Source organism: Polypterus senegalus, chromosome 14 (assembly GCF_016835505.1).
Source record: "Polypterus senegalus isolate Bchr_013 chromosome 14, ASM1683550v1, whole genome shotgun sequence".
Lineage (NCBI taxonomy): Eukaryota > Metazoa > Chordata > Cladistia > Polypteriformes > Polypteridae > Polypterus > Polypterus senegalus.
In genome coordinates, this window is record NC_053167.1 from 22,617,922 (window position 1) to 22,762,100 (window position 144,179).

Below are 144,179 nucleotides of genomic sequence, written 5' to 3' on the forward strand. Positions count from 1 at the left end.
GTATTCAAGCATACTAGCAGATAAGATATAAAACAAGTGAAATATTTAAAAGACTTAATAAATATGATAAGAATATTACTAAAATTACAAGCAACGTATTAAAATTATTTTGTCAGCCGTACCTTCCTAATGAAACTGCGCAGCTTCAAATTGTTTTCTAAAATAAGTAGAAGCAATCTTGACTATAAGAAAAAAAGAGAAAAAAACATTATCATGTAAGCATCATTGACATAATTATAATAGTAAGAGTCAGCATTAAGATTTAACTGAATAGTTTTTGACAACGTCTAGAAACAGCAGGATCCAGTCTTTGTAAAAAAAAACAAAAAAAAAACTTTTCATTCATTGAGGCAGCTGATCACCACAGAGGGGCTTTCTCCCTCTCCAAGTGTGGTGACTGCTGCAGAGTTCTGTGTGTCCTATGCACAAGCACTACAGGAGTCTTTGGCATCATTTTTATTGGCTCGTCTATTATCATTGAGTTTTAAAAAGCAGGAATTCCCAAAGCCCTGCCAATTCTTCTAATATTCTGAATCAGAGATAGAGTGCAGAAGGTCATTATTTCTCATGCTGCCTTACAGCCCCAGGGCATGGGTCTTTCTCCAAGTATTCAGGTTTATGTTCCATATCCCAAAGATATGGTTAATTTCTAACTTTAAACTGACCCAATAAAAGTGAGCATGTGTGAGCTGTCCTGCAATGGAATTTTGTTCTGTCTTAATGCTGTTGGGTAAAGGAAATATACACTCACCCAGCAAATTCTTTGGACCACTATACTAATACTGGGTAGGACCTCCTTTTGCTCTCAAAACTGCTTCAAATCTTTATGGAATGGAATTCACAAGATGGTGGGAACATTCCTTTGAGATTCTGGTCCATGTCAACATGACTGCATCATGAAATATCTGCATATTTGTCATGCTGCAAATCTCCTGTTCCATCACATCCCAAAAGTATTCTATTGGATTCTGGTCCTGTGACTGGGAAGGTCAATGAACAACACTGAACTCATTGTCATATTCATGAAAAAAGTTTGATACAACTTTTGCTTTATGACATGGTCCATTAATCATGCTGGAAGTAGCTTAATAGACAGTGGCCATGAAGGGATGCACGCTGTCAGCAACAAATCTCAAATAGGCTGTGCATTCAAGTAATGATTGATTGGTATTAAAGTGTTACAAAAAAAACATTCCCCACTCCATTATGCAACCATCATCAGCCTGGCCTGTTAATACAAGGCAGGTTGTACAGTATGCATGGAATCACAGTGTTGGTGCAAATACTGTCTATCTCAGCAGAAACTTTGATTCAGCAGACCAGGTTATGTTTTTATAGTCTTTTAACTATCCAGTTTTGGTGAGCCTGTGCCCACAGCAGACTCAGATTTTGTTCTTGGCTGAGAGGAGTGGAATGTGATGTGGTCTTCTGCTGTTGTAGCCCATCTGACTCAAGGTTTGACATATTGTGCATTCTGAGATGCTTTTCTGCTCAGCACAATTGTACAGAGTAGTTATTTGAGTTAACAAAACCTTTCAGACAGCTTCAGCCAGTCTGGCCATTCTCCTGTGACCTCTATTATCAACAAGGCATTTCCGTCCACAGAACCGCTGCTCACTGGACTTTTTCTGTTTTTCACACCATTATGGGAGAAGCTTAAGACTGTTGTGTGTGAAAATCCCAGGAGATCAGCAGTTTATAGAAATATTCAAACCAGCACATCTGGTACCAACAGTCTTGCCATGGTTGGTATCACTGAGATCACATTTTTTCCACATTCTGGTGTTTGATGTGAACATTAACTAAAGCTCTTGACTTGTATCTGCATGAATTTTTGCATTGCACTGCTGGCACATGATTGGCTGATTAGATACATGCATGAATAAGCAGGTGTATTGGTGTTCCAGTAGTTTGCGCAAAGGTGTAGGTAATGGATGAGTCACACAACAATTTTAAATTTTTCAGATTTTCTTCCTGCTTTTCCCATTCCCTGCAATTGAACTCTTCTCACTGTTTAGTGTCCACTTTTGACTGATAAAATGTATGATAGAGTTATGTAAGTGTTATTCCAAGTTTACTGCTGTCTCTGATTCTACTGGTTTGTTAAAGATTGAACTCGAGTCTTGATATGAAACAAAGTAAACCACCTGTGGTAATAACTATCAGTAATAATTAGTTTTCTTTTCTGTTTTATGTCTGTTTGTAAATTTCATAGTTCTAGATATCTGTACATCCTAAAATAATAAAAATATTTAGGTGTATGGTAAGATTGGTCCACATATATGCTGAGCAGACTGTTGAATCATTGGAATGGACATGAAGATGACAAATGCTCAAGCCAAGAAAGGTTCAGGGAAGGGCTCCATCTATAGCCTGAATGAAATGCATTTATGAACCGTGGACTTCAGAACAAAATTGTCTGTTTCTTCATGAAACGTTAATTTTTTCTAGCATTCTTGCATACTGTGTGATATGACTGTGATTGGAAAAAAGAACTGAATTATTCACTGAGTCATAAAAGTGCATATTCCAAAAATGTGCCAAGTATGAACTGATTTATAATAACTTTGAAACACTGGCATATTATTAACCACAACATTTCTGTACTCCCAGGACAATTTTGGATACTCCTGTTGTATGCCGGGATGCCCTCAGGCGATGCATGCAGGTCTGCCAAGATCAGACAGTGCTAATTCTGCATGCAAAGGTGGCCCAGAAGTCATATGGCAATGAAAAAAGGTATGTTAAAGATCTTGGAATATACAGTATCTGTACACTAATTTGTGTGACTTAACTCAAAATCTCCAAGGGGCTCATGTATAAATGGTGTATACGCACAGAAATGTTGCGTACAAATGTTTCCATGCTCAAATCACAATTTATAAAACCTAAACTTAGCGTAAAGCTACGCACATTTCCGCAGTACCTCATACCCTGGCGTACGCAAGTTCTGTGCTCGGTTTTGCAGATTGGCGGCACCCAGCATCAAAGCAGTACTGTTCGTTTGGTTACCCTTCCTTTTTCAGATCCACATCCCTGATGCGGCTTTATAAATACACTGAAATTAACCGCATATTGTTTATTCAATCAATCAATCAACATTTATTTATATAGCACATATTCATACAAAAAAAATGTAGCTCAAAGTGCTTTACAAAATGAATAGAGAAATAGAAGACACAATAAAAAATAAACATAATTCAACATTAATTAACATAGAATAAGAGTAAGGTCCGATGGCCAGGGTGGACAGAAAAAACAAAAAAAAAACTCCAAAAGCTGGAGAAAAAAATAAAATCTGTAGGGGTTCCAGACCAAGAGACCGCCCAGTCCCCTCTGGGCAATCTACCTAACATAAGTCAAACAGTCCTCTTTGTATTTAGGGTTTTCATGGAAGGACCTGATGAAGATGGTCACGTAGACTTCTGGCTTTCAGTCCATCAATGTTGGTGCATCATGATGCTTTGAGTAGGTGGTGGTGGCGCAGGCCGCCACCACAAAGAAACCGGAAAAAGAAACAGAAGAGAGAGTAGGGGTCAGTATGGATTTTAGAGCCACTGTGAATAATTATTATGAAGAATTGAACATACAGAGTATCAGTATTAAGTTAAAGTGAAGTTATAAAAAGGCCATGTTAAAGTAATGTGTTTTCAGCAGTGTTTTAAAGTGCTCTACTGTATTTGCCTGGCGAATTCCTATTGGCAGGCTATTCCAGATTTTGGGTGCATAACAGCAGAAGGCCGCCTCACCACTTCTTTTAAGTTTAGCTTTTGGAATTATAAGGAGACACTCATTTGAAGATCTAAGGTTACGATTTGAAATATAACGCGTCAGGCATTCCGATATATAAGATGGAGCGAGATTATTTAAGGCTTTATAAACCATAAGCAGTATTTTAAAGTCAATCCTGAATGACACAGGCAACCAGTGTAGTGACATCAAAACTGGAGAAATGTGTTAGGATTTTCTTTTCCCAGTTAGGATTCTAGCAGCTGCATTCTGCACTCGTTGCAAATGATTTATGTCTTTTTTGGGTAGTCCTGAGAGGAGTGCGTTACAGTAATCTAGTCTACTGAAAACAAAAGCGTGAATTAATTTCTCCGCATCTTTCAATGATATAAGAGGTCTAACTTTTGCTATGTTTCTTAAGTGAAAAAATGCTGTCCTAGTGGTCTGATGAATATGCGATTTAAAATTCAGATTACAGTCAACGGTTACCCCTAAATTTTTTACTTCCGTCTTAACTTTTAAACCTAGTGCATCAAGTTTATTTCTGATAACCTCGCTGAATCCATTATTGCCAATTACTAAAATTTCAGTTTTCTCTTTATTTAGTTTGAGAAAATTACTATTCATCCATTCAGAAATACCAGTAAGACATTGTGTTAGTGTATCAAAAGAGTCGGAGTCATCAGGTGCTATTGATAAGTACAGCTGTGTGTCATCAGCATAGGATGATAATATCATTTTTAAGATGAAATGCAGCAAAATATGTTTATTTTATTATACAGATAAAACTTTAACTTCATTTAAATAATCTATATCATTAATAATTAAACATGCCAGGACACGGTGTCACAGCGCTAGCTAGGAGCTTGCGCCCAGTTCATGGATTGTTCCTGCCTCGCGCTTTATTCTTGCTTGTGCCGGCTCAACACTGGAAATATAGATGGACAGAATAATTAAACATGTACTACGAAGATATTTTAATGTTCCTTAAAAGTTTTGAAGAATCAGCGTTCTAAGCTTACAGATGGCTTAACGTCTATTACAAAGCTGATTGTGTGGCGATTGGGTATTTGGAGAAAGAAAAGTAAGGATAGGAATTGGAGGTTAGTACGTTTGAAAGAGACAGTACTGCTACAATAAAGTATTTCATTGAAGGTCACACATGGCGCAGCAGCATCTTGTGTGAGACATGAACAATCACTGCGCCACTGTGTTGCCATGTTTAATAACATGATTTAATTCTTGTCATCATAAAAATGATATCACATATACATCTCAGTGTTTTAATGATTCAGAGAGCTGTGATGTGGATTCTGTGTCCTGTCGGAGGAATAGAAAGCCTAGAAGCACATAGTGATTCACACACAAAGAGCACATACAGTAGAAGATCAAATACAAAACAAAGCATTTTTTGTTTATTAAAGTGGGAATTTCCTGACACTTCAAGCTTTTTTCCCACTGTGTGCCTATTTTTTTTTTTGTCTGTATCCTAAAAAGCTTTCATATGACACTAAGATGGTGGGCTATGACTTGCCTTTTCACGGTGACTTTGATATCTGACAACTTCTTTTTTATTTTGGGCACTGTTTATAAACTTGAGCTTTTGAGTTTCTCCGACACTCTGTCACTCAATCAACTTCTTTTTGTTGATTATATCACTGTTTAAACCAACAAAGTACATTTTTCCTTGCCTCCACTTGGTATTCGTTGAAATTCTTCTATTTTCCCCTGTGCTTTTCCCATTGTCTTTTCACATGAGGCTGAGCTTAAGGGCTATTTATATTGATTTGCATATTCAAAGGCGTAATTCTGAAAGGAGTTGAGGCAGGACAGCAGGCATGTGCACATGCGTTACTTTTCACGTTGACCGGGATTTATGTAGCGGAAGAATGTGGAAGTTTGCGCACGCACAGATTTATGCATCTGGATTTTTGTGTGCGTATGCACATTCCTGGTTTTGTGCTTAAGCCATGTTATAGTGTGAGTTCTACGCATGGCGTTATATATGAGGCCCCAGGTGCTTTCCACATTTCAAAGAATGTGTTCTGTGTTAAATGGCAAGTTTAAGATGGGATAGTGTAAATGAACGTGGGTATGTGAATGAGTATGCCATGGAGTGAGTTAGTAGCCCTGACTGTATCAATATAGTCACTGGCTTCCTGAAATCCTGTGCTGGATAGTGCATTTTTGTACAATTAATGGTTGAACGTCTGTATGCTTTATAGATTATTTGTCATCAGTCTATCTATTGATGCATCAAGACTCAAATCATTTTATGGAACAAGATTTCTTCATCTTATTAACCTCCTTCTTAGAGTTTAGACTTATGGGGAGCTGGAGTTGGCCCTATCAGCAATGGTCACATGGCAGGAGACAACACAGTACTAGATAGTGTGACCTGTAGGGGGCATCACTGAGCCATCTGAGCCCAAACACAACAACAACTACACAAGTCTTGGGTTCAATTAATAATTTATTTTGACAAATAGTTTCACACAGGCTATATTTTAACCACTCCCTCAAGCGCAATTGCTTCTTCTTTCTCTTTTTTACTCTCCTTACATTCCTCCAGGTGAGCTTCATCCTCTGCTTCATTACTCTGACTCCCTAAATGGAAGTGAAGTGACGTCTCTTATACAAGACTCCGGAGTTCTTCTGGTGTCAGGGTGTAGCCCATGGGAAGCACTTCAGGGTTAGACAGAAGCTCCCCAAAATAGGGACGGCTCCTTTCAGCAGTGCTCTCTGGTGACACCCAGGATTGCCCTTCGAGACTACAGGTCCCATGATACGCTGTGGGTGTCCAAACTGGGAGCTGACCGAGAGTCACTGGTCACTGGGTCATAAACTGTCCCAGTCCATTCACTGAACTCCAACTGCCTCAACTGGGATAGGACACATTAACTATTCCAGCCTAGTTCCTTCTTCCTTTATACTGTCCATCCATTACGGCCTCCTGACTGAGTACTACAGTGCTTTCCAACCCAGTTGGGTCAACTGTCCTTACTTATCGCCATTGACAATAGGTACAGTAGATAGATAGATAGAACCAGTTATCTTAAAGTCAATAGAACAAACCACACCCCCATATCATACCACCTGCACTTCAGTTAAGGTAATCTACCTGAAACTAAGCATGTCTGGGTCCAGCCATTACTTGGATGGGAGATCATCTAGGAAATATTTGGGTTGCTGCTGGAAGAGGTGAAGCTAGTGTGGAGGGTATTAGGTACGGTTTACCCTGTGGTTTGTGTTTGGATCCCAAAGCCCCTGTGCAGTGACAGGGACAGTGTGCTGTAAAACTGGCTTCAGATGAGAGGTAAAACCTCTCAAAACCTTTCAAAAAGAGTAGGGAGTTTCCCAATGACATGTGTAAATTGCCCACCATGGCCTCATCCATTCTGGTCCCTAATCATCCCCTGTCTCTAACTAACTATCTCTCTCACCCCTTTACCACCTAATAGTCAATGTGTGGTGAGTGCATTGGTGCAGAAATGGCTGCCGTCTCATCATGCATATTGGTGGTGGTTGAAGTGGTTGTCCACTGTCTATGTAAAGTGCTTTTAGTAAGTTAGAAAAGTACTACATAAATGTAATTAATAATTCTTGTAATTATATATTAGAAGGCAAGAACTTATTTACTTGTGCTATAACACCACAAAACTAATGGTGCCACATTTAAAATGAAGTAAATCTATTTCTGAAAACATGTCCATTTTTAATTAGAACATGTGTTGAGGATGCAAACTGATTTACTGTTAACACCTTTTCTTCTGGTATCTTGCCATGTCTTTGTTTGCCGGTAAGGTCTTGAACAAATTGGGTGTGTACATTTTTTGTCTTTCAAGAAAAACTACCATGTTTTTGGTTGATGAAGTGTTTGGCTGACTATTCTAGAGTTTCCACTAAGAAAAAGACAGACATAGTCACAAAAAGGAGCAGTGATTTCTAAACATGATATACATTTGATCTTAACATCTTTAATTTAAAACATGACAGTAAAACATTACCTACACTCAGAGTGTGATGTCTAATGTCATTAAATGTTATACTATGCTTATGGATCCAACAGTTTTTAGAAGAGTGCCTCACTTTGTGATTTGTAACTAAATGAAGAATATGTATGTATAAAGTAGCATTTTAAAGTAGCAATTTTGACCAAGTGTTGGCTTATATTAGAATGTTTAATTAACGGTAAAAAACAAGTTGACTTTATACTGCTAAAGAAAATCAGTTTGTAAAATTAATTAATCAGATGTAGTGCTCAATAATATTGTTGTGTCTAATAATTGTCACTCTGCTAATAGGTTTTTCTGCCCACCACCATGTGTATACCTTAGTGGAATTGGCTGGAAGCTCAAGCAAGAACAATTAAATGGTGGGATGTTTTAACTGCAATATTTTGTAAATATTTCTTGGTTTTTTAGGTTGTTTTATGTCCATTTATTTGCTTGCTCCCATTTATCTTTTTATCCATCTTTTACTTCTAAAACTGACAACAAATCTGTCTGAAGTTTGCTGCTTTATGTGATCAGGATCAGACGTCAATTCAGTAAGATCATTTATATGGGCATAGAGAGGTTAGAGTCCAAGCAGCAGTATGTGAAAGGCAGGTTCTAGATAGAAGTTTATTTGTCCTGAAATTTATCATTTTACTGAAGCTCTTTAAATAAATAAATTCATAAACAGATAAAAAAATATACATTCACACAAACTATGGTCTGAACGCCCACCAGAATGACTAAAAAGCAAGAAAATTAAAGAGAAAGAAAACTTCTGAATTGGCAGTCCCAGTCACAGTGTGGCATTATATAGGTGTATTGCCATTGGTATAAAGCAGCCCCCATTGTTGTTTTTTGACACACTTCTGATGAACAATTTGTTGACTTAAGTCCACAGTGTTAGTGTGTCAGAGAGAGCATGTGAAGGATTGTTCATAACTGCACTCAGTGTTTTGACGCCTTCGCTACTACCCCTAGAGAATCTGGAGTTGCCCCATAACAGAGCTTGCCCTTTTAATTAGCCTGTGGATTTGGTGGCCCTCTCTTGAATTGATGATATTAGCCCAGTACACTACAGTGAATAAATCCCACTGGCCATCACAGAGTTGTAGAAGATGTGAAGGATGTCACTATCCACATTAAAGGAACAAGTCCTAAATGAAAAAAGAGTCTAATCTGCCCATTCCTATATAGTTCATCTGTATTCTGAGGTCAGTCCAACCTACCATTAATGTGGACCCCCCAAGTGCTTGTAAGAGTGCACTACCTCTACGTCCACTCCCTGAATAGTGACCAGACATTAAGTCTGTTTTCATGCAGCAAATTTCAATATCCAGTTTCATGGTTTTGCTGATGTTAAGTTGCACACAATTCTCTTCATATCAAGAAACACAGTTTCTAGCAATGGAAAGGACACCAATCCAAGTGATACTGTGCATCTTTAGAGTACCCAATCAATATAATATGCAAGGAAACCTAAGGCAACTAAATTAAAAGCAATGAAGATAAGGGGACAATGAGAAAACTCCATCCAGGTGCTGAGATGCTGGGACCAAGACACAGCAGCAGCATTGCATACTAAATAAAGGGAAACCATGTTTGTAGAAATTGTTGATTTTGAAAGCTGAAATTCTACCAGTAATGTAACAAAAATAGTATTTCAGACCTCATGGATCCAACGTTGGAGATAACTGTGAATGAGGCTATACATTGAAACTAGGAACTCTTCAGTGAATGCATGTGCATGTTTGTTCCATTCGTATGTATTAACCAATGTCTCAAGTGTTTTGAAGATTTAGGCTGGTGAAATGAATGCAGTTGTTTTCAGAATGTAATTGTCCAACGTTCTCCTGATAAGCTAAGATATGAGGTAATAATATGTTACATTTCCTCTCATTTTGCTGAACATCTAGCAAGTGGTCTGGGTGAATCTTCTTGCCAGGTCACTGGTTACATGGGCCTAGACAATGCAAGCAGCTGCCAGATGGAAGCATTAAAAATGAACTTTGAAGATGTTTCTAATTCTAAGGTTGGTTATAATCAACTTGTGACCATTAAAACTTTTGTTGGGATCTTAGCACTCTTATTATGTATATTTTAAGTAATTAATTAAGCTTATCGTGTTCACTTTAATGAAGGCACTGTTTCCTTTTGGAAAGGCAGGTAAATAGCTGAACTTTTATATGCTGCTCAACTGGCTAAAATAGGAAGGTATAATATTTTGTTTGGCACCTGGAAATATTGCAATATTTATCCAAGATATATCATGCCCATGCATGTAAGCAAAACAATGAATCTAAGGAGGATTAATGTTCTGGAAATTAAAAAGAGAATGGGTGAGGGCAAATGAAATTAATAAGAGGTAGTCCCCCTGAAGCTATATGGTTGGAGTAAATGTATTGTTAATCTTTTTATATAAAAATGAATGACACAGAAGACATGTACGCACCAAGATATAACATTTTTAATTTCTTTTCAGAAATTTGCATGTGCCAAGGCATTGTACATATCAGATTCTGACAAACGGAAACATTTCAGCTTAGTTTTAAAGCTCTTCTTTGGCAACGGACAAGAAATTGGCTCTTTTTACAGTAGACTGATTAAGGTGATTTCAAAACCATCCCAGAAGAAGCAGTCCATGAAAAATGCCGACTGTAAGTGCAGATTCAATTTGTCTCACACCCTTTAGCTGCAACCCCCCTACATTCCCTGAAGGTTTTATTGGCATAATAACACAGAGTTGCTGTTGTTTCTTGGAAAAATAAGGAGTATTAAAGGTCTTAAAGTGCCTGAAAGATGGGCCAATTTTGGATTAGTAGAGTTAAAGTCAGTTATGTTACAAGCTTGAAGGGACAAGTAAAACCTTCACTTCCTTCATATATATTTACTTGTTTGTTTGATTAAACAGCACATAATTACTACTATCTAAACAGATTCTTTGATTCAGAATCGGTTAAATAATTTATATCATTGGTAGTTAGCAGAACCAATTCCTTGAGCTCTTTTGTTTTGTTTGTAGATTTACATGATCTCCCCATGTCTGTTGGTTTCATTGGTGACTCCAATTTGACCTTATGAGAATAGACAGTTGGCCCTATGATAAATTAATAGGTCCCAACACTTGCCCTAAAATGAGAACTGAGAATGTAATGTATAATCTTTTTCTGACACCCATTCGTATATACCAAGTAGTGCATCTCACCCCCAAACATTAATCAGTGTAGCATTGCTTATACATACTTCTGTTTGTCTTTAAGTGACCTTTAAGACTGAGGCTATGTCCACACTACTATGTTTTTGTGTAAAAATTCAGACGTCATTTTTTGTCCACACAACCCCGGCATTTTTAACCCCAGAAAACGAAGACTCTAATTTTTTTTTGTGCTTATTACGTTGCCCTCATTGCAACATCTGATTGGTCTTGCAACATCTGATTGGATTGCAACATCTGATTGCATCATCTAATTGGTCACCCTTCACAGAAGAGTGTTGACCATATTCTAACATAGCGGACAGAGAGGAGTTGCTTTCCATGGCATTTGTTGGGTTGCTAACCTGTATACATATAAATTGTGTTTTGTACAGTTTCAATGCTACATACATGTGCAAAAGGTAAATATTTTGTATTAGGTTCTGGATATATCCTGTTTGCCAACCATGTTAATATCCATTCATGGCTTTTTCTGCTGATGCATGCATGCTTAGTGAAGGAAAATGTCAATGTCATATGTGTTTTCTAGTTAGTGTGGATGGAGATTCTTTTGTAAATGATGTGTAAATGTGAGTAAGGACAGAGATACAGTAGTTTTTGTTTAAAAACACAATTTTTAAATGAACGTGTAACTGTATGGATGTAGGCTGAGATGTGCAATTCAATGAGGACTTAATATTTATAAATTGCAGATTTCTGAGCTTAGTTATTTTGTCTGTGTGAAGCCAGAAACCTTTTAAGTCTAATCCATTTTGGATGTAGCACTCACTACATGTAAAATAGTAACCTTTTTGAGAAGAACAGAAAACATGATTGGATTTGTAATGATTCCTGAGTGAGATCCAAACCTGCAGTATATGAATGAAATCTGTTTTGTTTTAGTGTGCATTTCTTCAGGTTCAAAGGTGTCCCTCTTTAACCGCCTGCGCTCCCAAACAGTCAGCACTCGCTATCTATCTGTGGAAGGAGGGGCTTTTGTAGCCAGTGCCAGGCAGTGGGCAGCATTCACAATGACACTTGGTAAGATGGAATTTTATGTGCTTAAATCATTTAAAAACTGGAAAACTGACTGTGACTTGAATTAGTTATTTTGGTTCTCTGCAGCATATATTTAAATATTAAATCGCTTTGTTATAACTTGTGAGAATCAGCCTTGTTAGGAAACACAAATGACTTTAATCTGTGTGTGGTGGGATTGCGATTCCACTAGATGGAGCTCTGACTTGATGTCCTGGGTGAAGGGTTAGAGAATCTTCTGGACTGGAAGTGCTTATATTTTTAGACTTTAAAAAGTCAAATACTCATAAGGCCACAGAGCTTAGAGTTGGATGAAAGAATATTGGCAAAAGCTCAGCTGATAGAAGGAAGAAAGGTCAGAGAAGGTGAAAAGGATATGGGAGGGGGAAGAAATGTCATTTTGGAGTACATTTGTGGATGTCAGTAGTGCCCATGGGTTAGTTAGTGGTACTAATCTATCTAAGAAGGAATATTTGTTGTGAATATACTTTGGATATAATTTGTACTCCCTTTTTTAAATATTCAGTTGATTAGTTACTTATAATTGTTTGTTGGGTTTCTGAATCAATTCCTGTCATTAACATATTGAATTAACTTCATTCTGTTCTATAACAGAACAATAGTGGGGCATTGATTTTTTTGTTTTCTACTTTCTCTTTGATTTGCATCTTATTTGTTAATGCACCATCTCATCCATCCCTTCCTGAGTCTGAATATTCCATTGTACTCCCTCAAAGTACCATAATTTACACAACTATCCTGAAATCTTTATTATTTTTATTTATTAAAAGCAAATAACATTCTATATACAAGCATGTCAAACTTGAAAAACTAAATTCAAATTAGCCCCCACCAATGAGAAAGACAACAAGGCTAACGGCCAGAGTAAAACTTTAAGAGTAGAAAAAATAGGGAGAGAATTCTTTTCCCCAATATAAATGCTTATTCTAAAATGTTATTGATTAGATTCTGCCAGATTTTAAAACGTTTTGAAAAGATCCTCTAGGTGAGAATTAGATTTTTTCCAATTTCAAATAATATATATTAGTTACCCACTGACTTAAAACAGGTGGGCTGGGATTCTTATAGTTAAGCAAGATAAATCTATGTGCCAATAGTGAAATAAAGGCAATTACAGTTTGCTTGTCCTTCTCCACTTTAAGCCCATCTGTTAATGGATTAGGAGAGATTGTGACACCAAGAATGGCAGAAAAGGAATTTAAAGATTTTGGTCCTGAATTTTGTTAATTTAGTGCATGCCAAAAACATATGGCCCAATGAGGCTGGAGCTCGATTGCAACATTATAGTTGCAGATAGATAGATAGATAGATAGATAGATAGATAGATAGATAGATAGATAGATAGATAGATAGATAGATAGATAGATAGATAGATAGATAGATAGATAGATAGATCTACAGGTGTGGGGGAGGAACAATCTCCTCAGTCTGTCAGTGGAGTAGGACAGTGACAGCAGTCTGTTGCTGAAGCTGCTCCTCTGTCCGGTGATGATACTGTTCAGTGGATGCATTGGATTCTCCATGATTGACAGGAGCCTGCTCAGCATCCGTCGCTTTGCCACAGATGTCAAACTGTCCAGCTCCATGCCTACAATAAAGCCTGCCTTCCTCACCAGTTTGTCCAGGTGTGAGGTGTCCCTCTTCATTATGCTGCCACCCGAGCACACCACCATGTAAAAGAGGGCGCTCGCCACAACCATCTGATTGAACATCTGCAGCATCTTATTGCAGATGTTGAAGGACACCAGCCTTCTAAGAAAGTATAGTCGGCTCTGTCCTTTCCTGCACAGAGCATCAGTATTGGCAGTCCAGTCCAATTTATCATCCAGCTGCACTCCCAGGTAATAATATGTCTGCACCCTCTGCACACAGTCACTTCTGATGATCACGGTGTCCATGAGGGGCCTTGGCCTCCTGAAATCCATCACCATTTGCAGGTTGGATCTTACCCTGGAAACATTTTGGTCAATTTTAATTGATACAGATGTGCTCGATAAAAGATTTTAAGTTGAATAATTGTATGCTTTGCACAAATGGCGCTGTGTGAACTCTGTGCGTGGCAGCCTTCCTCTCCTTTTCTGAAATGTTGAGTAAGAGATCCTTTTCAAACTGTACTCTGGGATCTTTGAAAGTAAAGGACTTTAAAATTTTTTATATATTACAGAAATACTGTATAAGTCCTCAAGTCTGATCAATATTTCTTCCGGAATAGAAGTAAGTGGTAGGTTAGGAAAATTAGGCAGATTTTGTTTAGCAAATATTTCTAATTTGGAAATAGTGGAAAAGTTAAATTTGGAGTGTAATCATTTGTAGGATTAAAACACATTATCTATGTACAAAGCTCTAAGTGATGTAATCCTGAATGTTTTCCAAATGCCTTGCTTATGGCTGGCACTCTGCCTGGGGTTTGTTTCCTGCCTTGCGCCCTGTGTTGGCTGGGATTGGCTCCAGCAGACCCCCGTGACCCTGTAGTTAGGATATAGCAGGTTGGTTAATGATGGATGGATGGATGTTTTCCAAACATTAAAGAAACGTACATTTTAGAGGATGGAAAAAGGGGGTGATCGTGCAAAGGTGCCACAGATTAAAGCTTCTGTGTCTTGAAGTACTTCCTACATTGGTTCCATATTCTAAGTGAATGAAGCACAATTGGGTTGTTAGTGTATTGATGATAACTCTATTAACTGGGGCATAAAACAAGGCATATAAAGAAGTACTGCATGATTTCATTTCTATTGTGGACCAAGTGTGTGTGTGATTATATATTTCTCTCAATGCCCAGGTTTGTATAGCTTGTATATTTGCAGCCCAGTAATAAAACGGAAAGTTAGGCAGAGCCATGCCACATTCTGCCTTAGGTCTTTGTAGGGTCACCCTTTGGGTATGTGGATATTGTGAATTCCAAATAAATGAGGTTATGATTTAATCTAACTTCTTAAAAGTGATTTGTTAATGTATATGGGGATGCTTTGAAATAGAAAAAGAGGCTTAGGAAGGATATTCATCTTGACAGTGTTAATTCTTCCAGCTAAAGTGAGAAGGAAAGTAGACCATCTATGCAAGTCTTGCTTAAGTTTTTCCATGCAGAAAGCATTTTGTTGATAAAGAGCTTTATGTGTACTTGTGATGTTTACCCCTAGGTATTTAAAATGATCTGCAATGATAAAAGGGAAAGTGTCCAATCTGATATTGTTTGCTAGAGAGTTCACTGAAAAGAGCACACTTTTATTCAAATTGATTTTGAGTCCAGAAATCTTTTGAAATTCCCCTAGTGCTATCGGAACTGCAGGCACAGTATTCTGTGGATTTGAAATACAGTATATAGTATAGTATCATCTGCATATAGTGATATTTTCTGTTCAAGTCCTTCTCTGATAATCAACTTTATCTCAGAAGATTTTCGAAAGTGAACTTCCAATGGCTCAATGGCAATTGCAAATAGCAGTGGTGACAGTGGGAATCCTTGTCTAGTACCATGTTCTAGTTTGAAGTAGTCTAAAATAATGTTGTTAATACAAAGTGAAACTTCTGGACTGGTATACAGTAGTTTGATCCATGCACATATGTTCAGACCAAACCTACATGTATCCGATGTAGTAAAAAGGTAGTTCCATTCAACCATATCAAATGCTTTGTCTGCATCCGATAATAATAATAATATCTTCAGGGTGTTAGACTTCATGGATGAATATATTACATTAAGAAGGCATCAAAGATTGTAAACTAAGTATCTGCCTTTAATAAATCTGATTTGGTCTTGTGATATTATCAAAGGAAGCACTTTCTCAATCCTTCTAGCTAGAACTTTGGAGAGTATCATAACATCATTATTCAGATATAAGATTGATGTGTTAATGACAGAAAGCCTTTCATATCTATACTAGCTGTGTAAGACCATACTGTAAAAAGCTTAGGTTCCGAGAAACTATTGAAATCGTCAGAAAAAAATTGAAATGTAGAGATGTAAGGTAATTGAAAGGAACTACTCTGGGCATCTCTTTCTTAGGAAGTTTGATTTTGACGACGTGCTTGCATCATTTGTGCGTTAGCGGCTAAGTGACTGTCTTTTTTCGATGGTTTCGTTTTGCAGACATGATCGCCTCTTTTGTATATTAGCGGTGGGAGGAAAAGTGAAAGGGATACCGGTTTGCTGATGTTAGCAGCTAAGCGACTTTGTCTTTCTTCTAAGGTTTCATTTTGCTGATGTGCTGGCCCCGCTTGTGTTATTAGCGGCTAAGTGAGTTTTCTATTTCCGCGGAGGTGGAGCCCTTACCCCGACTCCACCTCTCACTTCTGGGCTGGACAGACACACACACTTCCACACGTAGACGTTTATATATTGTATAAGATATGCATAGCACTTTCTGTTATATGCCATATAGTGTCTTTCATTGTCTATTGTAAGGGAAAACTTATATACTCATATTTACTTAGACTCATGTAATTAAGTCTGTAGCTAAGTCTGAGTCAATGTGTTTGGATTTTGTTATGAAATTCATTATGAATTGTTTTTTATAAGTTAACATACTTATATTGGTTAAACACTTTTTAACACTAGAATTACCAAAGCTTACGAGAAAACTCATAAATCCGGCCCACCTTAAATCCACTCACACGTCTCCATTTAGTGTCTTTTGTCTTGTAAATGTGTCGATAATCGCAAGCAGCCTGCTATACCATCCCCCCCACCACTGGAGAAACTACAAAAACCTCTCCCAAATGAAGCCTTGTTTATCAGTGAGTCAGGTAGCTAGGCCAAAAAAATATATTGTTATTCGGAACACATGCATTTCACTTGTGTTTTGTGTCCACAAAGATCTGTGTAATTGTAGAATGACCGAAATGTTGAACACATACCTAAAAGACAACATATTTCCATGTTTTAGTACTAACGACAAAACGTAGACATGAAGTGTATAATGTGTGAAAGCTGAAGTCCAAATATCAAATAAGCACTTTCAAAAAAGATACAAGTTTAACAGAACAAATGTGCTAAACCCAAGACTATAATTGAAGAAAAAGAAATCAGGTTAGTGTTGCATGTTGTCCTGACTTCTCGAGTAGTACAGTAGTTAGAGCTGCTGACTCCAATTCAGAAGGTGCTGGGTTTGAGTCTTAACGTCTCCCAAAATAAATGTTTTGAGTAGTGAGCTGTTCTTATTGTTACTATTACACAATAAAAGCATACATTTGATTTTACTCTTTAACAGACAGTGTAAATGTATGGTGGTTGTAAAGGTTAGCATTTTTTTTAGTCAGTTTTATTCACTCAGTCACGTTGATGCTCACCCTGACCTGACACAGCTGTTTTCAAATAAAGATGCGCTATAACAGAGTTGAAGTAAGATCGGAGAAAGAGAACAGAAGCCCTCCCCACAAGAAACGTCTACTCACATATAAGAACAACGCAGCTGCACCAGGCGTAAAGGTGAAAGATGGCACCGTTTGGATACAGGACAAAGTCTGCCGTCATCCTGCCAATCACCTGTCCTTGAAAGAAACAGCACGGCTAACAGTATCGCCAACTCATGTTTGTGATTATGTTTTGTGATGGTCTTTACATAAAAAACATTTATATGTTACTTATATAAAAGCCAGATCGAATGTTAATTATCTTGATTTATTTACTTATTTTCCTACAGCTTAAAGTCACAAGTATACTGCAGAGCTTCCTCTGTTTGATCGTGAAGGGCATTATCACAAATTACATGTGTAATGCCATGAAAAATACCTGCTGACACTTTAGTACGTGAGCAGTGGTACGAGAATGCATTTAGACTTTTTTGGGCACATACACCACGCTAGTGTTTAGATTTGGACGGTGTAGCATTGGCGAGCTCTGTAAGCTGTTCTGTTTCTTTCAAGGACAGGTGATTGGCAGGATGACACCGGGCTTTGTCCTGTATCCAAATGGTGCTATCTTTTGCCTTTACGCCAGGTGCAGCTGCGTTGTTCTTATATGTGAGTGGACGTTTCTTGCGGGGAGGGCTTCTGTTCTCTTTCTCCGATCTGAGTTTACCTTTGTTATAGCGTGTCTTTATTTGAAAACAGCAGTGTCAGTTTGTGGTGAGCGTGAACGCAACTGAGAGAATAAAACTGAATAAAAAACGCTAACTTTGACAAGCACTATAAATTTACAGTGGCTGTTACATACGCAAATCAAATGTATGTTTTTAATTGTATAATATTAACAGTAATAGCAGCTCTCTACTCAAAACGGTAAACTTGAGAAGTTGCCAGCATCGAACCCAGAACCTCTTGATTGGGAGTCAGCAGTTCTTATCATTGCAATATGCAAGCTGTCGCATCAACCACCTGCCGTAACCTGCTTTCTTTTTTCTTCGGTTATATTTTTGAATAAAAGTACAATTGTTTTGTTATACTTGTACTTTTTGTGAAAGTGTTTATTTGATATTTGGACTTCAGGCTTCACACCTTATACACATGTCGTAAAGATGGTCCTTAGGTGTGTGTGGGAACTGTTAACATTTGAATCTGATGATTGTATATAGCACGGAACTGACCTCTCTGTACTATGCTGTCCTCTGCATCTCCTGGTGTTCAAAAGAAATACCAACATGCAGCAACAAGATCAGAACAAAAAACCAAATGCAGTCACTAACTACAACTGCATGAAGGTATGCAAATGAATATAATGTTGCATTAATGCAACAACGTTTTCCGAAATGTACAATACAGGTCATAAAATGAATTATTCAAAATGTCATATATACCTAAGTCTCTCTTTTTTGTCAGTGCTTCTTTGACATCATGGATCAGAAGGTGCATACTAATTCAGCATGAGCAGGAGTACTCAGGAATAAAACTGAATAAATAAAATTCACATCCACAGTCATTCTCTTTCACGCACACCACTCACATCTATGTCCACAGTTTTACCAGTCTCTTTCGCGTATAAGATCTGATGCTGTTTTCAGATAAAGATGTGGTATAACAAACAAACTTGTTTTGTTACATTCCTTCTGGAGGGTGTGTGGGAGCTTGAACATGAGTGAGAGAAAAAAACTGAAAAAAAAAAACGCTAACTTTAACTATAAATTTACAGACGCGAATCAAATGTATGCTTTTATTGTATGATATTAACAATAAGAGCAGCTCACTACTGAAAATGGTAAGTTTGGGAAGCAGTTGATATTGAAACTACAACCTCTTAATTGGAAGGCAGCAGTTCTTAGCATTGCACCACACAAGTTGTCTTATCAACCGCCTACCGTAACATGCTTTCTTTTTAATTCGGTTTAATTCTTGAATAAAAGTGCACTTGTTTTGTTATACTTGTACCTTTTGTGAAAGTGTTTTTTTTCATATTTGTGTTTCAGGCTTCATTTCATATTTGCATTACAGGCTTCACACCTTATACATTTCATGTCTACATTTTTTCAATTATTACTAAAACATGAAAAACATTTCTGTTTTCAAGTTTTACATAGACTGTTGTTGATATGGAACACACATGAAATGTATGTATTCCACATAATGATGTACTATTTTACCCTATAAAGCTCCAGCACTTCACTCGAAGATAAACACTGAGCACAGAGAAACTTCTTTGCGAATTGAACTTCAGCAGTGGGTGGGGGGATGGGATACCAGGCTGCTTGCTGCTAATCGGCTCATTTACAGGACAAAAGACACTGACGGAGAGGTGAGAATGGATTTAAGGTGGGCTGGATTTACGAGCTTTCTCGTAGGCTCTGGAAATTCTAGTGTTAAGCTGTAATGGTGCCTGTTTTCTGTTCCATCCATCCTCTTCCGCTTATCCGAGATCGGGTTGCGGGGGCAGCAGCTTGATGCCTAGACTTCCCTCTCTCGGCCACTTCTTCTAGCTCTTCCGGGGGAATCCCGAGGCATTCCCAAGCCTGCCAGGAGTCATAGTCCCTCCAGTGTGTCCTGGGTCTTCCCTGGGGCCTCCCCCTGGTTGGACATGCCTGGAACACCTCACCAGGAAGGTGTCCAGGAGGCATCCTGATCAGATGCCGAGCCACCTCATCTGACTCCTCTCGATGTGGAGGAGCAGCAGCTCTACTCTGAGCCCCTCCCGGATGACTGAGCTTCTCACCCTATCTTTAACACTAGAATTACCAGAGCCTACGAAAAAACTCGTAATTCCGTCCCACCTTAAATCGCTTCTTAAATCTCTTCACACCTCTCCGCCTTTGTCCTCTAAATGTGCTGATAAAGAGAAGCTAGGAGCAGCTGGCTATTCCATCCCCCCACCAATTTATAACGTGCACAAACTTCTCTCAGCTCATGCCTTGATTGAGTATCTGGGAGTGAAGTGGAGTTTTACAGTGGAAATAATATATCGTTATTTGGAACACACGCATTTCATGTCTGTTCCGTTTCTGCAGTAATCTGTGTAAACACATTGTTAAAACAGAAACGTCTTTTATATTCTAGTAGTAGATGACAAAATGTAGGCATAAACTATATAATGTATGAAGCCTGAAGTCCAAATATCAAAGAAACATTTTCACAAAAATAACACAACAATCGCGCTTTTATTCAAAAATATAACTGCAGAAACAAAAAGCCGCCTTAACATGCGACATTGACAGCAGTTTGTTGTAACTTCCTCCGTGGTTCAATAGAACCAGTTCCCATTTGGCAATCAAAAGGTCGTGAGTTCGATTCTGCACCTCTCCGTTTTGAAAAGTAAACTGCTCTTAGTCTTACTATTTTAGAATAAAAGCATACATTTGATTTCGGTCTGTAACAGCCAGTGCAATTTATGATCCTTGTAAAGGTTAGCTTTTTTTTTTATTATTCACTTTTCATTCCCTCAGTCGCGTTCAGAATCAATCCATACAACCCCATCTGACACGGCTGTTTTCACATAAAGACGCGCTATAGCTCTGCAGTAACATATGTTGATGTAAAAGTATAACAAAACAACGGGCAGATGGGGAGTGTCTGATTATTGCATATAGCGCCGAAGTTACTGCTCTTTACCATTCTTTTCTCTGCATGTCCTGGAGTACAAAAGAAACAGCGTACAGCAACATGCGTGGACTGGCAGGAACACTCAATAAAACTGAATAAAAAGAAAATCAAGTGATGGTGAGATATGAAGAAGGCAGCTTCGCCAGCGTTTATGAGTCAGCAACCTGGTGGGGGCTTTAGTATGCATCATGGTACACTGCAGAGCTATAGCGCATCTATATGTGAAAACAGCCGTGTCAGATGGGGTTGTATGGATTGATTCTGATTCTGAACGTGACTGAGGGAATGAAAAGTGAATAAAAAAAAAAAAAGCTAACCTTTACAAGGATCATAAATTGCACTGGCTGTTACAGACCGAAATCAAATGTATGCTTTTATTCTAAAATAGTAAGACTAAGAGCAGTTTACTTCTCAAAAGGGAGTGGTGCAGGATCGAACTCGTGACCTTTTGATTCCCAAATGGGAACTGGTTCTACTGAACGACGGAGGCAGTTACAATAATCTGTTGTCAATGTCGCATGTTAAGGCGGCTTTTTATCTCTGCAGTTATATTTTTGAATAAAAGCGCGATTGTTGTGTTATTTTTTCTTTCATATTTGGACTTCATACATTATATAGTTTATGCCTACATTTTGTCATCTACTACTAGAATATAAAAAACGTTTCTGTTTTAACAATGTGCTTACACAGATTACTGTAGAAACGGAACAGACATGAAATGCATGTGTTCCAAATAATGATCTATTATTTCCACTGTAAAACTCCACTTCACTCCCAGATACTCAATCAAGGCATGATCTGGGAGAAGTTTGTGCACGTTCTAAATTGGTGGGGGGATGGAATAGCCAGCTGCTCCTAGCTTCTCTTTATCAGCACATTTAGAAGACAAAGGACGCTGGCGGAGAGGTGTGAAGAGATTTAAGAAGTGATTTAAGGTGGGACGGAATTACGAGTTTTTTCGTAGGCTCTGGTAATTCTAGTGTTAAGGAAAAGCCCAGACACCCTGCGGAGGAAACTCATTTTAGCCGCTTGTATTCGCGATCTTGTTCTTTTGGTCACTACCCATAGCTCATGACCATAGGTGAGGGTAGGTATGTAGATCAACTGGTAAATTGAGAACTTTGCCTTACGGCTCAGCTCCTTTTTCACCACAACAGACCGATGCAGAGCCCACATCATTGCGAACACTGCATCGATCCGTCTCTCGATCTCACACTCCATTCTTCCCTCACTTGTGAACAAGACCTCGAGATACTTGAACTCCTCCACTTGGGGCAGAATCTCTCTCCCAACCCTGAGAGGGTACTCCACCCTTTTCCGGCTGAGGACCATGGTCTCGGATTTGGAGGTGCTGATTCCCATCCCAGTCACTTCACACTCAGCTGCAAACCGATCCAGAGAGATTTGAAGATCACGGCCTGATGATGATTCTGCCTCCACTCTGCACAGCACTCACAGTACCAGTGTACAGGCCGGCCATGATTTACATTAACTTCTGGGGGATCCTGTAAAATCTGAGGATGTCCCACGGGGCAGCTCAATTAAGAGTCAAAAGCTTTATGAAAATCAACAAAAGGCTGCAAAGAAACTCTGATGATATTTGCATTTGCCCTCCGGTGTCAGGATACAGTCGATCGTAAATGAGCAAGTGATCACAGATACCATTGAGGATGACTCTAGCAAGGATGTTACCCGGCACCGAGAGCAGTGTTATTACCGTATAGTAGGGATGACAAGTCCTGTTTTAAAATCAGTTGTGATGACACCCATCTCTGAAATGGAAGCAAAGATTGCTTGCAATGCAAGGAGGACAGCCTTATCACCAGACTGGAGAAGTTCACCCCAGATACCACAGGTCCCCTCAGCTTTCAATCACCTCAACTGGTTCACCACCTGTGAAATCTCAGTGTAATTGGATGGTTCACAGCTAATTAGAGTATTCAGCCTGAAGAACCGCGGAACCAAAGATGTCTAACGTCCTAGCCAAAGTGATCCTTTAAACAGCTGCTCAAAGTAGCCAGCCCAATGGGTCACAATTGCAGCATCATCCATAAGGACTGTTCCATTATCCTACCTGACTGAGAACCCCTGAGGAACAGATTTGAATGTTTGTAATGCTTTGATTCCTCTGTAAGCATGACATCAGACTATAGATGGTACGTCAGTTACTCACAGATTCCTCTAACAAATACTTCCTTATCTACCCTTAGAGCCCTCACAGCCATTATTCTCAGTTCCCGGTACAGACTGGAGTTGCCATCAAGCTGTCCACTGTGACAATTATCTATGACAATCCAGGGTACCCTGTGAGATGAGACATTTCCTTCTGGGAACACTGGCAACACCAACACAACCCTCAACAACCTTCAGGGTGTAGTAATGGAAAGTCTCCCATATCACATTAGGATCTGCAGTCGTACCCAAATCCATAAGTTCCTCATACAAACTGCGTGAAAACTCATTAGAAACAGCCTGATCTTGGAGTCTGGCTGGGTAAGCACCTTGAGTATGGGAAAGGCACTATATAAAAAATCCTGTATTATTATTATTATTAATATTATTACCTGGGTATTAAGTTAAACTGCCTCCACCCTACAAAACGGTCCTCCAGCTTGCAGAGAAATCTTTGGGTTTGGTGGCAGGATTGGTACTCCAGCCACCATAAAAAAACTTCATGCAGCTCTGAAACAACATGCAGGACCCCTTTCTGCTCTCTGTGGGAGCAGCTGTGCTGCAGCCGCCCATAGGATGTCAGCTTGCATTATGAAGGGTATGTGAGAAAGCCCTCTGTATCATTATTCCCCAGAAGTGAGGTCAGGCCTGTTGGGGATTGGAACTGGCATGGTGCTTTGGCATCGCCCGCTGCACGGCAGCACTCTGATCCCAATTTGAGGTGGCCCATCTGGGTAAGTGCATGGAATGTCTTGTCTCTCCGGCATGATGATCATCTTCCTCTGCTGTCGTAGGAGCTTCATAAACTCTGCATCTCAGTGGCAGATCTCTGAGGTGTGCAGACCTAGGACTGGCCAGATCTCTGTAGAAGGGTACACCTTTTATTGGTCTGGTCACTCTGATGACTTTCATACTCAAGGAGTAGCTGTTCCTGTGGAGGATTGGCTCTTTCCGATGGTGTCTGATGTTACTCCTTTCAGATTATGGCACTCTCTGGGTGCCTTGTCTGTCGCTTCAGCATATTTTCCGACCACGGTAAGTGATGTCTTGGTGAAGGAGACATTTTATTTGCAACTTCACTCAGTGGTTGGTGGATGCCTGTGAGTTGACACTCCTGTAGTCATGGGTGATTTCAATGTGACCACTTCCACTGACAAGGCTGTTTATGAGGATTGTGTCAGTCCCCTTGGATCTGGCAACTGTGGTGAAGTGACTCCATGTTGCTTGACTTTGTAAAAGGTCAGAGGCTGCGGATTGTTGGATCCTGGTTCCAGCGCCCTGCGCTGCATTGTTGGACTTGGTACTCCAGTACTGGGGCCTCATGTATAAACAGTGCGCACGCACAGAAATGTTGCGTAAGAACTTTTCCACGTTCAAATCGCGATGTATAAAACCTACACTTGGCGTAAAGCCACACACTTTTCCACGGTACCTCATGCCTTGTCGTACGCAAGTTCTCCGCTCGGTTTTGCAAACTGCCGGCACCCAGCGCCAAAGCAATGGTACTGTTCTTGTGTGATTACTCATTATTTTCATGACGTGGCTTTATAAATACACAGAAACTAACCGCATATTGTTTATTAGTGTAATGCATCTGATTGTAATTAACTCGTAACAATATAATGGTTCAGGGAACAGCCATAGTATTCCAAATACCATAACTGCTTTAGCGTTGTTACTCTCACTTCTCCTTCTTCTTCTTCATATTCTTCTTTCAGCTCCTCCCGTTAGGAGTTGCCACTCTCAATGCACGACTCAGAGTATTTATATCACTGTATCTGAGTGTGAATCACAGCAGCAGCTGATCGGAAAGAGAATTATAGCTTTAAGGACACGCTGTCTCAGCCACAGCAAAACGTTTTAAAGCCTTTCCTGTACAGACCTCGCGGTTCAGAAACAGTTTAATCCCAAGAACTTTAAATGCACTCAATCAATTGCTCCTTGTAGAACGCTTTGTACTTATAAGTACAATCACCCCATTGTAAACTTGCACTACAGTTATAATATCTCACAACCTGAGCCACTTTATAAAGCGCGTATTTACATATGATGACTATATCATTTTTAAAGTGAAATGCAGCAAAATATGTTTGTTAAATTATACACATAAAACTTTAACTTCATTTAAATAATCTATATTCTTCTCTGGGAGTGTTGTGAAGGATAGAATAATTAAACATGTACTATGAAGATATTTCAATGTTCTTTAAACGTTTTGAAGAATCGGCGCTAAGCTTACAGATGGCTTAACGTCTATTATAGAGCTGATTGTGTGGCGATCGGTTACTTGGGGAAAGAAAAGCACTGACTGCAGTGATGGCTACGCCAATATATATTGAATATAAAACAGAAAGAGAAAATAACAACACAGCTAAAAACGCAGCGACAAATTTCGACAATAAATTATTTCATCGAAGTGAAACACATGTTTAATAATGTGCTTTAGCTCCTATCATCATGAAAATGACATTACGTATACATCTCAGTATTTTAGTTATTCAGAGAGCTGTAATATCACTAATGTAATTGATTCTGTGTCCAGTTGGAGGAAGAGAGCCAGTTTAAGAAGCAAGTAGTGATTCACACACATAGAGCACATACGAGTAGAAGATCAAATACAAAACAAAGCATTTAACGTGCTACTTTAATTACGATGTGATTTGAGAAACTGGTTAATTAAACGATTTTAAATTGAAGTTTATAATGTTCTACTAAATGACAAAATAAGCTACGTGATTAAAGTGGAAATGTCGAGATTGAAGTTGACATTTTGTGCTTTTTCCCCACCGTGTGCCTTTTTTCTCTGTACCCTAATAAACTTTCGAATGACACTCAGACAGTGGGCTTACAACTCTTCTTTTCACGGCAACTTTGATATGTGACTTCTTTTTTATTTCCGGCACTGTGCAATTTTGTGAATGTGAGCTTTCAAGTTTCTCCAACACGCTATGTCACTCGATCAACTTCATTTTGTTGATTATACCACGGTTTATTTGAACAAATAGTATGTTTTTCCTTTGCCTCCACTTGGTATTCGCTGAAATTCTTATATTTTCCCCGTGCTTTTCCCATTGTCTTTTCACAGAAGGCTGCGCTTAAGGGCGATTTATATTGATTTGCATATTCAAAGAGGCGTAATTCTGGGAGGATTTGGGGCGTTACATAATGCGCGTGCACGAGCGTTAGTTTTCACGCTGATCGGGATTTATGTAACGGAAGAACGTGGTAGTTGGAGTACGCACAGATTCCTGCATCTGGATTTTTCTGTGCGTAAGCACATTTCAGCTTTTGTGCTTACGCCATGTTATTGTGCGAGTTCTACGCACGGCGTTATACATGAGGCCCCTGGTGGTGCATTGAAGGAGATCAATCACATCCTTGTGGGCAAACTCTGGAGGTGCCTACAAAACAAAAGTGACCACTTTATGAATTCTGACCACTGACTTGTTGTTCCTACTCTGAAGATGCAACTTAGGTCCAGAAGGCTCCTACTTTATTCACCTTACCTTTCTCTGTTGTAGGAAGCAGGTCTCTAGCTGTTAAACTTCTATGAATGTAACTAAGGCACAATCATTTTAAGAAACAGATTAATTTAACTTATTGAACTTATTATATTATTATTATATTACTTATTTTACTCTGTGTAAACTCTGTTTAGTTGTTTTTACTATGTTTTAATCTGTTTTATTTATTGTATTTTATCTACTTATTTATTATTTTGTCTTTGTTTAAAATTTATTTTAGTCTATGTTCAGCACTTTGGTCAGTGGCTGTTGTAGGTAAAGTGCTTTATAAATAAAGTTGACTTGACTTGACTATTGAAAAACACAAGGATTATAGAAATATGATAACTGCATATATATGTTGACATAAAAGACAGAATGCAGACAGAGTAGACAAACATATAACATAAAGAGGCTGGCTGTTTACTAATTATTTAACGTTCTAATTTATCTTGGCACAGATAAATAGTTTTATGATTCAAGAAATTAATGATGACGTGTGATGTTGTGTGGAGATGTTGCTTTATTGCTGTCTTTAGTTCAAGTGGAAGATTCTTCTTGCATTGGAGTACACTCTTCCTCTTTGCTTTGTGATCTTTTACCTGTGGTGTGCAATACTTTCCTCAGTTAGGCCATTTGCTGCGTCATCTGCAACTCCATAGGGAAAAGCATTACTCCTTCTGACATAAGAGTTAAGATGCTGAAGTACCTTTCTTGAAATAATACCTGCTTCTCTGCCCTTTTCAGACTGGTTTCAGTGCTTGGTTTGGCAGATTGGATCTCAGCTTTTAGCTCATCTAGAGGTAACAGCTTATTGGTTTTCTGGTTGGAGTGAAAATTAGTTTCTGAGACTTTCAGTTATTTTTGGAGTATGTGCTCAGGAGTGAACTTGGGAAGAGTGCCTTAGGGAATCCCCTGAAATTTTCCTCAGAGTACTCTTGAACTCTGAGAGAGCCAGACAGAATTTTTAGGATAGTGTACAGCAGATTTTAAGGGAATGTATACTGTACCTTCTACTGATTGGATTAAAGTCACTTCTAATTAAAAAGTTAGAACCTGCTCATAGGTGAGTTGTTTTTTCCATCCCAGTTGGCATTTCTTGAGTTATAGGTTTTTGCTCTTGCTTGAGTCCATTTCATGCCTTCTGACTTTATCTTTTAGCTTGGATGTAAATTGGGGAAGGTGCAGCTGGATGCCTGCTAAATCTGCTTTCTTAAAAGGCCTGTTGTGCCACTAAAGTCTAGCAGAATGGCCAAAGTCTACTTTATCCTACACTACCCTCTAATCTTTAACTTTCATTCTCTAGTTGGGTCTCTAGTTGAGATAAGATGGATTAGGGTGAATTGGGGTCAGTTGTTTTATTGTACTTATATCATTATTTTGTCTTGTATTTTCTGTTATGATTCAGTTTTCAATTTAAATAATAGTCAAAAAATGTATTTTGTTGAAACAAAGAAAATAATCTTCTTAAACAAGTAAACTTATATTACTGATTAAACTGTTCTCCAGAACTTCTTTAATACAGTCTTTCATAAACATTTTTTTAAAGAGAAGATAACATATTCAATCTGCCTTTTGGTAAATGAACATCAGCTAATTAATCTTTGGCACACTGTTATTGCCTTTGAAGGGTAAGGCTTCTGGTTGTGCGAAAATCTGAACAGCACAAAGGAAATTGTAGGGAACTGTTTGAAGTTAGCATTTATCACTCCTTTAAATACTCTGAAAGCATACATGACTCTGTGAGTGCATCAGAGGGGTAGTGCAGCACATCTACTTCTGACCACCCATCTAAGCCTGACTGAATCAGCAGATTTGAGAAAAGGCTTTTTATATATTTGTGGGCACAGAAGTTAAAACCAAAAATGTGAAATAAAGATGTGCTTTGTGAACGAACAGACAGGCCACACAAGACAGAGATCTTAAATGTACGTTATAGAAATACAGAGAAACCCAACCATCAGGAAAATGTTGCCAATAACAAGATTCTAGCTGCTTTTTTGCATGATGGTGCCAATCTATGAATGTTTAGCCTTTATCCTGGTTAATTTTACATACACTTAACACACATAATCCAGGACAAATTCTGTTTGGGGGTATAGACTTCAGGGTTTGCTGCCATTAATTAGAACATTAGAAAAAGCTTAACAAGAACAGGCCATTCAGTCCAGCAAAGCTCACCAATTCTGTTCTACAAATGTGTCACATACATATTAAAAGAAACTACCCCAAAAAGATGAAATTATACAAAATCAGGTACACTAGGCACAGAATTTAATAAGTTTCTGAATGATCTAAAAAGTTTTTGCACAACCAAAGCTGGGGATTTTTGAGTGACACCACTTTTCTTCCTGCTTGTTGGACCACATGAAGTTATAATATGGTGTATGCCTTCTATATATACTGCTCAACAGAATTAAAGGAACACCTTTTAATCAGAGTATAGCATAAAGTCAATGAAACTTATGGGATATTAATCTGGTCAGTTAAGTAGCAGAGGGGGTTGTTAATCAGTTTCAGTTGCTGTGGTGTTAATGAAATTAACAACAGATGCACTAGAGGGGCAACAATGAGATGACCCCCAAAACAGGAATGGTTTAACAGGTGGAGGCCACTGACATTTTCCCTCCTCATCTTTTCTGACTGTTTCTTCACTAGTTTTGCATTTGGCTACAGTCAGTGTCACTACTGGTAGCATGAGGCGATACCTGGACCCTACAGAGGTTGCACAGGTAGTCCAACTTCTCCAGGATGGCACATCAATACGTGTCATTGCCAGAAGGTTTGCTGTGTCTCCCTGCACAGTCTCAAGGGCATGGAGGAGATTCTAGGAGACAAGCAGTTACTCTAGGAGAGCTGGAGAGGGCCATAGAAGGTCCATAACCCATCAGCAGGACCAGTATCTGCTCCTTTGGGCAAGGAGGAACAGGATGAGCACTGCCAGAGCCCTACAAAATGACCTCCAGCAGGCCACTGGTGTGAATGTCTCTGACCAAACAACCAGAAAGACTTCATGAGGGTGACCCAAGGGCCCCATGTCTTCTAATGGGCCCTGAGCTCACTGCCCAGCAGCATGCAGCTCGATTGGCATTCGCCATAGAATACCAGAATTGGCAGATGCATCACTGGTGCCCTGTGCTTTTTACAGATGAAAGCAGGTTCACCCTGAGCACGTGACAGAAGTGAAAGGGTCTGAGAAGCCATGGAGAACATTATGCTGCCTGTAACATCATTCAGCATGAGCAGTTTGGTGGTGGGTTAATGATTGTCTGGGGAGGCATATCCATGGAGGGTCACACAGACCGCTACAGGCTTGACAAAGGCACCTTGGCTGCCATTAGGTATCAGGATGAAATCCTTGAACCCATTGTCAGACCCTATGCTGGTACAGTGGCTCCTGGTGCACGACAATTCTTGGCCTCATGTGGTGAGAGTATGCAGGCAGTTCCTGGAGGATGAAGGAATTGATACCATTGACTGGCCACCACACTTTCCTGACCTAAATCCAATAGAACACCTCTGGGACATTATGTTTTGGTCCATCCAATGCCACCAGGTTGCACCTCAGACTGTCCAGGAGCTCAGTGATGCCCTGGTCCTGATCTGGGAGGAGATCCCCCACAACACCATCTGTCATCTCATTAGAAGCATGCACCGATGTTGTCAGGCATGTATACAAGAACACAGGGGCCATACAAAGTGCTGCGTACAATTTTGAGTTGCTGCAATTAAATTTTGGCAAAATGGACTAGCCTGCCACATAATTTTTTCACTCTGATTTTTGGGGCGTCTTTGAATTCAGGGCTCTGTAGGTTGATCATTTTCATTTCCATCAAACGATGTGGCATCATTTCGTTCCTAACACATTACCCAGTCTATATCAGTATAGATATCCAGTAGGATTTATTTTTTCCATTGAGATCTGATGTGTTTTTAAAGCGTTCCTTTAATTTTTTTGAGCAGTTTACTATTTCAGCTGAGATGCAGTCAAGTTTGCAAAGTGCAACTAAGCCTGTGCTCACCTGCTTCTGAATGAGAAGAAAAATGGAAAGCACAAATGAGGACTTTGTTTTGAGGACTTAATAATAATAGTAATACATTTTATTTATACAAGGTGCCTTTCAGAGAACTCAAGAACACCGAACAAACAATAAATAAATAAATAAAAACATTATAAACAACTTAAAACATCAGAAAAAAAACAGAAGATATAAAAATTAAAACCAAACAAAGCCACTGTAATCATAAAGAAAAAGCCATTTTTAACATATGCAGTTTAAGTTTACATTTGAAGGTTGAAAATGAGTTCATAAGTATTTGTGAGACTTGGCTTTTTGAAGCCTTTTTGTTGGTAGTGCAGTCATTAGTGCTGCTGCATTTCAGCTTTAGACTCCTGAAATGAAATCCCAAATTAATTAACTTTTTGGATCAAGTGAGCTCAACTCAACAAGTGAGCTGTCCACTACATTGGTAAAACATTTTTATCTTTCACACAGCAAAAGAAAGGATACCGTCAACTGTAAGATGCAAGAAAATTGTGGCCTTTAACACTAGAATTACCAGAGCCTACGAAAAAACTCATAAATCCGTCCCACCTTAAATCGCTTCTTAAATCCCTTCACACCTCTCTGCCAGCGTCCTTTGTCCTCTAAATGTGCTGATAAAGAGAAGCTAGAAGCAGCCGGCTATTCCATCCCGCCACCAATTTAGAACGTGCACGAACTTCTCTCAGCTCATGCCTTGATTGAGTATCTGGGAGTGAAGTGAAGTTTTAGAGTGGAAATAATAGATCGTTATTTGAAACACACGCATTTCATGTCTGTTCCGTTTTTACAGTAATCTGTGTAAACACATTGTTAAAACAGAAACGTTTTTTATATTCTAGTAGTAGATGACAAAATGTAGGCATAAACTATATAATGTATGAAGCCTGAAGTCCAAATATCAAAGGTACAAATATAACATAACAATTGCTCTTTTATTCAAAAATATAACTGCAGAAACAAAAAGCCGCCTTAACATGCGACATTGACACCCATTTATTATAATTGCCTCTGTGGTGCAATAGAATCAGCTGCCGCCTGGGAATCTAAAGGTTGTGAGTTTGATCCTGCACTACTCCATTTTGAGAAGTAAACTGTTCTTATTCTTACTATCTTAGAACAAAAGCATACATTTGATTTCAGTCTGTAACAGCCGGTGTAATTTATGATCCTTGTAAAGGTTAGCTTTGTTTGTTTATTTTTTAAATTCACTTTTCATTCTCTCAGTTGCGTTCAGAATCAATCCATACAACCCCATCTCACACTGCTGTTTTCACATAAAGACGCACTATAGCTCTGCAGTGTACCACGATGCATACTAATGCGCCCACCAAAGGGTTCTGACACACAAACGCTGGTGAAGCTGCCTTCTTCGTATCTCACCATCACTTGATTTTCTTTTTGTTCAGTTTTATTGAGTGTTCCTGCCAGTCCCCGCATGTTGCTGTATGCTGTTTCTTTTGTACTCCAGGACATGCAGAGGAGAGAATGGTAAAGAGCAGTAACTTCGGCGCTATATGCAATAATCAGACACTCCCCATCTGCCCGTGTTGCTCAAACACAGGAACATATGTTGGTGTAAAAGTATAACAAAAGTGCACTTTTATTCAAGTGCACTTTTTCCATCACCTTTTCCTGTAATAGGCAATGTACACACTCCTCTCTATGCTGTGGTTTCTATTACACACCTGAAAGAAAGAGACAATATATGTGAAAACATCATCGCACTAATGCAATATTATTTGAAACGAACAGCGTCAGACCGGGTGTGAATTTATGCAGGAACTGGAAATTCTCTGATGTGGGACCTTCCCCCAGGGAAGAAAGTACAGTGTCAGGTGCTCATTCAGTGTAATAGGAACCATAGCAGAGAGAGGTGTGTACACTGCAACAAGTACACGTGTCGTAAATGTGGGATGGGTGGTCCTTGGGTATGTGTGAACTATTAATATTTGAATGTGATGATTTTATATTGCACAGAATGGAAATCAGCACTTCTTAGCATTGCACCATGCAAGCTGTTGTATCAATCGCCTACTGTAACTTGCTTTCTTTTTCCTTCGGTTATACAGGCAGTCTTAAATAAAAGTTTTTTCGTAGGCTCTGGTAATTCTAGTGTTAACCTTCTTATAAATTGAATTAAAAAAGTGTGTGTGTGAAGCTCTGTTAATATTTTTTAAATAAACGGTCAGCACCTCAATCTATTGAATTGTTTGTTCTTAGAAACAGATCATATTATCTTCAGGCTAAAGTACAATTAAATGGTTTATTTTTTCAGTTAATGAGGATCCTTCTGACACTGGAGAGTTTCCATTGCGGGATGGTTACATTTGCTATGGCAGTGCAGTTAAGCTGGTATGCACAGTCACAGGAGTTGCTTTGCCTACCATGGTAAGTTTGATTAGATTTTCCTATTTCTGAATTGATACAGAAATTTTACAGGCAGCATTGGATCTTCTCTTAGCCCTCATTATAATTAGAAGTTAGATTTTGTAATTTCCTTTTCCCAATCTCCTTGACTTACATTGGGGTCTCTGAGGCCTAGGTCTCTTTCTAATATGTCCATTCTAACATTCATACATCCTGTCAAGCTTGGGTCACAAAGCTGCACAGGAGCACTCAGGGTTTTCCAAGAGACAAAAACTTGAATCCAGAACAGGTGAAACAAACACAAATCTCAACTGTTGAACTGGTTGCCTCGGCTCCACCTCCTGGTCAAAAGAACACACAAAATCTTCCTCTTCAAAGGGGTACGGCAGCACGGGTGCCCCGACTGGAGCAGAAGGAGTCTGGGGGAAGAGAGACAAGGCAGTGAGACACTAGGACAGCTGCAGTGTGGTCTTTTAAATTTTTCATAAAGTTTCATAAAGTGCGACAGGAGCCTCCACCTGCAGCTATAGTCATTCGCATACAAAAGTAGCATTGCACATGTATTTTGTCAGCATGCCCATGTCGATCAAACACAGGAAGCTCTGCAGTTTACTTATGAGTTTACGCTGTAGGAAGATAAGTAAATAGATCAAGGTAAATAACATTCTGGCTTTTATATAAGTAACATATAAATGTTTTTATATAAAGACCATCACAAAACATAATCACAAACAGAACTTTGCACGATACCTTGGCGAGCTCTATAACCCATGCTGTTTTGTTGAAGGACAGGTGTTTTTTCTAAATAATTATATATTATTTACCCTATACAACTCCAGGAACCTCACACAGATAAACAAGGCTTGAGCTGGGAGAGTTGAGCTCCATCGGTAAGGGGGATGGGACATCAGTCTGTTTGCAGCTTGTGCTGATCTACACATTTACAAAACAAAAGACACTGATGGAGAGGTGTGAAGGGATTTAAGGTGGGCTGGGATTACAAGCTTTGTTGTAGGCTTCAGGGATTCTAAAATAAAATACTAAATGTTAAAAATGTTTACCATCTCTTGCCCTATGTGTACCTTCAGTACCTTTCCTACATATTTGCATGTGCATAAACGTCTCTTCACTGGCACTCCATCTCCCAAACGTGTTCCAGTAAAGCCTGCTCATACTCTGCCATGATGTTCTAGACCCCTTTCTCACCTTCTATCCATTTTTATACTTTCTGTCTTTGAAGACAACTCTCTTCGCATGAGCCTTTGTTCCTCCATGAATGTCTTACACTTACACTTCCTCTTTTGTCAAATCAACAAAGCCAAACTAACGAATCACACCAAAGTCAAAGTGACAAATGAGATTGCTCTGAGGGACTAGACACACAAACCTTATTTTGTGTATCTAAAGATCCCTGCAGCTTCTATGATACTGCAATTCCTCTGTAAGCTGGACGTGGGTCACTAGACCATAGATGATGTGTCACTTGCTCACAGATTCCTCTAACAAATGCCTCCTTATCTACTCTTAGAACCTCCTCAGCCATCAATCTAAGTTCCTGGTACAGACCAGAGCTGCCATCAAACCATGCGCTACAACTCCTCTCAATGATATCCAGGGTGATCTGCGAAATGAAATACCTCCTTCTGGCTAAACCAACACAACCCTCAGTTACCTTCTGGGTCTTGTCACGGAAGGTCTCCCACATTAGGATAGGCAGTTGCACTAAGTCTGCAAGTTCCTCACACAAACTGCATGCAAATTCATCTTGTAGTGTGGCCAGGTTCAGCCTTATTATGAAATACAATGATAGATTGTCCTGATTCAGTTACTGTCCTTGTAAGAACAAGAAATAATCCAGAAGAAATTCTTTTGTAATTTTTAATAGAAATGTATCTGTCAATTTAGAGCAAAAATCCAGCATCTCCAAAGTTAGGAATTTGCATAGCTCATCAGTTCTTATCTGGCTCAGGTCAGCCAGGTAAACATAACTTTAAACATATATTAATGTTCCACTTGTGTAAAGATCCTCTAAGCTCCCAGGCACAGAAATCTGCTAAGCATCCACTGATGAATTCATCCACAGCCGTTCCTCTTCACTTTTGCTGCAATCATCCGTATTCAATAAAAAAAATGAAACTACCATTCTTGCCAGATGGTATTCAAGTTGATTTCTGGTGATATTAAAAAACAAAATAAAATGGCTCTATACAGATGAGTGATATTGGAATTCCCCTCTAGCTGGCTTTTTGTGCATACTTAGGTGAGTTTCAGGAACATACTGGTACATACAAATTGATAGTTTTTTGACAAAAAAGATAATAAATACAAATCATAACAGCATAACAGAAAAATAATTTAACAATCATAAAGCAAAGCCTGAAATAAAGATAATGTGGGAGATTTATTTGACAAAAATATAAACTCATGACAATTATGTCCTGTAAATTAATTTGTGGAACCCCTCCATTCATCCATCATAAAACTTTCATCCTCATGTTTCATCTTTCAGGAGCTGTAGCGTCAGGCTGAAGGCAGAAAACCATTCTGGAAATAATAAAACCAGTGTTACAAATATTCATACAGGACACATTTGCACATTAATTATAAATATTGGCAAATAGGATTAGGCAGTTTTGCATTGCAGACACTTTAACTTGTGTCTACTGTATTTTTTTTTATTTCTCAAAGTTACCCCCATTTGGCCATGAGAACCACTTAATAAATCAACATTTACAACTCTTGATGCATATTGTCTACTAAAATGAAGTCTGGGTTTTAACAATGTAGTATTAGCTGGATTTGTGCAAACTGTTTCTTGAACTCAGACACTGATTCTTTAACTGACCATGGACAAAAAAAAACCTTGTGGGTGACCTTGAACCTATAGAAAAGAGGGTTGGGGTTCCTATGACATTCCAAGGTTTAAAGGCTGTTAGTATTAAAAAACACATTCACAAAATAAGATGGAGAAAGTATCTCCCTTTAACATGTAGCTGAAATGTTGAGTGTCATGGACTACCATGGGGAAATGTGATAGGTTTTCCTCACTAATCATTAGACTTTGGCGAAAACATAAACAGACAAACAAACAAATTAATAAAAACACCCTATAAATTGATGCTTCACCATCAAAGTAAAGATGTTGTTCTCTGCATGAAATGTGGTGTCAGCTTTGGTCTTCCACTTCCACTTCTTCAAATTTACTGGTTTCATAGTCTTTCTCAAATCTTTTAAAAAATTGTACTTTTGACTTAAGCTTCTGTTTTCATTTTCCATTCTCCTTTGATATCATGAATTTTTAAAATTTGTTTTTAGTATTCGTTGTTATGTACACTTTCATCAGAATTACTATAGGCTTTATGTGATTTTGTGTAATGAGTCTTGTAATGACAAATGCAATGCATATGTCTCTGTTTTGAACTTTCTGCATCACAGATCAACAACTCTTCCAGCTCAACTATCCATAATTGGCTTTATCCTGTTCAGTTAGTAAAGAGCTGGCTGGGGAGTTGCTCCATGAGGCAGTTCCTCTTGTTCTACTGTCTTTGTTCTTTTGTTTCTTGCTTTGCCACATGCTCCTGCATCTTATTTGTGTATGTACCAGTTTACCTGTCAGCTTTTCTTGTTGGGTTTTTGTTTAGTTAGCCATTACAGGTGGAGTACTGGTGGTAGTGGTGGGGGTTGTTTTTGTTCATTTTACCATACTTGCTTTTTCATTATATCAATAAAAATTTGATCCCAAAAAAAAAGCAAAAGATCACACTCTGAAATTCATAATACATAATGCTTAGAATTGAAAAAATCATAAAGCTGGGAAACCTGAACATAAGCAAAATAACCCAAAAATGACCAAGAAGAGAAAAAGCAAAAAAAAAATCTAATTTTCTGAGGCATACTAGGTCCTTACATAAGTGATAATTGAGCTGCTTGACTCCACATAAACAATGAATAACAATTATAAAATCAAGTCAAGTTAGGGAGCATGCACTGGTAAAGTGTGTTGCCGCACCCACTACACGATGAAACAACTGGTTCCTTGTTTACAACCCCCCAGGCAGACACGCGGTCCAGTCCCACCCTCCAGAAATGACCCTCTACTTGTTACGTGGTGTTATGTGGGCGACCCTTTGGTCTGGTCCAGCCACTCGGGTCCCCAACAATGAGGATCTTACTAGCCGGATCACCTTTGGGGAAACACACCACATGTCCACAGTATCGTAACCGATTTGGTCTCGTCCGATGCAAGAGATGGACGTCTGAAGAGGAGCTCCGCTAGCAGCGGTGTTATTTTTCATATTATTTGCTTATTATCCTGAGATATCCTGTATTTATTCAACCCGAGAGGGACTGCTACAGTATATGTAAGCACATATAAACATGGCTAAAAAGAAGGGGGGTCCGAAAGAATCGAAAACTAAAGCTACACCCAAGCTAAGATCAGCAAGCCCTAGTTCAAGATACGGCCTTTTAGAGACAGACCTGGATCAGATGGGCGAAAGTACACACTCCTCGGGACCACGGTCCGCTACATTGTCGCCGGCTGAGAGCGAAAAGGGGAGTGAAGGTACGATTGTGAGTGCAGATCTCGATAGCTCGCCGATCGGAGAAGATCACCTGAAACTGGAAAAGGCCTTGAAGTCCGCGGCTTCAATTACTCCACGCGAGCCGGGAGCAGCGGTGACACCGGCTACAGTAGAGTCTGCTGCTTCATCTATGGTACAAGAAAGCACAATTGAAATGTCTAAACTGCAGGTGATGCTCGCTGAGCTCATGCAAGAAATAAAGAAAAGCGAGAAGGCTAATGAGAAAGCAAGGGTAAAGGCAAATGAAAAAATGAGACAGGAGGTGAGACAGGAGTTGAAACAGGCAAATGAATGGCTGCAACAGGAATTCCAGCAGGCAAATGAAACGCAGTGGCTGGAATTGCAACAGGCTAATGAAAGGCTGCGACAAGAGATGCAACTTGAGCTGCGACAGGAGCTGGGTAAAATTGAATAGCACATTCAGGAAAACTCGGTTAAACTGAGCACGCTTACTGATCAATTGGAGGATCTCAAGGAGACATTCACGACTCGGATTGAAATAGCTGAAAATTTAGCTGCCAGTGCCGACAAAAAAGCAGTAAATGTCAGCTCCGAATACAAAAAACTCGGAGACAGACTGGCTGCTTTGGAAGATGGAAGCAGAAGGTATAATGTCAGAATTGAAGGTCTGCCTGAGAATTGAGAAAGTTCAAACCCTGTGAAATTCGCAGCTGAACTTTCTTCTAAAATAATTGGGGACGACTTTAAAGCAGAATCCGAGATAGCAGCGGCTTACCGCGTACGTGGATCAAACAACGTTAGACCCAGACCATAATTTTTATATTTTTTTTTTTATAATTCATTTTGAAAGATCATCATTTTAGCTAGACTTGATGGCACTCCTCAGAAACAAGGAAGATATTATATATGAAAATAACCACATTCGTATCTTCCCTGACTTCTCCCCAGCAACAGCTACTAAACACGCAGCCTTCTACAACATTAAACAGTGGTTATGGCAAGCCAGCGTCAAATACAACCTCTTGTATCCGTCAAAACTGGAAGTGGAATGGCAGGGTCAATTCTATGTCTTCGCTAGCAAGGAAGAAGCAGAAAAGGAATTAAGAAAGCTGATCCCGGGAATATTCTGATACATAATAGTGAGTCATGGCGGTTAATGATAAAGCAAGGATTAATAATCTACTGTCTGATCTATTTGTTTAAAATACAGGTTTTTATCAGCATATATTGTCATATATTCTCATTATTACTTAGTATTACTAGGGCGCTATCTGTTTATGTTTTACTTTTTCTTTTTTCTCTTTTTTCTTTCTTTTTTTTTTTTGTAGCTAATTATTTCATCTCTACCCTAAATGAGACTGTTCAATATCATACCCTTGGTTTATTGTTATTGCTATTACTGCATTAAGACTTGCTATGCTTATTCTGGACACATTTTTAACACCATCCCCCGGGTTTATTATCTAGGTGTATCATCTTAATGCACTAAAATTGCTGAAGACTATATATATATTTTAAGCGCAAAATTCGTTTTTTTTTTTTTGTTTTTTTTAGACTATATTGGTAATAGATATCTCTATCTTTTAACCCTAAAACGCCGCTGTATGGGGGCTTGTTTTACTTTGGACGTGCTCTGTCTCTGGGTATGTCAGAGGACTGGGACTGTGTGAAGTGGACTTTAGCCTCACTTGGGGAGGCAAAAAGGCAGGGTGGGGGGTTATGGGGGGAGAGAAAGAGAGCGGGCTTGATCTATACCTAATCTATCCTCTTAATCTTTATAATTATAACTACCAACGTAATAATAAGGTGTATGGCAACAACTCTAGGGGAAATAGGAAATTAAGGCTGAAGCTGTCTCACTTCTAGTTAAGACTATAAAATGACATCAAAAACTTAGAATCAGTGTCTCCATGATGGGACAGTTAACTTCGTAAGTTGGAATGTTAAAGGCCTGAATCACGAATTAAAGAGAAAGAAAGTACTCTCTCGCTTAACAGGTCTAAATGCTAAAATAGTATTTTTACAGGAGACCCACTTAGCTCTTAACGTGCACACGTACCAATCCCGGGACATAACAACGGTTCAAAAACGTTACAGTAATGTGTGCATGCCCATCTGCCATGCATCTCGACACCCTACCCATCAAATGAAACTTCAAAGTCTCGTCTTTCCGATGATATAAACCATTTTGACACACAACAACCACAGCACTGACACTAAAGCCTTTTTTACAGAGAAGTACATACTTTTAAGAGTTGACTGTGCCTACCTTTGAAGACCCCCTGCAAGTCAAACATCAATATTTCCGAGCAGTATTGATCCCATTGTGTCCGTAAGGCTCCAGCGAATATAATCCAGTAAAACGATTTAGGTCCAAAACACACGATATATTCTCAAAGGGACAATAACTCCAGAAAACGTTTCATAACTTGAGACCACCTAAGTAATTTTTTTTCACTTATATTGCTCATATTAGACGTAATTTGTTTCTGTCGGCGATAACCATGCTACCACATGAAACACGGAAGTGTTAGCTTTCGAAAGACACCTAAGTTGGCCAATTACGACGGGTCTGGGGTTGACTGGCACCTCGTATAGCCAACCAGTGTCACAGAAAGCTTGCAGGGTGACGTATAGCTCTGAACTCTGGTAGAATCTACCAGTTTGATTGGACACTGTGACTGACACTCAAAACTTACAGCCAATGAGCAGCCGAGCATTTTGATATGTAACTTGCTATACTAACTTGTAAACAAAACGATCGGGGCTGCATGAAGGTGGCATTTGTGCCAGTCTGCAGAGTTGGTGCGTGGTTGTTTATTGTGATTTCGCCAAGTTTTTTCGCAGTTTAAATATGAATAAAAGTAGAAGTTTAAACGTAAATAAACGCTCGATTAAATAATAGATGCATGTACGCGTTGCAAAAGTATTCAACCGGCACACGGGAGGTATAATGGGAGAGAGCGACGTGCCGCCTTGTGCTTTCTGCTTGCTAGTGATTGCTGCCATCAAGTGGCACATGGAAAAACGCTGAGCTGTGTTGTAACAGTTTGTAAAAGAAATATATATAGTTTGTGTGCATTTTATAAAAAAAAAAAGTAAAAAATAAAAAATATAAATATATTTTTGGCCCATAACTTGTATTGACTATTTTACATAGAAATGTGTATTTTTTATTGTTTTTATTATGGAACATGAATTTCCATAACTAATAGAGTGACACTGTGTGTAGATATAGATTCCTTTAGGTGTAAGCTTTCAGTAGAGCCCTTATTGATATATGTGGGTTGAAGCATTCAAAAGTTATTACACTTTTCCATATGTTCCAAAATGTGGATAATGGTCCTCTAAAAGCCCCTGGGCATGCCCACATAAAAACTGGTGTAAAAAATGTCATTTTTACAGGTATTCTTTTCAAAATAATGAAATTTGAGTAGTCAACAAGTTATTCTGTTGGTACATAGTGTGTTTCTGTCCCCACCTACCTACTGCAGCTTTATTTTCCTTTATTTTCATAAAAAAACTTAGGCGAGAACAAAAAAATTCGTTTTTTTTGTGAGTTCTAATGTGCATAACTTTTGATCAGTCACACCTACAGTGATTCTGACTACTAAGGGTGAAACTAGAGAATGTTACCTTTACAAAGAGACCAAACATGTGTTTATACTCCAGATAGTTCAATAACAGCAATGATTCTAATTTGGAGAGGTCGAATTACAAGCGATTTAGCAAAAATGACCCCGAATGATAAGGGGCTAAGCAAGGATCAGTTCCGGCTGCAAAAAGACTGGACTGGTCAAATGTTCCATTCTAGTTTTACGAAGAAGTGTGGGAATTCTCATACATAGAACAGTACCATTTGTAGCATCAGATGTAGAATTGGATCCTGACAGGAGATATGTAATGATCATCGGAGACTTATCTAACTGTAAAATGATCTTGATAAATGTTTATGCACCTAATGTTGATGATAAAGAATTTATACAAAATTTATTTGCATCCATTCCCAATCTGAACACTCATAAAGTTATAATGGCTGGGGACTTTAATTGTGCCAAGAAAGTAGCAGAGATAAAAAGCAAAATTACTAAAATAGATGAAGAACATGCCAGACTACCAAGCGAGACTCTACATAGGAGGAGGCAGGCTCTACATTCAGAATTAAACCTCTTGACAACTAAAGAAACTGAACAACTAATTTACAAATCCAGACATCATTACTATGAACATGGAGAGAAAGCTAATAAGCTTTTAGCTCAACAAATTCACAAGCAAGAAGTGCGCAACACAATCTCGGTTAATCGCCAACACGAACGGAGATAAAATCGTCGAACACAAAAATATAATGCACACTTTCAGATACTACTATAAATCCCTATATACTACTGAGTTTAAAGAAGACAATACACAATCTAATGCATTTCTGGATACATTACAGATACCACAAATAGACACTTTTAGTGTGGAGGAACTTGATAAACCTCTGGCATTATCAGAATTACTAGATGCTATAAAGTCACTCCAAGGTGGGAAAGCAGCAGGCCCTGATGGCTACTCTGCAGAATTTTACAAGAAATTCTCCGCTCAGCTAGCTCCTCTCCTATTAGCAACATTTACAGAAGCCAGAGATAACCAATCTCTTCCACAAACCTTTTGCCAAGCACTAATCACTGTTTTTCCAAAACAAAATAAGGACTTATTACAATGTGCATCATACAGACCAATTTCACTTCTGAATAACGACGTTAAAATACTCTCTAAAATCATAGCTAGAAGGATGGAGAAAGTGCTCCCCTCGGTAATATCACAAGACCAAACTGGATTTATTAGGGGCCGACACTTATCTTCAAATCTTCGAGCCTGTTTAATGTAATATACTCACCAACTAAATCAAACACCCCAGAAATATTATTATCATTGGATGCAGAAAAAGCATTGACATGATTGAATGGAAATACCTTTTACTACATTGGAGAAGTTTGGGTTTGGCCCAACATTTGTGCATGGATTAAATTACTGTATACTAACCCAGAAGCTTCAGTTTGCATCAATAACATTTGCTCAGACTACTTTAAACTAGAACGTGGCACTAGACAAGGATGCCCTTGTCACCGCTGCTGTTTGCATTGCCATTGAACCACTGGCAATACATTGTCGAAATACTGATCAGATAAAGGGGATTAGCAGAGAAGGACTGGAACAGAAAATCTCATTATATGCAGATGATATGGTACTGTATATATGGACCAGAAAATTCTGTGCCTGCAGTCTTAGCAGCACTCACAGAATTTCAAAAGATCTCTGGTCTCAGAATTAATCTGAATAAAAGTGTACTCTTTCCAGTGAATTCTCAAGCATATAATATTAGATTAGATACCCTACCTTTTATCATTGCAGAACAGTTTAAATACCTAGGGTAAACATCACAAGTAAACATAAAGCTCTTTATCAACAAAATTTTCGTCTGCATGGAAAAAATTAAACAAGACTTGCATAGATGGTCAACCCTTCATCTCACACTAGCTGGAAGAATTAACACTGTTAAGATGAATATTCTTCCTAAGCTCCTTTTTATTTCAAAACATCCAATATACATTAATAAATCATTCTTTAAGCAATTAGATTCAACAATAACCTCATTTATTTGGAATTCAAAACATCCACGCATCAAAAGAGCGACCCTACAAAGACAAAAGGCAGAAGGGGCATGGCTCTACCTAACTTCCAGTTTTATTACTGGGCAGCAAATATACAGGCGATAAGAACCTGGACACAAATAGAAGAACATACACAGGCTTGGACCGCAATAGAAGTAAAATCCTGCAGTACTTCTTTGTATTCCTTGCTCTGTGCTCCAATAAACACACGTTATCGGCAATATACAAATAACCCAATTGTGCTCCACTCACTTAGAATCTGGAACCAATGTAGAAAGCATTTTAAGACGGAGAAGCTTCTATCTGTGGCACCTCTGCAAGAGAACCACCTCTTTCAACCTTCACAAACATATGCAGTTTTAATATCTGGAAAAATTTGGAATTAACTTGCTTAGAGATCTTTATATAGACAACGTCTTTGCATCCTATGAACAATTACATTCCAAATTTAACATTCCAGCTACACATTTCTTTCACTATCTTCAAATCAGGAACTTTGTTAAACAGAACCTTCCAGATTTTCCTCATCTTGCACCCTCATCCATGCTGGAAAAATATTGCTCAATCTCAAGGACTTAGACTCCATCTCTACAATATATAAAATCATTTTACAATCCCTCCTTTCAAAGATCCAAGAGGACACTGGGAAAAGATCTCTCAATTAATATATCAGAAAAGGAGTGGAAAGTAGCAATGCAGAGAATTCACTCAAGCTCCATATGCGCAAAGCACACAATTATACAACTTAAAATTATATATCAAGCACATCTGTCTGACTAAAACTCTCCAAAATGTTTCCAGGGCATGATCCAACCTGCGAACGTTGCAACCAAGTCCCAGCCTCACTGGGTCACATGTTCTGGGCCTGCACCAAATTAACATTATTCTGGACAAAATTTTAATTACCTTACAGACAGCATTGGTCTTACAATCCCTGCTAACCCATTAACAGCTGTGTTTGGGGTTCTTCCAGAGGGGCTTAAAGTGGAGAAAGACAAACAAATTGTGATTGCATTCAATACACTTTTGGCACACAGACTTATTCTGATAAACTGGAAGAACCCAAACTCTCCTCTTTAAGTCAGTGGGAAACCGATGTGTTATATTATTTGAAATTGGAAAAAATCAAATACTCAGTTAGAGGATCCGTACAGACTTTTTTCAAAACATGGCAGGATCTAATCAGTAATATTTTAAAATAAGCTCATAAAGCACAGAGAATTTATTAATTTAGTTTACAAGCCTTAAATTTCATGCCGTTTGGCTTGCTCTCTCTCTCAGGGGTGGGGATCGATCTGTTCTTAACTCAATTTTTCTTTTTGTAAAAACTTGATTGCTTTGTATGGATTGCAATAAAATTAATTTAAAAAAAAAAAAAATTGAACCCTGAAAAAAAGCAAAAGATCACACTCTGAAATTCATAATACATAATGCTTAGAATGTAAAAAAATCATAAAGCTGGGAAACATGAACATAAGCAAAATATCCCAAACCTGATCAAGAAGAGAAAAAGCAAAAAAAAAAATCTAATTTTCTGAGGCATACTAGGTCCTTACATAAGCCATAATTGAGCTGCTTGACTCCGCATAAACAATGAATAACAATTATAAAATCAAGTCAAGTTGGGGAGCATGCACTGGTACAGTGCATTGGCGCACCCACTACACGATGAAACAACTGGTTCCTGGTTTGCAACCCCCTAGGCAGACACGCGGTCCAGTCCCACCCTCCAGAAATGACCCTCTACTTGTTACGTGGTGTTATGTGGGCGACCCTTTGGTCTGGTCCAGCCACTCGGGTCCCCAACAATGAGGATCTTACTAGCCGGGAAACACACCACATGTCCACAGTATCGTAACTGACACTCCCTCACAATGCAGGTAATGTGCCTTATTCGAGACTCAAGGATTTTCCGGAGAGACAACATACTAAAGGAGTCCAATCTTTGTCTCAGGCCACTGGATAGCATCCAAATCCCGCAGCCATATAGCAAGATAGGAAGCATCAGGACTCCAAAGACCTGGGGTCTCATGCGTAACACCATGCGTAGAATTCACACTATAACATGACGTAAGCACAAAAACCGAAATGTGCTTTCGCACAGAAAAATCTAGATTCAGGAATCTGTGCGTACTCCAACTTACACGTTCTTCCGCTACATAAATCCCGGTCAGTGTGAAAAGTAACGCTCATGCATGTGCCTTCTGTCCCGCCCCAACTCCTCCCAAAATTATGCCTCTATGAATGTGCAAATCAATATAAATAGCTGTTAAGCTCAGCCTGTGAAAAGACAATGGGAAAAGCACGGGGGAAAATATAAGAATTTTAGCGAATACCAAGTGGAGGCAAGGAAAAACTTACTATTTGTTGGTTTAAACAGTGGTATAATCAACAAAAGGAAGTTGATCGAGTGACAGAGTGTTGGAGAAACTCAAAAGCTGAAGTCCACAAAGTCTCACAGTACCCAAAATAAAAAAGAAGTTGTCACATATTCAAGTCACCCTGAAAAGGTGAGTCGTAGCCCAACGTCTGAGTGTCATATGAAAGCTTATTAGGGTACAGAGAAAAAAAAAATAGGCACAGAGTGGGGTAAAAAGCAGGAAATGTCAACTTTAATCTCGAAATTTCCACTTTAATCACGTAGTTTATTTTGTCATTAAAGTAGAACATAATAAACTTCATCTTAAAATCAATAAATTTACTAGTTTCTCAAATCCCATCGTAACTAAAGTAACACGTTAAATGCTTTGTTTTGCATTTGATGTTCTTTGTGCTCTGTGTGTGAATCACTACATGGTTCTTAAATCGGGTTTCTCTTCCTCCAACAGGACACAGAATCCATTATATTCATGATATTACAGCTGTCTGAATAGTTAAAATACTGAGATGTATACATGATATCTTTCTCATGATGATAGGAATAAAAGCATGTTATTAAATATAGGAACATGGTGGCGGTACTGTCTCTTTCAAACGTACTTACCCCCAATTCCTGTCCTTTTCTTTCTCCAAATACCCAATCGCCACACAATCAGCACTGTAATAGACGTTAAGCCATCTGTAAGCTTACAATGATGATTCTTCAAAACTTTTAAGTAACATTGAAATATCTACGTAGTACGTTTGTAATTATTCTATCCATCTATCCTTCCAGCATACAGCAATCAAATAGGATCAATCTGTGAACTAGCTAGCGCTGCGGCAATGTGTCCTCACATGTTTAATTATTAAAATATACAGATTATTTAAATGAAGTTAGTTTAATCGGTATAATATAATCAACATTTTTTGCTGCATTTCATCTTAAAAATGAATCATCATCATACGTACATACGCGCTTTATAAAGTGGCGCAGGTTGTGCAATAATGTAACTGAAGTGCAAGTTTACAGTGAGGTAATTGTACTTATAAATACAAACAGTTCTACAAGGAGCACTTGATGGACTGATTGACTGTGTTTAAAGTTCTTGGGATGAAACTGTTTCTGAACTGGATCTCTTTGTATACCACATTGTCAGTGCGGCCCTCCGGTTGTAATATGACCAAGCTCTGCGCTGAGCTTACTCTTGAGCATGCAGCGTACAGTTGGCCATGTGAAAAGTAATCTTGTCTCAAATCTCACAGCTTGGATTGCTGCTGTCATAATCAGTTTGAGTTTCATGGTTTGTTTCAATTATGACAGTATTTGCAGGACTTGTGTTGAAGTGACATTTGGCATCTGTCAAGCGTTGTAAGCATACAACCAGTTTCATCAATAAATTCACATCCAGCTTTTGAGAGTTTAAACATTCATAAACATCAAAGTGTCCACTACTGAAATCGTCACCTGTGAATCTAAGATATTTAAGAGGCATTGGCGGTTGTCGAAAGGTGTAAAATATTTGGCCAATTCAGTACACTTGAAAGTGACAACCGAACAATTCAGCGGCAGCCATCAACTAACATGCAGAACCATAGGTGAAGGGCTTAAGTATTTCACTCTTATAGTGCTCCTGTGTTGTATAATTATCTCCTGTACCGTCATCACTCCACACCTTCAACTTGTCCCAGTCATTCAATACATAAGACACAATGTTCCTCAGGATATCAAGAGAGAGCCTGATATGGCCGTGCAATATGTAACAAAGAGAATGGAAAAGGCAGGCGGCACCTCCAGGCATGGAAACCACTCGGTAAGTGACAGTTCTTTGATCGATGGTGATCACCTTGATAGACATGTTAATGGAGGTACGGTTGGAACAATAAAGGAAATGGGTACCTGAACAATGAAAAGTAAGTCTAAAATACCTACACAATAAATATAATCATAATAAACGAACAATAAACCAGCAGAGAAGCCATGAGTTAAATAAAAAGGCTGTAGTTATCAGAAGGGAGATGTGAATCCTGTGGCGAAGCAAGGAAGGGAATGTAGAGACCGGATCGACGGACAGCCTTTAATAGGCAGGTAGCCAACAATGTGGGAGGCGTTGGGATGGGGGACCCAACGGCGCCTCTCACGGTGACCGAGCTGCAGGCTATGGATATATATATGTACGTAAGTAGGATTCAGTTAGTGTTGGGAACCCGCGTATCAAATTTCTTGAAGATGGGCCCATAAGTAACAAAGACCGTTGGAAAGTTCAATATGGCAGCCAGTGGCAGACAGTGGCGTCATACCACCAAAATAAGTATGTACATTGGTTTCGGTTAGTGCTGGGAAGCCGCCTACCAAATTTCGTGAAGATGCGGCCATAAATAAGAAAGTTCAACATGGCGGATGTTGTCGACGTTATGACTGTTACGCGTAGAATTTTGAAATGAAACCTGTTTATCTACCAAATTTCAGCCTTCTACCTACACGGGAAGTTGGAGAATTAGTGATGAGTGAGTGAGTGAGTGAGGGCTTTGCCTTTTATTAGTATAGATTCTCTTCCTGATCTGCTGCTGCTGTGATTCACCACTCAGATACAGTGATGTAAATACTCCAGGTGGTGCAGTGAGAGTAATATGGAAAAAGATGATTCGCTGTGGCAACCCCTAACGGGAGCAGCTGAAAGCAGAAAAAGAAGGTGCATTGAGAGTAACAACACTAAAGCAGTTATGGTATTTGGAATAATATGGCTATTCCCTGGACCATTATATTGTTACAGGTTAATTACAATCCGATTCATTACACTAATAAACAATATGCAGTTAGTTTCAGTGTATTTATAAAGCCGCGTCAGGAATGTGCATCTAAGAAAGAAAGGGTAACCACACAGGAACAATAGTACTGCTTTGACGCTGGGTGCCGCAGCTGGGTCTGCAAAACCGAATGGAGAACTTGCGTACAACAAGGTATGAGGTACCGTGGAAATGTATGTGGCTTTACGCCAAGTTTAGGTTTTATACATTGTGTACGCACCATTTATACATGACACGCCTGAACCTTCGTTCTTTTGCATAGATATCGAGAGCTCCACACACCCCTTTCCAGCAACCTCATGACCCCCCCATGCTCTACCAGTCATTCTACTGACTTGATAGGAAGAGTCACCAGAGACATGAATGTCACTGCCAAAGTAAGTAAACCTCTCGACAAGGTCAACACTCTCTCCGCAAACAGACACACTGCTAGTAGCTGTGCCCAAGAAGTCATTAAAGGCCTGGATCTTGGTTTTTATCCAGGACACTCGCAAGCCCAGACACTTAGACTCATCGCTCAGCCTCTCGAGCACCCCAATCAGAGCCTCCTTTGACTCCGTGAAGATCACAGCATTGTCAGCCAAGTAGAGATCCGTAAATCTTTCTTCATCAACAGATGCCCCACAGCTGCTGGACCCCACGACCTTGCCCAACACCCAGTCCATACAAGCATTGAACAGAGTAGGAACAAAAATCCCATCTGATTCTGGGGTTCGTTAGGGGTGTGTTCTTGCTTCTGTAATTATAAAATGGAAGCACAAAAATACTAAATGCAAAACAAAATATTAAATGAAAGAAATTACCAAATTGAAAAATCATTTATATAGACAAACATTACAAAATAAACAACCAAGAATAAAATAAACAAACTAAAATTAAAGAAGCTAAGATCAGAAATGAAGCTCTCATAAGGCTGTTACCTCAGACAGGCATGTTTTGTGTTATTATTCATGCAATAAGATTACGAGCTAGTATACCCCAGAATGATTTTTAATTGAACAAAAGGCAAAATATTTCATGATTTTTAAACTTGATAAAGGAAAATGCAATTATTTATTTTCATTTGTATTCTTGCTTTCCTTCTGGCTTATTGTTTGGAAATGAATTCATCTTATGTTATTTAATTAGTTCTCTGGAATTGCCATTTTCCACATTGACTTAGATCAGCAGTAGAGTTGATACTCTCAGATGAGTCCCACCACAAGGCCACAACCAATGCTGAGTAGAATTCATAATGAGAGATTATGAAAGATCCTGAGATTTGTGAAAATCAGAAGGGAAGACCAGTCCACTATATGTATAAATGTACAGTGTCACTGTCCATTATTCAGAGTACTGTATGATTTACTTTCAATTTTAGGTTGAAACAATGTCTTTGGTCTTTCTGCAGATAATCCGTAAGGTGAATAAGCAGCATGCTGTCCTAAATGTTGATGAGCCAGTGTCACAGCTTCACAAGTGTGCTTTCCAGTTCAAAGACAGTACAAGGATGTACCTTTGTTTGTCCAATGAAAAAATAATACAGTTCCAGGTGAGAAAATAAACAAAACATCTTTCCTTCCCACACCATTTCTATGGTTAACAAATTTAAAGGAACTGTACTGCCACACTTGGAATGTAGTTCATGAAAAGACAAATGTCACATCACCATAAGCATTAATTCAAAACAAACAGTGGCAAAACTGTGAAACTGGGTCATGTGAGATTTTATTAGAGACAAGGGGATAAATCAAGTAAAAGCACATTGTCTAGAATGCATACAATACTTTGGTGTTAGCCTAAAGAAAAGGGAAATAAACTCAACAACAGCCTCAAGATGAAATTGCAAGGGCTTCCTCAATCAACTGTTCTTGTAGGGACAGTACACAAAGTTTCCAAGAATTACCCCATTTGAGCCCAGATAGAACACAACTATTCTGAAAAACAGAAATAGAAAACACACTCAAAGAAAACTTGCACAGAAAAAAGCACAAACTCTGCAACATATACAGGAAATCACCAGCTAGGAACCATAATAATGTTAGATGTATATTTAAATTTTACTTCCATGTCTTATTCTAAAATGAGTATAATTACAGCACATGGTAGCACATTTGTGCTGCATGCATTTAGGTGTACACATATTCAGTACCTGAAGTACACACAGTTCAATTCAGTTTCATTTTTTATAGTACTTTTCATGAAGTGCAGAAACAGAACGCTATACCAAGTTGTCTAGTAAAATTTTGTAAATTATTACATTCTGAATTGGTACACATAAAGACATAAATTTGTTAAAACACACAGAAAACAAAGTAGAAACTGATTAATATACATGGAAACTAACAATATCTGTTCATTAATCAACTGTTGAACTATGGCCAATTGACAATGGAGAAGAGGAAAACAAAAACTCCAATTAGCAACATCTGTGAAGAAAATGATTTTCTGGGTGTCCACGGTCACTTATAACAGACACAGTCAAACATAATCAGACTCCTGGAGACTGCTGTCCACTGCCTTCTGGGCATTCTATGGTAGGACCTGTGCTGGCTTTCCGTCTGTACATAAGTAAAATAGTCACCATGTTGGCATAAACATTATGATTGCCATATAAATTTGGAAGGTGAACAAAAAGTTTCAGTACATAGAAAAGATAAAATTATGTACAAAGTGCTAATAAAAAGACTACCTCACATGCTATTATTAGCTTAACTGGGGACTGTTATATGAGTATGTCTCTCCCTAAGAAAAGAAGTCTTTGTTAAGGTCAACAACATATCAAGGATTTCTTGAGCACTGGATAGACCTGACAAAAGGATATGAGGCCTATTAAAATTCCCACAAAGCAGGCCATAACCTTTCCTAACCTGCTGAGATATGGACTCACCTCAGGCAGACAGCCCCAAAACACAACAGGCAGGCTTTGACCTGCACAAGCTCAAAATAGGAGTCTGGCTTTAAAAGTTTCAAATATACTTTAAAATGTTTAACATACAAAAAAATCCTTGCTAGGTGTTGTCCTACAATCAGGGGCTTGTAGTTATTTTTTGTTGTTTTTGTATTATATATTTCTGAAATTTCAATTATGTTTGCCTGTTATTTAGTAATTGTGTTCTGTAACTTTAAATGTGTGGCCGTTTTATGTACTTTGTGGCTGAAGCCCCAGGAGACAGAGCCACCCTAATATCACTGCTGCTGGGTCTGCCTTCTAGCTATATATTCAGCCAGGAAAGAGCGACTCAGAAGTGGAACACTGAGTTGTATTTGGAGTGTATTGTGAATATTGCATTTTTTGTTATTTTTATTCTGGTTTGTGGATTTTTGCATCTGTTTTGTGATTACTGTCACTGAATGATGTATTAGGGCTTGTTTGCTGTGGATTACCTTTTTAGACAAATTCCTTTGCTTTCTTTGTTCTGCTGAGCATTTTGCCTTATTCTGTGCTTTTGTTAATAAACCTTTACTTATTAAAATTCTTGTGACAGTTATCTCTGTACAAGCCAGAGTTTGACAGTCTTTTATCTCCCTTGTGAGACATTTTTATATATTGTGGGTCTTTCCTTGAATTTTGAACTTTATAAGCCAGCTCCCTATTTTGGGGCCTGCTTCAGCTCAAGCCAGCTGGTTTTGTTTGGGGTGTGACTAAGTTCAGTTTCATGGGTCTTTTGGAGGCCTCACGCACACTTTCACCATGTTTGTGACTCAATTAAACAACACTGGGGAGAGGAGCTGTACGACAATAAAGAAAGTATTTTTTATTAATAAAAGGTTTATTAAAAAAAAGCTCAGGCAAACAAGAAAAAGGGCAAAAATAAGGAAAAGGGGGTTAGTTTTGAAAAGGTAAATCAAAGCTAACAGGTCCCAATCCAAAATGCATTAAACAGTATCCCAAAACAGAAGAGAAGAATCTGAAATATAAAATAAAAGCTATACTTATTAGGCTCCAACAACAATCAATGAATCACTACTGTGACCTCCTCTCCCACTTCAATATAAAGGCATGGATGTCAGTGTGGCCCTGCCTCCTGGGGTTCCACCCACAAAATACAAGAAAAGCAGATCATTTAAAGACACTATATATTAATATGAAAAAATAACCATAACAGAAATCACATAAACACATGAAAAATAATTCAATAATGACCAAAACAATAAATCAACTGGTGTCACAGCCTCACACAAAGGAGACTGGGATTTTCATTCTGGGTCTTCCCATTGTGAAGTTTTCATGTTCTCCCCCTGTCTGCCTGAATTTCCTTTGGGTGCTATGTTTTCCACCCACAGTCCAGAGACATGCAAATTATGTGACTTGCTGGTGCTAAGTTGTCCCTAGTGATTGTTTGGTGTGTGGGTGTGTGTAAATGTTCACCCTGCGATCAACTGATATTCTATCCAGGGTTTGTTCCTATTTTGTGCTCTGTACTTGCTGGGATAGTCTCAAGCCCATGCCAACAACCCTTGCTGGATTGAGTGGATTAGAAAATGACATGAAAAAAATATACCAAAAAATATAACATAAACACAACAATTTGTGTGTGGAAATGAATGCTTGCTAGTTGGCATTTTCCACAGAAATATTGTCTTTATCATCACTGTTTTATCAGTGTGTTTTAAGAAAATTATAGATCCATGCAACCAGTCTAAAAAAATAAAACAATGAGCCAGTCTCTCAAAGAGAGTTGCAGAAAGACTGATTGTATGAGAAGGACTGCTTTGGACCATGACAGAGAGTGGTTGTATAGGCAAAGGGTTATGGTTTGACTACTTCACGTGGACAACAGCAATTTTTAGAAATGAAGGGCAAGAAACTGGATCCTATTTTCTTTAAACTATGGCTTCAGTCTAAGTTGTCCAGATGGATTTACTCCATAAAAACTAGTAAAAGGCTGTCTCTTCAGTTAATTTTACAAATATAACTGCCATGCCATGTTAATAAGAGCTTTCATTTACTAGATTTTCCACATAGTGGGTGCAAGAACTTGCTGTGGAAGTTAGAAGTCTTCTGATATTACTGGGAAAAGAAAGGTTTTTGAACTTAGCGGTTTTCAATTTTTTTTCCTTTTTCATTTGTGCCACTGAAATGATGGTTTCTCTAAACAGTGGCTGAGCTGCAAGTATTTGGTTGAGTAGAAACAGCTGAAGTTTTTCATGTGAGCCAATCCCAAAAACTGGGAGAGGGAAAAAAAAACTGAAAACCAGTTTTGAAATTTTATTTGCAAAGACACTCTGCAGATGATGTTGGAAAATAGTTAATAATAATAATAGTAAAACATAATTTTTGTAAGACAAATGTTCAGACCTCAGAAATTCTTGAATCAAAATCATAGGTAGTATTTAGGAAATGTGAATCTGTTGCCATGTTTCAAGCACAATATTTAAATAGCATCTGCAGGACAAACTGGGTGTTCTTAATTTATTAAAAAATCTTAAATGTGAACGAGCACAAACTAGACATATGTGTGAATTTACTCTAATGGAAGAATTAGAGGGATATTGACTATTAAATACATTACACATTGGTGTTGCTTATATATCTTGGAGCTAGAAAAGTGAAACTGATTGCATCTTGCCTCTTTAAAACCAAATCCTCTATGATGGAAAGGTAGTAGGAAACTGATACTCTTTATTACTGAGTATCTTCTGTCTTGTTGACTGAGTAAAGCCTCCCACACCAATTTCTTAGGACACTGTGGTGGACTCAGTCTGTAGTTAAAACAATAACAGCAACAACATTTATTTATATAGCACATTTTCACACAAAAAATGTAGCTCAACATGCTTTACATAATGAAGAATAGAAAAATAAAAGACACAGTAAGAAAATAAAATAAGTCAACATTAATTAACATAGAATAAGAATAAGGTCTGATTGCCAGGGAGGACAGAAAAAACAAAAAAAAAAAAAACTCCAGATGGCTGGAGAAAAAAATAAAATCTGCAGGGATTCCAGACTTTGAGACCATGTGGGCGTTCTATCTCACATAAATGAAACAGTCCTCTTTGTATTTAGGGTTCTCATGGAAAGACTTGATGATGGTCATATAGACTTCTGGCTTTTGGTCCATCAATGTTGGAGCATCATGATGCTTTGAGTAGGTGATTTTGGGGGTCAGACCATCACCACAAAGAAACTGGGAAAAGAAACAGAAGAGAAAGTAGGGGTTAGTACGGGTTTTAGAGCCACCATGAATATTTATTATAATGAATTGAACATACTGAGTATCAGGATTAAATTAAAGTGAAGTTATGAGAAGGCCATGTTAAAGCAATATGTTTCCAGCAGTTTTTTAAGTGCTCCACTGCATTAGCCTGGCGAATTTCTGTTGGCAGGCTATTCCAGATTTTAGGTGCATAACAGCAGAAGGCCGCCTCACAGCTTCTTTTAATTTTTGCTTTTGGAATTCTAAGGAGACACTCATTTGAGGATCTAAGGTTATGATTTGGAATATAGGGTGTCAGACATTCTGATATATAAGATGGAGCAAGATTATTTAAGGCTTTATAAATCATAAGCAGAATTTTAAAGTCAATTGTGAAAGACACAGGTAACCAGTGTAGTTACATCAAAACTGGAGAAATGTGTTTGGATTTTCTTTTCCTAGTTAGGATTCTAGCAGCTGCATTCTGCACTCGTTGCAAACAATTTATGTCTTTTTTGGGTAGTCCTAAGAGGACTGCGTTACAGTAATCTAGTCGACTGAAAACAAAAGCGTGAATTAATTTCTCAGCATCTTTCAATGATATAAGAGGTCTAACTTTTGCTATGTTTCTTAAGTGAAAAAAAGCTGTCCTAGTGGTCTGATGAATATGCGATTTAAAATTCAGATTACAGTCAACAGTTACCCCTAAGTTTTTTACTTTCGTCTTGACTTTTAATCCTAATGCATCAAGTTTATTTCTGATAACCTCATTGAATCCATTATTGCCAACCACTAAAATTTCAGTTTTCTCTTTATTTAGCTTGAGAAAATTATAATTCATCCATTCAGAAATACAAGTAAGACATTGTGTTAGTGAACTGAGAGAGTCGGTGTCATCAGGTGCTATTGATAAGTACAGCTGTGTGTCATCAGCATAGCTGTGGTAGCTCACATTGTGCCCTTAGAAAATCTGACCTAACGGAAGCATATAGTTTGAGAAGAGCAGCAGACCCTGGATAGAGCCTTGTGGAACACCATATAGGATATCATGTGTCTTTGAGTTGTAATTACCACAACTAACAAAGAATTTTCTCCCTGCCAGGTAGGATTCAAACCAATTTAGCACCCTGCCAGAGAGGCCCACCCATTGACTAAGGCGATTTCTAAGAATATTGTGATCAATGGTGTCAAATGCGGCACTCAGATCTAGGAGGATGAGAACAGATAAACGGCCTCTGTCTACATTTACCCACAAGTCATTTACTACTTTAACGAGTGCAGTTTCTGTGCTGTGATTTGTTCTAAAACCTGACTGAAATTTATCAAGAATAGCATGTTTATTGAGGTGGTCATTTAGGGCAGGTTAGAGATGGGTCTAAAAGTTTCAAAAGCAGAGGGGTCAAGATTATTTTTCTTGAGTAGGGGTGTTACTACAGCAGTCTTAAAACACTCTGGGAAGACACCCCGTATTTAATGATGAATTTACAATGTCAAAAATATTATCAATTAGCACTCCTGATACTTCTTTGAAAAAACTTGTTGGTATTGGGTCAAGGACGCAGTTGAAGGGTTTCAGTTGAGAGATCATTCTATGTAAATCAGGCAAATCTATCCTGGTGAAAGAATTTAATTTGTTTATAATGGAGTACTGGGGCTTAGGAGGATCCGCAGTGTTGGGGAGATGTACTATGTTATTTCTATTATCATTGATTTTTTGATTGAAAAATACAGCAATAGCCTCACAGGTTTCACTGGAAGTATTTTGGAGGCATTCCTTTGTGCTTACCTGGTTTTAGCAGATGATCAATCGCAGAAAATAAGACTCTGGGATTACTAGCATTGTTATTTATAATCAGAGAAATAGCAGCACCTCTCAAGACGGACTGCGTTATTGTATTTTGTTATTTTAACCTTCAATATCTCATAGTGGATAATCAGTTTAATTTTCCTCCATTTATGCTCAGTTCTACGAGATGTTCTTTTTAAATCAGACACTCTTTGGGTCTTCCATGGTATAACAATGTTAGAAGATTTTTTAACTGTCTTTTCAGGTGCAACTATGTCAGCAGCAGCTCTCACTTTAGAATTAAAATTTTTAACAAAGTGTTCAAAGAGAGCGTCTCCTGGAAGGGATCCTTTATGATAGCCTCCATTTTTGCCACCATCCTCTTTTTTTATTACAGGCTTCCAGTGTTTGATGGAGTAGGTTTTCCCAATAGGTTTGTGCAGGCATTGTGCATCTTTGGGGCAACTATGGACTGGTAAAACATTTCCAGCAGCTTGCTTCAGATATTTAAAGACCCAAGTCTCCATGGGAAGTACAGTCTGCTCTGGCCCTTCTTATTCAGCGCCACTGTGTTTTCATACGAGTCCAGTTTGCTGTTTATGTAAATCTTCAAGTACATGTAGCTCTAAACCACTTCCACATTGTCCCCTAAAAATGGTGACTGGTTTCAGAGGCTCGTTGGCATAGTTGAAATTTCACCATCAACTCTTTTTTCTGGCTGACAAGACAAATTCCCCTACAAGCATCCTATGCTCCAGCTCGTCTCCATTATTAATGTAGCATGTGATGGAGGCAGTGGAGCGGAGTGAAACCATGTTTATGAGTTAAAAATATCAATTCACCATAAATGTAGCACAAAGATCTAGGATTATTTAAACGGTTTCTAGGCATTGTGCTACTAGATGTTTAAAACCTACTATAAAGACCAAATAACCAAAGATCAGCACATGTGAGAAACAAAAATACATTACATAGATGTTTACACTTTGACATCTGATCACTAACTGGCATAGATCTGTGCATCAGACAGGGATCAGTTTTTTGTCTCAAAATGTCCAAACTGGTTACAGTCTGCAAACTGTGGTGCAAGAGGATAATTTTATGCTGTTCTTGAAAGTTATAAAATGTTTACAAACAGCATTAAAAATATTTTAATCCTGGAAAAAAAAACCCTGCACTTTAATAACTTTTTATATACTAAATATACAGACAAAAAAGACATAATTCAAAAACTATGGATGATAGAGAAATTCTGAATATGTTTCTGAAATCAGCATGAAAAAGTACTTTTAAACCTAAAACCACCAAGGAATAATCTTTGTTGAGCCATGTAACCAGTTAACTATGAACCAGTTGTTAATTCTTTTAGTAACAAATCAAGAATAAGCCTCTGCATAAAATATTCTTTATCCATGATGCTCTCTTGCACAGTTGACCAGCATCTCCTACCCTACACTATTTGTAACCCTCTGTGTCATTCATTGCTAGTGGATCCCTTGCTTGCCTCTGATTTCAAGGTTCTCCATGACAGGAGATTATTGTATAGTAAGATAAAAAGTAAGGCCCATTATTTTTTTTTGTCCAGCTCTGTGAATTGTGTAGTAATTGCCATTGTTGCTGGTTTGAATTGGTTTTATGCCCACTTGGACTATTTTTTAAACAGCTGTTCAGAAAAATAAAACTTTAGCTGAGTGTATTATAAGTAAATTTTCTTCAATTTTATTAAAATTGTGCGTATTTATTCACAAATAAAATTTGCCTATGACTCTGCCATTCACACCATCCGATGTGTCAGGAGGGGGAAGCAGTGCAGTGTCAACACTGTATATGGTGGGGATGGTGCGCTGCTGACCTCGACTCGGGACGTTGTGGGATGGTGGGGGGAGTACTTTGAAGACCTCCTCAATCTGACTAACATGTCTTCCAATGAGGAAGCAGAGCCTGGGGACTCGGAGGTGGCTCCCCCATCTCTGGGACTGAGATCACTGAGGTGGTCAAAAAACTCCTTGGTAGCAGTGCCCAGGGGGTGGATAAGATACTCCCAGATTTCCTAAAGGCTCTGGATGTTGTAGGACTATCTTGCATGACCCGCCTCTGCAACATCTCATGAACATGGGGGACAGTGCCTCTGGATTGGCAGACCGGGGTGGTGGTCCCCCTCTTTAAGAAGGGGGACCGGAGGGTGTATTACAACTACAGAGGGATCACACTCCTCAGCCTCCCTGGAAAAGTCTATTTGGGGGTCCTGGAGAGGAGAGTCTGTTAGATAGTTGAACCTCGGATTCAGGACCCCCGAATAGACTTTTCCAGGGAGGCTGAGGAGTGTGATCACTCTGTAGTTGTAATACACCCTCCGGTCCCCCTTCTTAAAGAAGAGAACCTGTGTGGTTTTCGTCTTAGTCGCGGAAAAGTGGACTAGCTCTACACTCTTGACAGAATCCTAGAGGGTGCTTGGGAGTTTGCCCAAATAGTCTACATGTGTTTTGTGGACTTGGAAAAGGTGTTTGACCGTGTCCCTCAGGGAATCCTGTGGGGGGTGCCCTGGAAGTATGGGGTACCAGACCCCCAATAAGGGCTCTTCTGTCCCTGTACAACCGTTGTCAGAGCTTGGTCCGCATTGCCGGCAGTAAGTTGGACTCTGCCAGGACTGCCCTTTGTCATCGATTCTGTTCATAACTTTTATGGACAGAATTTCTAGGTGTAGCCGGGGCATTGAGGGGGTCCAGTTTGGTGGGCTCAGGATTGGGTCATTGCTTTTTGCAAATGATGTTATCCTGTTTGCTTCATCAGGCCGTGATCTTCAGGTCTCTCAGCCGAGTGTGAAGTGGCTGGGATGGGAATCAGCACCTCCAAATCCAAGACCTTGCTTCTCAGCCAAAAAAGGGTGGAGTGCCCTCTCAGGATTGGGAGCGAAATCCTGCCCCAAGTGGAGGAGTTCAAGAATCTTGGGGTCTTGTTCACGAGTGAGGAAAGAATAGAGCGGAAGAATAGACAGGCGGATTGGTGCGCCGTCCGCAGTGATGCGGGCTCTGCATCGGTCCGTCGTGGTGAAAAATAAGCTAAGCCAAAAGGCAAAGCTCTCAATTTACCAGTCTGCGTTCCTACTCTCACCTATGGTCATGAGCTATGGGTAGTGACCGAAAGAATGAGATTATTAATACAAGCGGCTGAAATGAGTTTCCTCTGCAGGGTGTCTGGGCTTTCCCTTAAAGATAGAGTGAGAAGCTTGGTCATCCGGGAGAAGCTCAGAGTAGAGCCACTGCTCCTCTACATCGAGAGGAGTCAGATGAGGTGGCTCAGGCATCTGATCAGGATGACTCCTCGATGCCTCCCTGGTGAGGTGTTCCAGGTACGTCTAACCAGGAGGAGGCACTGGGGAAGACCCAGGACACGCTGGAGGGACTATGTCTCTCGGATGGCCTGAGAACGCTTCGGAATTCCCTAGGAAGAGCTAGTAGAAGTGGCCAGGGAGAGGCTGACTTTGCAACCTGATCTTGGATAAGTGAAAGAGGATAGATGGGTGGATGGATGGACTTTGTCCATTTTTAAGAGAGATCTTTGGTTAGGGACCTATCTGCCCTCTGTATATCAATAAACTGTTGTAACACAAAGAAAGAAAAAAAAAGAGTTGGGATAACTCATGAAACCCCTTTTAACTGATAGAACAGCAAAAATTTACTAGTGAAATCAATAATCAAGGGACTGATCTGCCTCAGCTGCTTGGCACACAATATCAAGCTTGTGTAGTGCACAAAATAGGAATCTTGTCTTTGGTCCAAAAATGAACAACCTTTTCTGGTGGTCGGTCAGTTTATAAAGTGTAGCTCGCAGAAGAGGTGGGACTTCAGGAGAAGACAGGGACTTGACCTCAGTCACAGTCCTTCTGAGCACTAATCAGAACTGCAGTGGAAAAGGGAAGAAGGCATTAGCAATTGCACTCCTTCTTAATAAGAAGTGGTACTGTTTACCTTATTGGAGCCCTGAATGTGTCCCATAAGTGCTCATGTATTACACTGTGTTAGTGATAAAATATCAAGAACAACACAAAACAGCCTAGAGACATTTTCAAGCTTTGAGGAATTTAAACTGTTTGGAAGCCCTATTGCAACTGAGTATGGGCAAAAAATAAATCGATGCCATTCACATTCAAACAAGACAAGTTTAACATATCTAAATTAAACCAATAACTTCACATTAGACATTAGAATTAAACAAGAATGATTAAGGCCAACACTCAGAAATACTGTATAAAAGGGACATTCTAACATAACACTTTGAATTAGCTATGAAATAGTTCTATGCCAGCTACCTTGATTTTTGCTTAATGGAAATAGTGATGATCTAGATATCTCACTAGGCCTCACTTCTGAGAAATAGAATATGTTATAGAACTGTGACCAAAGACTTACATTTTGCAGGCATCTCTTTGTCAGAAGGACCCCAGCAGAGAACTTCTTAATGATGGCTCCTGTTGGACAATCATTGGCACTGAGACAGTGGAATACACCTTCAGTGAAAGTCTGTCATGTGTCCAGAGTTTAGTGACTCCAATCCCAGTCATCAGTAACTTGGAGGTGAGCTATACAGTGCTGAAATGTAGTGTATGCACATAAATGTATCTGTCTGTTGTGTAGTACATTTCATATTGGTTCATACATTCACAGATTAAATATTGTTACATACCATTCTTTCTATCAAATATATGATCTCTCTATTATACAGTACCTTTTATGTCTGTTCTTACTATTTATTTATTGATAAAGCTTTTTATATATACTCTCATACTCCTGCATCTTCTCCTCTGGTTCATATTGAATATTATTATACAAAGGTTTATAATTTCCTGAATTTATTTCACTTATTTATTTAATTAGTTTCTAATTTGAAAAACATATGAAAATGAGAATGAGACTTATATGGTAACCTGAATAAGAGTCATAAAAGCTGATGAAAATGACTGCTCTCATGATGCCAGTGTGACACTCTGACAAATATTGTCATGCCCACCATGTAATATTACATGAAATATTACACACCTGAAAAGTACAGCTCCACAGATGTTTTCATTTTATGAAAATTCTTTCAGACACATTGTGGAGCATCTTTTAGTTGTTTATAACAAATTGATGAAGAACTTCAAAGTGGTATGAAATTGATGGAAGGCAAAAGGATAAGCAAGTGTCTTGAAAATCTTTGACTCAATAATTACTTTACAGTACATTTAATTATTTAATTAGGTAGTACCATGTAAAAAAGAAACAATAATGACTCTTTGACATCTCTGAACAAGTCTAAAAGATCTAAAACCTTGGTTTGCCAACTTCTATACCAATAAATGCACAAACTGCATGCCAAAAGGCTAGAAAAGGGTGAACACAGAACATTGCACAACTAAACACAAAATTTTTGATTAGTATAACAATTCTTTTTAAATATTGAATACATATAATTTATCTCAAATACAATTTTACTAAAATAACTAAGACAGGAAATGAACACAATTAAAATAAAACACAACAGAAGCCACAGATGTCTGTCCAGCATGATCTTGGTGTAATGTACATCTTAGGACACAGCAGTGTCCATTGTGAATGCCTGCCAGGTAAAGGTGCTCAGTGGGATGAAGAGCACAAGGAAAATGACAACACAAAAAGATGATGCCAGTGTAACTGTCAAGTCACAGGCAGAGTTCAGAAAGCAAATAGAAGCAAAGCAAACCAATCATCAGAGTCCAAGCACAAAACTAGTGCAAGTCAAAAATACTAAAGCAAAAAGGTCATGGTTGTAGTGATTTAGGTTTTGTTTTTTTATTTGTATTCATTTTGAGAATATGTATTCATTTAGAAGTGTCATTATTTTTTAACATTGTATTTTTATAATTCACACCCCATTGTAATAAGATTATGTGAGCTTAAGAGAGCAGCTGGGTCAGTGCTGAAATAATCAGGTACACCAAAAGACAAAGACAGAAAGAAGTTCCATATACCAAAATAGAAACTGACACTAGTGCCTTTTTGTATGAGAGCTAACAATCACTAGAATTGTTTTAGAGAATTGTATCCAACCAAGGGATGGGACTGTAGCCATACTTATAACATCATGTCCAGTGACAATTGCGGTCACATGATGGCTCCTATCACATCACATAAAACAAAGAATGAGATCAGAAATAAAAAACCTTTTTGAAAATCAATTAAAACATCTTCAAAGCAGAATCTGCAAAGTTAAAAAAAACATTAACTCAAAAAACATATATAAACTTCATTAATTACAACAGCCATCATTTTCAGTATAGCGAGCATCACCATTTTGTGTTACAAAGCTGTTTTTTTGTTAACAACAAACCAAAGTAATTATTGTGTGACAACCAGAAGTCAAAATGTTTGATGTCATCATAGCAACAGTTTAAAGGTCAGTGTCACAGACTTTCTGTTAATCCAAAGATATTGGATATTGCAGTGAATTTTGTGATGTCACTTAGTTGCAAATGTTTTGACCTCCTGGGAAATGCCTGAGCTCTTTCTTTGGCAACATTTTGCATCTTCATTTTCTGGACAGTTTTTTTTTTTTTTTTTTGTTCTTGCATTTCCAGCATTGGATAGGACATAACAGATGTCATATCCATAAAAAATATGTCTACGCCCATTTAGAATGAACACAACATAGCTGCGCCCATGGCAAAAAACTCAATTTCACCATGGTCACATTAACTTTCGAATAGTCAAAGTTAAAATCCATATTGCAATTTCCAATAATAGATCAGAATGACAAATGACTACAAACTGCATCATTCCTATCCCATGAAGTGTACTGTATTTTGTTCATATCCCAAGCAAACTAAGAGGTCTGCTGACACCTGGGTTGATTACATATTGATTTTATGTTTCACTGTATGGCCACTCTTGACAGCATTTGTTAGTTCTTCAAGTTTACAGCATTATGGTTTGTTTGAAAAATAAAAGGTTTAGTAATCAAACTCGGGCTGACAAGATTCAATAAAATATTTCTTTAGAAATATTTTGTATGATGTCCAATTGCAATTTAAATGTGAAACCTTCATTGTAACACTGACAGATTAATTTTGTGAAATTTTTAAAGCACAAGGATGTCCCCAAACAGCCAAGTTATTCCTTTAATTTAATTATTTATATAATCAAATTATTTATAATCAAATTAAAATTCAGGTTAAACTCCTTTAAGCCTTTAAGGTGTCCTATAAGCAGACATGTAACAAATGTTAGTACTTCACCAATATGCTGTCATTGAACAGCAGATTCATCTCTCTTTACTCAAAATTGTGTTGACCAATTATTGTCCATTGACAGAACAGAGTAAGCTTGAGCAAGGAAACAATGTGCAAAGATTTGAAAAGAAAACTTATTAATCTCATTTATGTGAGATTTTTATTTTTTAGTGGTAAATAAACAGGTAGTTAAAACTTACTTTGGCCAACCCTCTGCTTGATGTTTATATGAAATCTGTCATCATCGAGGGAATCGCTGTCGACAGAAGAAATGTTGGGTTATCTCATTAAGGTTTTTCATAACAGTGAACAAAATTAGGGTCTCATTGGTGTATAAAACAAAATCTTTCGAAAATATAAACCACTAGTAGCCTTTAGGCGGCTGTTAAACGGCCCTCACTAGGAGGTCGCTTTGTCTGTCCTGTAGTTTTCCTTTCTGGGTCTCCCAGAATTTATAGTGGCCGGACCACTTTAATGCCTTTACTTAGTATCTTTTTGTAACTGTGGAAGAAAGGGAAGATGACACAATTTATGACAGTATCGGCTGAAACAGTAAGTAATTAAGACAACTTACAGCTTCAAATCTTTGGTAAAGGAAAAATTAGATTTAATTTTATCATTTTTGTGATGTAAAATGTAGGATGGAGATGCAGGTCTTTTTGTAAAATTTCAAAATAAAGCTTTTTTTTCTCTAATTCCAATTCATTATTAATGTGACCCTTTCCTCTGTTTCTGAATAAAGCTTAATGGAGGTGGTGATGTGGCAATGTTGGAATTTCAGGGTGAAAATTTCAGCCCTAACCTGAAGATTTGTTTTGGAGATGTTGAAGCAGAGACCATGTACAGGTATAGTATGATTCTATATTCGTTTTGGAAAGGTTTAGGAAGTAGCCAGGACACTTGGAGCTTCATGCCAGGAGCTTTTATCAAACAGCCATGTCTGAATCTCTATCTTGATTTGTTGATCTTTTCAAAAGGAGCTGGTGGGAAGAATGATGGTTCAAATGGAATTCAAAAAGCATAGCTGCTGTTTTTATCATGGTAATGTAGAGGTTAGCATTACTAAATGACAGCTTCAGAGTCCTGGTTTCAGAAAGCAGTCTGGTGGCTGTTTAGGTGGTTTGTGCAAATTTCCCCAGTATCTATGGGAACTTTTCATCACAAACAGTACAAGCCCTGAGCCTGGACTGAAGCACAGCTACTTACTGTCCTTGTACAGATTCTGCCAGGGCAGGCTGTACTCTCTGAACTTCATTAAACAGGTTCAATGAAGAAGGGGCATTGCTATATTTCACAATTTGGTGTCCTCTGCTACTGTTGGATAATGTTATTAATAAGATTAAGTTGAGGAAAATATTAATAAACAGGTACTCACTGAATAATCAAGTTGGGAAAAGAGTTTCTTTTAACTTTTAAGTTGTTATATATAAATGAGTGTCATTTTGATATCAGGTAAGCAAGCCTGCCTTGATTCACTTTCCATATTATTTCTATTTTTCATAAACACAGGAGCTCAAGGTCACTCCTGTGTGTAGTACCTGACATCTCTGTGTTTAGTGATGAGTGGAGATGGGTTCGGCATCCCATCAATGTCCCACTGTCTTTAATCCGGAATGACGGGCTGATCTATTCCAGTAAGTTTTCGTTCACCTACACACCAGAGCAGTGTTTAACTCCAAGGCAGAGGGTCATTCAGGAAAGCCCACAAGATTCAGACACGCTGCTGGACACCATACATCAGGAGTTCACAAGGACAAACTTTCATCTGTTTATGCAAAACTAGAGTGATGGCTAACACCCATGGGGTTTGTGTGGCACTTCATTATTCTGTTTGAAATGCATTAGCCCAAGAGTGGTTTCAATGGAAGAAAAGGACAAGGTTGATTATATGTCATTGTAAAAGAAAGCAAGTGACCTATGTGTTTAGAAATAAATGAATTACTGACCCATGTTTTGTGAAAATGATGACAATGTCAAATATCTTAATACAATAACTTATTTTACTAAACACATTCATGATGGAGCCTCTATTTTAAATTCTATAATTTAATTACAACGCTTGATGCAAGTATACAAAATGTTTTACTACAAGAACAACTCCCATGGTAACCACAACCAGTTTTCATTACAAAACTAATACCAACTGCAAAAGCAGTCATGTTGTATTCTTGTTTTTAGTACATCAGTAGTGTTGGGAAAATGCATGTTGCACAGTTGACCTTGAGTTTGGGGTGATGGTATGCTCCCTACAGGCCACATTGAGTAAAGTTAACTGAATTCTGTAAACTGGTCCCCTATGTATGAGTGTGCCCTGGGACAGGCAGATGCCTCATTCCTCGTTGGTTTTTGCCTTGGAACAAATTCTGCCAGGATAGGCTCTGGCTCCCCATGACCCAGAACTGGATTATAGGTTTATAGGGTCCTTAGTGTCATGTGTACAGAGTGAAGCACATTTTTATTTTCATGTGGCAATCAACATGCAATATGCATGTGTGATCAAGGACTGATGCATTTAACATAATGTACATTTCCTATTAAAGTATTTGAAACCTTTAACAACATTGAATCAGAATTTTAGACATTTGTATTTAGACTTTGAGCAATTGTTCAGGTTCTTTTTTTTAACAAAATTGTCCTTTATTTCTTGTTAAATGTTCACTCTTTAAACAGAGGTACCTATTCATGGGGCAGCACAAGTCTGGCAATCTACAGTGGCTGGCATTGTTCTTAGGAAACAAGCATAAAGCGTCACCTTGTAAATGGTCAGCTGGCATTCCAGAAATGCAGTTTGTGCCTCGGAAGAGCGAGGTCAGTGCCAGTGCTAGCTGTCAAGTGTTGTCATCTGGGAGAAATTTGTCAGCCTATGTTCTGTTAAGCTACTCATGTGGGGTGGTATCACTTAAAAAGATTAAACAAATGTATGAAGGTTTGCCTGCCAATAAAAGTCTAAATCAGTCTTTAGTCCCTAGCTCCAGACAAGGCAGGACTGTGCCAGCAAGTACAAAGAGAGAACAGGAGGAACCTTGCTCAAAATAAAGATAGGTTTCACTGGTGGATAAGCCAGCTAAGCTTTATTAGAGGCACTGTTGTCTTTACAAATGATAAACAAAGTGCTTTACAGTATTACTAATGTACATTAAGGTTGCATAGTGGTTATATCTTGTATTCTGAGTTTGAGTCCCATGCTTTCTTGTTGTGTGGAATTTGCATGTCCTCCCTTTATCTTTATTGAAACTAGGCTCTATTGGCCTAACACCTTCCCTTTGATATATCATTGTGTGTACTGAGTAGATACCTAGTGATAGCAGGTTACCTGAAAATCTTGACACTTTCATGTGAGGAGACCCATATCAATAAAGCAGTGGGTTTGGTCAAATTAGAAATGTATCCCATTGACAACCTTTATATCCCTTCCCTTTCAGACATATACAGTATCTATAGCATATCATCCGTTCAAATGCAAGCTGTATTTTCTCCATCCTATTGCTGCTTCATCAGGCCATCACAGTGGGTTGCAGTGGTGAAAAGTGTTTCCATTAATCTCTTGAATAGTTGCTGTCACTCAAGGTAGCTGGCTCCAATTCATCAGTAAGTGCTTAATCTACCAGTCCACTCCACTGATCACTCTGGGTATTTATGTAAATGAGACATCTGCCTCAGATGTCTGTCTTTATGTAAGAATAAAGGTTTGCAAGTGAACTATGTGTATGTGAATGAAAAGCTTGCTGCTTGTTATCTACAGGTCCACACTGCCTTTATGTATGTCAGTGATCGAAAAGGCCGGCTGCACTCCCATTCCCCCATATTCATTGTCCCTCCTCATTACATTATCATACTACTTCAACCTTCTTTTATGTAATTTCTTGGATACTTTCTTGGATAGTCTTTGATTGTCTCATTTTTTGTTCTGTCCTTTTTTGTAATTCACGCATATCCACGCATCGTTGGACTTGGTACTCCAATACTGGTGGTGCGGTGAAGGAGATCGATCACATCCTCGTGGGCAGACAATGCAAAACTGCAGGGTCTACAGAAGTGCCCAGTTTGTGAATTCTGACCACAGACTTGTTGTTGCTACTCTTAGAATCCAGCTTAGGTCAAATAGGTTACCACCTACTAGGAAAATGAGCCTGGACAGCCAGACTCCAAGACCAGGCTGTTTCTAATGAGTTTGCATGCAGTTTGTGTGAGGAACATTCAGATTTGAGTATGACTGCCAATCCTAATGTGATGTGGAAGACCTTCCGTGACAAGACCCTGAAGGTTGCTGAGGGTTGTGTTGGTGTTACTGGTGTTGCCAGAAGGAGGTGTTTCATCTCGCATAGCACCCTGGATATCATCAAGAGGACTCACAGAGCACGGCTCAATGGCAACTCTGGTCTGTACTGGGAACTGAGAAGGACGATTGCAAGGGATCTGAGGGCAGATAAAGAGACGTTTGTTAGAGGAATCTGTGAGCAAGTGACAAATCATCTGTGGTCTAGCGACCCACATCCTGCTTACGGAGGAATCAAAGCATTACGCACATCTGGATCTGTTCCTCAGAGAGTCGCATTCAGGGCAGCTGATGGAACGGTCCTTACGGATGACACTGCAGTTGTGACCCGCTGGGCTGGCTACTTTGAGCAGTTGTTCAAGGCTGATCCTCCGGCAAGGATGTTGGATATCTCTGGGTCCACGGTTCTTGGGCTGATCCTCCAATTAGCTGTGAACCACCCAATCTCCCTGACCTTGCACAGATGGTGAACCAGCTGAGGGGGGGAAAAGGCTGCAGGGTTCCGTGGTATCCGGGGTGAACTTCTCCAGGCTGGTAGTAACGCTGTCCTCCTGGCATTGTAAGCAATCTTTGCTTCCATTTGGGAGACTGGCATCATCCCAACTGACTGGAAAATGGGACTTGTCGTCCCTATCTAGAAAGGGAAGGGTGATCTCCTGGATTACAGCAACTACAGGGGTATAACACTGTTCTCGGTGCCAGGTAAGGTCCTTGCTAGGGTTGTCCTCAATAGGATCCGTGATCACTTGCTCACCTACCAGCGACCGGAACAGTCTGGTTTTTATGCCTAAGAAGTCTACCATCGACCGCATCCTGGCTCTGAGGGTTCTCATGGAGCTCAAACTCGAATATCGGCAGAGTTTCTTTGCAGCCTTTGTTGATTTTCACAAAGCATTTGACTTGGTTAATCAAGCTGCCCTGTGGGACATCCTGATCCCCTCGAGGATGGATATCATGGCAGGCCTGTACACTGGTACTGTGAGTGCTGTGCAGAGTGGAGGCAGGAACTCTGTGTTTTTCCCAGATGATTCTGGGGTCGTCAGGGGTGTGTTCTTGTTGCTAGTCTGTTCAGTGCTTGTATGGTCTGGGTGTTGGGCAAGGTCGTGGGGTCCAACGGCTGTGGGGCATCTGTTGGTGAAGAAAGGATCTTGACTTTGCTGATGATGCTGTGATCTTTGCGGAGTCAATGGAGGCTCTGATTGAGGTGCTTGACAGACTGAGCGAGTCTGAGTGTCAAGGCTTGCAAGTGTCCTAGATAAAAACAAAGATCCAAGCGTTTAATGAGCACTTGGGCACAACCATCAGCAGTGTGTCTGTTTGTGGAGAGAGTGTTGACCTTGTTGAGAGGTTTTTTTACTTTGGCAGTGACATTCATGTCTCTGGTGACTCTTCGTATGAAGTCGTCAGTAGACTGATTGGGAGATTACGGTGGGGGGTCTTGAGGTCACTTTAAAGGGATGTGTGGCACTCCCGATATCTATGCAAAAGGACGAAGGTGCAAGTTTTTAGAGTTTTGGTGCTTCCTGTCTTGCTATATGGTTGTGAGAGATGGACACTATCCAGTGACCTGCGACAAAGTCTGGACTCCTTTGGTATGTTGTCTCCGGAAAATCTATGGGTACCGTTGGTTTGACTTTGTGTCGAATGAACGGTTGTTCATGGAGTCCCGAATGAGGCACATTACCTGCATTGTGAGGGAGCATCAGTTACAGCACTACGGCCATGTGGCGCCTTTCTCAGAGGGTGATCTGGCTAGTAAGATCCTCATTGTTAGGGATCCGAGTGGCTGAACCAGGCCAAGGAGTATCCCACATAACATCTGGCTGCGGCAGATAGAGGGTCATTTCCAGAGGGTGAGACTGGACCGCGTGTCTGCCTGGGGGGGTTGCAAACCAGGACCCTGAGTTGTTTCGTTGTGTAGTGGGTGTGGCAACGCACTGTACCAATGCATGCCCCCCAACTTGACTTGACTTGACACATATAGCTAAAAATTCTCATTTGTGCCACATCCAACATTTTCTACTGTGCTACCTTTACTACCCATGTCTCAGCTTCAAACATCATTCATGGTCATATCACTGTCTTAAAAACCTTACATTTAACTTTTGCCTTAATTCTTTGAGCACACAGTACTCCTCATATCTTATTCCAATTAGTTCAACCACACCACATTCTGTGGGTTATCTCTGCATCTAATTCTCTGTCTTAGACTGCCACCTATCCTAGGCTTTTAAACTTATCCACTCTTTTCTTTTTAAACTTATCCATTCTCCCTGCAGGCTGAATCCAGATCACCATTAAACCTTAAAGTATCTATCTATCTATCTATCTATCTATCTATCTATCTATCTATCTATCTATCTATCTATCTATCTATCTATCTATCTATCTATCTATCTATCTATCTATCTATCTATCTATCTATCTATCTATCTATTCTTTCTTTTTCCTGTTTATCTTCAATATTCTGTCTTCCTTAATTCTTCTCCATTCTTCCAATTTCCTCTCCACTTCCTCCTTTTTGGTGTTACACGACACAATGTCATCAGCAAAAAGCATGCACAAGAGGGATTATTTTTTTACCCCATGACTCAACATATCACTAACCAGATCAAAGTGGGAAGAACAGTGTTTTTCAACCACTGTGTCACAACCCAAATGTGCTGTTGGTTGGTTGCAAGTTAGTATTGTCTGTTAGTAGTGGGTTGGAGTGCATCACATGTGGGTTGTGAAGTGGGTCTGATCCCCATCCAGTTCTGTCAATCACACTTGATTTACCAATCAGGAGTCCCCATACTCTGATGGTTGTACTTGATTAGCTAGAGGTGACCCTATCAAAGACAGTTTTGCAAAGATATTTATATGGGGAAAAGTGGATCATGACAACAAAAAGGCTAAGAAACACTGGTAAGGACTTAAAGAAGATCCCTGGTGCAGAGGTACTCTAACTGGAATCTTGTCAGTTACCCCAACACTGCTTTTAATCCAAGTCTTCACTCCCTCATATATATCCTAGACAATCCTCACATACTCTGTAGAGAAAGTGTTCTCGGGGACCTTTGTGGAAAATGTGCAAGATCGCAGGTAACAGAAAGCAGAGTGCAGGAGTTATGGTCAGATGACTGGAGATGACAGATTGGTGAATTCCAGTATTTTGCATTTTGTTCAACCTAACAAACAATTTTCAACATCCAGCCATCCATTATCCAACCTGCTATATCCTAACTACAGGGTCACAGGGATCTGCTGGAGCCAATCCCAGCCAACACAGGAAACAAACCCTTTGCAGGGCACCAGCCCACCACAGGGTGCACACACACACACATCAAGAACAGTTTAGAATCGCCAATCCACCTAACCTGCATGTCTTTGGACTGTGGGAGAACACCGGAGCACCCAGAGGAAAACCATGGAGACACGGGGAGAACATGCAAACTCCACGCAGGGAGGATCCGGGAAGTGAACCCAGGTCTTCTAACTGCGAGGCAGCAGCAGCACTAACCACTGTTGCCACCATGCCACCAACAATTTTCAACAATAGACAAACAAACATACTGTAGTTAAACCAAAATGATGGAATGCAGAGTCTCTCGGGAACAGAAAACCACTTCCAAGTGGAAGATTCTTACATATTCCTGTGGTGCTTCTTTCCCTCTCATACACTTCCAGACCTCTTGAAGTGGTACTCTTTTATAAACCTTCTCTTAATCAATAAACACCATATGCAAACCTCTCTGTTTTTCTTGAAGCGTTGCTATGAACTGTCTAAATGCAAAGAATGCATCAGTTGTTCCTCTCCCTGGCATAAAACCAAACTGCTCCTTCCCTAATGAGGCCCCTTACTTAAACCTTCTAACCATTTTCCAAATTTTCATGATTTTTAGTGAGCACAATAGGATCAAGAAAAGAAAGAAGGGAATACTTCAAAAAGCAGTTGAATGAAGAAAATCCTAAGGTTGTATTTGGGGATGGAGTCCCAAGTGGAGTGCTAGTACCAAGAATAAAGAAGGAGGAAGTGAAGGAAGCATTAAAAAAAGTGAAGCATGGAAAGGCAACAGGATTGGATGAAATACCAGCAGAAGTGTGGAAGAGTTTAGGGAAAGAGGGAGCAGATGTGTTGTGGAATTTAATGGCAATGATCTACTATAAGAATACCAGGGGAGTGGGGGAACAGTGTAATTTTAACCATTTATAAGAAGAAGAGCAATATTCAGGATTGTCGATAATGCTGATGCCACACTCAGTTAATCATAATTGATTTAATTTGGCCTTTTTGACCCCGATTAACAGAAAAAGTCTCTAATATCAAACTGAAAACAGTTGTGTTGAGTCAGTATGGAGACAAAAGAAAACTCCACGCAACTCAATGAAAAGACTATTGAAAAGAACAAGTCAGGGGATAGAGACAAGAAAATATCTCTTGGAGTCCAGTTAAATCATTCATGAAGAAATGGAAAGAGTTCTGACACAGCTGTAAATCATCACGTAGAAGGCTTGCCACAAAAACTGAGTGATCGGGCAAGAAAAAGATAAGTGAGAAAGGCCATCAGGAGACCTCTGAAAATACTGAATGAGTGACGAGCTGCACTTACTCAGAGTAAAGAGACTGTGTAGACAACAACTGTTGCCCAGGTGCTTCACCAGGAGCATCTCAAAAAGAAAGCCACCATTTAAAAAACACATGTGACATGCCAGTCAGTGTTTGTCAGACATGCAGCTTTGTGGCTCATTAATACAGCTGAAATACAAGATATTAAAAGCTGTGATTTTGGCAGTTTGGTGACAATCTAACAAGGACAACAACACTTGTAATTTCAGAGATTGAAACACACATGCGAAGTGCACTTCCAAACAGGAGTCAAGTAAAAGACATTGGACAGCTCTTTGTCTTGTTTTTTTTTCCTCTTTATGTTTCCAGCTTCTATGTGGGGTCAATGTGCTTGATCAACCTTCTCTAAACAGCTCGGATCTGCACATCCTCCTCAGTCAGACCTTTTTCCTTCAGACCTTCTTTTACTTATCTATTCACCTCGGCATTGGACGTCTTCACTTTCTCTTCCCCTGTACATTCATTCCCTGCAATCTTTTGCCCATATGTTCATTGTATCTGCACAGCAGATGTCCATACCACTTCAGCCTACTCTCCTGTACTTTCTCAGCTAAGTGTTCCACTTTTGTTATACCCCCCAATTGTCTCCTTTCATATCCATATACACAAATTAGAAGGAATGTCATTACGGTTGGCAAAATCTGAAACCCGTCTGTTTGCTGTTATATAATATTACTGGTCAAAATTCTAACAGATATTGTGTGGGCATTTCTGCCCCGTGATGGGCTGGTATTTCATATTTATTACTACTACTTATAAGTGGATTTAAATAACTGTTTTTTTTAAATGAACAGGCAATGTCAGTTATTCATTATCCAACCCGCTATATCCTAACACAGGGGTCTTCTGGGGCCAATCCCAGCCAGCACAGGGTGCAAGGCAGGAACAAAACCCAGGCAGCTCACCAGCCCACCACAGGGCATACACACACACACACAATTTAGGATTGTCAGTGCACCTAACCTGCATGCCTTTGGAATGTGGGAGGAAACAGGAGCACCTAGAGAAAACCCATGCAAACACAGGGAGAACATGCAAACTCCACGTAGGGAGGACCCGGGAAGAGAGCCCAGGTTCCCTTACTGCGAGGCAACAGCACTACCACTGCACCACCGTGCCACCCTTAACAGGCAATGTATTTAACAATAATAGCAATAATATTAGGCCCACTTGCAATAAGTTTAGGCAGTCTCTATTATGAATGTTCTGACACTGCAAGTGCTTCCCGCAGGCCTCTTTTTCTGTTGTTACGCCCATTATCTATGTGGCTACTGGTTTCATAGCATCTGAAATTAGGTATCACTCTCCTGAAGCCATTTTACAGGTCTATCAGTTATTCAACCTCTCTGGATCTTCATTCAGCTCTTGTATCTTGTTTATTAGAATATCCCTGCCCCTTGTACTCAGATATAGTGAATGCAGCTTTTTCTGTGTTTTCTTGCTGCATTGAGTTCTGTTTCCTTTTTAAACCACACCCTCACCCACTCAGCAAGCTTGTTATCCTTTTTTTTGTCTCCTCATCCCCCATTTGTCAGCCACATCAATACACCATTAACAATATGGCCAGCCAGTCTTGCCCTAAGCTGAGTTCTGTATGCTTACAAAATAAAGGGGTCCATCTTGAGTACTGAACAAGAGGTAAAGATTAATGGTGGACCAGTCAAAGCATATGAGGTTTGTAATGAGAGGCCTGTATAGTGGAGCATATAAAACTCTTTTTTTGCCAAGATCAGGATCTCCTCCTTCTTTTAGAAAGATTATGTACAATATTGTAAAACATCAGTACCATTAACGATTACTTGCTCTTTGTAATGTAAAGAAATGGAGCATACTGCATTTTATGACCATAAAAATGAAGAAACCTTTTTCAAAGGGCTTCGTAATCTCTGGACTGAAAAAGCATCAGTGACAGCAGCTTCCGCTTCCAGACAGCACTCTCTGTGTCCACCAAGGCAGCATGACTGGAACTAACACCTTGTAGCAAATGGTGTCAGATTCCTGCTGAATTCACAACCTTGTTGACTCAGTGTTGCATGATATAAGGCTACTGTACACTGAATGAAACAGTGGCAGAAGTCTGCCGGTCTCATTTAACTGGTCTTTGTCCACTGCCTACATAAAAATTACATAGGTGTATCTGTAGTGTTAAAAGTTAGAAAAGATAAAGTATATTTAGTTATAGCTGTATATTTTCCAAGTTCTCAGTCTCGACCGGCTATTGCATCACAGAGTAAGGTCCAGTATATTTTATAGTGAGCATGCTAGGCTTATGATTAACTATTTATTGTCATCAGCTGTTCTTTTATTTCTTAAAAAAAGTATTGAGGGTTTTTTTTTGTTTTGGTTTTTGCATTTTCAATAAGTCTCTCTACTTTTTCTCTTTCTTGTGTGTGGGGTTGAATCTTTTATGTTTTTTTTCTACAGTTGTTTTTTCTTTGTTTTTTGTTTGTCCTTTGCTTTCATTGTAAGTAGTTTGAAATAAGTTGTATCTGGTATAATATGTTTGATCTGTTGAATGTCACTGTAATAATCTGGTTTTGGAAAATAAAACGACAAAAATAAAAGAAAATCCACAGTCTAATAAAGTTAATTATTCAGACTTTAGTGAAAATTCCAAGTAGATATTGCTGCAGAACGGAGTAAAATGGGCGTGACATATCTTTTTCACCTTCAGCCAATCATATATTAAATTTGCATTCGTCAGGCACTGATCAGCCAATCGCAAATTTAAACTTCGCAGTCAATCACCTTTTTATTCAACAAATCGCCAATCTGTGTTATTTGTCATTCATGTTCAACTTTAGCCAATTGCCTTATGGATACGAAAAAAGAAAGCTGGGAGTAATTTCTAAAGGTGGAAGTGTAAGATGATTTCTAAAGGTGGACGGTCAAGATAAAGTGACTGTAAGATATTGAGTGTACATTCGTAAAATACATCTGTGACAACAGTCTACTAGTGCCACTGTCTTATACCACAGCATTTTGTCGAGTGCATTATTAAGACTGCAGTGTATTTTTACCACCGTTGTTTATAATTAGCGGTTCTGAAAAAATAATGATAATAAAAGTTTGGATATGAGATATTTATCATTACTAAACAATGTCTGAAGAAAATTTAAATGAACATATCAATACAAATTTGTGTCCGCCTAATTTTAATGGATTGACGTAGACATAACACTAGAATTACCAGAGCCTACGAGAAAAATCCAGCCCACCTTAAATCTGTTTGCACCTCTCCATCAGCCTATTTTGTCCTGTAAATATGCGATTAAGATAAGCAGCAAGCAGCCTGCTATTCCATCCCCCACCATCGCAGAACGTTCACAAAGTTCTCCCATCTCATGCCTTGTTTGATTATCTGGGAGTGAAGTGCTGGAGTTTTAGAGTGAAAATAATATATCGTTATTTGGAACACATGCATTACATGTGTGTTCTGTTTCTACAGTAATCTGTATAAACACATAGTTTTTTCTTGTAGGCTCTGGTAATTCTAGTGTAAAGTGTGGGCTATACTTGATTGAGTCAGTCAGATTAAAACAAATGTTTGACTGTTATTGTTTACTCGAATGTCCAAATGAAATCATCGCCTACTTTTAACAAGTGACTTAAAAGACCATCTATAAATGTATTACAATTTTAAACTTTGAATAAACTGTCAGAGTTAAATCTTTACTCCTATAATACACAACCCTAAAATGTGTTTTATTACTTTCATTACTATTTATCAATGTTTATTTATGTATTCCTAATATTCCATTGTAGCCCCTTCTGCCTGCAGATCAGCCTCTGTTCTTTGTTTGCTGATGTTTGTCAAATATTCTACGGTATTCATGTCTGTTCTCAACATACCAGCAGCTTTAGTGAGTTTGTTGCCTGTGGATCTTGTATTTAAGTTTTATTTAACTGTATTATGATTACAGAATATTACAAGTCACTTACTTGACACTCTCACATTCATGTATTAGGGAACAGACAACGTTAAGAAAGCTGGCAATAAAATTGTGACTTTAAAGAATCCTTTGGCTGTCTCTATAGGGTGGCCCAGATCTAATTATGCAATGTTCATTACACTACAACACATTAAGTTTATTACATAGAAAATCACCCAAAAAATCCCAGACCATCAAGAATTGTGCAAACTGACAACATGAAGAATCGTCTTTGCACTGAACTGGAATCGTCCCCGCATAAATCAAAGTTATCCAGATGATCTGGATCTGCATAATTAGATCTGGACCACGCTGTACATGTTATCAGGGTTAAATGTAAGAAACACAGTTATCATAGTGCTAATAGGCACATTTCAGTCATTATTTTTATATTGAAGTTTATTATGTTAAACGACCTGTGAAGAGCAAATATTATGCCTTAAAAAGAGTAATAGTTTCACAGTTTTTGTGACTGTGCACCTGTTAATCAGAGTATTCAATTATTTGACTTAATTGGATCTTTATTATTTTTGGGATTTTAAATACCTCTTTAAGATCATCAAATACATGTTTATTATAATACATATTACTTATGCAAAAGTTACAGTTCATATCTCATTTAGCCTCCATTTGACTCCTTCAGGTCCTAGTGGTGTGCTAAATACATCAGCCTGTCTTTATTGTCTCTGAGATTGGAGGAGGCCAGGAGTCCAACTGTATAGCAGGCACTGATATGCTTCAGCATCACGGCTGTTAGCAAGTTAGAATGGCAGATAGTTCAGCTGGGCATAATCCTATATGACTACACAAACAAAAAACATATTAATAGCATACAGATTCTGTATACTCCAGTAGAACTGACCCCTATGGCCCTGACATAACAACCTGTACAAGCTGTAAACAACTCCACTTTACTGGTCATTTTAGCACACACTACACAGAGGCTGTCTAGTCATAGTCATTAAATAATTCAGTCTGAACAGCTGGAATTTATTTTGGCAATGATATTTTTGGTAAGGCATTTTTTTCTTGTTTGTCATAGGTTTATACTGAAAAACTGGTTTACATCAATATAGTTTTCCATAGTTATATATTGTGATATATTGGGGGCGCTGTTGTCCCCTTGAACCCTCAGAGAATGTGTCAGACATCAGATAAAAGTCCAAATAATTATTTTATTTGTACAATAAAGTGCACAAACCACCTCCATCTCCACTATACTTTCAATAATACAATCCTCAATAATCACAATCCTCCACACCTCCCAGCAGCTCAGTCACCCTTCCTCCCAAATCAGCTCACTGCTGGGATCTCCCACAGTCCTTTTAAAGTTTTTGACCTGGAAGTGTTTCTGTCCCTCAGTCCATGTGACTTTATAACACTTCTGGGTCTAGTGAAAACTCATTTTCTTCAGCCCGGAAGTACATCTTTTTTTCATCTCCTCGACTGGGAAACACTTCCGGGTTATAAGGAAAATATAATTCCCTGGGCCTCCCTGCAGCGGCCCCTGGTGGCCCCCATGTTATTCAGTAGGGTTGTGATGAAAGACTCCAAGTTCAATGATGCCCTGCTGGAATTCAGGCCCCTCCATATTTCAGGGATGGCGCCATCTGGCGGCTTGGGGGTATTGGCTAGAATAAGCTGCCGCCATATTCCACAATATAAAAGGGATAAATACAGCGCTCTCCACTATTATTGGCACCCCTTGTAAAAATTAGTAAGAAGGGTTAGAAAAAAAATCCATTTGCTGAAGGAATGTCATCTTGCACTGAAATAATTAGAAACCTCATTCAAAGAAAAATCCTCATCAATAAGTATATATTTTTAAAATTAACATTTTTATAAGGGGTGTCATTAATAGTGGAGGGCACGTTAAATGACACAGTTAAAGGTATGCCACACATGAAGAAAAAAAAATACATTATCAGCATCTTTAAAAGACTGACAGTAAAACCAAAGGGTTCGTCCATAGTCAGATAAAGAGCATACTGAGAGAGAATAAGAGAAAAAGTACCAAAATCATAAACAATCTAAACACAAATTTAAACTTACATAAAGCTTACAGTTAATATTCAAATACCATCAACATGTCTATTTCACAGTCTACTGAACCAGTAGGGATGTCCTAGGAAAAAAAGGAAAGAAAAAAGATATACAGTACATGAAAGGCAAACACTATAAATGAATTACAAGTTTAAGAAATGGGTGTTTGCAATTTAGCTGATTTTTTATTAATATCCAATTTCCAGAAGATATTCTTGTAGCAAGTTGGCTGAAAGGAAACAATATATATAAATGTCACTTATAATTAAATTGAAAAGGCTCTGTGTACATCGCAACTGTCAGTCTGAGTCATGTACAATTTAGTGGTGCACTGCCCATTGCAGGAAAGTCTTTTAACAGTTTAGAAATGGTAGGCATCTTCTGGACAAAACTGCCATGAAATTTTATTAAAATTGATGGTATCAAAACATGGCAGATTATTTGGTATTACAATTTAGACACATTGCTCCAAGAACTCCAACATAAGGAACTAAACTGAAAAGAAAAAGGTAATATCGTGCACCACTGTAGTCAATCTGAACTTTGTCAAAAGTCTACTTCATGACAGAATAAATGATCAAGTGTTTCCAAGATCCTAGTAAAAAATTTTTTTGTCTTCCATGCACAGCCAAGGAGTTCTCGTGAAATTTGCCTTGTTGAATTGGAAGAATTGCCAGTACCGCTTAGTGCTGGCCCACTTAAAGCACTGAATATACATCAATTACAACAGTGAAAATGACTATTAATGCAAACATAAAGGTTCATGGTACAAACATAACCATGCAAAACAAGGTTATTAAATATACAAAGAATACTGCAAATTTCAAACGTTTTCATTTCGAAGAACACTTACTTCTGTTGTCAAAAATATAAGCAATTAGTTTCATCGCTTCTTCTTTTTTTGTCTAATGGAGTTTTGTTACTTGGTACAATGGCAGGTTATTTAAGTGGAAACTCTATAAGGCGGAAGGAACCTCAAAGAGGTAGGGATCATGAACTGTGAAATGATTGGTTAAAGTTACACATGATAGAAAACTTCAAACATTGATAATTGGACAGGTGAGTTTTTGATTGTTATACAGTAACAACAATCTCATTCGTTGAAGTTCTGAATTAGCATAATATGATTTTCTGAAGTCGAATTTGATTAACTGTTATCCCGCCTTTAGATTCGCCCATAATGTCTCCAGTCTGTAGTAATACCCTTCTCGAAAATTCAAAGTGAATCAAATCACAAGGAATTCAGAGTTTTTCATGACACTCACCCTCTTTAATTTAATATTGTTTTTTTTGTATCAGTATGCTGCTGCTGGATTATGTGAATTTCCCCTTGGGATTAATAAAGTATCTATCTATCTATCTATCTATCTATCTATCTATCTATCTATCTATCTATCTATCTATCTATCTATCTATCTATCTATCTATCTATCTATCTATCTAAGGTCAGTTTGGAGTCAGTAATTAGCCTAATCTGGACATAGACATTGGGAAAACATACAGCCTGTGTAGTCACCAGAAGCGGGATTCAGACCCAGGAAGCTGGATTCTTGTAGCAATAGTGCCAATAACACGGCTGACATGCTCTCCACCTCTTTTCAGCAGTATAACTTAAAAAGCATATACTTTTTTTAAGGTCCAAATAATTAGTCTCTTCAAATTCCTACATCTTAATGTAAGACATCATTTTTTGACGATCATATCCTGTCTTAGGTTGATTTAGAAGTCAATATCAGTGGCTGGTGAGTTTTGGTGATAGATACTGTATAGCTTTTAGTGAAATATGTGCAAATAAATGTTTGTGTATCTAATATTAAAAAGATCTATCTATCTATCTATCTATCTATCTATCTATCTATCTATCTATCTATCTATCTATCTATCTACCTTGATAACATAATATCAGGATTTCTGATAATGGAAACCACTAAGAATTTGAACAATCACCATTTTTCTAACTCACTTTATCTAATTCATAGTGACAGGAGGCTGGAAGGTACATTGGCAGCAAAGGGTACTTGCCAGGAACCAGCTCTGGTCAGGAAGCCATTCCATCACAGGACACAAGCACACTCATACTAAGTCAGTTTAAAGCTACCAGTTAACCTACAATGAATGTGTTTGAGAAAGAAATCCATGTTGACATAGTCAGAAAGTACAAACTCCACATTGCCAGTAAGCTAAACATGAAGCCCACAATAGCCACTACACTGATGGGTTTTACAATTAAAATTATATAAAAACACTTGAAGGCGCTAAATGGGAGAGAAATGCCATACCAATGAGCTGAATAGTTAGTGTTGTTCATTAAAGTTTATAGTGTTTTTACAAAGACTGAAACTGCAGGAGAGTCAACACTGCTAAGGACAGGTCACATTTACAGTATCTGTTTAAAAACCTGTGAAGTTTCACTTTATTTATCAGACCTTTTGTCCTGAAGAACAAGGCTCCTGAAGATTTCTTCCATGCTGTGTGGAACACTAATGTTCTGTGCTTTTTTTCAATCTGTGTCAACAAATCTTCTTCCCTAGCTTAATGCCAGAGGCCCTGAGCCCCAAAGCTCTGCTCTGAATATAAAGGCAACTCTGTCTACTCAGCAGCCTAGCATTTCATCATTCTAACATTTATCTGAAAGTTAAAACTGCTTTTTTTATTGTAACCCAGAGAAAGGCTCTCAAAAGGCAACACAGTATTTATAAAGGTATGTTTCTTTTAATGGAGTTTCCTAAAAGTCTTTTAGTTTAACAGTAAATCGTCATATTAACATTTGAGTGAATGTATAATAGTGTGGTGCAACTGAAGAGGTCTAGTGTGGCTCCACATACATTAAGGCTGACCTAGAGCACTTCTGGAGGTATCAGTTACAAAAACTCACCCAGTCTACATCTCCAAATAAACAAGAGTGAAACCAGTCAGTTACAGAAGTAAATTACTACCATAAAAATGTTTTCTGCGTCACTTAGGCATGATTAATGATGAAACTAATAATTAACAAAATATACCAGTCTACTGATACAGACAGTCAAAGCCTGTTTTAAATAGATTGTTTGTTGATAATACTGTTACTCTTACTACAGAAAAGAAGACACACATTCAACAACAGACAAATCCTGAGTGTAACGTTTTTCTTTTAAGGTGACCTGACTCATTTAAAAGTAGATGTGATCAATGGTGGATTTAGCTAAGTTTAAGTAAAATTCAGCCAATCCCCAACACCATGGTGTAAATTAAAGAAACCAGCCCAGCCGAAGACTATCTTTTTCCTACTGAAAGCTAGCTGTTAAGATCACAGAAAGCACTCTGCTAGGATCCAAAAAGATGAATAAAAATCACTGGTTGTTCATTTCCTAAGCTAATATGGTCAATTTAAGGACAACGTGATGACTAAAATGAATGTTTTGAATATTGCAAATAGTAGTTTTCAGTTAATAATGCCATTTGCAGGCAGTGGGTAAACTAGCTTTGACAGTTAACTATTTAAGATTGTGGCAGACAACCAGGGACCTTGCCCCACCGGGATGTCTTGAGAAGGGAAGGACTGGGAGAGGGGCCATATCTTCCCTGGCATGATAGTATCCTGGAGGTGCCTGGACTGTAGCACTTCCGCCACACCAGTAAGTGCTGCTGGAAGATCATCAGGAAACACATCCAGGTGTGCCATAAAAGGTGTGCCTCGCTCAATTCAGGAGGCCGGAATCAGGTGGTAGTGGACAGAGCTTGCGAGAGAGGAGTGGAGGCGGCAGTAGGAAAGAGTCAAAGACAGGACTGAGTTATTGTAAGTTTTTGAGCCCTGTGAGTTATTGTGTCTGTGTTGTGCAGAACTAAAATAAAAGTGTGTGTTTTAGACATCTAGCTGTCTCAGTGTCTGTCTGTGTCCAGGGTTATCTTTCACAAGATAAAGACCATTAAACCTTCTTCTAAAAATCTGGTCTACACTCAGGACTCAGTTAACACTAGAATTTTTGAAGCCTATGAAAAAACTAGTTATCCCGGCCCACCTTAAATCCCTTCACACCTCTCCATCAGCATTTTGTTTTGTAAATGCGTCAATCTGCATGAGCAAGAAGCAGCCTGCTGTCCCATCCCCCGTCTTGATGGAGCTCAGCTAGCGGGCAAAATTTTCTCCTAGCACAAGTCAAGGCTCTTTATCTGCGTGTGATGTGCCTGGAGTTGTATAAGGTAAATACTGTAATACAGTATATTGTTATTTGGAAAATATGCATTTCATGTGTGTCCCGCATCTACAACGATCTGGGTAAGTATAAGATGAAAGGAAATGTGAGAAATTCAAGCAATAATGAACACATACCTAAATCAGAAACTTTTTGCATGTTTCCTGATGACCCTGACTCTCTTGATTCACTGACACAATGTCTTACTTGTGGTTCTGAATGGATGAGCAGTAATTTTCACAAACTAAATAAGGAGAAAACAGACATTATAGTGATTTGGTAAAAATGGATATAATGAGGGTATTGGAAATAAACTTGATCCATTAGGATTAAAAGTCAAGACAGAGGAAAATAATTTAGGGGTAATTATTGGCTCTGACCTAAATTTTAAATCATATATTAATCAGATTACTAGGACAGCATTTTTTCACTTAAGAAATATTGCAAAAGTTATTAGATTTCTTATAACTTTGCAAGATGCTGAGAAATTAGTTCACACTTTTGTTTTCAGTCAGCTAGATTACTGTAACACACTCCTCTCAGGATCACCCAAAAAAGACATCAATTTATTGAAACTAGTGGAGAATGCAGGTGCTAGAATTTTAATTGGAAAAGAAAATCCAAGCATATCTCTTCAGTTTTCATGTCACTACATTGGTTACTCATGCCATTTAGAATTGACTTTAAAATACTACTTATGGTTTACAAAGACTTAAATAATTTCGCTCCATCCTATGTTTTAGAATACCTTTCACCTTACACTCTAAATCGTAACCTTAGATCTTCAAATGAGTGTCTACTTATAATTCCAAGCGCTAAACTTAAAAGAAGTGGTGAGGCAGCCTTCTGCTATTATGCACCTAAACTTTGGAACATCTTACGAGTAGAAATTCGCCAGGCTAATACAGTGCAGTAGTTTAAAAAAACTGCCAAAATCCTGATATTCTGTATATGCATTTAATTATCATTATCATTCTTGGTGGCTCCGAAATCTGTACTAACCCCTACTTTCTCTACTGTTCTTTCTCTGGTTTTCTATGGTGGCGATCTGCGCCTCCACCACCTGACCAAAGCACCATGCCGTCCCTACATTGATGGATTGAAGGCCAGAGGTCCACATGACCATCATCATGGGTGGTCTTGTGACCTGGAACCCCTGCAGATTTTGTTTTTTTCTCCAGCTGTCTGGAGTTTTTTTTTTTGTTTTTTTTCTGTCCTCCATAGCCATCGGACCTTACTTTTATTCTATGTTAATTTCTATTGCCTAATTTTATTTTTACATTTCTTCATTTTGTAAAGCAATTTGAGCTACATATTTTTTTACGAAAATGTGCTATATAGAAAAATGTTGTTGTTGTTGTTGCTATACTAATGATGATGAGAAGTGTATAATTAGTGCATTTAATGTGTGGAGAATTTAGTTCAAATATAAAATAAACATTTATTCAAGAATATAACCAAAGAAAAAAAAAATGATTTACTCAAGCTCAAGTGTCAATTTGACATTTTTTCAGTATCATGCACCATAATGCAGAGTACAGGCAAGATCGAAAAAAATGTTGAATTGACAACTAATGTTCAAATGGCATAGTGTTTTTTCGATCTTGCTTGTACTCCGCTCTGTCTGCATTTTCAGTATCATGCACCATAACGCAGAGTACAGACAAGATCTGGCATAGCGTTTTCAAATAATGATGTATGTGCACAAGAAAGGCAGAGACTGATTTGATTTCATTCAAGTGGTTAATGGAATATAAAATAAACACTTTTGCAAAGGTATAACATTAGGTGCACTCTTCATGAAAGTTAAGGGGTTTGCACTTCAAACACCAAGTGACATGCATGCCATAAAGTATTCATTATGTACACAGAGGGGTGCAAGTTATGTAACTGAAAGGGCACTACAGAAATCAAAGGGGCCCTTACCCCTGTCGTCCCAGACAGAGAGAGGAAATGCCAATTTGCCTAGTGCTCAAAATGGGCTATGACTAGTACTGTCAATGAATGTAACAGCCATACCACATGCATCACTGAACAGGTCATCCACCAAAAACTAAGCATGTTCAGGCCCAGCCACTACTTGGATGGAAGGCCAACCAGGAAAAACTTAGACTGTGGCTGGAATAGGTGTTGGTGAGACCAGCAAGGGCCACTCACCCTGTGGTCTTAATGTTGATCCTAATGCCCCAGTTAAGTGACAGGGACACAGTGCTGTACAAATGGTGCTGTCCTTTGGATGAGATGTGAAACCGATGCTCTGACACTCCGTGGTCATTAAATATCCCTGGGCATTCTTTGTAAAGAATACATCCACTAATCACCCCCTGTTTGTAATTGGCTGTCTCTCTAACCACTTTGCCACCTGACAGCTAATAGTGTAGTGGTGCAAAATGGCTGCCATCTTATCATCCAGGTCGATCCTAAAATTAGTAGTGGTTGAAGTGGCAGCCCACTCACTATGAAAAGCACTATGAGTAATGAGAAATGTGCTATATAAATGTAAAGAATTATTATTATTATTATTATTATTAACAAATTGATAATGCAAGATCACATCTGCAGGAATTCATATTTCTTCTAATAGCACAGTTAACAAATATCTATTAAACATTTTACAAACACTATAACACTTTGTGACAAAAAATGCTTTGATAACTGAGCATTTGGGGTTCACATGTTTACAACAAATAAAATTTAAGACTGTTTATTTGACTTTGGCATTTTCTGGTGTGTTCTATTTCCTTCAGTTATTTTGTTGTCCTCCTCATTGTTGCTCATGTCTTATAGGACGCTGTAGAATTGCTGCTAGAAACAGAATAACCAATTACAAGATTTAAAAAAGTCTATTTAATCAGCAGTGCAATTGATCCCGTATATCACAGAAACAATTAGGATTTGTAATCATAAATCAAACTTAAACCTCCACCCTAACCCAAAACAGGAAGCTAATAAGTACTACAAAAAAGAGTTCCACTGTGTCATACTACTTGTTATTAATTAAAGCAATGGAAGCACAAGCAGGATCTCAGCAAAAATGTAGCTTAGAATAGAATTATTGAAATCTTGCCGAATTCTAAAGAAGCTCTAAAGAGTCCCACACAAAGAAAATTTGATTATTTATACATTTAGATAATATACCATCTTTCCATTGAGTTATGAAGGGTGAATTAAGTTTAGTCAGTTAATAGTGATTTTAAGTGCCATGGCGGATGAATGACCATCCAGGCCAGGATGGAAGATGTATTCTTTCCTGGCCAGGAGGCCATAATAAAAAGGACTGCAGACGTGGTGACAGAACCTGACTGGAACACTTTACGATCTTTGTCCTGGCTGGGATTAAGGAATAATGGATGGACTGGACGAAGGTGGACATCTGGATAAGTTCATTTTCCATATACTTAAGGTGACAATATTCCTCTAGGCTGATCCCATTTAGAATACCTACACGGTTGCATGTAAATTGGAGTGTGAAAATACAACTTTGTCAGGGACATAGGGTTCCTTCAGAGAGTACTGCCTGTCAGGAACACTTCCAGGTCATATAGAAACTAGTGTTGTCCTCCCCTGGCAGCAGGTGACATATGTCCAACTACATGCAAATGTCAATTTTTTTTTTTACACCATACACTTCATTAAGAAAAATCAACAAGCAGGGGCAAGTTCCTATTGTAATAACACTGACTCTGAACTCTTCCAGTTCCATAACAACTTCACAAGATTACTACCAAAAACCTGAACCAAATAGGAATGTTGAAACAACATACAACCCAGATTTTGTGAGGAATATGGTAGGTTCACTTTTACTGTGAAGTATGGCAAACAATGGCTGTTTTGCATTATCTACGGTGTGGTAATACCAAATAAAGCATGAGGCCTTCAACGATAAATGCATTTAGAAACAAGGCTAATTAAAGCAAATTGAAATTGAAGCAAATTGTTAAACTTTTTAAAACAAAAATGTGTAGATCTTGAAGCTTCACAGAAAACATTCTGGAGTGTGTGTACAACAAGCCAGCAGGCGTTTGTGGGCATCGTCTCATTGCACATCAAACTACCAAATATCAGAAAGTACATACAATTGCAGAACAAGTCCTCTTGCCTTGTGCAATAGATGTGTGCACCAAAATTCTTGACAGGTCATTCGCCAGCAGACTAAAACATATTTCTTTCTGCAAATTGTTTACTTACAACTTGTAAAAAAATCAGACAAATCAAGAATACATATTATGAAGGCAAAGGACACTACATTTCATTCAGTATTAAACACTTTTTGTTGAGTTATTTTTGGATGATGTCAGACACAGGACACCAGATGATTTCTCATTATGTTATGCTTGGGTTTCTGAGTTGCACAAAAGACAGGCAGTTGAGTATTGGACAACAACAACTTTATTCTGGGACTAATAGCAACAGCATTAAGACTTTATTCAGTAAAGAAGTTTTCATCCATACAGTCATCAAAGCAGCAGCTTCCTAGCCACCCATCCTGCTTCAGCCATTTCCTTCACTCTATAAGGACTCATTCTTTAGACAGGTTCAATTTCAGAGAAACACTGGGTGAAACAGACTCAAACTCAGTCCAGAAAAGGTAGAAAGATAAGCCTAAAGGGTAGGTGAGTGCTCAACTTTAAATGTTCTAAGTATCGGGCGACAAACACATTACGTGGTAACATGGGCAAGCTAAGAGTGTCAGCACGCAACTGCCAGTGCAGCAGACCATATAACGGGCTGTCTGTGTATAGTTGCCACACACCAGAGGAGAAAAAGTGGTAGGGACAGCAGTCACAATATATATATATATATATATATATATATATATATATATATATATATATATATATATATATATATATATATATATATATATATATATGATACAGTATTTGCCAAATAATATAAAAATTACATGATACGTGTTTCACCCTAATTGGACATCATCAGGTGTGCGGGGATTAAACCTCGATCGAGACATCAGCACCTAAGGCAAAGTCTCTGACGTTGAACCAAGGCAGCTGATTCACTTGCTGACCAACCACAAGCATTTTATGGTAGGTAACCATCCAATTAATGAGACAGCAATTCAGACCCATGTATGTAATACTCTGATCTTCACCCTGTCAAGTAAGCAAAATAATTGCCATTTTGTAATGTCAGTGGTTTTTGCCTCAGGTGCTGCCATCCAAGGTTTGATCCCCATTAGGGGAAACAAAGGTGCATACACCTGACAAGAACCAATTTGGATGAAAGATGTGTCATGTCGAAGATGTGTTGTGTACTCTTTTTATTATTGTACTCTTTGTGTGATCTGCTTCTCGCAACTGTGATGATGTGGCAGATGTTTGCCAACTAGCTGACCAACTACAAGCATCACCTGGTAGGTAACCATCCAAATAATCAGATTGTGATTCAGACCTTGGAATATATATATAGAGAGAAATAAGCAATAAAGATAACAAGTTAAGGGTTGGGGAACAGCCCTTGAATAATCTCCGAAGCCAAGGAGATCAGCAAAGGCCTGATACGAAGGTATAAAACAATAATCAATAAACAGTAGGCATCAGATAAGAGGTGGAATGAGTTTATATAGAACTGAAACTGGAAGTTCAATAGGCTGAGAAAATTAGGATGACATGGGCAATAAGTGGCAGGGTAGGCATCATCAGGAGTCGCTGGAAATGGTAACATTGGAGAGGGACTGGAGGGAGTCATCAGGGAAGGGTGGAGAAATTAGAAGACAGACCAGGAACGGAGGTGAGGTTGTCTAGGAGTGTCAAGATGGTGAGCAACAGAGCCAAATATATATATATATATATATATATATATATATATATATATATATATATATATATACACTAGCAAAATGCCAGCCATGGAGAAATAGTGTGTTAAAGTAATGAAAAGAAAAGGAAACATTTTGAAAATAACGTAACATGATTGTCAATGTAATTGTTTTGTCACTGTTGTGAGTGATGAGTGTTGCTGTCATATATATATATATATATATATATATATATATATATATATATCTACATATATACACACAAATACATATATATATATATACATACACACACACATATATAAACATATATATACATATACATACATATCTATATATATACACACACAGCTATTTTGTATCAGTGAAATACGCTGCTTGTTACAATGGATAACTCCCGCTCTTACGTGCAAGTCTGCGTGGATATTATGAACTATCGTATTTGTTTAAGTTCTATTTAAATTTTAAATAGAAGGAATTTTTATTTAGTCGACAGAAATATCTTTGGTAGGAATGGTAAAAACAGACAGGAATATTATTCCTGAATAAATCAACTCAAACCTTAACTTATAATATTTTGCTCTCCATAAAAATATATCCTGTCTAAATTATACAAGTTAGAAATAAAGTAAACGTTAAAAGAACAAACATTCAAATTTCTTTACTCTTATGTAATTTTATATAAAAAATAAACTTAGATTTTAAATATCCCAAAAGATTTTGCTCTCCATAAAAATATATCCTGTCAAAATTATACAAATTCAAATATGAACATGGTGCATAACAAAACCTGGAAATATAAATAAAATGTGTTCTTTTCAGCAATAACAAATCAAATCATTCAGTTGTCTTTGCTCATATGTCATTTTAGAGCTGGACGCCTGGCATCTTTTTTTGGCAACAGGTTCGTTTATGTTTGGTGTGAGGTTCTGTGTTGTGGAGATTCTCAGGATGGATTGCAGGTGCTCATCAGTGAGGTGACTCCTGTGTGCTGTTTTGTTAGTCTTTATCACTGAGAAGAGCTTCTCACACAGATATGTGCTACCAGACATACACAAGGTTCGAGCCGCATGTAGACGGACTTTTTTTGTTCTTCAAAGTCACCAAAGCACCGTGCAAACTCAGTGCGCTCAGTTTATCAGCAAAGTGTGTATTTGGGAACACCGTAGTGATGACTTGGTTTAACATTACTTGGCAACATGGAAAGTGGGGCAAGTTGCACTAGTGCATTTGTGTCTCCCATAAAAGCAGCTCCACAAATGAGACACACGGGTTCAATAAACATATACTCAGCCTCCCATCGGTTTTTAAAGGCTCTATTTTCAGAATCAACTTTTCTCTTCAGTATCGTGTGAGCTAGCTTCGCAATAACTTGCAGCATCATAAGCTAGACTTGATTAACGCGGTAAGTGTTCGGCCAAGGCAGCTGAAGCGCTGCATTATGGGATCTGTAGTTTATTGTGTTACCAGTGCTTCATATACCCGGGCCATTAATGACAATAATACAGTATATAAAATGATCTCGTGGGCTGGATATAATTACATGCCGGGCCGGATGTGGCCCGCGGCCCTTGAGTTTGACACATATGGACTAAATAGAACTTGAAAAGATATATTTTTCAAATGTGATCGCGCAATTCAGATAGAGTTGACGCGCACTACAGCCTGCATGCCGCAATAAGTCATCCTCCCTCGCTCTTACTTTTTACCGTTAATCTAATGAATACACTGAGTATGGCTTTACCAAAACAATCATTGATGGCGAATAAAGTATCCATTATTCGAGTATGTAGATCGGGATATATATATACATATATATATATATACCCGCGTATCGCAGCGGAAAAGTAGTGTGTTAAAAAGCTATGAAAAAGAAAAGGGAACATTTTAAAAATAACGTAACATGACTGTCAATATACAGTATTTGTTTTGTGAGTGTTACTGAGTGTTGCTGTCATCAAGGATTTGATTATCATTATTTCTTTCAATCAGGTTCGTATTTGTAGGATGTGTTGTGTTCAAGTTACATTCCGTGTTTGTCAATCGTTGTAAAGATGACAGGTTTCATTCATCGATTCGTTTCTTACTGCATCAATAAACAGCTCGTCTTCTTCTTTATCTGAGACCTGACACACTGCATGCACGGGTTTTTTACACTGTCTTCCTTTAGCGGGACATTGACTTTTCCACCGTGTGCTTTGTTTCCGCAGTAGCTGGATTTATGAATATGCTTGTATGTATCAGGCGCTTCATATTTTTTCTGCCTTTTCAATTGTGTAATTCGGTTTTGTTCAGTGCTCTTTGGAACTGTTGCTTTTTCTGTGCACTGCGTCAGTTCCGTGAGCGCTCGGTGTACATGCATGAAGTTTCCCAGCTGTGCTGGTGCCATGTCGTGCTATGTCCATGGCTGTATCTAATGTTACCTTAGTCCTGGCACTTAAAACTTTCTCTCGCAGTTTAGCTGAGTTTGTGCCAAACACCACCCTGACCATCTCATCTTCCTCTGCATAAGCACAGTCCTTCACCCGTGAATATTTAGTGGGAGTTTGCTATTGGATTGCGCTGACGGACGACCTTATATGGGCAGGCACTAAATTACAAGCGCCAGCGCAGCCTGTCTATGAACTTAATTTAAAGTGTAGGTTTACATCGTGCTTTGTTTCAGTAGCAGAACTCATGAATATGGTTGTATATGTCACTTCGCTCGCTTCTTATTGTTTAGCTGCCTTCTCAATTATATAATGCATGTTTTCTTCAGCGCTTTTTGGAGGTCTTCCTGGTTTTCTATGTACTGCGTGATTACGTGGGAGGCGTGATGATGTCACATGAAACTCCGCCCCACGGCGTTCAAGCTCATCTCCATTACAGTAAATGGAAAAACAGCTTCCAGTTATGACCATTACGTGTAGAATTTCGAATGAAACCTGCCCAACTTTTGTAAGGAAGCTGTAAGGAATGAACCTGCCAAATTTCAGCCTTCCACCCCACGGGAAGTTGGAGAATTAGTGATGAGTGAGTGAGTGAGTGAGTGAGTGAATGAGTGAGTGAGTGAGTGAGTGAGTGAGTGAGTGAGTGAGGGCTTTTATTAGTATATTATATATATATATATATATATATATATATATATATATATATATATATATATATATATATATATATATATATAAATATATTTATGTATATGTGTGTGTGTGTATGCCATTCAGGCTAAATGCTGGCTAGTTTTATTAAAATTAGATAGATAGATAGATAGATAGATAGATAGATAGATAGATAGATAGATAGATAGATAGATAGATAGATAGATAGATTAGAACAATTAGAACAATCTAGACGAGAACAGGCCATTCAGCCCAACAAAGCTCGCCAGTCCTATTCACTTGCTTCCTCCAAGAAAACATCAAGTCGAGTTTTGAAAGTCCCTAACGTCTTACTGTCTACCACACTACTTGGTAACTTATTCCAAGTGTCTATCGTTCTTTGTGTAAAGAAAAACTTCCTAATGTTTGTGCGAAATTTACCCTTAACAAGTTTCCAACTGTGTCCCCGTGTTCTTGATGAGCTCATTTTAAAATACAAGTCTTGATCCACTGTACTAATTCCCTTCATAATTTTAAACACTTCAATCATGTCACCTCTTAATCTTCTTTTGCTTAAACTGTAAAGGCCCAGCTCTTTTAATCTTTCCTCATAATTCAACCCCTGTAGACCTGGAATCAGCCTAGTCGCTCTTCTCTGGACCTTTTCTAGTGCTGCTATGTCCTTTTGTAGCCTGGAGACCAAAAATGCACACAGTACTCAAGATGAGGCCTCACCAGTGCATTATAAAGGTTGAGCATAACCTCCTTGGACTTGTACTCCACAGATCGTGCTATATAACCTAACATTCTGTTAGCCTTCTTAATGGCTTCTGAACACTGTTTGGAAGTTGATAGCTTGAGTCCACTATGACTCCTAAATCCTTCTCATAAGGTGTACTCTCGATTTTTCGACCGCCCATTGTGTATTCAAACCTAATATTTTTACTTCCTATGTGTAATACTTTACATTTACTGACATTAAATTTCATCTGCCACAAATCTGCCCAAGCCTGTATGCTATCCAAGTCCTTCTGTAATGATATAACGGATTCCAAATTATCTGCTAATCCACCTATCTTGGTATCATCTGCAAACTTAACCAGCTTGTTACTTATATTCCTATCTAAATCATTTATATATATTAAAAATTGCAGCGGCCCTAGCACTGACCCCTGTGGAACACCACTCTTAACATCAGCCAGTTCTGATGAGGTTCCTCGCACCATCACCCTCTGCTTCCTGTGTCTGAGCCAATTCTGCACCCATCTAAAAACATCACCCTGAATTCCCACTTCTTTTAACTTGATGCCCAACCTCTCATGTGGCACCTTATCAAATGCTTTCTGAAAGTCCAGATAAATAATATCATAAGCTCCACTTTGATCGTATCCTTTTGTTGCCTCCTCATAGAATTCCAACATGTTAGTAAAACACGACCTCCCCCTTCTGAACCCATGCTGACTGTTCAGAATAACTCCTGTCCTTGTCATGTGTTGCTCAATCTTATCCTTAATAATTCCTTCCATTAATTTTCCTGTGATGCTTGTTAAGCTTACTGGCCTATAGTTGCTTGGATCTGCCCTGTCACCCTTTTTATATAATGGGATGATATTTGCCATTTTCCAGTCCTTTGGAATCTCTCCAGTGCACAGTGACTTCCTAAAAATACGTGTCAAGGGTTTATATATGTACTCACTAGCCTCCTTAAGAACACGAGGATAAATATTATCTGGGCCTGGTGATTTGTTTGATTTCATCTTATTTAATCTGAGCAGCACTTCTCCCTCTACAATTTCCAAATCCCTCAGATAGATAGATAGATAGATAGATAGATAGATAGATAGATAGATAGATAGATAGATAGATAGATAGATAGATAGATAGATAGATAGATAGATAGATAGATAGATAGATAGATAGATACTGTATTAATCTCAAGGGGAATTACTGCTAAGAAAGGGTAATTGCTTAACAAAAGTTGATAAAACTAGGTCCCAAGGCCAAAGGTTGAGTGCCACAAAATTAAGTTACAATTCCATAAATTTATTGGAGGTGTTTTGCCATCACACCGGTGTCCCAGGTCTCTGTTTTTACATTATTCAATTCTTTCTGCTTTTACAAATTACATTACTATGAACAAATTGCATGTCAGTCAGACATTCAAGGTTGTCTTATATAAATTAAATATGACATCCCCTCCTCTACCCATCTGAAGTCATCACTCAAAGATATTGTGGCAAGCTTAAGGTTAGCAGTGGTTTAGGATGCATATCTAAATCTGAGACAGCAGGAAGAACATGTACGCCACAAGCAATGAAGTTATTTAAAAATAAGTTGTGGGTAATGTTACATAATAACTGTAACACAAATATTTTCATAATTTTACAGTACTGTACTTTGTTCAAGTTATTTACATGGTCATTTTAGATGAGGAACAGTAACCCAGTGCCCCTTATAGACTAGTAGTCACAGATGGGGACCAACTGTTTTGTATGCCTCATGATTACCAGGTGATACTTTGGAGAAAAAACTATGCTAGCTGGAAATTTGAGTCTTTCGCCCTAAAGAGGGATTGAACTATTTAAAAGCTAAAGCTGCAAAATTACAGGTGCTGGCAAATGATGAATCGTGACCAAAATAAACAAATTCCAGATAATTGCAAATTAACTGAACTCATGCAAGGAATCAGTCTGTGTCTCTTGTTGATATTTTTTTCTTCACTTTTATTTTATGTGTTATATATACAGTGCTTGAGTAGCTTTCTTTCCAGTTTCCCACACATAATCTAAAGAGATATGACAAAAAAAATGAGTGTGCGTGTGCCGGGACAGACTGCCACCCCATAGTGGGCTGATTCATAACTGTACTTGATGATACTGAGCTTAGGTGACCTACAACTTGATAAAAAAGTAAATAAAATGTATCCATAATAATTTATTTAATTCAGTACATATCTTCTCTTTATGAAGTGCATCTTATTTTTAAAGTAACCTGAAATCCACTATTAGTATCTTTGTGTGAAAAGTATGCTCCAGTGATACACAACAGCAGCTGCGTGGATGTTGTGTTATCCCCCAACCACTCTCCTTCAGGACATTCTTTCCCTGATTAAAGCCTCCAATGAAAAGGCTGATGAGAGCCTCTTTGGCTTTTGGTGAAACCTTGTTAGGATAGCAGAACAGAAAGCCCTCTCATTCCCTCGGCCCCACGTGCAGTGGTTATTGCTGACAGCCCTACACTGAGGGGCTCGAAGGAGGCACCTGTGTGAAGGGTAAAGTATTTCAGTCATTATCTCCTCTCCTTTGCCTTTTTCTTGGATATGTTTGCCAACACGCTTATGTGTGCTTATTACCAGCATTTAGACTCTTTAGATGCCATTGCATAGCAGATTTCACTCTATGGTATGCATACTTTAGGCAAAAGTAAGCAGAGAAAGGCTCTGAAGTGAAAGAGAATGTTTCACACTCACATACCACATTAAACTGCTAGTTTTAGTGCATTTTGGGATTTGAATTCTTTGGCTTTTCAAAAACTCACTTGATAATTTAAGGAGGGCACAGTTGTGCATGCTAATGTCTCACAGCTCCGGGTCACTTTCCTTTGTGGGTTTCATGTTATCCCTATATGTTCGTGTCTTCAAGCATCTTCCTATATTGCAGATAACTGAATGTGAATGTGAGTAATGAATACACCCTCAGACAAACATTTATGGTGGTACCTTATTTACACAAGGTGCCACTGCATTCGGTTTTGGTTTCTTGAGACCAATTAAGTGTATTCACAAGATAAATGGATGGACACTTATTTAACTGCCTTGCGTTCTTATAAATAAAGGTAGCAGTGGGGTCTTCCAGGTGATGCCATAATGGAACCATTTTTGGTTCATAATAGAACCATTTACATGAAGATTCTAGAAAGAACTATGATTTATTTAAATCTGTAGCAGACTCCATAGCCAGCCATCAATACGTTACTACATGTTTGGGTAAAACCAAAAGGTTCCTGATTTTTAAATGACCGTTATTGTATTCAGTAACACAGACTAAGCTCTGGTTTTCTTGATCTGTTGTATATTTTTTTTGGTGGCCTACTATACATACAGTATTAAAGATTTCTGTTTCGGCCACAAATTAAGAATGTTTTCAAAGCCAAAAGAACCCATTTTATATGAAAAGAACCCTTTCCAGAATAAAATGGTTCTTTGTTGAGGAATGTTTTTATGAGGAACCACACAACCCAGTAAAGTGCCATTACAGAACCAATTTTTTAAAAGTGTAAGGCAGGAATATTATATTTCCATTACCTCCTTATTCATTTCAAAATTGAGGAGAGCAGGAGCATATTCTGATGTATGCTTTCACTATTTAAAAAATGAATAATTAAATAGATTTTTCTTGTAGGTCTATAAACAAAAAAATATATATATTAGGAAGGAAAAAATGATGGAAACAAGAAAGAAAAATGTGTCGGACAGAATGGTATGACTTGTCTGATTCAGGGGGCAGTTCACACTGGTGGGCCTGTCAGCAGACTTGCTTGCACTTTCAAAATAAGCAGCAAGTAAACAGTCACACCTGTTGCAGCTCTCTCAGCATTCCAAGACCGATGTATAGGAGACACATTATAACAAGTACTCTATTTACCTTTGACTTACCCTCCTGTGTGTTGGAATAGGAGATTAAATCATGAAGGAATGTCCAACTGCAACTGCAAACACTATAAACCTAAACAAAGAATGAATAGCTTGAGGCAACTTTGGCTGACCCTTTAAATGGTCTCTGTTGGGGTCATCACCTCTGCAGAAGCCATCTGGCATCAGCTTTCAGTAGTTCACTCAGCTCTAACTCTGGAGATCACTATCCAGATAATCAAGATTTTCCATTGCTATTCTTTGAAACTACGGAGTGCCTTTTGCCTTCATAAACACTGTAGGAAGGGGTTGAAATTTTATTAGATCTTCTTTCCTGTAGGGCCCAGTGGGTATGAATCAGGAAAAGAGGAAGCATTTCATAAGACATATTAGTGAGAAGTCAAGCAAAATGACACAATTTATTGGCTAACTAAAAAGATTACAATATGCAAGCTTTTAACTGTACAGTTATGGTATTGCTTGATGGTACAAGCCTACAGCACATATAGACATGAGAACATCTAAGCATTAGGATATTCTAAACATTTCCAGACCTAGAGAAGGAAGTTTATAATAGGTGACACCAAAAGAGTTCCATGTCTAAGTCTAGAAAATGCTGTATAAATAAAGTGTTTACATAGAAAAAAATTATGTAGTTAAGTCTAGATGGAAGGAAAGGACGGAAGGCTACTGAAGACTCTATTAGCTTGGGGAAAGAAGCTGTTAACAGCAGCTGGCAGGAGGACAATCAGTTTGCAAAAGGGGTTGGAAGGGACCCCAACAATGCTGGAAGTCACACAGTGTTTATGAAAAAATATCTCTCTGCAGTTTGCACTTCTTTTGCAGGTTCTTGTGGTATCACTTCTTGAAGGAAATCCTAACATTTGTCAGTCCATTATGGGATCATTAAAATATTTGTAGTTAACAGCAGTGAAATCCACTGCTGAAAAGGCTCCACCAACAAGATTTCTTCCCAAAAACACACTCCCAATTTCCTCTAGTCCTTACACTTTAAACAGCCGGGGCTGCAGCATGTTATTTCCACTTATTTATTAGAAAAATGTGTAAAATAAATATGGAAAGACAGGAAGAGAGAAAAAGAAAGTGAGCAAAAGTCTTAACAATGAGAGAATGTCAGCCTGCTATAGTATATTTCTCTCATTTTCATTATTGTATTACTATATTGCATGACAACAGCATGATGAGTCTATGTATTGTCACGTGCATGCACTTGGGAGGCAGCTTAAAGGCTCTGGTGATGTGTGCTAATGCCTTTTCTCTTCCTCCCTCTGCGGAACAGAAGATTGATGACCGTTCCACCTCTGACAACACTTCTGTTGTATGTCCTCCTGGACCCCCTTCCTGCCTGGAACCCATATGACCAGCAGTTCAGCCATTTTTGAGTCAGTTCACTACTGGGATCCCTTCTGAAAAGACTTTAAAAAGATTGTTTCATTTTCAATTTATTTTCATTATACAGGGTCATTGATGTGACTTACACTGTGTCTTCTTGTTTTACAGTGTATATTGCATGTTAAAACACTGTATTCTGACATGGCATTGTTACATTTCCAATTAGACAGTAATGTTAACTTTCTTTTTTTATTAATTTAGTCATGCCATCAGAAGGTGGATGTTGTGTAGCCTCATCTGTTGTGGTGTTGTTAGGCTGTTTTATTGACTCGCGTTTTGAGTAACAAAATCTACATCCTCTGTTCCTCATTGTTACTTTTAACGACAGTCCTCTTTACCTCTATAAAATCAGTGTTACATAAGTGTATATTTATTTATTCTTGTTTACTATTTTAGGTATGCCATTTATTAATTCATTTTTTTATTTATTTTTAATTTGTTCTTCTTTTCTTGAGATTTTTTTTTATTTTTTATAAAGCACTTTGTGAAAACGTGCCACAGAAGTAAAACAATAAATAAAATTTTAAAAATAATAATAAAAATGTTGTTTTTGTTGTCTGACACACCATTTACTCCTAGTACATATTTTGCATTTTGTATTTACACAAAGGACATAGTTAAAGGACATATTCTGTAACAGAAAGGATGGTTAAAATTTGTAGTTTGGAGAAGCTACATTTTTTAGTTTTTTCCATTTCCATTAACCAATTTGTGTTAGAACATTAGAACAATCTAGACGAGAACAGGCCATTCAGCCCAACAAAGCTCGCCAGTCCTATCCACTTGTTTCCTCCAAGAAAACATCAAGTCGAGTTTTGAAAGTCCCTAACGTCTTACTGTCTACCACACTACTTGGTAGCTTATTCCAAGTGTCTATCGTTTTTTGTGTAAAGAAAAACTTCCTAATGTTTGTGCGAAATTTACCCTTAACAAGTTTCCAACTGTGTCCTCGTGTTCTTGATGAGCTCATTTTAAAATACAAGTCTCGATCCACTGTACTAATTCCCTTCATAATTTTAAACACTTTAATCATGTCACCTCTTAATCTTCTTTTGCTTAAACTGTAAAGGCTCAGCTCTTTTAATCTTTCCTCATAATTCAACCCCTGTAGACCTGGAATCAGCCTAGTCGCTCTTCTCTGGACCTTTTTTAGTGCTGCTATGTCCTTTTTGTAGCCTGGAGACCAAAACTGCACACAGTACTCAAGATGAGACCTCACCAGTGCATTATAAAGGTTGAGCATAACCTCCTTGGACTTGTACTCCACAGATCGTGCTATATAACCTAACATTCTGTTAGCCTTCTTAATGGCTTCTGAACACTGTTGGGAAGTTGATAGCTTGGAGTCCACTATGACTCCTAAATTCTTCTCATAAGGTGTACTCTCGATTTTCTGACTGCCCATTGTGTATTCAAACCTAATATTTTTACTTCCTATGTGTAATACTTTACATTTACTGACATTAAATTTCATCTGCCACAAATCTGCCCAAGCCTGTATGCTATCCAATTCCTTCTGTAATGATAACGAATTCCAAATTATCTGCTAATCCACCTATCTTGGTATCATCTGCAAACTTAACCAGCTTGTTACTTATATTCCTATCTAAATCATTTATATATATTAAAAATAGCAGCCCTAGCACTGACCCCTGTGGAACACCACTCTTAACATCGGCCAGTTCTGATGAGGTTCCTCGCACCATCACCCTCTGCTTCCTGTGTTTGAGCCAATTCTGCACCCATCTAAAAACATCACCCTGAACTCCCACTTCTTTTAACTTGATGCCCAACCTCTCATGTGGCACCATATCAAATGCTTTCTGAAAGTCCAGATAAATAATATCGTAAGCTCCACTTTGATCGTATCCTTTTGTTGCCTCCTCATAGAATTCCAACATGTTAGTAAAACACGACCTCCCTCTTCTGAACATTGTCATTAATACAATTAGTGACACCTTTAAAAAATAATATGCTAATAATATGACTTTTTCCTGACAGAGTCTCAGCTAGCTGCTGTGTTTATGGATATTTTTAACTCGTCTCTGAAAGTTTAATTTGTTCCCACCCTGTTTCAAGCACACAGCCATCATCCCCGTCCCAAAGAAAAATAAAGTAGACTTCCCTAATGATTACCGCCCAGTAGAACTTACTCCCATAGTCATGAAGTGCTTTGAGAGGCTGGTGCTAGAACACATCAAGGACTTCATCCCTGACAGTTTGGACGCCCTCTAGTTTGCCTACCGTTGCAAAAGGTCTACGGAGGATGCCATCTCCATAACACTTCACAACACCCTGTCTCATCTGTAGAACAAGAACTGTTATGACAGGCTGCTGTTTGAAGACTACAACTCTGCATTTAACACTGTCATTCCATCCCAGCTCATCGCTAAACTCCTGGATCTGGGGCTTAGCACTTCACTGGGTGCTGGGCTTCCTCACCGGCAGACCTCAGCAAGTGCATATTGGTGGAAAAACCTCCTCCATCATAACCATCAACACTGGCACCCCGCAGGGCAGTGTGCTGAGCCCCTTGCCTTACTCTCTCTACACCCATGACTACGTAGCTAAGTACAGCTATAACACCATCCTCAAGTTTGCTGAAGATACCACTGTAATAGGTCTGATCAGCGAGGATGATGAGACAGCCTACAGGGAGGAGGTCAGACTCCTGTCAGAATGGTGTCAGGACAACACGTCACCCTCAACATTAGTAAAATGTCCCCCATAACCCTGTGTACACTCTACAGGTGTACTGTGGAATCCATCCTGATAGGATGCATCACATCCTGGTACAGCAACTACTCAGTTCAGGGCTGCAGAGCTCTGCAGCGTGTGGTGAACACAGCACAGCAGATCACAGGCACACAGCCCCCTGCGATCTATGACATCCACAGTACACGCTGTGTCAGGAAAGTGAACTGTATCAGGCGGGACCCCATCCACCCTGTACTGTCAATTTTCACTCTACTCCCATCGGGGAAGTGACTAAAGGCCATTCGGACACACACCTCCAGGTTCAGGAGCAGTTTCTACCCAACTGCAATCAGACTCATGAACAATCAGTAACCTTGTGTCACCTCCACTGCTACCTGCACATATACTTCTTTCACTGTCTGTATTTATTTCTATGATTCTGGTTTTATTTATTTACTTGTTATATTCATTATTCAAGCAAGCATTTCATTGTACATGGTACTTGTACTTGTACACATGACAATAAAGAATTGAAATTGAAATTGAAATTGTTACCAGCAGCAAAGTAGATTAGATTAGGTGAGCCATATTAATCAAAAGGGGAACTTCAGATGTATTCAGCAGCAGAAAAATAAATAAAATAAATAAAAAATCAAAGCAATAGTCCAACAGAACAAATAATACAATCTATCAATCAATCAATCAAAAAATAATTGATTTTGTGTAGAAACTGCAAGAAGAACTTAAAGAGTATAAGAAATTAGTTTGAAATGATTAGGAAGGATGCACTGATGTGCCTAATAGTAGTGGCAATAGCAAAAGACCTCAGAGACACTTCTTAGCACAATTTTGGAATGAGCCAGTGGCTAAAGTACTCAGAGAAAGCACCTCCTGGAGGAGATGGAGTAGATTTTTCATGATGACATTCAGTTTTGTCACCATCCTCTTTTCCACAATAGATTCCAGTGTGTCCAGGGTTCAACCCTGTTATGGAGCAGGCTTTCCTTATAGGTTTGTTCAGACATTGTACGGTTTTGGAGCTTAAGTTGGTTTCTCAGTAGACTATTGCATAGATCAATACACTGACTAATATGGACAGGTAGAACATGTCCAGCAGCTTGCTGCAAACACTGTCTGCATTTCTAAATTAATTATCACTTTTAAAATACATTATTTACTCAGATTTTCATTTAAGGAAACCAAGTTTAAAATTTTCAAGGTACAACTAGTGGTACAGAAGGACAAAACCTGGATAAGAATCCAGACCATAGTAGGACAAATGCATAGTCATACACATTAGGCTATATTACTTAAGCAAATGTTTTGAATATAAGTTGAAAATGAAGGTAATCAAAGATAAATGCAGAACAACATTTGTAAAACATTCAAACTCCACACAGGCAGGGGTTGTGCAGGGATTTTAACACAATCTCCTGAAATTTTAAGATAACTGTGCTGTCACAACAAAGTTCTTTAACATTAGAATTACCAAAGCTTACGAAAAAACTCATAAATCCAGCCCACCTTAAATCTGTTCGCACCTCTCCGTCAGTGTCTTTTGTGTTGTAAATGTGTTGATAAGCCAAGTAGCAAGCAGCCTACTATCCCATCCTCCCACCGCTGCAGAAATGACAAAAACATCTCCCAGCTCAAGCCTTGTTTATCAGGGAGTGAGGCACCTAGAGCTGTATAGGCAAAAAAAATATTGTTATTTGGAAAACATGCATTTCTGTGTGTTCCGTGTCTGCAAAGATCTATGTGAGTGTAGGATGATTGGAAATGCAAGAAATGTTGAACACATACCTAAAAGATGTTTTAGTACGAACGATAACATTTTGACATGAAGTGTATAATGTGTGAAGACTGAAGTCCAAATATCGAATAAGCACTTTCACAAAAGGTACAAATATAACAGAACAAGTGCGGTTTTATTCAAGACTATAACTGGAGAAAAAGAAATAGGGTTAGTGTGGTTTTTGTCATGACTTCTTTGGTAGTATAGCAGTAAGAACTGCTGACTCCTATTCAAAAAGTCTCAGGTTCAAGCCTTCCCATTTCCCCCCAAAAAATTTTTGGGTAGTGAGCTGCTCTGATTGTTACTATTATACAGTAAAAACATACATTTGATTTGAGTCTGTAACAGCCAGTATAAATGTATGGAACTTGTAAAAGTTAGCGTTTTTTAATTCAGTTTTATTCTCTCAGTTGCGTTCACATTCGCCCTGATCTGGCACTGCTCTTCTCAAATAAAGATGTGAACTCAGATGAGAATGAGGGTTCTACATTGTAAAATAGAACAGGAGCCCTCCCCACAAGAAACATCCACTCCCATATAAGAACAACGCAGCTTCATCAGGCATAAAGGCGAAAGATGGCACCGTTTGGATGCAGGAAAAGGTTTGGGGTCATCCTGCCAGTCAGTCTGCCCCACACCTGTCCTCCAACGAAACAGTACAGCTAACAGAGCTCACCAACGTATCATGCAAATTCCTGTTTGTGATTATGTTTTGTGATGGTTTTTCTGCCTCACTCCGCGCTGTCCATGCAACGCAGCTACAGAGGGCTTAAACAACTTGGCACATCCACAAAAAAAAGGAGTGAGCTTTCTTGAAGGCTTTTACTGGATGTACCTCATTATAAACTGAAAGATAAACAAAAGAAACATACAAGTATATACAGGTGTACAACCAAAGACAATAAAGAATGATTTACAAAGCAATACATAGCAGAGAGTATACATGAAACAGTAAAGCTTTAAAAGACACTTACAAGGTGAGTGATTTCCACGGTTAGATCAAGACAAAGGGAAGCACGTAGACAGAGGTTCAAATCGCTGCTTACCACAACTAACCAGACCCAGGGGTTTATTTAACTTAAAGATACGCTTCAGATGCGACCGAAACAAGAGGGTGCCTACATGAGACACATAGGGTGTACTGTATTCAAATGTTTATTATGAGACCTATATGCTTTATGTGAGTTTCACAGACTTTTATAACCCCACTGTGAGTGTGGGACACGACAGATGTGTTAATGAATGACAAGACAAAGGGAGAGCACAGCTCAACAAATAACAGCTTACAGCTAACAACATGTGGGGCAGAATAATGGTCTTTATATAAGAAACATTTATATGTTACTTATATAAAAGCCAGATCAAATATTATTTACCTTGATTTATTTACTTATCTTCCTACAGTGTAAAGTCACAAGTAGACTGCAGAGCTTCCTGTTTAATCGACAAGGGCATGCTCAAAAATTACACGTGTAATGCCACAAAAAATGCCTCCTGACACTTCAGTACATGAATGATGGCACGAGAATGCAGTCAGACTTCATTTTTAGGCACATACACCACCCAGATCTAAACACTAGCGTGAAGAGTCGCTCGTGTACTGAAGAGTCTATAGCTGCAGGTGGACACTTTTGTGGTCATTGTATCTCTCTATTATAAAAAAAAAATCTTGAAAAGGAAAAGCAAGGCGACGATACTTGATCTTCTCGGGAGTTCTCCGAAGACACTAAAAAGATCCGCGAGATCCAAACAATATCAAATAAGAGCATGGCCAGTAAAACACTCAGTCGTGTAAAGGCATGTAGCACACACAGATCCTGTGCTCTTAGCACATATAAAGTGTATAAGGACAATACGTTCTAGATGAAACATCCACGACTAAGCAAAGAAGAAAGAGCAGTGTGGAGAAAAGAGACCCAAAAAGCGTTGGAGAAAAAAAATGGCAGATAAGAGATTATGAAAGCAGTGGAATTCGAAAGGCTCAAACAAACGATGACGCGATACACATGCAGAGAATGGTAAAGAATATAAAAGCAGTAAAATCTGATACTATTGTATCATCCCAGCCTGATTGAAGCCTTTTTTGTTTTAAGTGACTGTTAGGTCCAATTGAAGGAGGGCAGAGTATAGCATGTAAGACTGATAGCAGTGCAACAGCAGCAGAAAGACAGCAGATGATCCGACAGCACCTCCTTAGCATGCATTCAACCAACCCCTCCCCCCCGACAACACGAGCAGCATTATATGTCCTGAGAAAGAGATTTCACCACACCCGGGGCCAGGAATAAAGGACAAGTATTGTTTTTACATCGTCACGAGAGACAAAAGGTGAGACATCATTTAAAACAAGTCCACAGACATCTAACCTAGCAGTTGTTGGATTGCTGTTTGGTAGACACGCTTCATGTGCTCCCAGATCTTAAAACAACGACAAGAGACAAGCAAAACAAGCAGCTCGCCACCAGCAAAAAGCCTGCAGATGATCAGACTGCTTCTCCTTAGTGTGTGTTCAGCCAACCTAAGCCTCACCCCCATCCCCCCCACAAAACATGTGTGACAGAAATGCCAAGTGGCAAAATGACAGCTGCTGTACAGGCTTTGAAATGTAAAGTAGCAGAAAGAGAGCAGATGATCCGAGTTCATCTCCTTAGCATGTGTTCAGCCTTCACAACACGAGTAGTGTTATACGTCCTGCGAGAAAGAGATGCAACCATGCCTGGGGCTGTAAATAAATTATTGTTTTTACAAAAGTTTTGAAATTAAAATGAAAATAATGCATATGTAACAATTCCCATGAAACTAACAATCTCTTTAAATTGTATATCCGGTAAACCAATCCCGGGGGTGGGAAAGCGAAGCGAGCAGGGGGTGGAGCCCCCTTGTTTTGTATATAAAAGGGATGTGCTACTGGAGTCTCACCACTAGCTCCACCCACTTCAGGGAGAGCTTCTTTCCTCAGGCCATAAGGTCACCGAACTCCCAGTAGCCTGATCCTATCTGCCCTGCTCTGTGTACTGTACTCACCAGCTGGTTTAGTGAAATTGTAGTGTACTTTTTTTAATCTGTTATTTATTTATGAATTTATTTATGTGTCTTCTACTGTTTATTTTATTTTTTGCTGTATTTATTTATCGATCACCAGAAGTGTGGTACAAGAATTTCACTATGCTCTTGCAGTGTATGCGACAATAAAGTTTTCTAATTTAATCTAATCCAATCTAAAATACAGTAAATTGGCAAGGTTGAAGACCAATAGTCACTTTGGAAACTAGCACAGAAGATAAGATTTATGTCAAACTAATGTCTCTTAAATCAGAAGTCCAGCATTGATATTAGCTCTGAACTGACAGAAAAGCACTGGAATCCAAACACGCCTCTGCAGATTGGAGAGGTCTTCTTAGAAGTGTCTCTTCATGGGACAGTTGCTGCTAACAAACCATTCCTCCAAAGTGCACACAAAGTCAAGAACAGAAAGTACTATCGACTTAAAAGTCAATATATCGAAATTATGGATCAAACAGGAGGTTATATTTACAGAAAAATGCTGAATAATGCTACACTGATGAGTGTCTGAAGCCAACAGTGAAGCACAGAAGACATGCTCTGCAGGTTTGGAGCTGCATTTCTGCAAACAGGGTTGGTGATCTGCTCAGAATTATTTTATGCTTAATCCTTAAGGATAATAACCCCAAACCATCCATCTTTTTCCAAACCTATTTCCTGAAGTGGGAGCTTTAGTAATCCATACACAGCACCAGTCCATTTGATGGTATAAATAAACATGGCTGTACACACAAATTACTTTGTGTCATGTCAGCAGAGCCAAGATGAAAATATAATGGTCTACGCAAAGGAAGTGGGGCATTCCATTGTTTAAATGGATGTGGTTGTTTTATAAAGTATATCCATCTCTCCCTGCTTGCATCTGCATCTTAAGGAATGTTTTCCCATGATATTTTACAGTCAAAATAGTTTATTTTTAAGATCACTTGTGTTGCCGGACAGCTCAAGAGTAATATCCTTTTCAGTCTTATAAATCACCTCTTGTTATGATTATGAGTTCCAAACGTACAGTAATATTCATGTATGAGGCCTCCAAAGCAGGCTAGGACCTTCGCTGTTTTTCCCAGAAGAGGCTCATTCCAAGGCAGCTGCTGTTTGCAGGCTGCAGCCTATATGGGCATAAAGATGGGGAATCTGGTTTAAAAGTTTAAATCTGCAATCAGCTCCCACAGTTCAATAAAAATGCCGTATAAGATAGATAAAGCAGAGAAACTGTAACTTTTCTAAGAGACAATATTAAAAAGTTAATGCTTTAAGTTAAACTTGTATTAGTAGTGTTTGTTTAATTTGAATAGAATATAATTTTCTCTCATAGCTACAGATTATATTATAACCTTTCCCCCTGTAAATTAATATGAGATAGAACTTTCTTAGCTATATCTGCAAAACAGTGTGTTAATTAAGTCAGTGTGTGTTTTAGAATTAGTCCCATTCTTAAAATGGATTGAAAGACCCATTTACAGTTTGTAAATGGGATGGGAAATACAATTTTCTAGACTGATTAGAAATGATTCAACTGTATAAGCAAACTTAAATAATGAAACAAGATATGTAAGCTTTAAGAAGAACTTTTCTTTTCTTTGCTATATTATTTTTTCTCTATTTTTGTGTGCACTGTTTTACTTTGAATTTTTACTAAAGCTTTCAAAAATGAAGATATTTTGTCTGTGGAATCATTTCAACATGTCAAGCTATTGCCAGAATCCCATGAAGCAAACTAAAGCTGTAGAACTTTGGTAATTTTGGGTAAATGCAGCTATACTTGTAAAATTGCAACAATTAAATCTTTATAAATAAAGTACTTATTAATAAAAATAGAGCACAAAAGAAAAACTGTCGCTAAAGAGCAAAAAGGATGTGCTTAAAAAGGTAGCCTTGCTGAGAGAAGGCATATAATATATACTGTACATCTGGAGACAACCATGAGCAAATTTTGCTTAAAAATGTCTCACTGAGTGTCCCATTTCTGACCTATTCCATTGCTTCATGAAGGTTGTGCTCAAAGTAGCGTGATTTGAGAGGGGTGCTCTCATTAACCAAGTGCAGTGATGAACCATCTACAATTGAAACATCTCCTAAAAAAACTATTAGATATATAAAAGTGTGTCACGTGCAGAAAGTAAATTGCACATTTAAAAAAAATGAACCTTAAACATAAGCTGATGCAAAGCAAAAACCTCTCTGTGTGTCTGTGTGTGTGTGTCTGTCTCCATTATTGCAGTGTTCATTAGATTATACAATTAATTATTAAGCTTCAGTTACGTTGTATTACTGAGCTCCTGAATGGATAAAAGCAATTTTAGCTTTTAATTTTCTCTCCCAGAGTCAAGTCTTTTGTTCAGTTTAGTATCGTTTGCTCTCTTCCTGAAACCCTGGAAGGAAGAAGCCCTGTGGGTGTAGCCTTTGTAGCACCATATTTCACTACTGTTCATTGCACAATTTTTAATTGGTTGTCCCCATGTGTGTATTCTTGGTTGAGAATCACGTATGACCCTGCAGGACTACTTAAAAAGGTTATGTGGGACAACCAAGCCCAAAATCACAATGCAAAGAGAGGATAGCAAATTGTCAATAGGGGTTCAGATGAGCAAGGTTGTGTTTCACTAATATCCTGAAATTCTATGAGGAAGCAACAAAGAGATTCGATCAGAGAGATTCATATGACATTATCTACCTTGTTTCTCAAAGGATTTTAATAAGGTACCACTTGAAACATTAATGATCAAACTAAAAGAAGTGGGAATTTAAAGCATGGTCTGTAGGTGGCTACAAAATTACCTTGAATACAGGGAACAAAGAATTATGATGAGAAAACTTGCTGACATTAAGAAAGTTGTCCTTCTGGGATGAGTGCTGCATCCACTGCTGTTTTTAATATGCATAAACACTATAGACAAGAATATAATCAATACGCTAGTTAATTTTGCAGAATATACCAAACTAGGCAGAAGGTCAGGTATTGTAGAATCATGCAAATTGTTACAGAGGCCATACAGACTTGGGCAGTTTTGTCGCAGATGAAACATAATGTAAATAATAGGTAAGTATTACATGTAGGAAGTAAAAATGTTAGGTTTGAGCACATAATGGGAAGTCTGAAACTTGAAAATACACCTTATGAGAAGGATCCAGGAGTCACAGTGAGCTTATCACTACCTACACCCATACATTGAACAGAAGCAATTAAGAAGACTAATAGAATATTAGGTTATTTTTCATGGTATGAACAATGCAAGTCAAATGAGTGATGCTCAAGATTTATAAGGGACTGATGAGGCCTCATGTGGAGTACTATGTATAGTGTTGTTCTCCAGCCCACAAAAAAGACAGCACTGCTAGAAAACGTCCAGTAGAGAGTGACTTGGTTGAATCCAGGATTAAGGGTTATGAGACTGAATGAGCTAAACCTCTTCAGTTAATGCAAACACGATTAAGAGAGATTAAAGCATGATTGAAGTTTTTAAAATGATAAATAATTTAGTGTAATGGATCCCAGCTGTTACTTTAAAATAAATTCTGAAAAATGTTTCTTCATGTAAAGAACTGTAGACACATGAAATAAATTAGCAAGGTGGAAAGGAGGACTTTAGAGACCTTCAAATCTCAACCTGATGTCAGTCAGTCAGTCATTATCCAACCCGCTTTATGCTAACAGAGGGTCACGGGGGTCTGCTGGAGCCAATCCCAGTCAACAAAGGGCGAAAGGCAGAAACAAATCCCCATGCAGGGCGCCAGCCTGATGTTATCTTTGATAATCTAGATCAGTGTTTCCCAAACTTGGTCCTGGGGACCTCCTGTGGCTGCAGTTTTTTGTTGCAACCAGCTTCTGTTTTTAATTGAACTGTGTTTAGAGAACAATATAGAAATTAGAAAACTTGAAACAAAGAAGTTTGCTAAAAATATATAAAAATGTACCAAACAGTTATATAGGAATAATGTATTCTTTTTCTTTTTAACAGTATTTTCATCTTGATTTTCATTCTACTTTTCAAGGTGGTCTAATTGTTTAATAAATACATTATTTACTAATTAGTGGGTCTGACTCTAAAGTAGCTGTAGCCTTTGATTATTCAGTATTTTTGCCTGGGTGTCTGACCTGCTCATTTTAAATTGTTATTATTAAGATACAACAAAGAGGAAAAACTGCACAGAGAAAGGGCAAAGTATAATGAAATCAACAAAAGTGAGTTAAGCATTTAAACCTATAACAAAAGCAGAAATATTTATAAATCTATACTAATAAAAGGCAAAGCCCTCACTGACTGACTGACTGACTCACTGACTCATCACTAATTCTCCAACTTCCCATGTAGGTAGAAAGCTGAAATTTGGCAGGCTTATTCCTTACAGCTTACTTACAAAATGTAAGCAATTTTCATTTCGAAATTCTACACGTAACGGTCATAACGGTCGACAATGTCCGCCATGTTCAACTTTCTTATTTATGGCCCCATCTTCATGAAATTTGGTAGGCGGCTTCCCTGCGCTAACCGAAACTGATGTACTTACTTATTTCGATGGTATGATGCCACTGTCGGCCGCCATATTGAACTTTCCAACGTCACCAATTTTCCGACTTCCCGTGTAGGTAGAAGGCTGACCCCATCTTCACGAAATTTGGTAGGTGGCTTCCCTGCGCTAACCAAAACCGATGTACATACTTATTTCGGTGGTATGACGCCACTGTCGGCCCCATATTGAATTTTCAAAATGTCACTAATTCTCCAACTTCCCGTGTAGGTAGAAGGCTGAAATTTGGGAGGCCCATTCCTTACAGCTTACTTACAAAAGTTAAGCAGGTTTCATTTGAAATTTTAAGCATAACGGTCATAACGGTCAACAACGTCCGCCATGTTGAACTTTCTTATTTACGGCCCCATCTTCATGAAATTTGGTAGGTGGCTTCCCTGAGCTAACTGAAACCAATGTACAAACTTATTTCGGTGGTATGACGCCACTGTCGGCCGCCATATTGAACTTTTCAACAGTCTTTGTTACTTATGGGCCCATCTTCAAGAAATTTGGTACACGGGTTCCCAACGCTAACTGAATCCTACTTACGTACATATATATGTCCATAGCCTGCAGCTCTGTCACCGTGTGAGGTGGCGTTGGGTTCTCCATCCCAACGCCTCCCACGTTGTTGGCTGCCTGCCTATATAAGACTGTCCGTCGCTCCGGTCTCTACATTCCCTTCCTTGCTTCGCCGCAAGATTCACGTCTCCCTACTGATAACTACAGCCTTTTTGTTCAATCCACGGCTTCTCCACTGTTTTATTGTTTGTTTATTACAATTATAGTTATTGTATAGGTATTTTAGACTTACTTTACATTTCTCAGGTACCCATTTCCTTTATCATTCCAACCCCCATTACCATGTCTATTGAGGTGAACACTATTGATCAAAGAACTGTCACTTACCGAGTGGTTTCCATGCCTGGAGATGGCACCTACCTTTTCCATTCTCTTTGTTACATATTGCACGGCCATATCAGGCTCACTCTTGATATCCGGAGGGACATTGTGTCTTATGTATTGAATGACTGGGACAGGTTCAAGGTGTGGACTTATGACAGTACAGGAGATAATTATACTACACAGGAGCACTAGAGAGTGAAATGCTTAAGCCCTTCACCTATGGTTCTGCATGTGAGTTGATGGCTGCCGCTGAATTGTTCGGTTGTCGCTTTCAAGTGTACCGAAATAGCCAAACATTTTACAACTTTTGACAACAGCCAATTCTTCTTAAACATTTTAGATTCACAGGTGACGATTTCAGTATTGGACACTTTGATGTTTATGAATGTTTAAACTCTCAAAAGCTGGATGTGATTTTATCGATGAAACCGGTTGTGTGCTTACAACGCTTGACAGATGCCTAATGTCACTTCAACACAACAAGTCCTGCAAATACTGTCGCAATTGAAACAAACCATAAAACTCAAACTGATTATGACAGCAGTAATCCAAGCTGTCAGATTTGAGACAAGATTACTGTTCACATGGCCAACTATAAGTTGCATGCTCAAGAGTAAGCTCAGCGCACAGCTTCGTCAAATTACAACCAGAGAGCCGAACTGACAATGTGATATACAAAGAGATCCTTAACAAATAATTATTGGCATATTTTCCCTCAGTTTAAAAAGGTTTAATTTTCTTCTTAATAAAAGTTTTAATGCAGTACTTTGCCGCTGCGAAGCATGGGTATTTTGCTATATATACTGCTCAAAAGAATTAAAGGAACACTTTTTAATCAGAGTATAGCATAAAGTCAATGAATCTTATAGGATATTAATCTGGTCAGTTAAGTAGCAGAGGGGGTTGTTAATCAGTTTCAGCTGCTGTGGTGTTAATGAAATTAACAACAGATGCACTAGTGGGGCAACAATGAGATGACAACCAAAACAGGAATGGTTTAACAGGTGGAGGCCACTGACATTTTTCCCTCCTCATCTTTTCTGACTGTTTCTTCACTAGTTTTGCATTTGGCTACAGTCAGTGTCACTACTGGTAGCATGAGGCGATACCTGGACCCTACAGAGGTTGCACATGTAGTCCAACTTCTCCAGGATGGCACATCAATACATGTCATTGCCAGAAGGTTTGCTGTGTCTCCCTGCACAGTCTCAAGGGCATGGAGGAGATTCTAGGAGACAAGCAATTACTCTAGGAGAGCTGGGGAGGGCCATAGAAGGTCCATAACCCATCAGCAGGACCAGTATCTGCTCCTTTGGGCAAGGAGGAACAGGATGAGCACTGCCAGAGCCCTGCAAAATGACCTCCAGCAGGCCACTGGTGTGAATGTCTCTGACCAAACAACCAGAAAGACTTCATGAGGGTGACCCAAGGGCCCCATGTCCTCTAATGGGCCCTGAGCTCACTGCCCAGCAGCATGCAGCTCGATCGGCATTCGCCATAGAATACCAGAATTGGCAGATGCACAACTGGTGCCCTAAGCTTTTTACAGATGAAAGCAGGTTCACCCTGAGCACGTGACAGAAGTGAAAGGGTCTGGAGAAGCCATGGAGAACATTATGCTGCCTGTAACATCATTCAGCATGAGCAGTTTGGTGGTGGGTTAATGATTGTCTGGGGAGGCATATCCATGGAGGGTCACACAGACCGCTACAGGCTTGACAAAGGCATCTTGGCTGCCATTAGGTATCAGGATAAAAATCCTTGGAACCATTGTCAGACCCTATGCTGGTACAGTGGCTCCTGGTGCACGACAATTCCTGGCCTCATGTGGTGAGAGTATGCAGGCAGTTCCTTGAGGATGAAGGAATTGATACCATTGACTGGCCACCACACTTTCCTGACCTAAATCCAATAGAACACCTCTGGGACATTATGTTTTGGTCCATCCAATGCCACCAGGTTGCACCTCAGACTGTCCAGGAGCTCAGCGATGCCCTGGTCCAGACCTGGGAGGAGATCCCCCACAACACCATCTGTCATCTCATTAGAAGCATGCACCAATGTTGTCAGGCATGTATACAAGAAAACAGGGGCCATACAAAGTGCTGTGTACAATTTTGAGTTGCTGCAATTAAATTTTGGCAAAATGGACTAGCCTGCCACATAATTTTTTCACTCTGATTTTTGGGGCGTCTTTGAATTCAGGGCTCTGTAGGTTGATCATTTTCATTTCCATCAAACGATGTGGCATCCTTTCATTCCTAACACATTACCCAGTCTATATCAGTATAGATATCCAGGAGGATTTCTTTTTCCCATTGAGATCTGATGTGTTTTCAAAGTGTTCCTTTAATTTTTTTGAGCAATCAGTATATATATGACAGCAACACTCATAACAGTGAAAAAACAATTACATTGACAGTCATATTACGTTATTTTTAAAATGTTTCCTTTTCTCTTTCATAACTTCTTTAACACACTACTTCTCTGCTGCGAAGTGTGGGTATTTTGCTAGTGTCTTATAAATGTAAAAATCATGCTGCTATGCTTTTCTGAATGTCGAATAAAAGAAAAGAAAAATACCAGTTAATTAAATGAGATCAATATTACCAGACATTGTCACTGATTAGGAATCTTGTTAGAACAAAAACCTGCATCCACAAGGTGTCCCCAGGACCGAGTTTGCGAAACACTGATCTAGATGAAAAGAATGGACAAGCTTGTTGGCCTGTTGTCACAACTTTTCTAATTTTTTAATGTTCTTATCAAAAATGCTCTATTAATGCTCTTTCTGACCTCCAGTACTGACACCAGGGTGAATCCTACTATTGGGGTTCCAATCACAATGTACATGGATTGGCATTATTAATAAAACTAACAGATATAATATAAAAATGTTAAAAAATAATAATTCAAGCACAACAAAAATAAAACAGAACATAATAATGAGCTAGGGAATAAATCCTAGGAATAACATAACAGTCTTTGACAAAATTGGTTCCAAATCTATGAGCCCCCACAATGGTGGTGCATCTTGTAGAAATATTTGTATTTAAGCCATGGACTAGTCCCAGCAGACATCATCTGAAGTAACAGAATTTCTTTGGAATATAGGAGGAAATCAAAGTTTACAGGAAACCAGTTTAATTTCCTTAAGATGCAAAATGTAAAAAATGTAGCTCTGCTGCCAACAGCAAGTCTACACTCCCTCAAATAAGATGGACACAGAGCTCAAGGACACTAGGTCATATGATCCAGACCTTTCTAGGATTCCATGATTTACTTAGTAGAGGCGTCTGGAATGAGTAAAGCATAGTTTATACCTGTCCTATCTTTTGTGAGCACAAGGGCTTGAAAATGACATCAGATTTAGAGACATGTCACCGGGCTCAGACATTTTCTAACCATAGAGTGTGGCGGAAACAGCAGCTGCGTATCTAAAATGGTGAATTTCATGGAGAGGTTGGTCACTTGGGTACAGAATGATGAATAAAGGGCTGAATATGACACAACAGGTCATCAGAACGCAGGGAAGACATACAAAAACATTTGAAATGCATTTGCTCATTGTGTAGGTCCCCCACTCATAAGAATATTACACTCACCATTCCTTCACTGCTTTTGGTGAATAGGTCTGATACTCCACTTTCTTGTTTTCTTCCTCTCAAAATAAGTAATAGCAGGCACAACTCTTCTTCCATCAGCAGAGCCTCATATCTTTCTCTGTGACACTATTAGCTATGCAACATTGACTTAAACACTGTCACTTATTGAGTAGAATATCAATGTGCTTATTGAATGGGCCACAACAAATATAAATGTGTTTTGGTCGTTCAACATTTGCTTTGTGTTGCAGTCTACATGACAACTTCACATGGTAAGTATAAACCGGGCTTAAGGAGGCCAGAACTGTGACCAGATAAGAAAACTTCACAGGAGTAGGCCTGGCAACATGCTCTCTAGAGGATGGTTCTTCAGTGGATTACCTGGAGCCCTAAAGGTACATAAGTGTTCTGAGGCATTTGTTGTCATGTTGTGGACCTTTCTTTTCTGCCTCTTTTTAAGGCAAGCCCACAGTTACACATAAGGTCACAGGAGAAGTAGCATTCCATCACCGATGTAGCTACAAACACACCATTTAGCATATTATTATTATAGAGTAATAGGATTGCTGGAACACATTCTCAACATGTGTTTGAAGATCCTGGGAGAAAGGCGGTATTGTTGGCACCACTAACATATGCTCAAGGCAGTAGCTGACACCATTTGTTGAGTCATAACACAGAGCAAGCAATCTCCTCTGAACAGTACAACCATTTCATTTTTTAAAGCAAGTGAGAAGCCATGCAATTGCCATAAATTCTGGGAGCAGCCAGGGGACTATCTGCTGATAGCTATCCTGGGGAAAAGTCTCAGATTTCCTGAGTTCACCTCTGGAAGCTTGCTTAAGCCACACATGGTTATTCTATCAGTGTCATCTAGATAGGTGGTCATTCTTGAGTTGCCAGTTCCTTGGGAAGATGGAGAAGGTTAATTAAAGGAAGAGAGCTAAGTATCATGTATTTTTTGAAGAGTGCGACAGCAAGAAGTACAGGTGCTACTCATAAAATTAGAATATTATGACAAAGTTGATTTATTTCAGTAATTCCATTCAAAAAGTGAAACTTGTACCGTATATTAGATTCATTCATTAAACACAGACTGATGTATTTCAAATGTTTATTTCTTTCAATTTTGATGATTATAACTGACAACTAATGAAAGTCCCAAATTCAGTATCTCGGAAAATTAGAATATTGTGAAAAGGGTCAATATTGAAGGAGAGAGGAAGGAGAGAGAAAGAGGGAGATTCACAAAGAGTGGACTGCAGCTGGAGTCAGTGCTTCAAGAACCACCACGTACAGAAGTATGCAAGACATTGGTTTCAGCTGTCGCATTCCTTGTGTCAAGCCACTCTTGAACAAGAGACAGCGTCAGAAGCGTCTCGCCTGGGCTAAAGACAAAAAGGACTGGACTGCTGCTGAGTGGTCCAAAGTTATGTTCTATGATGAAAGTAAATTTTGCATTTCCTTTGGAAATCAAGGTCCCATAGTGTTGGAGGAAGAGAGGAGAGGCATAGAATCGACATTGCTTGAGGTCCAGTGTAAAATTTCCACAGTCAGTGATGGTTTTGGGTGCCATGTCATGTGCTGTTGTTGGTTCATTGTGTTTTCTGAGGTCCAAGGTCAACGCAGCCGTCTTCCAGGAAGTTTTACAGCACTTCATGCTTCCTGCTGCTGACGAACTTTATGGAGATGCAGATTTCATTTTCCAACAGAACCTGGCACCTGCACACAGTGCTAAAACTACCAGTACAGTACCTGGTTTAAGGACCATGGCATCCATGTTCTTGATTGGCCAGCAGTAATCCAGGCCAAAGGAGCCCCAGCTAAATATTGAGTGCTGTACATGCTCATACTTTTCATGTTCATACCTTTTCAGTTGGCCAACATTTCTAAAAATCCTTTTTTTGCATTGGTCTTAATTGATATTCTAATTTTCCGAGATACTGAATTTGGGACTTTCATTAGTTATCAGTTATAATCATCAAAATTAAAAGAAATAAACATTTGAAATACATCAATCTGTGTGTAATGAATGAATCTAATATACAAGTTTCACTTCTTGAATGGAATTACTGAAATAAATCAACTTTGTCATGATATTCTAATTTTATGACCAGCACGTATGTCCCCTACAGGTAGGATTGAGAGGATTTGCTGGGAAATCTCTCTGCAAAATCTTTATGTGAATGGGCACAACTGGTGCCCTTAAAAGAGAAGAGCCATAAAAAGTATTGCAGAAAAGTCTGTGGATAAAGTGGAGTGAACCATGGTAGAACATTGCTCAGTCACAAGTAGGAACCTGATCATCTCCAGCTGGGTCACCCAGATTAGAGTGTATGATGTTCAAAAGATATGAGGTACCCCAAGATCCCAGGTAACATTACAGATGATATCTCAGAGCACTTTGCAAGATGCATCATTTAACATATTATGTTTCAAACAAACTGTGCTACCTAAGCCAGGATGGAATCTAAGTAATCAATGCGGACCTCAACATTAACAGTTTCAGTGCACCATCTATTCGAACATATTTTGTAATGCATGTAGTAATAAAATGCATTGCAGTTGTCATTCCAACAGATGGTGCATCACAAACATTGGTAGTAACAAAATGTGTCACTACAAATGTTTCTGATGTGCCATCTGTTGAAAATACAAATCCAGGAGTGCAATGCTTGCCACTCCAAACACAAGTTGACTGCTGGCTGGAATCACTGCCAAAGCATCTTTAATTAAGTACTGAGAAAAGACTCTGAGTGATTTTGTTAATGTGATATTTCAGGGTTTTTTTTAATTATCTTTAATTCATTTGCAGAAATTTCTAAAATCCTCCTTTGTTTTGTCATTCTTGGGTATTGAGTGTTGCTTGATGTGGGGAAGAAATGAATTCAAATGATTTTAGCATAATTTTGAATCACCACAAAATGTGAAAAAAATGAAGGGGTCTGAATACTTTCACAATCCACAGTCTATTGGAAATTTCAGTTATTTTCATTATTTATAAAGGGTGACCTGGTCTTGTAATTCAATTTCGGCTCTTACCATTGTAATATGTTGACTTTGCTATTCTGGAGATGACACACTTCAAATAATTTTTGCCAAATAAAGCAATGCACCCAGACCAACTGAGATAGGTAAACCATGTCAGTTTGAAGTAAGAATGAGTTGTCTCTAAGTTCCACTGCTTATTGCCATGGATGAAGATTGGTGTTTTGATTGGCCTTAATAAATAGATAGGATATCAGCATTCAGCCAAAGTTTGAACAGTGTCCATTTTGAGGACCTCAGCCTTATATTATATCTGTGCAATTTGCTACTGGTGTGGCCCTTTAAGTTTCTTCTGACATGGTTTGCAGAAGGCACTGCTTTTTAGTATCCTTTGATGTAATTTTCTAGCACATTCCTGAGACATACGTTACGCTTGAGGCCTAATAAAGATATTTATTCTGTGAATGTGTGTGCTTTTTTTGCTTGTGTTTCATGCTTTCTGGTTCCAGGCAACATCTGGTGCATTTTATTACACTTTCTTTTTTTACTGCTAACCTTTAGTTTTTAGTAATAAAAAGTACTAAAATGACCTTTTAAAAGAGAGAGTCCTGCATTTCTTAACACTGACTTCCAGTCAGTTCCCATTTTGAGGTGACATGTTGTAATGTTGTACTGATGCTGTTTTGTGCCTTCTTCTGCCTGACTGTCTGCTTTAACAGAGCTTTCTCTTTCAAGTCTTCATCTTCATTTTGAACCCAGCCATAGAAAGCTGCAGTGCAGTGAAAAAAATAAAAATAAGGTCCCTGTTGTTAAAAATGGTCAGATTCTTTAGACAAGTACACAAGAAAAGAATTTCATTTGCATACCTAGTTTGGTCAGAGTGTGTCCTTTGTGAACTCTGCCGTCTAATTAAATTGTTTCCAAGCAAACATTCTTCCAAAATTCCCAAGACAAAAGTATGCAACAATCTCTCAGCACCTCTAGGCCAAGTCACCAAATATTTATCAATGAATACTTGGTATTTATAGTGGTCTGTTTTTGTTTGATTGGCTACTCTTTGATTTTTAAACAAGAAAGCGTGCCTTGCGTGCATTTGCTGAGTTTCTGTGATTGTATAACAAAGAAGGCAAGATTCAGTGTTCACAACACCAGGTTTGTTACTCTGGGTGTTATGATTTGTTCACATTGAGTATTTTGCTTCTCTTAAAATAATTTTCTAGCATAAAAATATACATTGGGATATGGGTTGCTTTTTCTCCACAATCTTTCAGTGTAGTTTCCTTCCTGTTATGATTCCCATTACAGGCACACTGCTTCTGTTTTGCATGGAACATTGTTTCACATGTCACTGTGCTTTGCATCATCAGTGTGACCCTTAAATCCAGCAGCAAGATTCATTCCATATCTGTGATTTGGATTAATGGTGACTCTCTGGCTAAAGATCTGCACTTGTATCTAGAAGGTTGTCGATTCATAATCCCTTTGAGCAAGACACTTAACCTAAAATTTGCCCTCTGGTGCTGTACAATGGCTAACTCAGCGCTCTGACCTCCAAAGGTCATGTGAAAAAAGAATTTCCCATCAGGGATTAACAGAGTATATCAAATTAAAATTAAACCACCATCAACCTTAGCATATATTTCCTTCTTGAATTTCTACCTTCCAATCTTACTGTTTTTTCTCTGAGTCTGATTTCTGGTTAGCAATTAGACTTGGTGCAAAAAGGCTTTGTCATTCAGGTTTTGATTTGCTTCCGGTTCTGACTATGTTTCATCTCCTCTCATCCAAGTCATGGCAAGTCACTTAATCTGTCAATTTTATAACTTGGATATATCCTTGACCAGTATGGATTGTATTTAAAATTGAAATAACATTTGATATAACCAGTTCTAAAGAAAAGTATAATTTTTATTAAAATCTCCCAGTCCTTTACATCTCATATTTGACTGCCTGTTTACTTACTATTGAAACATATTCCTCAAGATACCTCAAGTTTGGCTCCTTGGAAATTCTATTTCTTTGTTGCCTGAAAAGGGTAGCAAAAATTGAGTGTCCAAGAGACACAGTGGCTACCAGGTATTGGTATCATGTTAGAGTTGGTTGGCTTGGTTCAAACAATCCCTGCCAATGTTTGTGTGGTAGTTACACTTTTTCCCAGTGTAAATACCTTGGTGCCTTTGTTCAAATCCTACTCTGTATTATGTCTAAGTGGAATTTACATGTTAGAGTGGATTGACTTGGTTCAAACTCAGACCCATTTCATGTCTGTGATGTTTACACTTTCTGCCAGTGTTAACAAGTGATGACTTAGCTTGAATCCCAGCCTGTATCATGTCTGGGTGGAATTTATGTACTCGTCTTGTTAGAATGGGTTGATTTGGTTGACATTCTTGTCCCTGTCATGTCTTTGTGGTGTTTCCACTTTCTCCCAGTGCCAAAGTGGGGTGACTTTGTTTGAATTCCAGCCCACATGTCTATTGTCAGATGCTGAGTTTTTCCTTAAGTATTCTGGTTTCCTTCCACATCTTAAAAAACCTGCTAGTAAGATTGACTGGAAGCTCTAAACTTGGCAAAATGAGTCAGCGTGAACTGCCGGACTAGAACCCTGTCCAGCACTGGTATTTTGTTGCGGCTTTCCATGACCCTAAAACTCAATTAAGCTGTTAAGATACAAGATACTTTCTAACAAAGGAACTGTATAAATAAATTATGTCAAAAAGGGTTAACATATGAAAAAATCTGAATATTGCTTAAAGAGACAAAATAATTAACACCCAATGACTTTCTGGGCTATATGAAAACAGCTACACTGTCCCTGATTGTTCTTGGGCTGACCTGTCCACTTCCCTATTGTTCCTCAAGCACCAAACTTGCCGTTTTGCCATATTTATGTCTCTTACTCCCCTACCTTTCTTCTGCCTGTTCACCACCTGCAGACTCTACAGCCCTTCTATTCAACCAATGTCAAAACCACTTGTTGTGTCAAGGTCAGGAAGTACTTCATGTCTGCGAGCCAAACCTGAGTCTTATGTGTGGTCCAAGTCTCTATGGAAGTACCAATGCTTACTGTTCTTCCACAGAGGCAGTACAGTCTCACATTGTTCCTACCTCTTTTATTTGCCAAAAGTTGTTTTCTCTGTAAGTCTCCACTTCATCTCTCTTCTCATATGATGCTAGAGCCCTTTCAGGACTGCCCTCACACTTTTGTAGGCACCAAGCATTATGACATGCACTGCTACTGTCAGTGTAGACTCTGCCTCTCTCACGTACAACCTTGTGCCATCTCTACCATGACCAGGTGTCTTCTTAATGTGGGTTCAATCAGTTCAAGTCTACTCATGTATATTGCGAGATTTTTTAACTCTTTTGAGACCCTCCCCAACAGGGTGACAAGCTGAAATACGATTGACATGTCTGTCAAGAGCTGTTTGTCCATTGCTGAGGCAGGTTCACAGTTCCCACGGGTTCAAAGCACCTCAGAGGCAACAGCAAACTCACTGCCTCTTCGCACAATGCATCTGTCACCTGATAGGTGATGCGGAGAATACTATAACTTGGCCACTTACCTGGCCCCAGCCCTGCCTATTTGATGTGTCTGTAAAGTAGAGTAGTAGCTCCCACTGCAATAAATAACCTTGCTATTCCTGTTTCAAATGGAAGAAAGCAAATTTTCCTGAAATCCTTGAACTCAGCCACTGCTCAAAAAAAATAAAGGAATACTTTGAAAACATATCAGATCTCAATAGGAAAAAATAATGCTGGATATCAATGCTGGACTAGGTAATATGTTAGGAATGAAAGGATGCCACATTGTTTGACGGAAATGAAAATTATTAACCGACAGAGGGCTGAATTCAAAGACACTTCAAAAATCAAAGTGAAAAAATGAACCAGCAGGCTAGTTCATTTTGCAAAAATTTAATTGCAGCAACTCAAAATCATACTCAGTAGTTTGTATCGCCCCCCCCCCCACATGCTTGCATGCATGCCTGACAACTTCAGGGCATGTTCCTAATGAGACGACGTGCAACTTGGTGGCGTTGAATGGATTAAAACATGTTTTCCCTAAGGTGTTCTCTTGGATTTAGGTCAGTCGAGCATGGAGGCTAATCAAAGGTATCAATTCCTTCATCCTCCAGGAACTGCCTGTATACTCTCACCACATGAGGCCGGGCATTATCGTGCACCAAGAGGAGCCCAGGACCCACTGCACCAGCATAGGGTCAGACAATGGGTCCAAGGATTTCATTCTAATACCTAATAGCAGTCAAGGTGCCATTATTTAGCCTGTAGAGGTCTGTGCGTCCTTCCATGGATAGGCCTCCACACACCATCACTGACCCACCACCAAACTGGTCATGCTGAACGATGTTACAGGCAGCATAACATTCTCCATGGCTTCTCCAGACCCTTTTATGTCTGTCACATGTGCTTAGGGTGAACCTGCTCTTATCTGTGAAAAACACAAGATGCCAGTGATGGACCTGCCTATTCTGGTAAATACCAATCGGCAGTGATAACAGAGCCCACTAGAGGATGTCGGGCCCTTGGGCCACCCTCATGAAGTCTGTTTCTGATTGTTTGGTCAGAGACATTCACACCGGTGGCCTGCTGGAGGTTATTCTGTATTGCTCTGGTAGTGCTCATCCTGTTCCTCCTTGCCCAAAGGAGCAGATACAGGTCCTACTGATGGGTTAAGGACCTTCTATGGCCCTGTCCAGCTCTCTTAGAGTAACTGCCTGTCTCCTAGAATCTCCTCCATGCCCTTGAGACTGTCCTGGGAGACATAGCAAACCTTCTGGCAATAGTACGTATTGATGTGCCATCCTGGAGAAGCTGGACTACCTGTGCAACCTCTGTAGGGTCTAGGTATCGCCTCATGCTACCAAGTAGTGACACTAACCGTAGCCAAGTGCAAAACTAGTGAAGAAACAGTCAGAAAAGATGAGGAGGGAAAAACGTCAGCGGCCTCCATCTTTTAAACCCTATATATATATATATATATATATACAGTACTAGCAAAATACCCGTGCTTCGCAGCGGAGAAGTAGTGTGTTAAAGAAGTTATGAAAAAGAAAAGGAAACATTTTAAAAATAATGTAACATGATTGTCAGTTTAATTGTTTTGTGTTATGAGTGTTGCTGTCATCAAGGATTTGATTATCATTATTTCTTTCAATCAGGTTCATATTTGGAGGATGTGTTGTGTTCAAGTTACATTCCATGTTTGTCTAGTCTATCCCTGTCATGACCATCTCATCTTCGTTGTCAACCGTTGTAAAGATAACAGGTTTCATTCATCGAAGTGATCACCACCCTAATCAGTACTCGTGAATCTAAGATGTTTAACAGGCATTCCCGGTATTAAGTTGTGGATTTGCCTGCGAATATTTAGCGGCAGCGTGTCTATGAACGTAATTTAAACTTAAGCTTTATATCTTGCTTTCCTATTGATATGTCTACAAAGGCTTGTTCAGCGTCAGAGGGTTGTTTCTGTCATACTGCATCAATAAACAGCTTGTCTTCCTCTTTATCTGAGACATCACACACTGCATGCACGGGTTTACCTTTCCCAGTTCTGCAAACTTTAGTGAAGTGCTTCAATTTACATTTTTTACAGTCTTCCTTTAGCTGGACACTGACTTCTTCCACCGTGTAGTCTATTTCTGCAGTAGGTGAACTTATGAATATGCGTGTATGCGTCAGTTGCTTCATATTCTATTGCTGCCGTCTCAATTGTGTAATGCGTTTTTTGTTCAGCGCTCTTTGGAGCTCTTGCTTTTTGCCTGCATACTGCGTTCACAGTCAGTTCATGCGAGCCGCTCGGAGTACATGCATCGAAGGTTATCAGCTATGCTTGTGCTATCTCGTGCGATCTTGTGATGTCCACGGCTTTATTTAATGTTAGCTCAGACCTGGCACTTAAAAGTTTCTCTCGCACTTTTGCTGAGTTTGTGCTAAACACTAGACTATCCCTGACCATCTCATCTTCGTTTGCATAAGCACAGTCCTTCACCAGCAATTTTAACTCCTTTACAAAGTAATCAAAAGTCTCGTTTATACCCTGCGTCCTCTCATTAAACTTGTATCTCGCGAATATCGTATTTGTCTTAGGTATGACAAATGCCAGCGGCAGCGTGTCTATGAACTTAATTTAAAGTTAAGCTTTACAGCTTGCTTTCCTATTCGCTTGCATAAGCACAGTCCTTCAACAGCAATTTTAACTCTGTTACAGCATTTTTAACTCCGTTACAAAGTGATCAAAAGTCTCGTTTATACCCTGGGTCTTCTCATTAAACTTGTATCTCGCGAATATAGTATTTGTCGTAGGCATGACAAATGCCAGCGGTAGCGTGTCTATGGACTTAATTTAAACTTAAGGTTTACACCGTGCTTTGTTTCTGCAGTAGCTGCCCTTATGAATATGCTTGTATGTGTCACTCGCTTCATATTCTTTTGCTGCCTTCTCAATTGTGTAATGCGTTTTTTGTTCAGCGCTCTTTGGAGCTCTTGGATGTTCTCTGCGTACTGCGTTCACAGTCAGTTCACGTGAGCCATTCAGAGTACATGCATCGAAGGTTCTCAGTTGTGCTTGTGCTATCTCGTGTGATCTTGCGATGTCCACGGCTTTATTTAATGTTAGCTAAGACCCGGCACTTTAAAGTTTCTCTTGCACTTTCGCTGAGTTTGTGCCAAACACTAGTCTATTCCTGACCATCTCATCTTCATTTGCATAAGCACAGTCCTTCACCCGCGAATATTTACCGGCAGCGTGTCTATTGGATTGCCGCTAACGGACGGCCTTATATCGACAGGCACTCAATTACATAGGAGGCGTGCTGATGGAGGACGCAACTCCACCTCACACGGTGATCGAGCTGCAGGCTATGGCCGTATATATGTACGTAAGTAGGTTCCAGTTATGACCGTTACGCGTAGAATTTTGAAATGAAACCTGCCTAACTTTTGTAAGTAAGCTGTAAGGAATGAGCCTGCCAAATTTCAGCCTTCTACCTACACGGGAAGTTGGAAAATTAGTGATAAATTAGTGAGTCAGTCAGTCATTGAGGGCTTTGCCTTTTATTAGTATAGATATATATTGTGGAAGCCGGCCCTGACACAGACAGGCAAACACATTTGAATCACCCACAACACGTTTATTTACAGTGCCCATATTTACAAAAGTGCAGCACAAACCCCAAAAGTCCCCAAAGTCCAGGCCTCTCTACCAATGCCTCCGTTCTTCAGGCCACCTCACTCCTCTCCTCCCGAGCTCCATCCTTCTCCTTACCCGATTCAAGCCATCATATGGACGGAGGCGGCCCCTTTTATAATCACCCGGATGTGCTCCAGGTGCATTTGGACAATCTTCCGCCGACACTCGCCAGTGTGGTGGAAGTGCTGACTGCGCACCCAGAAGCACTCCGGGTGTCCCCGATCCTCATCCCCCCAGCACTTCCGGGTGTGGCAGACATACTGATGTCTAGCGCTCAAAGGCATCGGGGTGAACCCTGGTGGTGACCACGGGCCCCTACAGGGCTGAGCTTCAAAGCTCTGTACCCATGGTCCCCCTAGCCACCAGGGCGGTAACCCCCACATGGTCTGGGGGAGGCATAAGCCCTCCTCCAGTCCTCCAGGGTGTCCCGGCCAGGTCACCCCCACAGCCACCTGTGAAAATATATATATAAGCGATGGTCTATGATACAGTTTGCATATTTGTAGCTAGAGATTCACAAAGGGAGAAAATGAGTCATATATCTTAAAACAGTTTTTTATTCTTAATCTTGTGACATCCTACTAAGGGTCATCATCAAAGGAAAATGATTAGAAATACAGGAATCAAAGGCAATATATAGCATGGGGGTGGGGGTGGGGGGGTTCTGAAGGTGTTGGTCATAAAGTCTTTTTTATTATTTGGATATTCTTCTTTTTAAGCCTGTATATGCTAGGTTCAAGTCCCAGTGTCTGTTAAAGGTGTTTTCACTAGAGAGCCAAGATTCTCTTAGTATTGGCCCTGAATTTTACTTTCACAGTGTCAAAAGTTAAATGTGTGTCCAGTGGAACTTGCATGTATGTAAATCAGAGAACATGGGTCCTCCCTTCTGACAGCATTGTGATGTTGCTGTATACAGGTAAGTGTTTCAAGTCTTTTAGATGTTTGTCCCATGTATACCGCTGAGCATGCACTGCATGGAATGCTGTAAACCAGCGTTTCTCAACCTTTAAGTATTTGCGACCCAAGTTTTCATAACAGTTTTAATCACGCCCCCCTAATGTTTTTTGAAAGGAGCCCACTAATACCAATTTGTTCTTTTTTAATTAATGATATATCATAGATGTATATTTTATTATACCTACTTAACTTTTATCAACATTTATCTAACTCTATATTTATTTTTCTAGTATCAGAATGTAGTTTAAGTTAATTTGTTTTGGTTTCAATAGATGTGTTTTTCATATTTTTGATTCTTGTTTTCTTTTTTCACATATTCGCACCCCCCTTTTTGTTACTTTGCGCCCCCCCTAGGGGTGCCTGCCGCACAGTTTGAGAACCACTGCTGTAAACTGCATTTCTTGTCTCTAGGGTCGAATCTTTGAAAGGACAGTCCATAAAGTGTTTGCCAGTTTGAGTGCTATCTTGATCCCAGATCTGGAGAGGACTCTAAACTTTCTGACATGCCATAATAATAAGGGAGTGTGGTGCAGTGAGGGACCAAGTTGAAGTTGACTGTTTGCTGAGGTCTGGGGCATCTCCTACTTAAGCACTGTTTAATAAATGTCTTGGCGTAGCCGTTTGATGTGAACAGACAAAAAAGTTAATGTCTTTTATTTCATATCCTATGTATAAACGTCTACGCATGAAGTGTGTGTGTCTGTTGAGCCCAGAAGTGAGAGGTGGGCTGAGGAAACAGAAAACTCGCTTTGTCGCTAATAACACAAGACCAACACGTCAGCAAAACCAAACCTCAGAAACGAGACAAAGTCGCTTAGCCGCTAACATCAGCAAAACAGTATCCATTTTACTTTTCCACCCGCCACTAATACACAAGCGAGGCGTGCATGTTGGCAAAACAAATCCTCCTAGGAGATAGATACCCAGAGTAGTTCCTTTCAATTACCTGACATCGCTACATTTTATTTTTTTCTGACGATGTCAATAGTTTCTAGGACCCTGGTCTTACGTATTACGGCATATGTTTACACACTTAGTATATATATATATATATATATATATATATATATATATATATATATATATATATATATATATATATATATATATATATATATATATATATATATATATATATATATATATATATATAGTAAGAGATCAGCTATTAGCACATACAGACACGGACTTCAGATGTCTTCAAAACAGCCACCCTTTATTTTGTGACACACACAACAACACACAGTGCCCACATCACCATGCTATACTCAGTCCTTAGTCCTTCACTTTAGCTCCGTCCTCTTCCACCCGACTCCAGCTCCTCTACCGGATGTGCTCCAGCTGGTCTGTGATGATCTTCTGGAGGCATTTCTGCCACACCAGGAAGCACCACCGGCAGCACCTCCAAGTGCGGCGGAAGTACTGCCATCCAGGGTTCCATAATCGTCCAGACGCCCCCTGGTGGCGGCCACGGGCCCTAACAGGGATGAGCTTCCCAGGGGAGGTATTGTGAACTGTCCAGGCGTCCCGGCTGGGTAGGGTCCCCAGCCGTCTCCCACAATATATATATATATATACTGTGTGTATAAAAAAATCTTGGCAGGGAGATGAGATGTAATCTTCACGGAAGACAAATTGACATCCTGTGAGAGACACTTTACCGTTACGTGAGACAAGGCAGTGAGACAGAAGGACAGCTGCTGTACAGGCTTTTAAAAGACGCGCAGTGCAACAAGCAGAACACGCACCTCAGCAGCAAGAGAACAAAGCCAGTAGCTGATCCATCTGCATCTCTTTAACGTGCGTTCAGCTCCCCTCCTTCACAATGCGAGTGGGAGAGACGTCAAAGTGGCAGGAGCATCGCGCACCTCCAGAGGGGTTTAGCAAAGTGAACGAGACCTGATCATCTCGGAGAGGCACTTTAATGACATCCGAGACTATACATTACAACCGTAGGGAACAAAATCCATGAGACGGTGACTTTTGCAGGTTACGCCCTACTTACAAACAATTTAAAACAAGTTCACGGATATTTAACCTCAAAGTTGTTGGCATGCTTATGGCAGACACACTTCATGTGCTCCCAGCTTGTAAAACAATGATAAATGACAAGCAGAACACGCAGTTCGCCAGCAGCAGCTGCAGCAAGCCAGCAGGTGATCCGAGCGCATCTCCTTAGCGTGTTTTCAGCCCACTTCACAACGCGAGCAGCAGAGACGCGAAGAGGCAAAAGGACAGCTCCTGTACAGGCTTTTAAATGATCAATGCAAAGCACAACAAGCAGAACATGCAGCTCACCAGCTGCAGCAAAAAAGCCAGCTAATCCAACAACATCTCCTTAGTGTGTGTTCAGCCCCCACCCTTCACAACACGAGCAGTGTTTTGTCCTGCAAGAAAGAGATTTAATCACGCTCACGGCAGGAAATAAAAGACAAATATTGTTTTTACAAAAGTTTTAAAGTAAAAGTTAAAATAATGCATATGTAACAATTCCCATGAAAATAATCTCTTTAAATTGTTTATCCGGTAAACCAAACCCGGGAAAGGGCGAGGAAAGTGAGCAGGGGGCAGAGCCCCCTATCACAGTGGAACCGAAGTAAATTCCCCCATAGGATTGCATGTAAATCAATTAATACATTCCAGACCGAATGAACTATATGTAAATATATATTTTTTAAAGATTTTTAAGCACAAATAGTTAATTATACCATAGAATGCACAGCGTAATAGTAAACTAAATGTAAAAACATTGAATAACACTGAGAAAACCTTGAAGAACAGAGAAAACTAACATTACAAGAGTTTGCGCTATAGCCTTATGAACCACTCGCTGTAAACATTTTTTTAATGAGTTTTAAGCACAGGGAAAAAAATGAACATTTGAGAAATCTGTAATTTAATAAACCACCAAGAATGTAACATTGCAACAAATCACGCTACGAACCGTTTGCTAAAAACACTTTTTTTAATGAGCTTTAAGCACAGGGAAAAAAATGAACATTAGAAAAATCCGTAACTTAATAAACAACCAAGAAAAGTAACATTGCAACAAATCACACTACGAACCAAAAAATGAACATTTGAAAAATCCGTAATACAAAATATAAACATAAACCAATAGGAAAACTAACCTAGCATGAGTCGAGTTCTGGCATGAAGCAAGTGAGGAGAAACTGGGAGAGGAGGTTACTGTTTTGAGGGAAAGTCCAGCTCCGCGAGGGAGGAATGTTCTCCTTCAGGTGTTTTCTCTGTTATGATTTCTTTGGTTTCTGGTGTCTTTAGCTGTTTAGCTGGTGGATCAGACTTCGCGAAATAGCGGTCTAATGTGACTTGTCTTTTCCTACGCATTAAAATTTTTCAGAAATGAGAGACTACATTGTCGTTCATCATGTTTATCACTCTGTTCATAACCACATTGCCAGGGTGGTTCTTCTCAAAAAAATCCTGGCACTCGTTCCATTTTTCCATGATGGCTTTTATCGCATCACTTTTTATATCCACCCTTTCCTCTTCTTCCCCGGAGGACTGCTCCTCGGTAAGCAACCTAAGCTGCTCATGCTAGAGTTCAGCGAGTTCCTCTGTCGTCAGCTCCTCCACAGTTGAAGACTTATTGCGGGATGCAGCCTTCGTGCTCTACTAATTTTGTGAAATTGATTACGAACTAACAAAATACCCGCACTTCGCAGCGGTGAAGTACTGAATTAAAATTTTTATTAAGAAGAAAATTAAACCTTTTTAAACTGAGGGAAAATATACCAATAATTATTTGTTAAGGATCTCTTTGTATACAACATTGTCAGTTTGGCCCTCCGGTTGTAATTTGAGCAAGCTGTGCGCTGAACTTACTCTTAAGCATGCAACGTACAGTTGGCCATGTGAACAGTAATCTTGTTTCAAATCTCACAGCTTGGATTGCTGCTTTCATAATCGTTTTGAGTTTCATGGTTTGTTTCAATTATGACAGTATTTGTAGGACTTGTGTTGAAGAGACATTCAGCATCTGTCAAGCGTTGTAAGTATACAACCGGTTTCATCGATCACTTTACATCCAGCTTTTGAGAGTTTAAACATTCATAAACATCAAAGTGCCCACTACTCAAATTGTCACCTGTCAATCTAAGATGTTTAAGAGGCATTGGTGATTGTCAAAAGGTGTAAAATATTTGGCCATTTCGGTACACTTGAAAGCGACAACTGAACAATTCACCGGCAGCCATCAACTCACATGCAGATGCATAGGTGAAGGGCTTGAGCATTTCACTCTTCTAGTGCTCCTGTGTAGAATAATTATCTCCTGTACCGTCATTAGTCCACACCTTCAACCTGTCCCAGTCATTCAATACATAAGACACAATGTTCCTCCGGATATCAAGAGTGAGACAGATATGGCCGTGCAATATGTAACAAAGAGAATGGAAAAGGTAGGTGCCATCTCCGGGCATGGAAACCACTCGGTAAGTGACAGTTCTTTTAATCGATGGTGATCACCTCGATAGACATGTTAATGAAGGTATGGTTGGAATGATTAAGAAAATGGGTACCTGAACAATGTAAAGTAAGTCTAAAATACCTACATACTAACTATAATCGTAATAAATGAGCAATAAAACAGCGGAGAAGCTATGGATTAAATAAAAAGGCTGTAGTTATCAGCAGGGAGAAGTGAATCCCGTGGCAAAGCATGGAAGGGAATGTAGAGACTGGAGCGAAGGACGGCCTTATATAGGCAGGCAGCAAACAACGTGGGAGGCGTTCGGATGGGGGACCCAATGTCACCTCACACGGTGACCGAGCTGCAGGCTATTGACGTATATATGTACGTAAGTAGGATTCAGTTAGCGTTGGGAACCCGCGTACCAAATATCTTGAAGATGGACCCATAAGTAACAAAGACCGTTGAAAAGTTCAATATGGCGGCCGACAGTGGCATCATACCACCGAAATAAGTACCAAATTTCAGCCTTCCACCTACACGGGAAGTTGGAGAATTAGTGACGTTGGAAAAGTTCAATATGGCGGCTGACAGTGGCGTCATACCACCGAAATAAGTACGTACATTGGTTTCGGTTAGAGCAGGGAAGCTGCCTACCAAATTTCGTTAAGACGGGGCCATGAATAAGAAAGTTCAACATGGCGGACGTTGTTGACCGTTATGAACGTTACACGAAGAATTTCGAAATGAAACCTGCTTAACTTTTGTAAGTAAGCTATAAGGAATGAGCCTGCCAAATTTCAGCCTTCTACCTACACGGGAAGTTGGAGAATTAGTGACATTGGAAACTTTAATATGGCGGCCGACAGTGGCATCATACCACTGAAATAAGTACGTACATCGGTTTTGGTTAGCACAGGGAAGCCACCTACCGAATTTCGTGAAAATGGGGCCATAAATAAGAAAGTTCAACATGGCGAACGTTGTCAATCGTTATAACCGTTACGCATAGAATTTTGAAATGAAACCTGCTTAACTTTTGTAAGCAAGCTGTAAGGAATGAGCCTGCCAAATTTCAGCCTTCTACCTACACGGGAAGTTGGAGATTTAGTGACGTTGGAAAGTTCAATATGGCGGCCGACAGTGGAGTCATACCACTGAAATAAGTATGTAAATCAATTTTGGTTAGCGCAGGGAAGTCACCTACCAAATTTCATGAAGATGGGGTCAGCCTTCTACCTACACGGGAAGTTGGAAAATTAGTGACGTTGGAAAGTTCAATATGGCGGCCGACAGTGGCGTCATACCATCGAAATAAGTACGTACATCGGTTTCGGTTAGCACAGGGAAGCCGCCTACCAAATTTCGTGAAGATGGGGCCATAAATAAGAAAGTTCAACATGGACGTTGTCGACCGTTATGACCGTTATGACCGTTACGTGTAGAATTTCAAAATGAAACCTGCTTAACTTTTGTAAGTAAGCTGTAAGGAATAAGGCTGCCAAATTTCAGCCTTCTACCTACACGGGAAGTTGGAGAATTAGTGATGAGTGAGTGAGTGAGTCAGTCAGTCAGTCAGTCAGTCAGTCAGTCAGTGAGGGCTTTGCCTTTTATTAGTATAGATTCTTTCGCAGCTTCAGCATTTGAACTAGCAGCCTCTCCACACCTTACCACACTATGAATGCCACTTCTCTTGCGACACTTTTCAAACCATCCTCTACTGGCTTTAAATTCCTCACTTTTGGCACTCGTAGAAGGATAGTTTTGCAGCAAATCGCCATGAATCTTACTGGCTTTCTCACATAACATTGCCTCACTTACGCTGTCCCCTGCAAGTTGCTTCTCGTTCAGCCACACTAGCAACAGTTTTTCCACCTCTTCCAGCACGTGAGGCCTCTGCCTGGTTAACACTTTAACTCCTTTTGCATCATGACTTGCTTTAATGACCTCTTTCTGCTTTAGAATATTCGAAATCGTCGATTTTGACTTCTTGTACTCGGCGGCAAGATCAGTAACACGAACGTCACGCTAAGGCTTTTCAATAATTTCTTTTTTTATTTCGATTTCAATTTTCTTCAAACCTTTCTTCTCACCACTCTTCACTTGCTTAGAAGCCATGGTTAACTGAAAAAGCACACAGAATACTGTAGAACACAAAGAGTTCACACCAAAATCACGCACGTCTGATTTAGAACAATACACAGGGAGAAGTTGAACACGTGCTTAAATGCAGTAATCGGCGTGTACAAACCGGAATGGAAAAGAAATAGAGCACAAAGAGTTCACAGCGAAAGTATGCACGCACGTGCAAGCACGCACGTCTGACTGAGAAAAATGCAACAAGTGCAGAAATCATCCGCACCCAAACCGAAAGGGAAACTGGCTTGTTTGTACAGTGATCCCCCGTTATATCGCGCTTCGACTTTCACGGCTTCACTCCATCACGGATTTTAAATGTAAGCATATCTAAATATATATCACAGATTTTTCGCTGGTTCGTGGATTTCTGCGGACAATGGGTCTTTTAATTTATGGTACATGCTTCCTCAGTTTGTTTGCCCAGTTGATTTCATACAAGGGACGCTATTGGCCGATGGCTGAGAAGCTACCCAATCAGAGCACGTATTATGTATTAAATAAAGCTCCTCAATGATATACGATATACTTCCCGCAAACACTTAAAAGCTCTAACAGCCCGTATTGATTTTTGATTTTTTGCTTTTCTCTGTCACTCTCACAATCCATTTGAGCTTCTCCATGACTTTGTGGACCTGGCTTTGTGCTTTGGGAAACAGTTACACTCCAACAAAAAAGGGCCTTACCCAAACTGTTGCTGCAAAGTTGGAAGAGCACAGTTGTCTAAAATGCCTTTGACTGCCATAGCATTAATGGTAAAATGCTCAGAAACAGCCCCAGACCATCATTCCTCCTCCACTGAACCTTACAGTAGAAACTATGTAGTGTTCTCCTGACATACATTAGTCCATCAGACTGCCAAATAGTGAAGTGTGATTCATCACTCCAGAGAACACATTTCCACTGCTCCAGAGTTCAATGGCAGTATGCTTTACACCACTTCAGCCAATACTTTTAATTGTATATAGTGATCTTAGGCTTCTGTGCAGCTGCTCAGCAATGGAAAACCATTTCATGAATCTCCCAATGCACAATTAATGTGCTGATTTTCAATCCAGAGGCAGTTTGGAATTCTGTTATGAGTGACTTAAGAGAAGATAGGAGATTTTTACGTAATTCACTTCAGCACTCAGTGGTTCCCCTTTGTAAGCTTGTTTTGTCTACTACTTTGTGTCTGAACTGCTTTTGCCCCTTCTCAATACTTCATAATACTACAAAATACTTCACAATAATCACTTCACAATAATTACAGTTGACTGAGGCAGATCTAGCAGAGCAAAAATTTCATAAACTGATATGTGACAAAGGTGGCATGCTATGGTGCTGCTACGTTTAAAGGCATTGAACTCTTACGTATGACCCATTCTAATGCCAATGTGTGTTAATGGAGATAGCTTGGCTGTGTGCAGACAAAATTAAATTGAAATAACTGTTATGTAAAAGCAATTGGGATCAAAATGCATGCTTTGAATTTTTTCAAGAATCAGTCACTAATGCGGAATTTTAAACTACATCTCATGTCATCAGGTGCTTGTTTTTTCCCCAGGCCTCATTACATTTTCATTCTTTGTCATGAAGCAGTGTAATTTTGATAAACCTGGCCCATTCATCCATCTGCACCTCGAAGATCAACAGAATTGTTAAAATTCCTTGTTACTAATTCGCCAGTAGTCAAAGATAATCAGTTCATCCTCAAACCAGCTTAATCCAGTTCAGGGAATTGGGGAAAGCATACAGCACCTGGACAGGATGTAAATCCATCACAAGCTTGCTATACACACATGCACACACCAATGAACTTGGCACAAACCTGTTTGGTACGAAGGGGGGACCAGTGATAGACATGGGAAAAACATACAAAAACCACACAGGCAGAGACCAGCCTAGCATTTAAATGCAGCCTCCCAAAGCCGAGAAGCAGCAGTGGTAGCTAGTAAATTACCCTCCCACCAAAGAAATGTCATTCTTAAGACAAAACTCATCCGAAATTTATTTTTTTAAATCAGAAAATAGGTTTTGACTTGAAAAGGATTTACTTTGTCTGGAATGCCAGTCAGTATTATTCTGTGGCAATGCCACTAAGCCACCAAAAGTTATGTCGCTCTGAGGCTGGAAAAACTTATACAGACACATTAGGTTGAGTATTAATAACTCTTTTCCCTCTCTAGATATTAGCCTCAAGAACTCCTGAAAATGAAACCCAAGTCTCAGAGCACAGTTCTCCACTTTCATAATGCCTTGCCCTGCAGCCAGCCAGTAGTGCCATAGTAGTATGGTGAAATCAAAGAAGTAATGCCTCAAAGCAGGATCCTTTTAGATGCCCACTGCAGGTGCCTCATATTGTTTCTCATTCTCATTAGTTTTGGAATGCTGAATTTATAAATGACTAGTAAACAGAACTCACAGGATCAGTGTACACTTTGCTGCTGAAAATTCAGCTCTAAAATGTTCAAAACTGGCCAGAAGGTTCCAGTGGCTCTTAACATGTGAGGTCCACCTGCTGAGTGACCCCACTATCATGTGACATGGCCCATCAAAACTGGTGTGCATTTTGCAACTTGTCCTAATATGCAAGGGTGTCCTGCCTTCTTCGTCATTTAAACACTAACTGCTGAGCTACAGTGTGTATATATGTGCTTTTCCTAATCATGTCAAATCAATTGAATTGACCACAAGGTGTAGAAGTATCTCAATGTTGATCAATATAGTGGGATGCACTTGAGCCTAATTTTATGTGTCATAGCAAAGGGTCTAAATACTAATGTCAAATAATTTGTAGAAATTCCTAAATTCTGTTTTGATTTTTTCATTCTGGAATATTGAGTGTTGCTTAATGTGGGAAAAAATACATTTTAATGATTTAGCACAAGGCTGCAACCTAGCTAACTGCAAAAAAAGTGAAGATATCTGATTCATTTCTGTGTGTACAGTTTATATCCAGTTGTATTGTATAAATGATGACATTATGCTCCTAGGGATGGAAGCTTTCTGAATTTTTCATTTAAATAAATGAGCATGTTGGTGTAAATGAGTCACATGACTTATGATGTTTTATTAAAATTCTATGTTATTTCCATTTGAGTCTGTTTGTTGGTATAAGCTGCATGTGTGTATAGGTAAACATTCATCGCCATGTTCCACCAAGTCAGTCATTTCTGTTTCTTTTCTCTTCTACCACAAAATATGTATCTTTGTATTTTGAAGAACTATTTGTCTTATACAGTAATTTGTATTTGAGATATTTCAATGTGCTTGGATCTTTGTTCAACAATTAAAAGCTGTTCTGTTGTTTAAATATGAAATACATGATCCTTGAGAAAGTCACCACTGCACCAATATGCCAATCTCAATAAAATACATCAAGGAGAAATAAAAATGTTTCTTTTTCTGTATCCCAAACTTTCTGTCTATATAAACAACTTTTTTTTGCTTGATGAGTAATAACTCACTGCTTGCTTACATTTGGAGAAACAGTCATTAATGATAGACTCTAGTATGTCAGTAAATTAATTTAACCTTATATAGTGAAGACACTTTATACATAAAATTAGAGTACTTCTGGCACCACAATAAATTAACCCCCTAAGAAAATAAACATCCTCTAAGAAAAAAGTAATTACCTAAGAAGAAAAAAGAGTAACTTTCAAGATATTCACAGGCTAGTGTCCTCCTCAATCTGGCCTAAACTCGGTAAGCCTCACTAAAACTTCTCTCCCTCTCTGCTGTTCAGATTATCTCACTAAAAAGTTAATAATTAGAAAGCTGAACAAAAGAATGGAATGAAAACTATACACTTAAAGATTACTAACCACCTCAGGAGGGCTATTGATATAAACCCACAGTTCCACACCAGGTCAAAGCATTGTGAACAACCGATTGAGAAGTAATTTATTGTTAGATCAGACAAAAAAACATTATTGTCATCTTATTTTAAATCTCTGCAGTGCACTGCAGGTACAAATGCAATTCAGTGTGGCTTGTCCATCCTCCAGATTTCAAAACCTTAGCTACATGGTGTCAACCTCAATTCTGGTGTAGTTCTATTCGAAATAGTAACATTCTTCCAAAATAATGAACTTTTAGGTATCACTTTCTCTTTCAATTTGGGCATATTAATGAGTTTAATAAACTGCTACCAACTCCTACCCTCTAAAATCACCAGGGTGATTATTGCATTCTGGGTCTTAGCCCAGTGAAGTGCTCAATCTAGCATTTCCTAAACACTATTTGAATCCATTTTTACAGAGCTTCTGCTGCTTGCTTTGCATGTAAATAAGACACTATACTTGAAATGGACACACACATTACATAATATAGCATAACCTTCTCAAACCTATTTGTTTGTTTTGTTTTTTAAATTCTCTAAGTGTGTCCAACACCATACAACCCAAACTGATGAGGGAGAATCTCCAGGCAGTGAGCGTTAATGCTACCACTATTTCCTGAAACATTACTTAACTGAAAAAACTGGCAGACCACAGTTTGTGTGGCTTAGGAATTGTATTTCAGATTGTACTAGCTCCCTTCTTTGTTGTGAATCTCAGACTTTAGATAAAATACTGAATCGTGTCATCTACAGAAATTTACTGATGACATATTCAAGTTGGGTCTATCAGCGGCGGACAGGAGAATAAATATCGGACACTTGAGAAGGACTTTGTTAAATGGTACAAATTGAACCACCTGCTCCTCAGTAATGAGGCCAGTGCAATTCAAGTCCTGTTAGATGTTGGACTTTTTAGATGATGGCTTGGAGGAGCCAGACTACATCTGCAGGAGATGCCAGCTGATCCAACACCTCGAGCTCAGGTTCACTGAACTGGAGGAGGAGTTGGCTGGCCTGTGTGGTAGTAGAGAATTAGTGGACCTGGCCCAGGTGTTCTTTAGAGATATAGTGTGCACCCCTAAGGTGGCATAGGATGAGATTCCAGACCAGACAGGTAGAAATAGATGGGTCACAGTCACAAGGCATAAGGTAAAGGGTGCACACTGTTCAGGAGAATCAACCCCAGAATTAGAAGTGTCAAACCATTATCAGGTCCTTGCAGAGCTGGACAGTGTCTCTGATGATTCTGAGGTGGTAGGCAGGGATGAGAAGCCCCAACGGGCCACCTCAAAACCAGTTCCCAGAAAGACAGAGGAAGTGATAGTAGGGGACTCAGTCATTAGGGGGACTGAAGCGCAGGTGTGCTCCAGAGATAGAGAGTCTCGCATGGTGTGTTGCCTTCCTGCTGGCCAGAGTGGGGGTGTATTCAGTTGTCATTGCCAGTTCTGCGATCCAAATTCAAATAGATGCCAGGCTGAGGAGCAAAACTGACAAGATAGTCTTTTCTGAAGTTTAACTTGTAGTGGCCATCATATTTTTCTGTGCAATGGTGTGCAGGGGGAATTACATTACAGCTAGTGACACCAAGAGACTAAACAAACTTGTTAAAAAGGCTGGTTCAATATTATAAGTCAGGCTGGATTCACTGCAGGAAGTAGTACAATACTTAGGAAGCTGGTGACAATCCTGGACAATGACTCTCACCCCATGTATGAGGGTTTGGTTAAACAAAGGAACACCTTCAGTAACAGCGCTCTATAAGGTTGTTTCAACCATTAGTCATCAGGCAATACAATGAGTCACCCATTGGCCAAGGTGGCCTTGTTCCCTGTGTGCTTAAGGATTCTGAGCTGGTCTATCAGACATCTTAATAAAAAATGACACTATGTGTGATGTATTGTGTTATATACTGTGCCAATATTCTGCACTGTGAAATTAATACATACTGTATGTGCAATTCTAATCACTTTACTCTTAGTAAAAACCTACACTTTGTTAAACTACTTATAGATAATTATTGTTATATGTGTTATATATGACTTTCACTGTTAACCCACATGCATTCACACTATGCCTTCTAAGACTTGCTAATCATTGGAAATTTATGATCATTTTGGTTATATATATTTTTGTGCCTTTTTATGTCTGCTTCTATAACCCTGTAATTTCCATCACAATTAATAAAGTATCTATCTATCTATCTATCTATCTATCTATCTATCTATCTATCTATCTATCTATCTATCTATCTATCTATCTTAAGCCAAGAGAGCAGAGAGTTAATTCTATCAGCCTTGGTCACAATTATCTGACACACATTAACTAACCTACTGTGCAATAACGTGACTACTTTGTGGGTGTTTGCCAGTCACTCATATCAGTCAAGGTTTCTTTGGGTGTTTGTTTTTCTTCGGATAATTTCATGAGTTACTTGTTTGCATCTATGAATACAGTGTGTGAATGTGCTGATATCCTAATGGTATCTAATTCCTTGCTTATTTCTATACAACATAATATAAAAAGAGGGTTTTTAAATAAATCTATGGATGCCTGATTACCACTGGCTCTTCAAGCTGGTGTAGAGAGAGTTCAACTACAGTGTGGGCTCATTATTGACCACAAAAATGCTCTGTATGTCTACAGGATTGTATTGCATTCATTTGAGGCCCACTTTTATATGCACACTGCTCCATGCTAACTGCTTACTTTGACTAATGGGAAAAAGACGAAGCTTTAATAATAAACACGATCAGTGAAAAGTAAGAGAAACTCCAACCCTAACCCTAACTGGAAAGTCACATAGGAAACAAATCTGCTGAGGCAGGAAAAGTGAGTTGGAAGCTTCAGCAAATAGCATAATAAGCTTAGGCCAGCAGACAGAGTGAGAAAAATGCCATCTACTCTCATGGACCCAGAGCTCCTGCTCATCAAGCAGACAGGAGAGGATTAGCACCTCTGTACCAACAAAGAGCCTTTCAAGCTTTGAGAGGCAAGATATATGGTCCAGATGTCATCAACGGCCATTTCCTTTCAGGCAATAACTCCATAAGCTCTCAAGCCAAGGCCCAGTATCGGGGGGTTGCCAAGTGCTGCCATACTGCTATGCTGACCATTTCTGTGTATCAACACACAAATTTGCACAATAGAGCAGGAAAAAAGGTTTTTCTTGAACTGTTTTGAAGATTTACAGAAGTTTCAAGTTACTCAGTTTCAAAAGATACCTGTCTATATTAGTGTCACACATGTTATTATGGTATAGCCTGGTCACTATATGTATAGGGTTTGCTTGTTCTCCATTTGTCTTTCACCAGTACAGAGACATTCATAACTCTAACTTAGTACCTTGTGGATGAGTTCTTTGTAATCAGAGTTTAACTCCTGCATCATGCCATACAGTATATCCCAGAATATGACTGGTTTAAGTCAGGTCTGTAAATGGATGGATGCTGTTTCTGTGAAATAAACAAATTAACATATTTACTGACTTTTTTGGTCACTCTTTTTCTGGATGTTGTGAGTTTTAAAGAAGTCCTAGTAAAGAGTTTAGAGTATTTGGTGGATCACTTAACTTAAATAATTTACTGGTTACTACAGTTTTGTGACAGTGTAATGTAGTCACAAACATCTATGTCAAATAGGTTTTTGGTTGTTTTAGTTTGCACAAAGATACTGTGATAAATGAAAATGTAATAGATTGGACGTAGCCTTAGACTGTGAGCTTCCATTCCAGGGTTGTTTCTTCCCCGTAAACCTTATGAAGAAGCTCATGGATGACACCACTATGATGGGCCTCATCAGTGACAATGAGGAGGCTGTTTACAGGAGGGAGGTAAAAGGACTGACCACATGATGCCATAACAACAATCTTTCCCTGAATATTGACAGAATACCACTATTGAATAACAAAAAAAACAACATTTACCGTGTTTGCATAGGTTTCCTCCGGGTACTCCGGTTTCCTCCCAAGGTCCAAAGACATGCAGATTAGGTGGATTGGCGATTCTAAATTGGCCCTAGCATGTGCTTGGTGTGTCTGTGTGTGTTTGTGTGTGTACTGTGGTGGGTTGGCACCCTGCCCGGGATTGGTTCCTGCCTTGTGCCCTGTGTTGGCTGGGATTGGCTCCAGCAGACCCCCGTGACTCTGTGTTCAGGTTCAGCGGGCTGGAAAATGGAAGGATGGATTTATATAGCACATTTTCATACAAATGATGCAGTTCAAAGTGCTTTACAAGATAAAGAAAGAAAAAAGAAAAATATAAAAATAAGGTTGGCCAATACTAACTAACAAAGAATGAAGTAAGGTCCACTGGCCAGGAGGACAGGAAAAAAAAAAACTCCAGGAGCAAGAAAAAGAAAAGGTTCCCACTGGGCATTCTACCAAACATAAATGATCTAAATCAGTCCTCTTGGTTTTCAGGCTTCATGTGTAAGCATTAGATGATGAAAGTCATGTGGACATCTGGCCTTCAATCCATCAATGTAAGGACTGCATGGTGCCTTGATCACAAGGTGGTGGTACAGATCGAATAGAATAGAATAGAATAGAATTACTGTAAGCACACTGTACAATTTCATAAAATTTCAAAATGTCCTTTTCAAAAATCATTGGTGTACTTTTGGAATAGGGAAATATTCTGTACAACCTTAAATAATGATTCATTTACTTTTTCAAATTTACCTTAAGGGAGGTTATTTTTTACATGTCTGATAGCCACCAAAGCAATTTTTTGAAATCAATCAATCAATCATTTATTTACATAGCACATTTTCATACAAAAAAATGTAGCTCAAAGTGCTTTACAAAATGAATAGAAAAATAGAAGACACAATAAAAAAACAAACATAAGCCAACATTAATTAACATAGAATAAGTAAGGTCCGATGGCCAGGGTGGACAGAAAAAACAAAAAAAAAAACTCCAAAAGCTGGAGAAAAAAAATAAAATCTGTAGAGGTTCCAGACCCTCTGGGCAATCTACCTAACATAAATCAAACAGTCCTCTTTGTATTTAGGGTTTTCATGGAAGGACCTGATGATGATGGTAACGTAGACTTCTGGCTTTCAGTCCATCAATGTCGGTGCATCATGATGCTTTGAGTAGGTCCACCACAAAGAAACTGGAAAAAGAAACAGAAGAGAGAGTAGGGGTCAGTACGGATTTTGGAGCCACTGTGAATAGTTATTATGAAGAATTGAACATACAGAGTATCAGTATTAAGTGCAAAGAAGTTGCTGTCACCTCAGCGTGAGTAGACTTAATATAAATTTTAATGCATCAGTTCTTTACAGATCTTTATGTTTAAAAAAATATTAACTACAATTAGTCATAAACCCTCTTTCTTTAACAATGAATAATGATACTTCAATACTTTTTATGCCATGTCTTTTTATTGATATATCATGTTATTTTGTGGGCAGCATGGTGGTGCAGTGGTAGAGCTGCTGCCTCGCAGTTAGGAGACCCAGGTTCAATACAATACAATACAGTTTATTTTTGTATAGCCCAAAATCACACAGGAAGTGCCGCAATGGGCTTTAACAGGCCCTGCCTTTTGACAGCCCCCCAGCCTTGACTCTCTGAGAAGACAAGGAAAAACTCCCAATAAAAACCTTGTAGGGAAAAATGGAAGAAACCTCGGGAAAGGAAGTTCAAAGAGAGACCCCTTTCCAGGTAGGTTGGGCGTGCAGTGGGTGTCAAAAGTAGGGGGTCAATACAATACAATATACAGAACAATTCCTTAAGACAGCATAATAATAAAAATTTTAGAAGTACGGTTTAACAGTAGATGATATGACATAATTATGTTTGGATATTTTTAGAGTCCTGGAGACCTCATCCATCTAGCCGCCTCCCCATTTGGCCATGCCACGGCTGAAACGTTGTTCCGATGAAAGGACCCCTCTTTCCCATGATTCCTGTGATCCTCCATCAGGGATGACTTTACCATAGGCAGGCAAATAACTTGGCAGGTGGGCCGTGGCACCAATTGCCACATTTGGGTAGCGAGAAAAGAAACAGAATAGGTGAGGGTTAGTTTTCAAATATAATTATCATGTTACTTATGTTATAGTGCTAATGACTAACAACAGAGATGCAGTATGTACAGTTAATCAGTAGCTCTAGTCAGGATATGCTAAACTGAAGTAGTGAGTCTTCAGCCAGGATTTAAAGGCTGAGACTGAAAGGGCATCTCTTATGGAAGCAGGTTCACTTCCCAGGTCCTCCCTGCGTGGAGTTTGTATGTTCTCCCTGTTCCCTTCCACAGTCCAAAGACATGCAGGTTAGGTTCATTGGCGAGTAAACCTGCCCAGGGTTTGTTTCCTGCATTGCGCCCTGTGTTGGCTGGGATTGGCTCCAGTGTGATCCTGTAGTTAGGATATAGCGGGTTGGATAATGAATGGATGGATGTTAGTCTGTCTTTATTTAATAAAAAGTTAACAAAAAAGAAAAACAAAAATAATTTGTACACCACTTCAGTGCAAATCTGACACCAATGAATGTTATTTCAGAAACAATAAACTTAAAAGTCTCAAAAAAGCCTCAAAAAAGGAGAGATGACCATAAACCTTGTTTTACATTAAAAGGGCAAACAAAGAATCTCTATAAGCTAACGATTTATTTAACCAATATATAAAAATAATGCATGCAATAGATTAAAAAATTTCACAGGAATTGGCCTAAAAAGGTAAACCACAGCAAACAAGTCCCAATACACAATCCTGAAGAATAATCAGAAATTAAAAAAAAAAAAAACTCCAGACAGAACACAGTTCTTACAAACTCCACAATTAACAAATCTCCACTCCTGAGCTGTCTCAGCAGAGGTTGTTCAGAAGTTGTGCAGTCAGGATTGCCCCGCCTCCTGGGGCTCCACCCTAAAGAAAATTTAAATGCACAGTACACAATTACAGAATTATAAATAAAAGTAACAGAAAAACATAAAGTCATGAAAAATAATAACTCCAAATTAAAAAAATGTTAAAACATACAATACACAAATTCACATCCATCCATCCATTATCCAACCCGCTACAGCCTAACTACAAGGTCACGGGGGTCTGCTGGAGCCAATCCCAGCCAACACAGGGCACAAGGCAGGAAACAAACCCCAGGCAGGGCGCCAGGCCACCGCAACACAAATTCACACTTATACATAACTAATACGTTTAATTTTATTGTATCTGTTATTTTTGACTATGCCTAATTGTTACTAAATATTTACTACACAAAAATATGGTAACTCGAAAGCTTGCATATTGTAATCTTTTTAGTTAGCCAATAAAAGGTGTCATTTTGCTTCGCTTTTTGAAGCAAATTAACAAAAACTTCTCTGTGTCTTGAGTTCATAAACTAGAATCAATCCTGAATCTTGCTACTTCTGCTTCTTGTCAGAAACAAAGTGACAAACCATCCTAGGCCAGCTGACATGATATAGGAGTGTGTTTTTCATTCTAGTCACTGTCTACATGCTGTTAACATATTCTGTTTTTGCTTGGCTTTCCTATGGCACTATTTTCTGCCAAATGCCAAAGACATACACGCAAAGTTTATTGGCTCTGCATCAGCAAATGTTAGGATGGATGGATTACTGTCCTGTTTTCTACTTTTAGACTATTTTCTGGCAACAGATACATTTCAAAATAAATTGCCCTGAGAGATGTCTTCTTGTGTTAGAATAAACAAAATATTTAAATATCACCCAAAATCCCTTAGTAACTGCCACCACAAGCACTCTCATATTAAACTCACTCTTGGCGCATTCCAGTTTCAGATAGTTTATTTGGGAGTGGTGTACTGGTGAAGTCACATTTTTGTTAAAGAAAAATGAAATGTGAGTTAATTGTTTTTATGTGTAGACTAACATCACAGAACTGGCTGAACTGTACATGTTTGTGGGTTTTTAATAGATTTTTAGACACAAATTTCCACAAAATGCTAAATCATCATCACTGTAGAGGAGTGACTTTACTCAAACCCATTCTGCTTTATGATAATATACAAGAGCTTATAACTTTTCCAAGATGAAATAAAATTGATTGTTTAATTTATCAGGTATTGGGTCAGCTTACATCCTGACAGAGAAATGTTGTCCAGCTATGTTTGGAAATTCCTAAATATATGCATCTGAACTAACCTTGGAGGCAAAACTTTCATACAACGAATACGATATTTGCGAGATACAAGTTTAATGAGAAGACGCAGGGCATAAACGAGACTTTTGATCACTTTGTAACAGAGTTAAAATTGCTGTAACTGAGTTAAAATTGCTGCTGAAGGACTATGCTTATGCAAACGAATAGGAAAGCAAGGTGTAAAGCTTAAGTTTAAATTAAGTTCGTAGACTTGCTGCCACAGCCGTTTGTCATGCCTAAGACGAAATACGATATTCACAAGATATAAGTTTACTGAGAGGACGCAGGGTATAAACAAGACTTTTGATCACTTTGTAATGGAGTTAAAATTGCTGGTAAAGGACTGTGCTTATGCAAATGAAGATGAGATGGCCAGGGATAGACTAGTGTTTGGCACAAACTCAGTGAAAGTGCGAGAGAAACTTTTAAGTGC

General features: G+C 38.9%; 1 protein-coding gene across 1 annotated transcript; it reads left to right on the forward strand.

Annotated features, from left to right (window-relative positions):
* The first annotated feature begins 1,052 nt into the window (after positions 1-1,052).
* Positions 1,053-65,530, forward strand: rbpjl (recombination signal binding protein for immunoglobulin kappa J region-like). Its single transcript, XM_039735948.1, has 11 exons — positions 1,053-1,153; positions 2,614-2,739; positions 8,034-8,104; positions 9,641-9,756; positions 10,207-10,381; positions 11,821-11,958; positions 32,937-33,049; positions 49,786-49,926; positions 60,722-60,877; positions 64,289-64,392; positions 65,056-65,530. The coding sequence occupies exons 1-11, from the start codon at positions 1,053-1,055 to the stop codon at positions 65,327-65,329; spliced, it is 1,515 nt and encodes a 504-aa protein (XP_039591882.1). The 3' UTR covers positions 65,330-65,530.
* Positions 65,531-144,179: the final 78,649 nt, after the last annotated feature.

What these genes read in the sequence shown, in the direction of transcription:
- rbpjl (XM_039735948.1), top strand. Translation starts at nt 1,053, where the DNA reads ATGACATGGTCCATTAATCATGCTGGAAGTAGCTTAATAGACAGTGGC. An exon ending in GTCCATGAAAAATGCCGACT is followed by an intron (nt 10,382 to 11,820) that starts GTAAGTGCAGAT and finishes GTTTTGTTTTAG; the next exon opens with TGTGCATTTCTTCAGGTTCA. An exon ending in AGCATTCACAATGACACTTG is followed by an intron (nt 11,959 to 32,936) that starts GTAAGATGGAAT and finishes TTATTTTTTCAG; the next exon opens with TTAATGAGGATCCTTCTGAC.